At 39.9% G+C, this 144,179-nt stretch overlaps 2 protein-coding genes across 2 annotated transcripts; both read left to right on the top strand.

The window, feature by feature from the left end:
• The first annotated feature begins 68,560 nt into the window (after nucleotides 1–68,560).
• On the top strand, nucleotides 68,561–93,135 carry LOC136288658 (desmoglein-4-like). Its single transcript, XM_066182098.1, has 16 exons — nucleotides 68,561–68,665; nucleotides 75,326–75,361; nucleotides 75,743–75,871; nucleotides 76,548–76,703; nucleotides 76,833–76,980; nucleotides 77,879–78,042; nucleotides 78,290–78,424; nucleotides 79,036–79,221; nucleotides 79,392–79,651; nucleotides 80,630–80,772; nucleotides 80,889–81,107; nucleotides 82,268–82,783; nucleotides 84,849–84,997; nucleotides 85,494–85,554; nucleotides 87,028–87,236; nucleotides 88,717–93,135. The coding sequence occupies exons 1-16, from the start codon at nucleotides 68,618–68,620 to the stop codon at nucleotides 89,686–89,688; spliced, it is 3,531 nt and encodes a 1,176-aa protein (XP_066038195.1). The 5' UTR covers nucleotides 68,561–68,617; the 3' UTR covers nucleotides 89,689–93,135.
• Nucleotides 93,136–102,614: 9,479 nt separating this feature from the next.
• LOC136288651 (desmoglein-2-like) lies at nucleotides 102,615–125,734 on the top strand. The gene is made up of 15 exons (XM_066182085.1): nucleotides 102,615–102,719; nucleotides 108,021–108,056; nucleotides 108,922–109,056; nucleotides 110,025–110,183; nucleotides 110,442–110,586; nucleotides 111,804–111,964; nucleotides 112,800–112,934; nucleotides 113,078–113,263; nucleotides 114,213–114,472; nucleotides 115,302–115,444; nucleotides 116,066–116,293; nucleotides 117,748–117,978; nucleotides 118,991–119,133; nucleotides 120,283–120,627; nucleotides 122,642–125,734. The coding sequence occupies exons 1-15, from the start codon at nucleotides 102,675–102,677 to the stop codon at nucleotides 123,653–123,655; spliced, it is 3,366 nt and encodes a 1,121-aa protein (XP_066038182.1). The 5' UTR covers nucleotides 102,615–102,674; the 3' UTR covers nucleotides 123,656–125,734.
• Nucleotides 125,735–144,179: the final 18,445 nt, after the last annotated feature.

The following is a 144,179-nucleotide window of genomic DNA, read 5'->3' as shown; positions in this document are numbered from 1 at the left end:
TTGACTCCCTTATGTAATAAACACAAAAATGTTTGGATAATCAGAGAACAGAGCTTGATTATTTCAAACAATGGCAACATTTACATTTGGTCAGTACTAATATTTTGAATTAGTCTGAATAATAATGAAGAAAATTTTATTCCTCTATCACTGTCAAGATCAAATAGCAATACTAGTTCTCCAAGTGGCACTCATGCAGATATCACTCGTCAACACCTCCTACTCTTTGCAATTGCTTGAAGGGCCTTATCTTCTGTACAAGATGGAACTTGATTCATTTACGTTTTCCGTTTTCAAAGCAACAAGTAGTAAAAGCCAGAAACTCCCTGAGACCTACATTTTTCACATGTTTCTCACTTAAGTTAGACATAATAAGCATATTTTTCAGAGAAAATAACACTTTGAAGAAACTCTGCATGTTTGTCTCTGACCATCTCACTACTTTAGCTTTGTTTAGCAACATGGTCCAGAGCTCTTCAGTAGAGTTATTTTCCTTTTTATGGTGTTATAACATTTTTTGTTTTATTAGTGTTTCTATAATACAAAAAAACCACCAATAAAATTAACCAGAATTAAAGCGCATAAGATATTCTTGCAGCTATGCCAAGCAGTAATTTTATTACTCTCAAAGGCTTATCTATTATTCTCCAAAGATTATATGTTGATATTCTTAACCAAATGGTGGAAAAGGTCTGTACCATCGAGGCTTAAATTACTTCTCTGGTTCCTGGGGGAAATGTTTTATCTTCTGCTTAAATAGGATTTTCATATTGTATATCCTGCCTTTTTTAAGATTTTAAAATAATGTAGATAATCCATAGGTACAGAGAGCTCATAATAACAAATAATATTCCATACCAATGCATACAGATTAATACAGAAACATTAAAAAAAAAAAAAAAAAAAAAGTAAGCCTGCCATGGTGAGGCTTTCTGCATACCAGACTGCTCTGAAGTTCATACAAGGTGCTATAGCTTTTTTTCTTTGTTGACAGTAAAATTTGGAAGCTGATTTCTGTCTAGTTATTCCATTGATTCTCTACACCAGTAAGCTACAAAAGGCAAACACACCCCATCAAATGTCAGCTCTTAATCTGGCATCTATTTTCTGCACATCTCTGAAGTTAGTGGCGCAGTGCCTCAGGTATCACTCAATAGAAATGCTCCATCTGCCTCTGTCATCACAGGAGGATTTTTAAATTAATCATAGAAGGCTGCATTAACCACCTCTTCATGCAGTATCTTCTTCCTTCCATCACTGATACTATCTTTTTTTCAATCAGTCTCAGTCCATGAAGTACATTGACTGACCAATGTCAATCACATATGTTTGATTTGTGTATCCAGGGATGTACCCAGCTTTGCTGGATTGAATATTTAGTTGGTTTGCAACACCACATAATATTATCTCAGAGACTCATCATTAATAGGAAGGATTTTTAAATTACCTGATACTTCCATTTTTTTTCATTTTAAAACACTTAACATAGAAACTTTAATCTTGTAAATTATCCTACACTACTTACCAACGCTTTGCTCATCACATGTGCAGCTCAGCAGCTTTACTCCTTCCATGTGTAATATATGTGGATTTAAGACCATGCAAACTTAACTACTAACTTTCATTTTGAAAATGTATTAATAGGCCTGGGAATTATGCTTAATGGGGTCAATGGCTAGATGTGGAGACCAGTGATGAGTTGCATTCCTCAGGGGCTGATATTGAGACCAGTGTTGTTTAACATCTTTGTCAGTGTCACAGACAGTGGGATCAAGTGCACGGTCAGCAAGGTTGATGGCATGAAGTTGTGTCGTGCAGTCGACATGCTGAATGGAAGGTTTGCCATTCAGAAGGCCTGAAGAGTCACCTCATGTGAAACTCATGAAGTTCAAAGCCAATTGTAAGGTCTTGCACCTGGGTTGGGGAAATCCCAAGTAAAAATACACGCAGAACAGAGAATGGGTTAAGAACACCCCTGAAGAGAGGGATTTGGACTGTGTTGGTGATGGGAAACTCAACATTGGCCCAGGGAAGTTGTGGGTGCCCCATCCCTGAAAGTGTTCATGGCCAGGTTGGATAGTCTTTGAGCAATCTGATCTAGTGAAAAATGTCTCTGGCCACGGCCATGAGGGTTGGAACTAGATAATCTATAAGATCCGTAACCAGCCAAACCATTCTATGATGAAAAGATTTCAATGAATTTAAGGTAATACAATAACAGTGACATATTTTCAGTGATTAAATAACCCAGTAAAACCATTTCATTCCATTCATAAGAGCCAAAGAGTGACAGGATTTTAATAAGCCATCAGAATCTGCTTGATATTTAAAAGGCTGACACATTTAAGCAAATCATTGTCCTTGTTGTCTCCAGTCTGACTAAATGGCGATAAGCTCGGAGTTGACATTCATAATATAAGGCTATAAAGTACATTTACAGGTTCACTGAGTCCAACTTGTTGTTGTAAGCAAAACATCAGAGAGTCTCTTTCCCCAAAGTTATCAAGTTCCCATCTCCTATTAATTAGATGTGTTGTTCACTGTCCTTTAATTATAACCTCTGTGACACTTCAGAAAACTGGTCCCTTCTTTGTTTACATGGCTTTAATTCATGAAAAAATAATACACCTTTGGGTGGAATATGAACAGGTCTCTCTTCCTCAGTTACTGTAACAAACCTCTTCTAATACTGCAACAAGATGTAGTTAAAGTGTGCATTACAATACCATAGGATTTCTGCTATAATTTGTGGTAATGGTGTATGCCCAGCAATTAGTACATTTTTGTAATACAGCTTCGTAAAGAAATACAAACAAGAAGACAAAATAATGACTATTTTACTCTTAATAGGAACTAAATTCTTCACAAGTCACTGAAGCTTTTTCCAAGACAAAGCCAGAAACATGTCCTTGACCCCTGATATAAAAATAGCTATCTTTCCAGGTGAGAGGAAGGTGATACTCAGAGGATTTCTGTCACACAGAGAGGCAAAATAGTCCTTGTAGAGCTTCATTCCTCCTAGGCTAACAGTGGGGAAAAGCAAGATTTAGGGTATATATACAATTTTTGTTTGTCTATTTGATTTTCCTCTATAAGTGTGGTTTCTGTCTGGGATGGTGAATAGAAGGTAGAATTGAGGAAGTCATAAACTCGTAAGTAAATAAATGTTTTTGATTTCAGTGGGGCTGACTTGTGTGTTTATATCCTGAGAGCTTGATTTGCCTGGAGTAGCAGGCCTACAGAATTCACCTATGCTGGAAATGACATAATGTCTAACAACTCTGAGGTGCATCCAAGTGGCCAGAGGAAGGAAGGGGGCAGAGGAAAAGATTTTTCTCATCTGGCTTCCATGATAAAGAGTTATTTCAGGTGCCCTTCTAAAACAGGAATTCAGTGATATGCCTTAGTTACTACCACTCTGTTTTGAACTTTTTTCTTTCTTTACTCTTTACTCAATGTTACCTGAACCTGAGAAGTAGAGGAAAATGTCATTCTAGTTTAGCTTCTTATACAATGAACCACATTTTTTTCCTTATTTCAAACTTTCAGAAAGTTTGGTCACCTATTTCCCTGCACTACAAACACTTTCCTGAATAATTTTTGCTGATTTTCTTTCTCTCAACATTTTTTCTAGAATTCCCATTTCCATAACATGTTAAATTCAGGCTTCTTCAGTGTTAACATGACTTACCCACCCATTTGCAATTCTGGTTCCCTAGAATCCCCTTCCTCCACACACTTCAAAGAATCACAGAATATTCTGACTTGGAAGGGATACACAAGGATCAAGTCCAAATCCTGGCTCTGCACACCCCAAGACTGATACCATGTACCTGAGAGTCTTGTCCAAACCCTTCTTTAACTCTGGCAGGCTTGATGCAGTGACCACTTCTCTGGGCAGCCTATTCCAGTGCCCAACCACCCTCTGCATGAAGAATCTTTTTCTGATATCTAATCTAAAACTTCCGTGACAGAATTTCAGACCGTTCCCTCTGTTCCCGTCACTGGTCACCACAGGGAAGAGATCAGGGCTTGCCTTTCATCTTCCTCTCATGAGGATGTTGTAGGCTGCAATGAGGTCTCCCCTCAGCCTCCTCTTCCCCAGGGGGAAATGCCAAAGTGACCTCAGCTGCTCCTCATATGCCTTCCCCTCAAGGCCCTTCACCATCTTTGTTGCCCTCCTGTGGACACTCTCTAATAGCTTAATGTCTTTTTTATATTGTGTCACCCAAAACTGCCCCCCAGCACTCGAGGTGAGGCTGCCCCAGAGCAGAGCAGGACAATCCCCTCCATTGCCCAGCTGGTGATGCTGTTCCTGATGCCCCCAGGACAGGGTTGGCCCTCCTGGCAGCCAGGGGGCAGCCTGCACTGCTGACTCACATTCAACTTGCCATGGACCAGGACCCCCAAGTCCCTTTCCACCATACTTCTTTCCAGTATCTCATTCCCCAGTCTGTCTGTACATCCCCGATGCAGAATCTGGTCCTTTCTTTCCCTTTGTGATCTTCATTCATTTGGTGATTGCCCAACCCTCTGATTTATCAGTCTCTCTTCAATGCCCCTCTGCCTTCAACTTGCTCTGTTTTACTTAATCACCTATCTTCTAAATTGTTACTTCACCCCTTCATGCCACCTTTTACTGAAACAGCCCCTTAATCTTTTCCACCAAACTTCCCCTGCAGAGAGAAAAGCCCAACTCTACCTTCAGATGATTCTTTTACCTACACTTCTCCCACTCTCCCAAAAGTCACTAATTTCTCATAAACCAGTGCTTTCACAGATCACTGCTTTGTGACTTTTTTGAGAATAACGAAACACTTCTCTTGATTGACAAAGTCTTTGTCTTATAACTTTTGATAGTAGACTCTTTTTTGGCAATGATCACAAAATGCAAAATAAGAGACCACTGTTGCTGGGTTTTATTTTGAAAACAGCAGTTTTTCCTGCTTGACAGTTTGAGGCAGTGTGCTGTGTTATAGCTGGTCTATTGTTTTATGCACTTCAATGTTGATATGATGAAGGAACACAAAAAATGAGTTAATATAGAAGAAAAAATTTTATTAGAATATGTTGTCAATAAAGAGGTTTATGTTTACAATTTTTTCTGTGCAGAGTGGAATATTCCCATTGAGTAGAACTGTGCTTTAATCTGTCACTCAGCATCAGTTATAAAATATTATTGGTGAGGCTAAAACAAATGCCATGCTCTGAGGTGCAAAGGATAGTCAGTTTAAGGTTAAATTCAGAAACTGAAACTCTTATTGAAAACAAACATTAATAGCAAAGCAAACCATCTGTATCTCAAAAAATTTTGATATATTTTTATATTTTATGTAGTAATGAGACTTGTTGGTGTGCAAGTCTGCATGCAAGTTGAGCTATGTTAAAACCTTAAAAAAAAAGCTACTGAGACATTTACTATTATTTTTTGATTTTGTTACTTTTCAAATCTGCTTCTTGTTAATTTATGCCATTCTATTGTAAACAGCCTGGGTCTTAACTTATGATTTCTTAGTAGTTGGATAATATGAGCAAAATATGAGAAAAGGGACATTAGAGGCATGACTGTTCAAAGTGTTGTTTCTTTGGGGAGTGAACAGTCCTTCCCCTCCAGCATCTCCCCAAGAGGTTAATACTCCATCTTGTCCCATGTAATGCCCTCTGGAACAGTCAGAAGTCTTTGATTAGCCTAGTCAGATTTCTTTCACACTTCCTACTGGGCCATTTGGGGACACATGCTACGGGGCCCAATGGCAGGAGAAATCACTAGGGGAGAAACTGCTTTTGATTGACTAACAGTGCTAGAAATACCAGATGACATCTCATTTCATATAATCTATTACTATTGTACAGATGAACTTATCTGTTTGCTACTGTTGATTTTTAGTCCCTTTTACCAAGGCAAATACTTCCCTCTATCTCAAAGAAAGTAAGAAGCAAAGGAGGTATAAGTCCTTTGCTTTCACTTCTGCAAAAGTGTCAACTTTCCCAATGACATTCATGTGTTTTGCTGGTTGGATTCACATTTTCTTTGCAAACATACCACTGACCCACTTGAATCATCATCCAATCATAGAATAGTTGGGGCTGGAAAATGCCTTAAAGATCATCTCGTTCCAGTTCCCCTGCCACTGGCAGAGACACTATCCACCATACCAGTGGCAGGGGGGCTGGAACGAGATGATCTTTAAGGTATTAGATGAGCTCTAAACCCCATCCAACCTGGCCAGCCACTTCCAGGGATAAGGCATCCACAACTTCTCTGGGCACTGTTCCAGTGTCTCCTCACATCAAAGAATTACTTCCTTATATCTAAACCTACCCTTTTTCAATTTAAAGACATTACTTCTTGTCCTATGCGCTATTAAAAAATCCCTCTCCAGTTCTTTTGTAGGCCCCCTTTAGTAACTGGAAGGCTGTTATAAGGTCTCCCTGGAGTATTCTTTTTTCAAGGCTGAACAACCCAAATTCTCTCCACTCTCTTAATAGGAGAGGTATTCCAGCCCTCTGATCATCTTTGTGGCCTTTCTCTGTACTTACTACATCATGTCCCCATCCTTCCTGTGCTGCGGGCCCCATAGTTGCATGCAATATGCCAAGTGGGGTCTCACAAGAACAGAATAGAAGGGGATATTCACCTCCCTTGACCTGATGGCCTCAGCAATTTTAATGCAGCCCACAATATGGTGATTTTCCGGGCTGCAAGTGTGCATTGCTGAGATATGCTGAACTTCTTATCACCCAACATCCTCAAAACTTTCTCCTTCGGACTTGTCCTAATCCATTCTCTGTCCAACCTCTGCTTGGGATTGACTCAACCCTGGTGTAGGACCTTGCACTTGGCCCTGTTTAACTTCATGAGGTCTGCATGGGCCCACCTCTCAAACCTGCCCATGTCCCTCTGGAAGGCATTCCTTCCCTGCAGCATGCTGACCACACCACACAGCTTGGTGTCAGCAGCTAACTTGCTCAGGGTACCCCCAATCCCACTGTCCATGACACTGACAAAGATGATGGTCAAGTAATGGCCCTTGAGGAATGCCATTCATCAGTGGGCTCCCCTTGGCCATAGAGATGTTCACCACAGCTCTCTCAGTGCCATTATTCAGCCAATTCCACTGAGTGGTCCATCCATCAAATACATGTCTTTCCAACTTAGAGACAGGACATCCTGTGCGGCAGGGTTAAATGTCCATGTAGTCTGTCCCCTTTTCCATCCCAAATCTCCCAAAAGAACATGAAATTGTCAGACCAGAGAGATGTGCTTAACGATGAGTTTAAAACCAGTATCAATTTTGCACTCCAGTTTCCTGGTTTCAACTGCAGTGATTTCACCTGCCAGATAAATAAAGGAGATCCACCAGAAACAAATAAATACCTTCCCATACAATGTCTCACTGAGGTCTCTCAATGGCATACCCAAACACTGAATTTTCTACCATGAAGTTGTTAAGTAAAACAAATACTTAATTGTCATATTTCATGATTAAGACCCTGATCAAAATTAGAGTATGTTTCACTAGATTTTCAAGCAAGCTTGAAATGTAAGAAGTTCAAATAATACTCAGCAATACTACCTGTATTACAGGTCAGATTCTTCAACCTGTAATTGTCTGCTTTCCCAGTCCTCATTACATACTATTTCCATTTCCAATATAATGACTTCTAAAAATATATTTTGGTACTTAATTTCGTTGATGGTGAAAGATAATGCATTTTCATAGCAATGTTAAAATCTCTTAAATGTTCTATACTGTAATGGAAGACTAAATAAAACTATAGGTGTATATTAAAGCTACAAACTTTTGACTAGTGTTTTATGTTTTATTTTGTTTTGAAATGCAGATCACACTGTATTCAATCATATTTTATTTCTATTCTGACAGGTTTTCTGCAATGCTTTTCAGGAAGTTACCTTGAGACACAAACTCATAATTATTGGGTAGGTATCCAAAAAAGTATATATGTGCTGTATAAATATTCAGGTTATAAATTATTAAACAAAGAACGTAACAATAACTGTGCTGGACCAGATTAAGATGAGGGATAGAACAGGATACCAAGTGAAAAATTATGGAAACAGGGCAAGTGAGTAGTCATGCTTCTCCCAGGCATTGCAGCAGATTGATTACTTGCAATGCGGGCGGTTCATGGGCACTGTGTACTCTGTGACCCTATAGATATCTATTTCATGAACCTTTCTACTTTGGCCTTCCACCTGTGCAAGCTTTAACTTTCAAAAAACCCTTTCACAAATAGCGCATAATTTTAACACACGCTACATGAACACCTAATGTCATTACTTTTGAAGTAACCATTTATGGATTAATTTGATGTCTCTACTTCTGCCATGAAGAGACAAAATAAGCAAGTGATCCCTATTCACCCTTACCATGCCACTCCCAATTTTTTATGAATTTATCATATATGCCCTCAACGGTCTGTTTTCCAGGCTAAAGTTTCCTAGCCTGTATAATTGCTTCTCCCCTAGAAGTCATTCATACCTTTGATCATCTTTACTGGTCTTCTCTCTATCTACTACAGCTCTTCCATACCCTTTTTTTAAGATGGGAGAATCAGGGCTGCCTGGAACATTCATGATGCAAGAATAAAGCAACACCTTGATTATCACAAGCATTATTTCTCTAACAATTTTTGTGTTTACTTTCATTAAAACATTTTTTTCTCTCAATTCCTTATTACAAGCCAGGATTTAAAATTCAAGATTGACTAATGAATACTGATTTTGGCATAGCAAATTCAAGTTTGTTTTTAAGTGATAGAGCTCCAGGCTAGAATATCTTTGCAAGCTAGGTTTGGCTATGCTAGAACCAGACAACATAGATCCAGTTCTACCTTTGAATGTTTTGATAATAATGATTCACGCTAATAGGGATTGTCTAGAGCAGTTCAACTTCAGCTCACTAAAGAATTTATTATAAAATATGTTAAACATGGTCATAGACACAAGTGAGTCATAGATGTTAATAGACTAGGGCAGTCCAATGTACTAAGGAGCAATGTGGATGAAACATGTCCTCTTAAAGGGGTCCAAGCTCTGTTGACAGCCCAGCTGGGACCGCTTGTCTTGTGTTATAAAGCAGCAAGGAAAAACAGCACACCCTGAAAAAAAATTACCAGACCCATCCCTTTCCCATATTTTGGTGCAATTACTCAAAAAAAAATATTGAGTGTAATTTCATCCCAGACGTCTGACAGAACATTCATGAATGTAGACAGAATCAGCTCTTTCTGTAAGCCATGGAAGAATTTGACTCCATTTTTTATTGAACTGCTATAGTTCTATTAGGATTATAACTTAATGGCTTATTTTGCTATTTTCTGTGTTAGAAGTATAGCTATCTTCCACAGGTTTTTGAATATATTTAAGAAAGAGATGTTAATCCTATCAGTTATAATATTCTTTTAAAATTAAATATTTTATCAGATGATTCTCAACATGGCACATATATCAATTTAGTCAATTCATTTCTGATCATAATATTTCATGACTTCTCAACACAGGGAAGTTTCAACATATAGGCCTGATTTTCTTGAATAAAATCAATTGCTACTTCTATTTTACAAGGGTTTGTGTTTTTTTTTTCCTTTAGGTATTCTTGTGTTTCTTGGCTTTCTTACTGGATCATTTTGCAAATGTAAAGCTCTGGCAAGGTTTCATTTTTTTTTACTATCTTCTCTTAATTATGCTTAATTTTCTTTCCATAGCAAGCTTAAAAAATTATGCAGAGAGTCCAAAGTGGATATGTATTTTAATGAACATTCATTTATTTTTATGCATAACTTGAAAAATGAAATCAGTGAGAAAAAATGTCAGCTCAACATTATGACTGAAAATTTGAATTAAAAAATGCAAAGGTGCTTGAGGGTGACATTTCCCAATGTGTGAGCAATTTGGAATATTTGGTGCTTATCACATTGCTTTTGCAACAAAAATATTTCTCCTAACCTTTGAATTCAACAAGAAATAAATCAATCAAACAATAGAACAAGAGCTTGATTTTTTTTAGTTTGGAATGGTGAACTAACCAGACACAATAATCTCACTATAAAAGACCATATCCTATGCCTAATAAAATGTTACTAAATTAGCACATTTCTTTAAAAAAAAGTAACATTACATAACAATTTTTTTTCTAAATAAAAGTTTGATAAGATGCTATTGAAAAACTCTTGGAATCACTCTGAAACTCTAGAATACATTGTCAGTTACAATTTTAAATGCGTAATGGAGATTGACACATCTTCCATGCAGTGACTTCTTTCTTGCTGGACAGGTTTGAGTTACCATGAGTACTCCACCCATGCATATATGAAAGATTAGCAAGGAAAAGAACTGCTGAAAAATATAAGCTAGGACTGCATTAGTAAGTGAATGACATGCACTGAGAATGACATTGCTTTGAGAGGAAACAATCAAAAATGCTCTATGCTGAATCAGCAAAAAAGTACCAAATTTTTCCCATTAATTTTTCCCATTTGAGAATGGGGATAAACATTGTACTAAGTTCAGTACACACACTGACTAACATTCCACTCATCTCAGGCTTGTCTGTCTTTTCCATTCAAAGGTAGACAGAAATCAGTGTAAATGGGGCCAGGACTATGTTCACTTCCCAACTGACATACAAGTTGCATCTGTTTAGAGGAACACCAATAACACTGCAGTAAGAGAAGCTGTTGAACATGTTGCAATTAGATTTTGCAAGACACAGGATTCATGCTGGAAAAGGTGTGATAACACAGGACCTATGCAAAGCGTTGTTCCTAGGACAGAGCTGATAACAGTGGCCAGCTGCGTGTGATGCAGGGGGTCAACAAAGGGAGAAGCCGCCTCTACGTGCTACAAAAGCTGAGATGTCACTGGGAGGGGACAGGCAAAGGGGGCCAGAAGCGTGAGCAAGCCTTTACTCAGCACGTGTGACTTGACAGGCCTGGACAAGCTGTAGATGAATCCTTCAAAACTATAACTTCCTTGTCAAGGATTGAACAAGTGACAATGAATGTATGGGAGGTGCGGCGTTGGAATCGTGCATCTTTTCCTTGCAATCAATTAGCTGCAATTTGCCCCAGGAAAGAGCTAACCACAGTCCAGTTTTATCTAGTGAATAACACCACCTCTTGATAGACACCACCAGTAGACACCACCTCTTGAAGTCAGCTGGCTGTGTATAGGGTGAGGGCCAGGTGGATATTTAATTAAACCTGTAGTATGGTAGGACAGCAACAGTAACATTATATGTCACACAGGACACAATGCCAGAGTTATGTTTCAAGCAGCCCAGCTATCATCCAATAGCAGGAATATGAGTGGTGCCAGCACCACGAGAGAAAAATCTTAAAGATGAGCTGAAATGAGGCAATAAGAAAGCTTTAAAGGTCTGTAGCCTACAGGGTAGCCCCCACAATTACAAATCCCTGTTCTGCATCATGACTGAGGTGAATACACTCTGATGTCTCGTGAAAGAAAGACAGAGCTGATCAGGCCTTTGAACTGTTCTACCCCATGAATCTGATGTGTGAGAAACTGACTATTTTTTATCAAGAGTTAATGATGTTATTTAATTATATTGTATTTAATTAAAATTATGTAGTATTATATTTTAAATTAAAATGCTGTTTCATAAAATATTTACCTTTATTGTTTTCCTCTTATTATTACACTGTAGTGATGGATGAGCACCTGTCTTACTTATTACTTCCTCAAGAAAGGATCATTTTAGGTAACAGCAAAGATTTCTGCAGTCACAGCAATTTATATGACTGAGTTGTGGCTGATATGTGCACAATCTGTAATAAAGTTTTTAGTCAAATGAGGCTCAACTAGCACTCTCATTAGAAAGGAGCTCTTGATTAGCGAAATTCATTTGTTCTTTCTTTACTTTGTGATGTGTCTCAAGACTCCATGGTCCCTGAGCATTTTGTTTCACTTTTCCATTAATAATATCCATTAAATACCTCACATCTCAGGACATGCTCCATCAGTAGAGATCTCTGGCCAGCACGATGTTGAGACTGACTCTGCAGCACTGCCATTAGTGTGGGTTCAGCTGCAAACTTCATCAGAGTTAGGGATGGTTCCTAACCATCATAAGTATGTTCATGTAGCACAAGTCATATAAAAGTCTTTAATACTCATTTCATGCCATTTCACCAGCAATATTACACACAGTCCTTGAATTCAATCCTGAGTCTTCCTATAGCATGTAGAGGCAAAGCTTAAGATCATGTGTGAGGATCCTAAAGGAACAAGGAGCAGCCTGAACTGACAATTTAGAAATATTCAGGAAGAAAACTTAGCATTTAATCCATGGCTGTAAAGAGGATTAAGAAGCCATCTATTTGCTGTTTAAATTTCCTCTTCAGGTTGAGTGATTCAACCAATTCTTTCTCAAAAAATGTGGGAAGGCAGGGTATAATCAGCCATCTGTACTACTCAGGCTATAGTACTTTATGAGGCTATAGCATTACTCTAGTATTTAAATTCATTTTCTGCCTCTTTTCTGCATTACTCCTGGGAGTGCCCAAGGTTATTAGGTATAAACTGTCTGCAGTGAGAAGGTTTCAGGTGCCTGATGGTTTTTCCATCAGGAAAAAATTGGGAGGCTCAGCTTTGAATCCTATTCCAAAGAACACAATGTAACATATTTAATGTTTACTTGTAAATGGAGACTACGCACTTCAAATCTCTTGTTTTGTGTACCAAAAAGTCTCTTATAAGAGACTTCAAATAGGTACTCACAGAACTGACTCAGGGTTTCTTTTTCAGACACCTTGGGCTACTAAATTGCCTTTCCATATCCAGCCTAACTTTCCTCAAACCTCAGTGACAATGGTGCATTTGCAAACAACTTTTCATCGCATATATCGTTCAGATTTGAAATACAGTAGACTGGATGGTTTAAAAATATTTGTCTATACACAATCATTTATTTTTACAAGGAGATTTCCAGCACCCTGAGGCTATCAAGGCTCTTGTGCTGTTGCTGCTGCTTTACAAACTGATGGCTAAACACAGACCTCAGCTGGAATACTTACAGTGTAATCTAAACCCTGATGGAGCTAAACAGTTTGGGGAAAAGAAAGTAATAACACAGCTACGCTCCTTCTGCTGTTCAAATTAGTGTGTTGGGCCTCATGGAAGATGGTGAACAGGAAAAGAGAAAGGGAAGGACAATGACAACAGTAAAAGTGTTCTCCTACTGTTGTTTTGCAAGATATTGCCCAGCTCAACATGACCCAGTACTTTTAGTAGGTTTGAAATCTCTGAACCTTCCTTTGTTTTGTGTTCCATCATGTCTTTATGGGCATGTAGACCTGTCCCTAGAGGACAGATAATCAGAGTCTGCTCTGATTACAGCCCATGTGTCAAGTGAGACACTGTACAAGACTTTTGAAATTACTATCTAAACCCTAGGGTGCTTCCCTTAGAGAGAAGATTCTTCCAGTGTCTCTCCCCATATCTTTAGGAGAACTCATGCCTAACCTTAACAATTCACATAAACAGGATATGGAAATACATGCCTCTTTAACCTTTTTGTCCTCCAGTGTGCAACATAATGAATGCTGTGAGAGGGATTGATTTGTCTACTTTGAAACTTGGAACTGGTCCTGAAGGGCAGGTTTCACTCAGGTCAAGAGACATGAGCTGGCTTTCCCTGTGTCTATCTTATGTAGAAAACAGTCTCATCTCCTCTCCTCAATTTTGCTCCTCAGAGAAAACAGAAGTGGGTGTGGAAGGCAAATTAGTGAAGATGTCTGGGAAAGAAAACAATGGATTGCTAAGGGTAAATTTCCTATGGTTTAGGCGTGTTCTTGCAATAATTGCTATGAGCCCTACAGAATGCAACAGAGCACTGAAATTCATTGATGTTTCTAAGATCAGACTGGATGGTTACTGGAGTGAGAGGGAGGAGCCAAAGTGTTTATTAATAGATAGATATCTAGAACAAGTCTATGCTTTAGAATTGATGAGAAACAGCAAATTTTTTTCTGATCATATGAAATACTTGATTCCTTAGAAAGAACCTATTTTCTGTCCTCCACTCTATCTGTTTCTTGATCAATTATTTGTTGATAAATTCCAGGCATCTACAGACATTTAGTACTATTTAATATACTTTTATGGTCAACTTTCAGCCAGGTGAATCTGAAATCAGTATGCTTGGCATCAATGCTTTCAGATAAATAAAGCTGCATCCTTAATACACTGGCAAGTTACTTGAAGCTACAGAAAAGGGTTTAGGAAATACTTGACACTGTAGGCATATAAGTAGCATCTCCAAAGCCTGTCACTTGCTGTCTCCACTGGCAGTAGCTGCATTCCTGCATCATTACATTACCACCAGCAAGGACCCATTGGCACCTGCCAGTCTGATGTGAGGACTGCCTGTAATGCCACCGGGCTTTTGTCATACCTGTGCCTCCCATGCTGGTTTGCCAAACTGGGAATGTAGATGGCTGTAGGCTTAGGCAAAACAGGAAACTGTCTAGGTCAGTAGGATGCCAATTAATCACTGCACTGTGTGGGTGCCAGGGAAAGGGCATCAGATTTTCCAGCAGTTGGTATGGTTCAAGTGACCAATCCTTGCTTTTGTTTGGAGCATTTCATATTGTTGTTTTGCCTGACCTGATGGTAGATCAAAAAGAGAGCAATTGCCTGTCTCTTTTTCCTATTCCCTTTTTCCCAGGAGCCATTAAGCTTTAACTCTTGAACTCCAGGATCCTTTTCTAGCTTTCCTGTGGACAAGAAAGAGACATAAAGACTCCATAAAAATGTATTTGTCATGGGTATATCAGAAACTTTAAAGAATTCAGTCTCTATAGGGAAATATTAGAGAGCAATTCAGAACCAGTTAGAAGGTCAGGTGATGTTTATGGCAGGTATCAGCAATGAGCAAAAGGCTTGTAAAGGAATAGTTAGGAAAACTGCAGAAGAAACTCTAAATCATTATTATAGGAAAGTGTTTTCACGGTGTGGTAGGATGTTTTTCTTTGACTGTTCCTTTAGCAGTGTTAGATGTGAAGCCGAGAGTCTGGTAATGTTGACCATGACTTGGTAGAGAAGATGGAGCAGATATATTCATTGATATATGAGACAAGAAACATTACCTTGAGCATACAGCTGAGATGACAAAAGACAGAGCAGCTGAATGATTTTGGTGGTTTTTCAAGCTCATTGCCAGACAGAGAGAAGACTGAGCACGATATTGAGATCAAAGGGCTTTTGAATATTACCAGTCTAGCATAGAATAAAATTGTCTTTCATAGAAAGAGGTCTAGAGAGAGGTAAATTGGAAAGCATCCAAAGTCTCAAGTTTGTAAAGCAAAGAGCACACTGCCAGAAATAATCTTTGTTTTTAATTTCTCACATAACTCAAGAGTACAAAATTGAGATAATGTACTTACTGCCAAATGTTTACATTTTATCATATATAATATATTGTACATTTTTTATTTCAAATATTCTGTATATAATTCAAGGGAAATAAGCATTTATGTGTTTTAAATATCTGGTGTAAGAAATATATGTTCTTTACAATCGTCTCTTTTTTGTGCCTAAAGTAAATGTAACTCTTAAGAAATAACATATGTTCTGGTTTCCAGAATACTCTTGATTTTTTTCAAAGTTTGGAAAACAGGAATATGCCCTTGAAAAGACTCACACAGCAATCAAAAAAAAAAAAAAAAAAAAAAAAGTGGAAAAGGCAAACAGGGCCTTCATCATAATGTAAATACATAAGCATAATAAAAATTCTTTTAATTGAAAATTAGTTTATTTTTTTCTTACATAGAAAGAGGATAATTTCTTCTACAGTATTATAGTATAAAACAACACTTTTTAAAAAAAATCTGAAGAGAAAACTCACTAAATTTATTAACATAAAATAAAATATTACAATGCATTAAATTAAAATGAATAGTTGAGGTCAATATGTTAAAGACACTATATCACTGACTCACAGATAATAGTCCAATTTGCAACTAGTTCCCCTTGGGCCAATCTACTTGATAGTCAAAACCACATACAACTGTGAATGTATTTATGAGATAACAATATGCCTCCTAATATTATCTTAAAATGGATCAATACAAATTAATGTCATTCCTTTACCATGAGTTGGACCATGAAAATCTTTATTACCCATAACTGATTTTTACCCTTTTTCTCTGCCATTCATCCTTACTGCTTTCAATGTGATATCATCTTGGAAAACTGGTGTATGTTCATTGGTGCAATATTTACTTCTTTTGTGTCTTCAGAGAGAGGATACTTTTTTATTATTTTGATGGTGTCTATATGGCTGATAACTGCTGATAAGGCATCAGCACATTCTCCACAATTGTCTCTTCCCATTTAATGTTTTGCAGTCTCTCCACAGTTGTGTAGCACAGCAAGTTTGCCAGCTTTTGCCAGCCACTCTACCTCTTACAAAGTTTTGAAGCATGTTCTAGCTCCTGTTAAGAGTGCACATAAACACTCCAAAGACTCAATGCTTTTTCACGGTCAACATCATAAACCCTTATGGGATGACTTCATTATTCCCAGTTTTTTCATGGCTTATTTGAGTCTCCTCATGTTTTTTATTGGGATATCGAAACACCAGTGCCACATCCCTTGCTCTGAACCCTCTCTGTTCAACTTAGGTGATCACAGGGTCATGCTTGCATCACCACTGCCATTGAAGTATGTGCAGGGCCATGGGGACACACAGGGTTATCCACCACATCAAGGTCAAGCATTTGCTGTATGTTTGTGTTTCTTGTTTGGGGAGAGTTTTATCATTGTGTCCAATATCAGTGCTTTACTCTTGAACTTGAGAAGCTTACTGTTAAATCTCATGGGTAGATCACAGAAAAGTCACTAACTCATAGTTATTTATATAATAAGTGTATACACAGGGGGGCAGACAGGCATAGAACAGTACAAACAAATGAAGCCATGTGAGTGCATGGTGGAATCCATGCATAACACAGCAGGCTTTGTTGGAAAAGAGGCAGAGGCCCTGGTACTAATGAACAGGAAGAAATACTGGATGTTTTCTCACTTGTATGGTTCTGGACCTCAAATGAATCATCCTTAGATCACGTTGGTTTTTTTATTTCATTTTTATGCCCAACCAAACAAAATCCAGAGGTCAATTGTTTTGAAGAAAGAATGGTTGAAAATGCCCTGTTAATGCATTGCTCATGAAAGGAGAGTAAAAGCAGTCCTAAGGACAGACATTACTGGATCTTCCCACTCAGTCACACTGATAATTGTGATACTGATTGATGGGCAGCTATTAAATTCAATATGAGGTTTCTGCTTTGTGGGTGTTTGTTCATAAATAGCATCCTTCTCCTGAAACTTCCTTGAAGCACTTCACAGGGCAGGAATATCTATAGTCCGTTCTACAGGGAGGAAAATGAAGGTATGGACCCATGAAGTGACTAGTCCAAGGATGTGGTCTGTGCTGAAAAGGCCCAGGAAAAAACTAGGATCAGGTGAGACTCGATACAGCCTTTGACCCTTGGCTGATTTTACTTCTTTAAAATATTGGATCAAGATTAGGTCAAGCCAAATTATTTGCATGTGCTTTATATTGAAAGTAATAATTATGTCTTATTTCTTATTTACATGGACAAGCCCACTGCAGACTTTGTCAGAGAGCTGGCACATGAACTGGGTTACTGAGAAAAGCCTTTTTAAAAAACAGCACTGTGGATATAGTGCTATGATTTTATAGTCAGCATCCCTTTTGCAGCTTACTTCTCTATCCCTTATGTGCAGTGATGCTTCTTCAGGAAGCATCCCTACCCCTCTTCTTGGATTTGCTGCCTCGGGATGTCCCTTCTCTGGTTTTATTGTAGTTTCATTGCTAAGGTTGCTCCACCAAAAGCCTTAGAGCAAAGTGGTGATGCTTGTGGCAGCTGCTCTGTGCCCAAACGTCCTGCTTAAGGAAAAAGAAAGGAGTAATTTCTTCTGGGACAGCTTCCCGCTTGGGCCCAGTTACACACTGGGTCTTGCTTTGTCTGATTATGGGGTAAGACAGTTCATAGGAAGCCACCGCAGCCTGTCAGCAGCAAGCCAGAGCACCCTGATCTCTTCTCTCATGTGTGGTCAAACAAGCGTGGGTTTGCCACAGTCTGCAAGACTGGGAAAACAGTCTACCAGAGCTTGAGTCCTTGATGAGCCTTGGAGCCACCTCTAGCTGGGGAGTCAATCAGGAAAGAAAAGTTTGACATCCAGAGTCCCACCTGAAGTCATGAGATAGCAGGCTGAGCCTACCCACACTCGAGCCATGAACAATGACAGGGAATTTTTTTTCTTTTATTCATTTCACCTACTAGCCCATACTTCAAAGAAAGAAGAAGGAAGTGGTACAAAATATTAACTGTCTGGCTCTATGATCCCAGTGCTAAATCATGATTAAGGACACCTAGATTAAGAACATCTAGAATTAACCAATGTAATTTGCACATATTCCAGGTGCTTTATTCAGTATGCATGCTTTACAATTATTCAGTTTGAATCTGCAGATAAACAAAATTTTATGTACAACCAGGAAACATGTAAAAGCACCTAAAAATGTAAGATGCATGATATTATAGGGGAGTCTGTACTGTGTAACAGAGCAGAAATCCCTGGTGTATTACTGAGCTAGTACTGTTAACTGCATTGGTGACAAGTTGCATTCAGACTAATTAGCTGGAAAGCAGTTATGCTGTTTCAAAACCTTACCTTAATGGTGCTATTATGTGCCTTTGAAGACGTTAGCTCAAATATCAACCACTGCATAGCATCATATAGATTTTCTCCTAAGTATGTTTGGTTTTATAATTTTTGAAAATACAATTTCTTTGTGCTGAACTCTTTGTGGAACATTCCAATACAAAGCTGTATCGAATTCTATCAGGAATGATTCATTATCTCATAATCTAGGTACAGAATACTGTGAACAAATAGCATCAGTAATTATTTCTGGTGACAGATTAGGGGCTTATCACCATGTAATAATGAGAATACTAAGAAGCAAGATTTTAACTGTTTGGAAAAAAAAGTTCTGTTTTTTGTTAGAGAGCTGGGGCAAGAAGGAAGGAGGGCATGTTCAGACACTGAAATGCACTAGATCAGCTTTATTTCTTATTTTATTGCTCTTTAGCTATTATTTGGCAGGCTCCTGTGCTTGCCATGGGCCTTGCTTGCCCAGCTGTGCATTAGAATCCAATGCTCCTTAGTGACCAGTTTTGCTTTCACTCCTTGCTGTAATGCTGTGCCTGGCAACATTTTGATAACAGCAGTGGTGATGGGCCTGGGCTGGCAGGTGGCCAGGGTGTCACTGCTTGTTCTGTGCTGCACTCCTGGACAGGCTCCAGTGTGAACTTGAATTGAAGGGACCATCCCTGTGGATGAGAGACTCTGCATCCATGGTTATGTCTGCATCACAGCAGGTGTACCTCTGAAGGGGTTGTGGCCCAAGGATAAGGCCATGCAGGCAGGAGAAGCTACACTTGGAAATTTTTGTTGTTGTGGATGATCCATGCTGCAGCAGGTGCACCTAGTAGCACCAGTGGCTGTGCATGAGGTTGTGCTGGACCACCTCAAAATGTGGCTATGGATAAGCCCAAGACAGAGCAGAAACACCCCAGAAGGGCCTGCAGCCAAGGGTGAGGCCATGTTGGAACAGGTCTATTTCTGAAAGAACTGTGGCTGTGGGTAAGGCCATGCTGGAGCAGGTCTATCTCTGAAGGCATTGGTCCCTGGAGAAGGCTCTGCAGAAACAGGCATCTTCAAGGAATGGTGGCTGTGGATAAGTCTATGCGACTAGCAGTGTGGCATAAAAGACACAGTGAAGGGACAGTGTCTCACAGAGAGGGCATGGTGCAGGTCCCCCCTGAGAAACTGCAAACTTTGAATAAGTCCACATCCAACTCAGACTATCCAGCTGAGATCTCTCCAACTCAGAGAGCTTTTGTTTCAAGGTGATATAGGACTGAAATTTTTCTTTGTTTCTACACAAAATATCTGGATCTTTTAAACAACAAATTCTCCCTGCCCTTCCTGTTCATTGCAGCCTTTCCTGAGTTTTTCTTCAACACCAAATACATATTTGACTCACTGCAATTCTTTAATGGCTTCCATTGACTTTTGGCCCCAAGGTGAAAGACAAAGGAATGGACTTATATCCTCACAATGATTTGGTTGGAAGCAAGTAAGCAGGCACTTCTTGGTCACCTTTCAGGTCAGCTGCACATCCACATCAGCAGTACCCCAAATGAGGGCACCTGGGAGGTACAATCACATCTTGACTTCTGCCCATCAGCTACAAAGACTTTATTTTATTGTGCATGTCCTGTGATCTTCAGCCCAATGTCTGTTTTATGAACCAGCAGTAGAATCTGTGTTAAACTGCCTAATGGGCAAATCTGGATCACCTTTGTAACAGTACTTTCATGTTAAAACTTTTATCTAGAAAGAATGACAGATACTATTTGCTGTGAACTTGGAGAGAATGGATGATGCTTCCTTCATAACATCCACCTGTAATGTCCAATCTTACAGGAAGTTAGATAGAATTATAGACACAATAGTAAGGGATGCTTTTTTTAATAAATTAAAGTAATTCACATAAAATTAGGTTGTGAGCAATGTGCTGTAGGTGACTCTCTTTGAGTGTTGTGTGACTAGGTAATCTAAAAAATAATTATTAATGAAATTCAAACAATTATTTCACATCTTCCCGATAAACTATCTGTCTTCTAGAAAAGCCAATCTGAAATATGTATAGTCATACATGCTGGTTATATGGTATGATTATATGGTCATTCCATGGGTATTCCATTACAGGAGTATTACTGGTTAAATTACTGACTCAATTTTATTTTGATACCCTTATAGTATTACGTCAGTAATAGTAGGAATACCAAGGAGTCACCTTCTTCTCATCGTGCAGGTCTTATTGTCCTCGTGGGATATTAAATTTAAGGTGCAGCCAGTCTGTAATGTAATATCTGTGGCATTTCATTGTGTGACCTACAAATAGAAAAACAGAATCCATAAAATGTATAAATGACAGTTATGTTTATCTTCTAGCTAATTTGGAATAATTATGTGAATTAGTGTAATAGCATTAATCTTTTCCTCTGTTGAAATGTGACCTTTGATCTTTGGTAACCACTCCCACGTGAACAGCACAGGGCAAACATCACAGAGGATAGTGTAAAGTTTTTCCCTCCTACTGCCCTGATGCTTGCAAAGCCCTGTATTTGCCTGCACAAACACTTTTTGAATGTTTCATATATTTGCTCTGGCATGAATTTTGCATTTTTTTGCTAGCAATTTGGGTCCTTGTCTGCATGCTTTAGCAAACATATTCAGAGCTTATTTAGGGTGGGTAAACAGGTGGAAAACCACTAATCTTAAACCACTCTACACCTAGGGGGTATGCTTGGCTCTTCAGCCTCAGCTCATCTGAGCAGACCTCAGGGCTTTACTGTGGCCACCTGCTTAACACAGACACATTAGCCTGCTGCAGATGTATGGATGTGGAACTGCCCAAGCCCACCAGATTAGGCTTGACCCATTTCCCAAATTCTTGCTCTTTCTCACAGCCTCAATCTCAATGGCTTTCAAGCTGTATAGATCATCTTTTCAAAGACAAGCTTGATTTGAATCACACTGACATATTTTTGGCAAGGGTTCAGAGTCTCATCAATCTTTATCAAGCATGAGAAAGAGCCACTTATCCAGACAAAATGACAGCCAGCCACATGTGCTTTGCTGCCTTACCTGATTGCTGGGCGGTCACTTAGGTCCAAGGGACACAAAAGCACTTCCCTCTCTCTCAGTTAAAAACTTTCTCAAAAATACAGAGCACGCTCTCATTCCAGCAGCAGACATTAGGATCTCTCTCATTCTCAGTTACCAGTGAGACTTCATCAATATGATCAGCCTTTTTTCCCTTTACAGTGATGCTCCAGCATCAGTCTTAGAAATCCCCTCCAGGTAAATGCCTTTAGTTTTCTCCCTCTCGTAGACTTTAAAATAGAGAAATGTGTGGGTCCAATGCAAAAGCCACAACAGTATAAGCAGTCTTTGGCTTCTTATAAATAACAACATTAGTAGAAGAAAAAACACCGACATTTCCCCCGGGGGGGAGATCCAGACGAAGGAGCCACACGTGAGTCTGGTACTCTATTACCTAATGTAACTTTGGAAAATAATTCGTCAGACACAACACTCAATGTGGGAAGAATGGCATTTTTTTTAATTGTCAAATATATGAAATGTAAAATACGCTTTAAATTTAATCTAATTAATTTTTTCTGGAGGTGCTGTATTGGAAGCACAGATTTATCTTAGTTCCAGTGGAAGAAAAGCATTATGTCAGTTTTACTTAGAAAGACACTCCCTAATTTATCATACCATAACCAAATTAAGCTTGAGAACTACTAATCAGTAGGTGTCTATTACACAGCAAAGCATTAGCCTTAGCATGTACAATGCCTTCGGCATTCAACAGGGTATATACTGGAAATAAGAATTCCTTTGTCATTTGGCCAGGGAAGCAATTATCTTTGTAGATCATGATTCGTATAATAATCAGTTAAAATAAGGTTTGTCATAGGCAGAAGATCATGAAAAAAATAAAGTTCTGGTTCTAATTTAGCACCTTTAACTTCTTAAATACTTGCAAATTCCTGATAACACTGACTGCCTATTCATATAACACAGTTTCTCTTTCTGCAGTGCTTCTGCTCCCTCCTTTCCCCTCCAAAATACACAGCTTCAAAAAAAACCTAGAAATCTCCAGTCACAGTTTACAAAATTCCTCACATTCCAGTTTTCTTTTTCCAATCCCACATATGAACATATGAACATGTTCACAGATTTATGCACAACATCAACTCATTGCTCTTATTTCCATACTAGCATGAAAAGCATTTCAGGTCAGATCTGTGAGCCAGACAGGTCCCGTGAGCTCTAGTTCACCTTTGGATACCCTCAGGAGGCATGGTCCCTGAGAGACCTCTCTGCTCCCTCTTCCTCTCCCTCCTTTCCCTTTTTTTTTTTTTTTTTTCCAGAGGAAGAAGTGTTACATGTGCCGTGGACAACACTATTAGCAAATTGTGCCATCTTGTTATGCTGTTTTATATGCTGCTTATTTAGAGCTATTTACACTAAATAAAGTATAAACTATCATAAACACTACTTACTTAGTGCTTACTTAATCTCCACCCATCTGAGTGGAGTTACTGGGCACACAGGCTATGATAGTCCACATGCATTTCAGTCCAAGGTCAGATAACTTATACTTTATTTCCTTACATAGTATTTGCTACAAACGACAACAGCATTTTGTTGTTAGTAGCAAAAAAGGCTTCACTGATGGTATGACACCAAGTGATAGAAACTACTCCGATACACTAATTTTCCATGGCATAATTTAATGAACAGAAAAGTACTAATAACTGATATAGAATACCTAATAGATCAAATTTCAGCCCACGATCTATATGCTTTCTTCACACACTATTGTCTTTAACCATTGGGGATTAATCTATATTAACAGCCTCCATAAAAGCTAGGAGGTCTCACAATTGCTCTGACTGAAACTGTCTTGAGCATTTGCAAGTCTCATATAACACACAAAACCCAAAATAGAAATGATCTCACAACTGAGAGTTTAAAGTATTTGAAGTTTTTATTCATTTAAAATAACATTATTTCTCCATCCAAGCCAAGGCCATATTTGTTAGGATGAACCCCTGGTGTAACGGATCAAGACAGTCTCATGCACCCCTTTGTGAAATCCCAGGTAACTTTTACTTTCTCTTCCAAGCTGATCTCACTGACAGAAGATGTTCTGATGACATAATGAAGAATCGTTTTGAATGCGCTGTTGTTTTCTGGAGGACTTCAAGAAAACTGTACCCTTGCCAAAAGCCCAGATGTAACACAGTGAGGACAACATGCACATAAACACATATGCAAAATGGCAGGAAGAGCTATTATCATTTGAATTCTTCTACATAATACTGTTAAACTGAAAAAAAAAATTAAAGACACATCCTTCTGCTAAGAAAGTGCCATCCAAAATATAGTAATACAATATTTTTCCAATTATCTAGTTCATACATTGGAACTGAGGAAGAAATTAATTCATTGATTTAGAGAAAAGGGGGTATATTTGTGGTTTTCTAATCTGATACAAATAGGCCAAATCACGCTTAAACTGAACGAAGGGGAGAACCACACCTAGAATCAGAATTATCTGAAAATACTGTATTTGAGTTATTACAACTTTATTTTCACTCTGCTAATAAGTCATACAAATCTTTCTCCTTGGTATCACAAGTATTCAATGCATTTACACTTCAGCACATACTCCATCTTCCTGAAAGGCTGAATCCCATGAAGCCACAAAACACAGAAACAGTTTCTGTTTGCCTATTTGTGGGAGTTATAACCACCCAATAAAGCTAATTGACTAAAATATTGTTTCTATGGAGAGAAATAGGATACCTGCCTACCGACCTAGGAGTCCGGTCTTTGGTGGCCTGTGGTTATGCCAGAGCATCGCGCCCAGTGACCCAGTGCCTCTCTCCATGCAGCAATAGCTCTTAATAAGTGGATGCAATATTTTATGACAGGTTAATACATTGAACTAGACACAACATTATTAGCACAATCTTTCTGATCCCAGTGAGCGCTCACATAATCACTTGTACATATTTACAATTCCTCTGCTAAAGTATCTGCAGTATCTCAGCTCATGCATAAAGACACCTTCCTTACAAACGTATTTCATTGACTTGTTGATGTTTACAATATTCAGAGAAGATGACATATTCTTCAGATATCCTCTTGTGTGAAATTGTTACTCATTCCCGAGTCAGTTCCTGGAAATAGTATTGTCTTCCAGGAGAATTTTTACTGAGTTTTAATCTCAGCTTTTATTGTCAAATTCAAATACTTACACAAATTGACTGCTTAGCTTACCTACCTCTTGAAAACCCTAGATGTGATAGATGCTGATACCTTTCAGTACTATCAAGACATTTCCAAAAGGCAGATATAGAAATATCAGAAATAGCAGAGAAGAGAAAGAAATCTTTTTTCAAATGAAAGCAAAAGTAGGCAGGATCAGGGTCCCCACAATCTCAACTGGTAAAAGAAAAAGCTAAATTTGTTTAAATAAAACATTGGTAACCATTTTAAGAAATGGGCTGCTAATGTTGAGAAATAAATTTTGTGTTCTTTATGGAGTTCTTGCTCAAATAATTGCGTAAGTCTCCAGCTGAGTGTTCCAGCTGTACCATTAAAAGCAAATCCAAGAGGAAAGATTGAACAGAGCACTGCAACAAGAAACAGGATTGTCTCTGCTTGTTTAGCTTCAATTGGTGCCCAGGACAGACCCATTGTCTCTGCAAAAATTTCACTGTTTTTCTTTGCTAATCCTCTGTGTAGCTATGACAAGGACAGATGATTGCAATAAATCCTTTGTCTTCTCTTGATTCAGACTAGGGCAGCCTTGATCACAGTTAATGACTCATAAGTAAATAGAGACCATCCTTTAAAAAAAATCTCTAATAATGATTTTTTTAAAAAATAAGATATTTGATGCACTATTAAATGAGTTTTGTTATTGTGTGTAGCATAATGTTTCATACATTTTGGTCATGATCAAAATATTTTTAGTAGGTTTGTTCAAAATTAAGTGAAAACATTGAGCCATCCCTACAGTATTGTGTTTTTGGCTATTCACTGAAATTGGTTTTAATTAGGGCTCAGCAAGAGCTCAAGGTCTTGGAAACTCCTCTCTGCTTCTGGGTGACAAAATTACATTCACGTGTAATCTGCACTTCGTCAAATATCTCATAAAATTTGTGAAATTGTTTTAGATGGTGTAATGTATCATATAAAATACCTGAGCTTAGGTAGTGTCTTCTCTAAAATGTCTACCAACCAAAAGGTAAACCGGCCTGACAGGTCTCTAGGGTGGGGACTTTTTGTGAATAATTAGCCTTGAGCAATGAAACTCTAGAGCCACACCTGGGCTGAATCTTTGATCTCTCTTCATACAGCTAGAACCAAGTTAGAGAGTTTATGCACTATCTTGATGTTGCAGGTGATAAAATCTTTATTCTTGCATACATACTGCAACAAATATACTTGTGTGTATATATATACATGTACATCTATATGTGTGTATAATATATGTATATATTTATATAGTAAAAATGGATATTAAGGATCACTATTCAATTGTGTTTCTTCATTGTTCATTCTGGTGTACCTTAATCACTTAAAGATTTGTTATTTCTTCATTTTTTCATGTAAAAGATGAGACTCAGTGACACATTCTGTCTTGATAGCATCAGAAGAATATGTACAACAATCAGGGTGCTGACAGAGCAGAATCTTTACCTGACCTATTTAGTAGGCACAATTGTCAAAGGCTGAAAAATAAAATAATTATTTGCAACACGTATAGTTGGGGGGTTTTACACAATATACCCTTTTTAAAATAAAATTTTTATTAAATAACAGAGTCAAATTGTCTCATGTATCTGATCTAGCTGCATGTGGTCTTTATTGGACAGTATACAAAAAGTGTGAACACAATGGTAACCATTTTGTCCTCCATTTTAATCCTTGATGCATTTCCAGCTCTGCCTGCAGCATTGGGCAAATCCCTGAATTTTTCTGTCTCTCTTACATGTGAAATAATAATAATAATAATAATAATAATAATAATAATAATAATAATAATAATAATAATAATGAATTGGTTATTTGTTTTCCATTTTCAAGCTTGTTAGCTGCAGTCTTCTCTGGTTTATATTAATGTATATCCCAAGTGAATGAACTTGTGACTGTGTAATTTAGAAAAAATCAAACACAGATTGTACACTCATGCTTAATGTTGTACATCTTTTATATCATTAGGTTCTGCAAACACACATGGGAACTGCACAATATGTTTTGAAAACTATCAAGAACAAAAGACTTTACTTCTTCTACCCTGTGTAATTATAATTGCTTCTGATTAAAAAAAAAATTGTGCATTCATCTAATAAACTAAACACATTGTTGTGAGTGTGAAATCTTTGCTATCAATAGTCCTAAAATAAAATCAACATATATCTGCACAGCTGAGCTGTTGAACTTGCTTTAGTCACTTTAGTCACACTCCTCACATAAATATTTAGATTTACTGAACTGATGTGGTTGATACCATTAGAGAAGTAACCATCTGAGTAGTGGACAAATCATCAGGAAAATACCTGTGCTTTGTAGTTCTTTCATATGCTGTAGAACGTTGAAAAAGTCAGGCTAACTTGCACACTCAGAGAGAAATTCAAGTTGAGGGCACTGTATTTTTCATCTTGCTTTGAATATTGACACACTAAGAGTAACATTTGTTACATACTCCAACTTTTTATTGAAATTAATCTATTTTAAATGAAAGCATTTATGAGCTAGTTTAATTCAAACTAATAAATAACCCCTCCTTTCTATATTTTGCAGGAGTTTTAATAAAGTAAGTGCTTTACAGGTAGGAAGAAACAGACCTTCAGCAACACTCTCTGAGCATTTTGTACTGACCATATTATAATGCCTCTGATGAAAATAGACTAATATCTTTCCTTATAGACAAAAACAGAGTGGCATTCCTATTTTCAGGTAAAAAACATGTACATGCGTGTTTCTCTTCATTTCTCTGCAACGAAGCTTTTATGTGCCTGTAGCAGAAACACAGCATGGTTTAATCTCTGATGTCACCTACAGACAGTTTCATACTAGGCTTAGACTAAATATCTGAAAAAGGATTAAAAGCATAATGCTGCTTTAACACATTACACTTTCACCTTTGTTTAGTAGATGATTTCTAAATGAATTTAATTGTTCTGTCCATTTGTATCTCAAAAAATAAAATAAAATAAAATAAAAATATAAAAAAAGCCCACCACAATTCGGATGACAAAAAAAAAGTCCTGATTTTCTGATCCTATTGACTCCTGGACACTCTGAATTTAAGACTTTCCCTATTTTTAAACTCCAAAGAGGCTGTGAATCCCTCTTCTTGCACTCTTTCCTTAGCAATGATGGCTCCACCACATGGATGCTCAGGTTTGGGGCTTGCCAAGGAAAAGTTGAGCCAGGAGGACACCCTGGGTGGGACCCTGGACTTACATTCTATCATCACTTGGGCTTGTTTTTGTACTCAGACTCGTGGCTGATTCCCTGAGAAAGTCCAACAAATCTCACATCTAAGTGAGGTTTTAGTCAAAACCTCAAATAGCATTGGTTAGCAATGTTTACAGTGCTGTGGTTTCAACTACAGGCTGAGTAAACAAATATTTAATGGGCAATAAAATTTTTAAGATACTTGAAAAGTAGGGGAATGTGGTTTTGCTTGGCTGCATGCTGTGTCTCATGCTGAGATACCAAGCAAAATGTTCACTATGTGGTTTCTTTTTAAGACCCATTCAAGATGGTTTTGGTAAGATGTTATAGGGTTAAAGGTCACTTAATTTGGCATTTTACTTTGGGACTCGATTTCAAGGACTTTAAAAGTTTTGCTAACAGTGTTGACAGCAAAAGAACTGGAGGCCCAGATGATTTTTCCAGTCTTCTCATCAGCCTTATTTTCAGTCACACTGCACAGCTCTTCTTACAGCCCTCCATCCTGCTGTGGGTGTGATGTGCTTCCCTATATCTCAAGTATGGTTTTAAAAGCTGTGACTGCAGCATGAATTTTTCACTTGCATACCTAAAGAATCGCTTTTTCTTTCTGTTGTTCTTTCCCCCTCATCTGCCCTGTTCTGCCTAACCCCAGCCCACAAAAATGTGTGTTAGTATGACAGATGCTACAGTGAGAATCCTGAACAAAACACAATTCCTGCTTTGTTATGGGTTTGAGAATGATGGTGCCTGTCAGCAAAAAATCCTAGTGGGAAAAGATGAGAAACCGCCATAATCTATAAAGGACAAGATAACAGGTGTAAGAATTTCTTCTTCCCTCAGATTTTTCATAGTCAGCAAGACTGGGCCCATGTTTGGCTGCTGTAATTCACGGTCATGTGCATTAGCCAACATCCACTTTGGTTGACATTACCATGCTGGGCTGTGCACTGCCATGCCTGAGGAACTGGTTCACATCCACTTCTGTGACCCAAACACAAGCAGAAAGGTGGGGCAGGAATTCCCAGTGCTATCCTTCTAAAATATCTCAGTACCTTTTTTTTTTTTTTTTTTTTTTTTTTTTTTTTTTTTTTTTTAACACATAAGTTCTTGTAATTCTAGAAATGGCGAAAAATAGACACCACAATAGAACTGAGAAAATACAGGAAAAGAGATTAAGGTTTCAAGCTTCGAGGTAAACTTTGCCTTTTACTCTAAATAAAACAGAACTAGTTAAACAAGTTAAGCTGTTACTTTGTCCCAGCTGGCTTTTCTGTAAGAGTGTGAAATAGGATTCGCTTTAGAAAGGGCAGATTGTGCCTACCCCACTGTGGTTAGCTGGGCCACACTCCATGGCTCCTCTTTACATATTCCCTTTGGTGTAATGATCACCTCTACAAAGAAGCAGGCAGAGCTGATTGCCAGGTTATGATGATGTCTGCAGATGAAGGCTTCTGAACATTCACAGGAGGCTCAGGTTTCACCTCTGTGGTGGTAAAAGCAATTCAAGCTTGCCAGCTGACATATTTGCAATGTTTTATTCCTTAGGTGGTTATCACCTTCAGACAGCAAATACAGCATGTTGGTCACCCAAGTTAGTTAAAATTAGAAATATTTTTATATTTGTTTGAAAATGTGTCTTTTACATACGTATTTTGTATACTTATGTAGAACATACAAAGGATTTATGTGAAATGTATGGGAATAAAAGTCACAAATAATGATATAAGTAAAAGATTTCCTGCATTGTTAAATACATGCCCATCTGAAAAAAAAGAATCTGCTTCGACTGGTGAGCAAGAATGATTTGTCCCAGAAGTATCTCAGGCAGTTTCTTCACGAACAGGAAAAATTTCTTCTGGAAATATTTCTATGCAGTCAGGTGAACAAGAGGTCTTTGTTGTTAATACCATTTTATTGGGCTGTTTAAGACTGATAAGTAGATTGTATACTAATACTCCTCCCACTCTATTCCTCAGGGTAAACTCAACCTCCAAGTTTTTACTAGCACACAGATCCACGACCAGGTTTTTCCTAGCCCACCTGAGTTGCCAGAGCAGGACTCGAGGTGTATTAACTGCTCTGTCACCTAATTGCTTAGTGTTGCTTAGTCCTAGGAGGAAGAAAGCTCTACACTGCATGTGCAGAGTGCTAGAAACTCTGGAGAGAGGGCTAGGAAACATTAGAGAACACCCAGCAAAACACAGGGCTGCTTCTCTCATCAGTATGATACCAGCTTCTGTAAAAGTTAAAGTTCACAGAAATAATAAACAATTTAGTTATTTTTGAAATAATGAATAACATAAATAGCAGAATGATTGTATCCCTTCAGCCAGCAAATAAAAATTCAATGTTTCTACATTTGCATAAATTATGATACTGTGATTTTTAAATTGTATTCTGGATTGTGCATGTAGTTCAAAAGGGTGGATTTTTTTCTCAATATCATTTGTGTGGAACTGCATCAAATACTCCGTGCTTTTCTTCAAAGCAATTGGAATATGTCTCATACCGGCAATAAAAACATAAGAAGAAATGCTTTATTCACTTTCTGCTGCTAAATAGAAAATGGCTGTAAAAATAAGCTCACAGTTGCAACCCTTTGTGCAGCATTCTCCCTACTTCATACACTTTTTTATGATACAGTCAATACTAATATTAATAATTGAGTGTATATGTTTGTTCTTTAGTACATAGCATAATTTCAATACAGTTTTCATTGTATTAGATATTAGTGGTCAAAGTTTTTTACATAAACTTGAAAGTAATCAAGTAAGCTTGCATTTACTGCAGGAAATCTGACAGTTTCTTTTATGTTTAGTAATTGCTTCCTTCCAGGTATTCCAAAGATAAACATGCCTGTCAAAATTTGATTTCAGTGTTTGTCTAGTTACAGTCCAGTGGTATTGCAGTCCTTATCTGTTGTTTGATTACTCTTTATTAGTCTTTAAGAACAATTGTTTCTCAGCTGAGTGTCCTGGGACAGTTCTGATGTTCCAGGACATTCAGCAGTTCTCGAGATGTTGTCAGTTAGTTCCAGTCATGTTGCTAAATAAAAAATGTATTTCTCCAAGTGTGACAGCACATTTACTACAAACTGAAGCCAAAAAAGGTAATGGTTGGTGGCACAAACATGATCAAATAAGAAGCCTCTCAAGGGGTGACAGAATAGAATAGAATAGAATAGAATAGAATAGAATAGAATAGAATAGAATAGAATAGAATAGAATAGAATAGAATAGAATAGAATAGAATAGAATAGAATAGAATAGAACAGAACAGAACAGAATAGTTCGGTTGGAAGGGACTGAAAACTATCATCAGGCCCAGCTGCCTGACCACTTCAAGGCTGACCAAAAGATAAAGTGTGTTGTTAGGGTCATTGCCCAAATGTCTCTAAAACACTGTCGGGTTTGGGACATCAACCACCTCCCCAGAAAGCCTATTCCAGTGTTTGATTACCCTCTTAGTAAAAAATGCTTCCTGACAGCCAGTCTGAACCTTTCCTGGTGCAGCTTTGAACATTATCTTACAAGATCATAAACTCTTAAAGTGTTGTATTATATGTTTAATAATTCATTTAATTATGGTCAACAAAGATATTTTATTCCCATCCAAGAAATTACTCTTAGGAAATAGTTAATTACATGTAAGATTTCAGTAACACATTTTATATGAATAATACTGGCTATTTTTGACCTTATTTTTAGTATAATTACTCAGGATCATGCATAATGAACAATTTTGAGCCAACCAGGGGCACTGTTCTGCACACTTGCTTTATAATCATGATCATGTTGTATGTCATTGGTCACAGTAGTCTTTCAGGCAAGAAATGCTTTAAAGAATAAAAAGAAAGTTGTCTCCAGAAAAATTTAACTCTGTTTGCAGCATCCAAAATATTTTGATTGAGACAAAAAGACCTCTAGCACAAAGAACTGTAGATTAGGTAGTCATTTTTTTTTCCTGTGGAAAGTGTGCAGAAAATAATTACAGGCATAGACACTTGTAATATGAAATATATAATTGCTACTTTTCACTTTATAAATGACTCTACAAGGAAAGACAAAGAGAGTAATGGAGTAGAGAGTAACTACTTAATGGCACATTCAATAGTGAACTGTAAGCACAGTGGGTCGTGTTTCCTAATTGTTTGTTCCTTTTTTCATCTGCATAATACTGTTGATCTTTTTGAAAGAGGTCTTGGTAACACTGATAGTAATGGTGTCAACTGAGAAACAAGCCTGTGCAGTATCCTTTAAAAAAATTAATATGCATGATGCAACACACTGGATTGCATGCCAGTTAAGTAAAAAGTAACCTGTCAAGACTATTTTTTGTGTGTTTTCTTGGACTGTGTTATTTGGCCAAACCTAAGCAACAGGCAGTATCTTGTTCTATATTTAAAGTCTGCATGCCATAAGCTTCTGCAAAATCTCTGGAGTTCTCCAAGGCTTGCTGATACATTACTTTGCTATTTACCATATTTACACCTTACCAAATCACATGAAATTTGGAGTAGACAACTTGTCCTTTTCACTGTTTATATTTTCCTTGTGTGTGTAACACTTTCATATAACCATTCCCCCAAAGTCCATATAAAATCCAACTTTGATCTGAAACACTTGGTTGTCCTTTGTGCAGTTAAATGAAATCCAGGAGGAATGATTTAGTGATCCAAATCTACCTCCAGGCAGTTTGCTGATCCTTATTTTTCTTTTTCCTTCAAAAATCCAGATGAAAACAATATTATGTTTAAACAGTAAATGTCTTTCACCTTCAGAAATCTATAAAGACTGAAAACATTTTTTTCTGCTTTCTTTTCCTTTTTTTTTCTTTTAAGAGATGTTCAGATGCAATGCACTTCTAAACAAGGCTCGTAGGTACTGAAAAGACCAAGGAATGCTCAGATCCTTGTGTAGTGGAATGCTATGAAACCCAAGCTGTAACATGCATGCTGTTGTACAAAAATGCTAGCAGCAATCTATTAACATGATTTCCACATACTCAGGTACTCCCACATTCAACTCACATCAACAGACACAAACAAAAAATACACACTGATGTTTACTACTAGAAAACTTCTATCTATGGAAACAAATTCTTTTTTGTGTCACAACAGTAAGTTTGGCTTCAATATTATTCAGCAATACATGTAGTTTTAAAATTCTGACAAAGGTAATAATTTGATCCAAGCTATGTAAAAATATTCTGCTTTTGCATAAAAAATATTTAGTTTGACAAATAAGAGATGGACAATGACTGTCTAAGCAACAAATACACAGAATAGGTTCTAATTTTTTGAAGATCACAAGCTGAATTGGATCCAAGGCTTTGAATTACTGAAGAAGAAAAAAAGCCTGTAGGAACAACAAAATCATCATTATCCTGGTAACTCTGATATATAAACAGAAGCACTCTTTGTAAGACATAGAACCCAACTTTCTGACTTCCTAATCTCTAAGACTGTGGGATGTTTGTAAAATGCCTACACGAGAGATACAAGATTGATCAAAGGCCTGGGAAACTTGGCCTGTGATAACAGCCTGACTGAACTTGTGTTGCTTAGTCCAAAGAAGAGGAGACCTGGAGGAGGAATCATGACTTGTTCAAAACTTCTGCAGGAAGAGGAGAGTAGAAGAGGAGGACAATTTCAGGACAAGTAAGACTGTGAGAGGATCCATGGGGAAGTTGCTATACAAAGGCAAAGTGGTCTGAGACAAAAGAGAGAATTATCTTTTTTCATATTTGTAAGTATCTCCCAGCCCTTCAACATGGGCAATGCGTCTGCCGAGCTTTCTTTCCCTACTTTCCCCTTGCTGGACCATCCCTCCCATCCCTCCCTAACTGGTGGAGAGGTGGAGCTCTCCAAGGGCAACACTGGCCCACTTTAAATGGGAACAGCTTCCTACTTCTGGTCCTGTTGCCCCGTGCTTTGCTCAGCCAGGCAACAAAGTTATCTCTTGGTTTTGGAGAAGAAAACATTTTCACAAAATGTTTCCTCCTATTAGAAGATAGCAGAAAGAACGCAATTATTATTCCACAGGTTTTACAGCTGGTTGGATTAGTTTCCCATTTCCATCTTCACTCACACTGTTTTTCTTAAATTCAATCATTAAAAAGAGTAAAAACAATGCTGTTACACCTGAGGTACAGTACTGTCATATCAGAAGTTGCAGTCAAATAATAAAGGAAAAGGCAAAATTTGAAAACTTACACTGTAAGACATTTGTTTCAGATTCAGTAGAGGAAATATTTGAAGTGAGGCTGCATTCATGTATTTACACCATTAAGGGTCTTTCCTTTCTGTTGAAAGTAACTGTCCCATATCTGTCTCCGATTTCTCTCAAGACGAAGCGCTTGATGCCCAATAGCATCCTCCCTCTCTTTTCTGGATCCAGGAAAATTCCTCCTGAAGTCACAAGAAAAATTCCTCTGACTTGAGCAAAAAGTTAAATTGGACTTTCTTGGGTTTGTGGTGTAGTCTTGGACAAGATCTAGTAATGTGTATTTAGATTTAGATTTAGATTTACCCTCTGTCCCACAATTAATTTAACTGCATGCTGCCTTTCAATACCCTAACAAGCCAAGTAATTAGTGCATTTGGAGTGTGCAGTTCTTTTATGTTGCATTTCAAGCAATTCAAAGCCAAGTCTTACTTTAGGTAACTATATATAATTTATAAAGCTGTGATCATCAGATGTTAGAAGCAGATAAGATCTGCAGGGTACACAAGGATATTTCAGAGTTGTTGGGGTTTTTTACTATATTATCTGGAAAATAGAGAATATATGATAGGGACTGGCTAAAAAACAACGATAATAATTTTCATTATATTTGCTTTTTTTTTTCCTTTATAATAACTTTAAACTTTATCATACATGGATGCCATAATACTGCTTTACATTAAATTTTTTAAAACTGAAAGTAAGGAAGGATTAACTCTACTTTTGATAAAAGAAAAAATACCTTTCATAAGTGTCCTGGGTTGAAGTATATTCTATCACCATCTTCAAGAACTGTTGAAACCAGGTGAGGCAGTGTTCCCTGCCTCCTCCACTCTGGCTTATCTTCTGTTAATGGGCCATCAGCACCTTTGCTACACAGCTCACAGATAACCCCCTCCTGGACTACCTCCTGTTAATGGGCCCATCAGGCCTTATCACATGACTCACCATCCCATTGTGGGATGCTCCGCCCAGAGGGAGAAACCAAGCATTCCAGCCTGGATATAAGCTGAGACTCTGAACACCAGAGGGGCGCTTACCCACTGGATTCCCAGAGGACCCGAGCTACCAGACTTTTCTACAGGATCACTGCTTCAGGAAGACCACCTCATCTGGACTGCTTCCATCACTACGCTCAGGTTGTATTCTGACTCTGTCAGTGGTCTTTTGTATTATTGCATTGATTTTATTTTACTTTCTTTCCTTTTTTTTTTTTTTCCTATTAAATTGTATCTCTGACTTGGAGCCTCTCATTTGTTTTGCCTTGAAACTACTACATTTTTGGCGCCCAACGTGGGGCACAAGGCACTGAGAAAAGTCAGAATTACAATTTTGTATTGAAGAAGACACCTGTTCGCTATGATGCTCAACATGCTTACATGTGTCTTATATCTATCTCTCTATATTTTTCCACAACTGGGGTACTATCTGCCAGTCTTAATGCTCCTGCGTAGACCAGGGTATGGTACTAAAATTGCTTTAGTATTCTATTATGTCCATTGCTTGATAAACTCTGAGGCAATGAACATTATTCAGAATATACACCCAGTTTTGTTTTCTTGTTCTGGTCTAGGATGCTACATCTGGGGCCTCAACAATCTCACCCAGCCCCTGTGGGGAGGGGTGAAGAATGATTTTTTCCAGCTTTTCAGGCATGACACAGCAGTTTTTGAAAATATGGAATACCCTCTGGATGCCAAGGACAGCATGATGTTGTTGTTAGTCCTGCTTTGTCTTCTCTGCACGGCCCGCACCATGCTTAGAATCAAAACACTACATGGTGTGATACAGCGTGTTCTGAAGGAAGAGGAAGAGGGAAAAAGAAGCAGAGCAACGATATCAGTGTCTACACAGAGTGTCACAGAGGTGAAAGGAACCAAAGGCAAGGCAACAGTGTCCTCATCTACACAGACCGTCACAGAGGAGAAAGAAGCCAAAAGTGAGGCAACAGTGTCCACATCTACGCAGACTGTCACAGAGGAGAAAGGGACTAAGGGTGCCATCAGCATCTCCACACAAACCATCACCGAACCGGAACAGCCTAAACCAGTAGCAGTTGCCCCCGTTCAGAAGAAGAAATCAAGGACCAAATCAGTCCGCATAGTGACTGATGAGGGTGCGGCAGGACCTTCACAATCAGCAGAAGAGACAGAGCCAGAAATCATCACTCGCTCTCTATCTCTGGGTGAGCTGCGTGACCTGCGAAGGGAATTCACCCGCCAGACCAACGAGTCCATCCTGACCTGGCTGCTCCGCATCTGGGACGCTGCAGCCAATGACACCGTTCTGGATGGAAGTGAGGCCAGGCAACTGGGATCGTTGTCCCGGGATGTGGTCATTGACCAGGGGATTGGGAAAAGCCAAGAACCTCTCAGCCTCTGGCAGCGACTGCTAACAAGTGTGAAGGATAGATACCTTTGTAAAGAAGACCTCCAAGTGCACCAAGGAAAATGGAACACAATAGAACAAGGTATCCGATGCCTGAGGGAATTGGCTGTGTTGGAAATCATTTTTTCAGAAGATGAGAGATTTCCTAAAAACCCAGATGGTGTCCAGTGCACATCACGGATGTGGTTGAGATTTGCACGGCTTGGACCCGAGATGTACTCACGTTACCTGGCAACACTGCAATGGAGGGAAGGTGAGGACAGGGTAGGTGTCTTGGCTAATAAACTAAGAATTTACGAGGACACTGTCACTGCCCCAGTTCGTACCCATGTCTCATCTGTGGAAACAAGACTGGCTGAGCAAGTCCGGAACTTGATTGAAGAAGGCCATCAGAAACTGAAAAAAGAACTTAAGGAAGAAATTTACCATATCCAGCCAGAGCCAATGAGAGTCTCTGCCATTAGGAGCAGGCGCTCCCCAGCCAGGGAGAGAGGATACACACCCCGAGGTAACCTCTGGTCTTTTCTTCGGGAGCATGGAGAAGACATGAGGAAGTGGGATGGAAAACCCACCTCCTCCTTAGCAGCCCGGGTACGTGAACTGAAAAGAGAAACACCTACCACAAAGAGCCCATCTAGAATCAATGTTGCTCCGGTCTCTCGTGCACAGAACTCCAGACGGTACAGGAATGACGATATGACTGATCCTCTTGAAGGAACCTCAGAAACATATTTACAAGAAGAGAGCAATGTATGCCATGACCAGGAATAGGGGGGCCCTGCCTCTAGCCAGGTAGAGGAAAGGGACAATCGGATCTACTGGACTGTGTGGATCCGATGGCCTGGAACATCTGACCCACAAAGATATACGGCTCTGGTTGATACCGGTGCTCAGTGTACTCTGATGCCATCAAGGTACGTGGGAGCAGAACCCATTTCCATTTCTGGGGTGACAGGAGGATCCCAGGAGCTGACTGTACTGGAAGCTGAAGTAAGTCTAACTGGGAAAGAATGGCAGAAACACCCCATTGTGACTGGTCCAGAGGCCCCGTGCATTTTGGGCATAGACTATCTCAGAAATGGGTATTTCAAAGACCCAAGAGGATACCGCTGGGTTTTTGGCATAGCTGCTCTAGAGACAGAAGGCATCAGACAACTGAGTACCTTGCCTGGACTCTCAGACGACCCCTCTGCTGTGGGACTACTGAAAGTTGAAGAACAACAGGTGCCGATCGCCCGAGCAACAGTGCACCGTCGGCAATATCGCACCGACAGAGACTCTGTGGTCCCCATCCATAAGATGATTCGTGAGCTGGAGAGCCAAGGGGTGGTAAGCAAGGCTCGTTCACCCTTTAATAGCCCTATATGGCCCGTGCGTAAGTCCAGTGGAGAATGGAGACTGACAGTGGATTACCGTGGCCTGAATGAAGTCACACCACCACTGAGCGCTGCCGTACCAGACATGTTGGAGCTTCAGTATGAGCTGGAATCCAAGGCAGCAAAATGGTATGCGACCATTGATATTGCAAATGCCTTTTTCTCCATTCCTCTGGCAGCAGAATGCAGGCCTCAGTTTGCCTTCACCTGGAGGGGCGTGCAGTACACCTGGAACCGCCTGCCCCAGGGGTGGAAGCACAGTCCCACCATTTGCCATGGACTGATCCAGGCTGCACTGGAAAAGGGTGAGGCTCCAGAACACCTGCAATACATTGACGACATTATCGTGTGGGGAAACACCGCAACAGAAGTCTTTGAGAAGGGAGAGAAGATCATTCAGATTCTCCTGAAGGCCGGCTTCGCCATCAAGAGGAGCAAAGTCAAGGGACCTGCTCGAGAGATCCAGTTCCTGGGAGTGAAGTGGCAAGATGGACGGCGTCAGATTCCCACTGAAGTCATCAATAAGATCACTGCAATGTCTCCACCGACCAACAAGAAGGAAACACAAGCTTTCCTAGGTGCCATAGGTTTCTGGAGGATGCACATTCCCGAGTATAGCCAAATTGTGAGCCCTCTCTACCTGGTCACCCGCAAGAAGAACGATTTCCACTGGGGCCCAGAACAGCAGCAAGCTTTCGCCCAGATCAAGCAGGAAATCGCTCATGCGGTAGCCCTTGGCCCAGTCAGGACGGGATCAGAGGTGAAGAATGTGCTTTACTCTGCAGCCGGGAGCCATGGTCTGTCATGGAGCCTTTGGCAGAAGGTGCCGGGTGAGACTCGGGGACGACCACTGGGATTCTGGAGCCGAAGCTACAGAGGATCCGAAGCCAACTACACTCCCACAGAGAAGGAAATCTTAGCCGCCTATGAAGGAGTCCAAGCTGCCTCAGAGGTGATTGGTACTGAAGCACAGCTGCTTCTGGCACCTCGACTACCGGTGCTGGGGTGGATGTTCAAGGGAAAGGTTCCTACCACACATCACGCCACCGACACCACGTGGAGCAAATGGATCGCCCTGATCACGCAGCGCGCCCGTATTGGAAACCTGAATCGCCCTGGGATTCTGGAAATTATAACTAACTGGCCTGAAGGTGAGACCTTTGGATTATCCTCTGAAGAAGAGGAGGAGCAAGTGACACGGGCCGAGGAAGCCCCACCATATAACGAGCTACCAGAGAGTGAGAGACGATATGCCCTTTTCACCGACGGTTCCTGCCGAATTGTAGGTGCTAACCGGAAATGGAAAGCTGCTGTATGGAGCCCCACACGACGAGTTGCACAGGCTACCGAGGGAGAAGGTGGATCGAGTCAGGTTGCAGAGCTTAAAGCTGTCCAGCTGGCTTTGGATATTGCTGAACGAGAGAAGTGGCCAAGGCTCTATCTCTACACTGACTCATGGATGGTAGCTAATGCTCTGTGGGGATGGCTGGACCGCTGGAGAAAGGCCAACTGGCAGCGCAGAGGGAAACCCATCTGGGCTGCTGAGATTTGGCAGGACATCGCCACCCGAGTAGAAAGGCTGACCGTGAAGGTTCGACACGTGGATGCGCATGTACCCAAGAGTCGGGCTAATGAAGAACATCATAACAACGAGCAGGTGGATCGAGCTGCCAAGGTGAAAGTATCTCAGGTTGATCTAGACTGGCAGCACAAAGGAGAATTGTTCCTAGCTCGTTGGGCTCATGATGCCTCTGGTCATCAAGGGAGAGATGCAACATATCGATGGGCTCGTGACCGAGGGGTGGACATTACTATGGACAGCATCTCCCAGGCTATCCATGACTGCGAGACCTGTGCTGCGATCAAACAGGCCAAGCGAGTGAAGCCTCTGTGGTATGGCGGACGATGGTCAAAGTATAGGTATGGGGAAGCCTGGCAAATTGACTACATCACCCTTCCCCAAACCCGCCAAGGCAAGCGCTACGTGCTCACCATGGTGGAAGCAACCACTGGATGGCTGGAGACCTACCCTGTGCCTCATGCTACTGCCCGGAACACCATCTTGGGCCTGGAAAAGCAGGTCCTGTGGAGACATGGCACCCCTGAGAGAATTGAGTCAGACAACGGGACTCATTTCAAGAATGGCCTCATAGGCACTTGGGCCAGAGAACACGGAATCGAATGGATATACCATATCCCATACCATGCACCAGCTGCCGGGAAGGTGGAACGCTGCAATGGACTGCTTAAAACTACCCTTAAGGCACTTGGTGGAGGGACCTTCAAAAATTGGGAACAGAACTTAGCGAAGGCCACCTGGATGGTCAATACCCGAGGGTCCATCAATCGAGCTGGTCCTGCCCAGTCTGAATCCTTGCATACAGTGGATGGAGATAGGGTCCCTGTGGTACACATGAGAGGTATGTTAGGAAAGACTGTTTGGATTAATCCCACCTCGGGCAAGGGCAAACCCATCCGTGGGGTTGTCTTTGCACAAGGACCTGGTTACACTTGGTGGGTGATGCAAAAGGATGGGGACACCCACTGTGTACCACAAGGAGACCTTATTTTAAGTGAGAACTGTGTGTAGGATTTCATTATATATATATATGTGTGTGTGTGTAGTTTAAGGAAGGTATTGATTTGGGATGATGTAGATGGTAATAGAATAAGGGGTGGATAATGTCCTGGGTTGAAGTATATTCTATCACCATCTTCAAGAACTGTTGAAACCAGGTGAGGCAGTGTTCCCTGCCTCCTCCACTCTGGCTTATCTTCTGTTAATGGGCCATCAGCACCTTTGCTACACAGCTCACAGATAACCCCCTCCTGGACTACCTCCTGTTAATGGGCCCATCAGGCCTTATCACATGACTCACCATCCCATTGTGGGATGCTCCGCCCAGAGGGAGAAACCAAGCATTCCAGCCTGGATATAAGCTGAGACTCTGAACACCAGAGGGGCGCTTACCCACTGGATTCCCAGAGGACCCGAGCTACCAGACTTTTCTACAGGATCACTGCTTCAGGAAGACCACCTCATCTGGACTGCTTCCATCACTACGCTCAGGTTGTATTCTGACTCTGTCAGTGGTCTTTTGTATTATTGCATTGATTTTATTTTACTTTCTTTCCTTTTTTTTTTTTTTCCTATTAAATTGTATCTCTGACTTGGAGCCTCTCATTTGTTTTGCCTTGAAACTACTACAATAAGCTAGAAGCCTTTTCTTCTGACATTCACTAAGTGTTAGACAGGAAAGTTCTAATTTCTAAGAAGGTTTATAGGAAAAATAAGTAATTATGTATTTTTATATATATATATACATATGCACAATTTTTATTTCAGCTGAAAGACAGTTTAAGGTACAGGGAAAGAACTGGGGCAATACTTGCTTACAAACCCAAGTTGAAGCTATATCCTGTAACAATCGTATTACACAGATCAAATAAAATCAGACTTGATGACCAAAAAGAATTCAATTGTTTTTACAGTGTGGGCCAGGTCTATTTGGTTAGGAGGATGGGAGAAAATTGGTTAAGGAAATATTTAATCCTTGTTCCCAGGCACCTAAGGTAAGTATCATAACCAATCCCTGAAATTCAGGTAATGTGGGGAATTGTCTGAGACTCGTCTGACTAAATTAATGTTTACTACAGCAACACAAACATATGAACCTGGGCTCTTTTATAATCAGCAGAGGTCTGGCCAATAGTTGATGGATATGTCTCATCCTAAAGTCATTCCCTACATTTGGTCAGATTAATATTTCACTACGTGGCATTGATTGTATTTATTCTATTTTGACCGACTACAGATGGTGTTTAGGTGACCCTGGGTTACCAGTGAGACTAGCTCAGATGTAAACATCTACACCTCAGACATCAAAAGCTGTACAAATGAATATTGGTCTTTTGATACTGTGAGCAGTGTTTTTGTAAGTTAACTCTTACATGAAATGGAACTAATACCAGAGCAAGAGCAAGGCACAGTTTAAAATAGCCAACTGATTAAGTTATTTCTTGAAATAGAAAAGACTTTTGGACAAATCTTTGTTCTTAATAATTCAAAACAAGGAATGAAATCAGCATACTTTACATTCTATAAAAGTCTACTAAGTATGGGGCTACCATAGTTACCATTCTGATGTGAATCACTTTTGAAAAATTTTTGAAGGATCTCCTTTTCATTCCAGTGTGGTACAGGACTCATTTGAAAAGCCTTAATAGTACAAAAGGATGGAAAAAATGTATTTTGTGCATTTCAGTTCCACACCATTTTTTCGCTCCAATGTGGGCCTCTGAGGCATAATTGAACATCTAACCCTTTTGATCCATCTGTATAATATATACACAGAGTGGGACTAATTTATAAGAGGTTTTGATTGACTGCAATTTACACATTCATATAGCTTTTTGCTGTCTGCTTAACATGGCACACCCTTACTCAGTCCCATGGCACACTAATTAAACCAGCCTTAGATTGCCTTAGAATTTCTTACCCTTTGACGACAAGGATAAATTCAGAGACGGACTATCAGATGAACAGGGAATTCAGTGGGGATATAAGGTGGTTTACATGCCTGGAAAATTTGCTAAACTGAGCTTACCACCAGAATTATTTCATTTTACACCTGCAGTTACCTTAAATTTACACAGAACTTAATTCCTGAAGGTGGCAGCATCCTGGCCAAACCTCTATACAGTCTCCAATGCATGCAAAACCCTAGAAACCACCGTGAAATTATAAGTGTTACTTTAGCAGCAGTGTCACATATGACCTTTTAACACATATAACTGGGAGTATGCTCCGTGCTAGAAATTGGTTCATGTATTTCCTATGTTTTTCTCTTGATCGGTAAAACTTAAAAAAGAACATTCTTTTTCCCTTAGATGTCTTTCAGCATTTCATGCTACTGTACTTCATTAACTACTGTAAGCATTGCATACAAGAAATTATGGATGTGGAATACTTTTGCCTGATTCTTTGTTTTGCAAATGTTATTTTACATAACACAGGCACTGTAAAAGCAGTCACAACACAGAAATTTTGTCTTCTCTGCACACTTTAAAACTCTCTGCAAAATGTGAAATGAACACTGTAGGGAATCTCTATTTGTCTGCAAGGCTCTTTGTTTATTTTTGTTGGGTTTTTTCCTTCCACTTTATTCCTTGTACTTACTACCTATGCCTGTGTAGACTGGCTGGTTAGAGAAAAACTTCCACCTATACACACAGAGGCATCAATCAACTTTTTTTACATAAGCCATTTTTTGAAACTGCCTTTAGTAACAAACACTTGAGATCATACTGAAATTAGGGGGAAAATGTTCCATTAAGCTTAAAAATCACGGGATAAACCTTTTCTTTGGCTAGACTCATATCAGAAAAAGCAGAGTTACAGGTTGCTGCTGCAATGTCCCTGGGACAGCCAGAGGGAATTTCACTTTGTCCCCAGAGGAAGACAAGCTCTACTTCATCCCCATCTACTCAAAAAAAAAAAAAAAAAAAAAAAAAAAAAAAAAAAAAAACCAAAAAAACCCAGGCTTTTCAGATGGGGTGAGTCCAGTCTTTCACACTTGGGTAAGCAGTGCAAATCACCCCATGCAGGACGGCATTGCTATGGCAAGGTAAAGCAATATGTGGGCATATTCCCTTGTGCTTCCTCCTGGAAGGATTTACATTATTCCTTAGTAACAGCTACACCTAAATGTTGCAAACTGCTCCCTAGCCCTTCTTGGCCATTTTCTGGTATGCAAAGCATATTTTCCAGTCTGACAGGACCTTCTCCCTGCTGTCGCACAGACAGGCTTTTGGTTGCCAGGTCCCTGGAGCAGAAACCTTCAGACCAAGGTTCTGTATTTGGGTTTTTGCTCCAGGAACCTGACAGCTGAAGAGAATAGCCTGGATTCCCTGTACCTCTCCCAGTGTGCTGCTCTCTCAGAGGCATCCAGCAGCCATCCAGCTCCATAAAGCATATACCACTTAACTAGAAAAAAAAAAAGCACTTAGGAGAAAACATCTTCAAAAATGTTGAAATAGTATGAATAATACTTAGCTTACCTGCTCGTCACGGTTTTTTCCACATCAAAATCCTTTTGAGGGTTTGTCTCTGTCTTGCTCAGTCTTACATCTCTCAGTGATGAGATGGGTAAAATGCTTTTTCTGTCATGTCAGAATGGAGATTCCCCACATTTTCAACTTCTCCATCTTCTTACACTTCCCAAACCTGACCAAACTAGTCTAAGCTAGTCCTACAGGGCAATACTTCAAAAGGGTTTTTTCAGCTTAATTTTAGTATTGCAATTTACCCTCATTATTTTTAGTTCCTACCACAAACATTCCTTGTGTTAACAGGGAAGTCAGGAAGGCTTTAACCATCAGCTCTGTAAAAATGTGTATACAACCTCAGTAAAGTCAGGACAGTTGCGACTGAATGTGCTCTGCTTCTATAACATCTGCAATATTAGCACAGATGAAATGACACTGGTGCCGGCGGCCTGCTGTTTGTGCTGGGAAGTTTCTGATGCAGGATTTCATTCCAAAAATTTTTTTATCACTTCTCTCTGGCAAAAATGCAGCTGTCAGAGATCCACTGCATTACTCCTGGCCCCAGACAAGGTAGAATTCTGCCAAGGCAGAATTAGCTCATCTCTCGTGTGGTTGCACGACTGTCAGTGTTATACCTGTGGTTTTGTTTTCACCTTGGCCACTTTGCCCTCCAGACATGTTTGGAGACTGAGATATGAAGACAACATGTCAGAATGTGCAGCAAAGAAAACTGGAGTAACTGAGAGGCATTACCTCAGCTGATGGCAAGTGTTACTGACCTGCCATTCTTAGTAATCATACGGACAAAAATAATTATTTCAAGGAGAAAACATTATATATAACAAAGAGCAAAATAAAACGGAGTGGAAATTAGGCTTATGACTTCCTTCTGTTTCTGAAATAAGCTTAGACTTGTAGAAGAGCCCTGAGTGTAGCAGGGAGTATGAAGGGGGTTGTGCACAGATACAGCAGGGTCAATCACTAGAACAAAACCTTCCTCTGCACCCTTCTGCAGGAGCAGCTTGTTTGTGTCCTGCCTCTGTGTCCACTCATGCCTGGTGACTGCCACACAAAGAAGGGGGGAAGCCCACCAGTGCTTTACTTCTCCCTCCACTCCTTTCTCACTAAAGAGCAATACTTTCAGAAATCTGTTTTCCCTCTACCTTGAGCGTTCACCAAGACTATGAGTAGATAAGCCATAAATACTTTACAGACCATTCAGATTTAGCTGAGTGATATGAAAGTTCAAAGTTTGTCTAGTTAGTTGCCTAAAGCCTTTCCAACAATTGATTTAAATCCTTGTATTTTTAAATTAATTTAAAGTTTTTTCTATTTCATATGCCAGGTGAAACTCTGCCACTGTACATGATTTGGCTGCCGTGGAATTAGTTTTCTTCATGGTGGCTGGTATGGAGCTATGTTTTGGATTTGAGCTCATCATATTTTGATGAGTGGAAGTTAATCTGATTTACTGGGAAAAAAGTCAACACAGTTGCACAGTGAAGCTTTTCTAGCATTCACAGGTTAAAAGATGTCCAAGGCTGTTTTACAAAATGGTAAACAGAAATGTACATGATCTCTTAGTCAGAAATAGAAAGCTTTACGTTTACACCTGGCTGCTGCCTTTACAAAAAATATTCACAATATTTTTCTGACAATGTAAAAGCAGCTAGAATTCATCACACGGATTTTTTCCTGTTAAAATTATAAATGACACCTTAAGAGAAAAGATACTACAAGTACGATGTAACCTTCACATAAAAAATCTTTTAAATGCAGGTGCTTGTCCTTGGTGTTCTAATACACATAAACAGATATTGTAAATTTGTAAATATTTCCTTTTATTAATCTAGAAGTATCAAGGTGTACTGCATATTTATTTCTGTGGTCAAAAGTATGCCAGTTCTTCTACCCTTGCGGACTTAGAGAAAACCTCTATAGGAAGTGCTTCAGTTGTATCTGAATCTCCAGTATTAAATAGATACTAGGTTTTCATGGGAACTGAGAGCTTCAGAAAATGGCTTTTGAACCAGGATGACTTGGCTTGGGAGTTTACACTGGCTACCATCCAAGCAGAAATATCTAAAAGAGCAAATTACACCTCCACACCCAGTTAGAAAGTCTTCAGGTATTAAGTTGTTTGTTAAGTAGAGTCATTGCGTTAGTAATTTTAGCTGTGTTTGTTCTTTGTGGAAGGCAACAGGCTCTTCCAGATAGTTTCAAAACACGGCAGGGCAAAACTTGATCTTATTAAAACTAAGTTTCTACATGAACTGTTGTTTCTCGCTTCACAGGCTTCCTCTGCTCTTCTCAGCCAAAGTTATTGCCAGTGTATCTTTCTCTGTAAAATATTTTTTTCACAAACATTTGTTTCAGAAACTACCTTAAAAGCCTTTGCTTTAGGGAAAACAAGCAAAATCACACTTTTCACAGCAGACTCATTTTTTCATCTTTTTAGCATTGTTATTTTATATTTCCCACAAATGGACGAAAATCTGTACCTCTCTCTGCAGAAAAGTCCTGTTACGTGTTTTTTTTTAAATTTAAAATTACAAGGTCAATAAACCTGATAAGTGCTTTTTAAGCTTCCTTAGACTTCTAAATATAATGTATTACTTACAGCTGTAGCTCAGTTTTATCAATGAATACCTTATTATATAATTATATACCTTATTATTTAAGTATGTTAAGAATTTATTTTCTGAATATGTTTGTCTTCAGAAAGCAAGGGTGACTCAATGGTTACACTAATAAAAATTTGTTTCACTTGGCCTTTTGCTGTTGTACTAGGAAATTTTTCTTAGAACTGTCATCCTTCCTCTGCATCAACAATGAAACTTCCTTGCTAGTTTCAGTGAAGGGCAAGACTTATTCTAACTCACAGAGGAGTAACTGGAGGTAGAGTTCAGTTCAAAGGCTGATATATATGCAACCTACAAGCCCAACTTGTTCCTCTGGCTGCATGGGACTCCTTGCAGAAGGAGGAAAGGCAGGATTGTGTTTTGCAGAGGGAAAAAGTGCATTAACTTACTGTATGAAACCACAATGCAACCCAAAGGAAGTCTGCCTAGCAGTGCCTGGTGGAGATAACCTTCCCAACAGAGGACTCCAGTGCAATGTCATGCCCTCAGTCACCCCTGTATCTTCAGGGTGTCTGCAGACTACTGACATAACCTTGTGAGAGACTGAGCTGTGGCAACCAGACATGCAGGAATTGCACGCACAACTCTTTCAAACTTCCTCTGCCTTGCATAGCACTGCAGAATTGCCGTGCAGGCTCCTTTCTCCTCACCAAGGAGCTCAGCTGTCCCTCAGGCTCAGTGACTACTGCTGACACCGGCCAGGGCGGTTTGAATTATGCCATCTCTCAGGGGTGATTCATCCTTCTCTTGTCCATGTCTCAAAGCATTCTCAAAGTCAGCATATTTCAACTCACACATGGTTTCTAAGCCAGAAAACTTTCAGCTGCCATTGCTGTGGCTCGTATGGTTACTTTCCAAGTTTAAGAGGCATGAATGTCTCCTTGTTGGCCGAATTTGTAATCTGCAAATTACAGGATTGGTTTTATTTTGCCTTCTCAGACCTCTGTGGAATTTCTTGTAAATTCAGCTGCAGCATAGACACCAGAGCTTGTTTTGCAAGATATGCAGAAGAGGGCTGGTAGCATAACTAAACACAGCATAAGCCTTGAGGCTTGTTTCCAGCCAGCTGTCAAAGCTTTGAAACTATTGTGTATTTAAGGTACTGAAAGGACTGTGGAGCATGAGCCTGATGGAATGTGTGGTATTCATTTATCTCAGGAAGTTTACATGTCCTGCTTGATGAATTAGAGCTATAAAGTGATGAAATGAAAGATGAAAGAAGCTGAAAAGGAGTAAGAGCTTCTGTAGTTATAAAAACTGCTTGAAAACTTGTGTTCACCAAGCAAAACTTTTGATTGAAAACATCTTAAGGGATGAACAATTGATCTAGTACCTAACCAAATTGCACCCTGATGGTGCTTGACTCCAGTATGATTTCTAACAACTGCTCTAGAAAAAGACAATCTTTTCCATTTTGTGGATAGTGTGAGTTCTGAAGGTGAATCATGAGTACGTGCCTGACCCTCTGTCACAGGGGAAGGGTAACAGGAGAGGGAATGAGCCACAAGTACCCTAACCACAGAACCTCCTGCCTTTTTAGGCATCAGCTGTAACTCTGTGCTGTGTCCACAAAGTTTTTGCAGATGACTAGGCAACCAATTTGCAGCTAATACTGTATGTAAACAGCCTGTGCTGCAAATTTCTTAAGAGTTAAGAGTGGTTTATTCATTTGTGTATTTGCTTTGACTTTAGCCAAAATGGCAATTTGATGCTGCAAGGTGACTGCAAAAGCTGCTGAAGAATTTGTTTAAGCAGCCAGAAAACCAGGTTTAGAAGTAGATCTGCCATGCAGCTCACCTAAGTCATACAACATTGTTTCTGTAGCCACACCATGTGGAATAACTTCTATGAAAGGAGAAATACATGTATGGTGTATTCCTACAGAGGGATGGAAAGCCAGCTCACTGTAGGTCTTCAGCTGATGCTCTGTCTTGCTGAATGTCATCATCCTGTGCTCCCTCCGTAGTCACTGGCAGGAGGAACGTATCTCTAGCAAGTAATTGAGAATTTGGACACTGATTCATCATCCACAAGAGACTTCCTGTCCAGTGGCTGCCCAGGGAGGCAGTGCTCCTATTTGCTTTACCCAAGATAAGTGTTTAAAGTTAAATATGCTGAAGAGTTCTCCAGAGTAGCCAGGGAAGTCCCAACATTTTCCTCCATCTTCATTTTCTTTTCTGACCTGGAAAGTAAATTACATGGAATTTGTATTTAAAATATGCATAATCCCTTCTGCAAATGAGAAAGGCATATCTAGATTGCCATAATATCTTTTTCTTGCAGAAATAATCAGGTTTATTTTACTTATTGTTATCTCCAATGGCACTAATACTTTATCCTAATGATTTTGGGAATGTTTTGGGCCTACTCATCTCCTTTCCTCTTTAGACATAAATTTTATGCTCCTGCAGCTGGAGTTTCCAGTCTTACTGATGGATTCAGTTTAGGAGTTAGAAGGAGACAAAAAAACTACTCTTCCTACTCCTGATCAGATATGCATATTGCCTTTCTGGTTACCTCCTTCTGGGAGAAGTAGCTTCTCTGAGGGGTCACCTTTCCAGTGAAGGGTTGATTGCATGAGGAAAGGAGAAGAGTGAGAAAAGCACACTGTAGCCTGGTGTTCAAGGGATTTATGGTGGGTAGAAAGGGAATAGCATAGGAGTGTTTGGATACCAAGTGTAACATCCCCTCATCAATCACTTTTTGTCACTTACACCAATAACCATTTACAAAGAGTTTTTGAATGACTGTTGACCACCTCCTTTGCTTCTCTCCTCTCAAAGTCTGTTGTTGGTAGCATAGCATGCAATCAGACATCTATGCATTTACATCTAATTGCATATTTTAGATGCAAAGACAAGGAAAACTGGGAGCTCTTGATTAAAAGATGGAGATGGCTTTTGCAAACAGAGACTGAGGAAAATGTCTTGCAGCTCATGACTTCCAGGAGGAACAGCAAGTTGTGCCTGTTGCTGGTGTCATAACTTGTGACTGGGGGCAGAACAGTCCATAGATATTTTCATAGGCCACAATTACATACATGAGTAGAAAATTTGGTCATTAGAGGACTAACTTCAGTAAACTAAGCAAGATTCCAAAGCTGAAATCAGTATACTAGAAAAACACAAGTTGTAAATGCACTACCAATATTTCAGATGGAAGTAAAAAGAAACAATAAACAAATAACCATGGGGAGCAATGGAATCTCCACCATGCAAAAAGCCTTGCATCAGGAACATATATATTCTGAGTTATGTACTTTGTTTCTAATGCATGACAAGTAAAATTATTGTAATGGTCCCCTCTAGCCTTAAAACTATGAACTGCTTTCTCTGGTGCAGCAACTTAACTCTGCAGGCCAACAGGAGAAGGCGTTTATTGCACCAGCCCCTGCTCTTAAAACCACACCCAAAAGGAAAGGTGCTTGCAAGGAAATTGGTGTGGTAGGGTAATGAAAGGCAACAGTGACCAGCACAGAGAGAGGATTCATTCATCCTGCTCTCTGAACAACCACAGTTTGCACCAGCTGGGGCAGGATGACCAGGAGAAGCATCTGGAAAATCACAAATGAGAGTGGAAACTAGGATACAAGAATGTTCTTCCTTTGGTGCTGGCGGTCCAGCTCTCTAGTTTTTGCATTCTATGTCTGTGCAGAGACACTATTAAAGTACCACCCTTCATGAAGGTGGTGCCTTTCTTCCCCAGGAAAAATTTCAAGTGCAAACTCAGCTCAGAGCACCCACCACAAATTACTTATTTGCAGATTCCTCAAACTTTTCCAGATAGCTTCCTCCTCCTCAAAAGCTGGTTGAACATGAACTGTATATTTTCCTGAAGTAAAGAATAAAATCAGATGTGATTTAGAAAAATTTGAAGGTTTTGATTACCTTTCGTAATATCATTTAAATTTTACAGTAAAATGTTAATTTTTTCCATAAAATGAGAAACTCCAAGATTATTCCAAGAGTTATAAATGCAACAGATAAGATTTTTCCAGGCATCTCTGGTGATCAACAGCAAAGAATAGCCAATGTAGTGTCCATAGTGGGAGGTGGTGATTTGGTAGAGTTTCTTTTTGAAGTGTTGGCTTTTTATTCATGATAAATCATTACTGAATTTTAACAGAATTCTAAGAAACATTGTTCCTCCCTCTAATCTGTGGATTTGGTATAGGTGGAAAGAGCTGTGTTTATTAAAGAGAATGACAGACTGTTTTTTTGCTTACTTAGCAATTTCCATACCAAACTCTCAACTGCGTCACTGTCTTTCTCAGCTGTTTCCTAAAACCAGTTGTACCAGTAGGGTGAGGTTGACTTATTACCCTTTTTTGAGCTTTTTTTGACAGCTGTTAAGAAAAAGACTATTAGCTTATTTTAGACAATGGTGTGTTTCACACAGAGGGAATCAATAGCATTCATAATATGCAAAGTTCTCCTATAATCTCATTATAGGCACCTAGACCCATTATCCAACATATTCAGCATTCCTTTATTCTGACTGGTTTTTTATAGATTCTTTACATTTCTGGTTTTGTTCGCTGTTCCTTTCAAGTCTCAGCAATTTCAAATCCTTTAAAATATCTGAGAAATTGCTTGGAGGGAAAAGAAATCCCAAATATTGCTTTTAAAGAAATATGCTATTTTACACCAAAAAAAAAGTTTTCATGTTTCCAGGGCCAGAAGTTAGATTCACTAATCTTTGTGGAACCCTTTCAACTCAGGTTGCTGTGATTCTATGATTTTCCACTGTTATTACCATTATTAATAATACTGCTACTATTATAAAACAATTATACAATACTGTGATTTTTATGAACATAAAAACCAAATTTTATTCCACAGAGAATTAAAAAAGGAGTTAGAGATGTGCACATGCCTTCAGGCTATGATGTTATTGGCATCATGGAGACCAGAGGTGTGGTGGGATGGCTCCTATGACTGAAGTATGGGAAGAGAAGGGAAGGGAAGGGAAGGGAAGGGAAGGGAAGGGAAGGGAAGGGAAGGGAAGGGAAGGGAAGGGAAGGGAAGGGAAGGGAAGGGAAGGGAAGGGAAGGGAAGGGAAGGGAAGGGAAGGGAAGGGAAGGGAAGGGAAGGGAAGGGAAGGGAAGGGAAGGGAAGGGAAGGGAAGGGAAGGGAAGGGAAGGGAAGGGAAGGGAAGGGAAGGGAAGGGAAGGGAAGGGAAGGGAAGGGAAGGGAAGGGAAGGGAAGGGAAGGGAAGGGAAGGGAAGGGAAGGGAAGGGAAGGGAAGGGAAGGGAAGGGAAGGGAAGGGAAGGGAAGGGAAGGGAAGGGAAGGGAAGGATGCAGGTTCTTTAGGAAGGACAGGTAGGGAAGAGAAGGAGGTGGTGTTGCACTCTAAGTCGGTAACCAGTTGGAGTGCATGGAGCTCGGCTTGGGGATGGATGAAGAGCCAACCAAAAGCTTAATGGACAGGAATAAAAGGAGGGCAGGGACAGGTGGTTTTGTAGTGGGAGTTTGCTACAGACCATGGACCAGGAAGACTGGAAGATGAAACCCTCTATGGACAGATAGGAGCAGCCTTACATTCACAAGCCCTGGGGGGACTTAAGCTGCCAGGATATCTGTTGGAGGGACAACACAGCAATTCAGGAGGTTTCTAGAATGGTGTCAATAGTGAATTTCTTCTCCAAGTAACAGAGGAGTCAACAAAAAGAGAGGCTGTGCTGGACTTTGTTCTACAAACAGGGAGGGGTGTAGTAGTTTGAAGACAAAACAAATGAGAGGCTCCAAGTCAGAGATACAATTTAATAGGAAAAAAAAAAGGAAAGAAAGTAAAATAAAATAGATGCAATAATACAAAAGACCACTGACAGAGTCAGAATACAACCTGAGCGTAGTGATGGAAGCAGTCCAGATGAGGTGGTCTTCCTGAAGCGGTGATCCTGTAGAAAGGTCTGGTAGCTCGGGTCCTCTGGGAATCCAGTGGGTAAGCCCCCCTCTGGTGTTCAGAGTCTCAGCTTATATCCAGGCTGGAATGCTGGGTTTCTCCCTCTGGGCGGAGCATCTCACAATGGGATGGTGAGTCATGTGATAAGGCCTGATGGGCCCATTAACAGGAGATAGTCCAGGAGGGGGTCATCTGTGAGCTGTGTAGCAAAGGTGCTGATGGCCCATTAACAGAAGATAAGCCAGAGTGGAGGAGGCAGGGAGCACTGCCTCACCTGGTTTCAACAGTTCTTGAAGATGGTGATAGAATATACTTCAACCCAGGACAAGGGGCTTGCAGAGAATGTGAAGCTCTGGGGCAGCCATAAATTGGTGGCATTTGAGATCCTCATAGTGATGCCTTAAACTTTGGCTTTAGCTTTCGTATTTGCAGATTTTATGTTACCTAGGGATGTAGCTTTGAGCCTCATATTAAGTGTCAGTAAGCTTTCTTCACAGGGTAGGTAGACAAAACAAATTCCTTTTTGCTGAACACCAAGGACAACTCTCAGGCCTGAAAAACATAAACAATGGTGGACTGAAGGGAGAAACAAGAAGGATGGGACCTCACAACCTGAAGCTGTAATTGGACAATTAAACCCCAATATGCAAATGGACAAAAACTGATAAAAATGTAAGACCCCGTGACCGGGCGTGTTTTTTTGGTGTAGTGTTTTTGTAGTGGACTCGGGGTGCAGCCTTGGTCAGGCTTCAGTCCTGTTCAAGGTGGATCCTGGAAGCCTTTCAATAAATACCTATTTTATTCTCTAGCTCTGTCCAGTCTCTGTTTCAGGTCAGCCTTCTAGGCAACAATAGCAGTGAGGAGAGTGTGCAGCAAATTCCCTAACATGGCCTTCAGGCAGATTTTGGCCTCTTCAGTCATCTGCTTCATAGAACGCCAGAGAATAAAGTGCTGGAGGGAAGAGAGGCTCAGAACCACGGTTAATATTAAAGGATAACCTCCTCTAAGCTTTAGAATGATGCATCCCAATGAAATGGAAGTCAGGCAAGAACAGCAGAAGGCCTGTGTGGATGAACAAGGAGCTTCTGGACCAACACACACACAAAAAGGAAGTCTACAGTGGATGGAAACATGGAGAGGTAGTCTAGAAGGAATACAGAGAAATTGTTCCAGCAACCAGAGATCAGGTTAGGAAAGCTAAATCCCTGAGAGAACTAAATCTGGATAGGGACATAAAGAGAAACAAGAAAACCTTCTATAGGTAAGTCGGTGATAAAAGAAAGACAAGGAAAAATGTGTGTCCTCTCAAAAAGGAAACGAGAGATCTGGTTACCTGAGATATGAGGAAGACAAGTGTACTCAAGCACTTTTGGTTTCAATCTTCATCAGAAAGTATCCATCCACACCACTCAAGTCAATGAAAGGCAGGAACTGAGAAAATTAAGAACTGCCAGGAGAAGATCAGGCTGAAGAACAACTAAGGAAGAAATCGATAGGACTTCATGAGATACATCCCCAAGTCCTGAGGGAACTGGACAAGGAAGTGGCTAAGTCACTATCCATCATATTTGAGAGCTTCTGGCAGTCCAGTGAAGTTATCACATATGGGAAAAGGGGAAACATAACCCAAAATTTTTAAAAGGTAAACAAGAAAGACCTAAGGAACTACAGGTCAGTCAGTCTTAACTCAGTGCCCAGCAAGACCATGGATCAGATGCTCCTGGAAACTGTGATGAGAGAAATGAAAAATAAGATGATTGATGACAGTCAGTGTGGTTTCACTTATCATGCCTGACAAATCTAGTGGCCTTCTACATAAGGTTTACAAAGTCTGTGGTAAGGGAAGAGCAACTGATGTAATCCACCTGGACCTGTGCAAAGCATTTTACACTGTCTGGCACCACATCCTTGTCTCAAAAGTGCACAGACATGAATTTGACGGATGATCAGTTGGTCAATAATGAATTGACTGAATGGACACAAATGAAAAAATTGTGGTCAACTGTGTCTTGATGCCTGCATGGAGACCACTGATGAGTGGCATTACTCAGAGTTGATACTGGGAATGGCACTGTTTAACATCTTTGTCAGTGTCATATCAAGTGCACCCTCAGCAAGTTTGCTGCTGACACCAATCTGGGTGGTGCAGTCAACACAGGGAAGGGATGACATCCACAGGGGCATGGACAGGCTTGAGAGGTGGGCCCATGTGCAGCAATGCAAAGTGCAAGATACTGCAAAGTGCAACAACCTGGATCAGGGCAATTCCAAGCACAAATACAGGCTTGGCAGAGAATGGATTAAGAGCAGTGCTGAGGAGAAGGACCTGGGGCTGTAAGTTCAACATGAACCAGCAACATGTGCTTGCAGCCCAGAAACCCAGCCACAACCTGAACTGGTCAAAAGCAGCATGGCCAGCAGGTCAAAGGAGATGATTCTGCCCCTCTGCCTGCTCTTGTGAGACACCACCTGGAGTATTGCATCCAGCTCTGGGGTCCTTAGCATAAAAAGGGTGTGGACCCATTGGAGAAAGTCCAGAAGAGGGCCATGAATATGATCAGAAGGCTGGAAGACCTCTCCCATGAAGACAGGTTGAGAGAGTGGGAGTTGTTCAGGTTGGAGAGGAGAAGGCTCCAAGAGATGACTTACAGTAGCCTTTCAGTGCCTGAAGGAGGCCTGCTAGAGAGTTGGAGAGGGACTTTTTGCCAGGGCATATAGTTATAGGACTAAAGGGAATAGCTTTAAACTGAAAGAGAGTAAGTTTAGATTGGATATACAAGAAATTCTTTACTGTGCGGGTGGTGGGGCACTGGAAAAGGTTGGCCAGAGAAGTTGTGGATGCCCCATTCCTGGAAGTGCTCAGGGCCAGGTTGGACAGGGTTCTGAGAAACCTGGTTTCATGTAAGGTTTCCTATCCATAGCAGAGAGGGTAGAACTAGATAATCTTTAAGGTCTCTTTCAAGTCAAACCACACTGTGATAAGATGCTTGCCATTAATCAACAAAAAAAAAAAGATAGACACAGTTACGATCAGGTCATGGTCCAAAGGTGGGAGGGCAAAAAGAGTATAAATGGTTAGCAGAGTTTCCTATCCTTGCAGAACACACAGTACCCTCTGTGTTGCTTCCTGGAGTTGAACTCTCCCAGTCAACTTGAAGTCAATGCTTGGTTGAAGTAGGCTTAGGTTTCACACACCTTTCTAAAGCTGGTTTGGCAGACCTACGCTTCTCAGGTACACAGTTGAATCAGTGGATGAAGCATTCTGCCTTGCTGGAGTTCAGCTTATCCCCTTGGATGTGGGGTGCAGAAACTGTTTATCACTCAGTTTCCTGAGTGACTGGTTGTTTTCTTAGGTGTGTGTCAGTACTCAGTGCACTATAAAGCCACACCTCTCCATTTTCACCACTCTCGTTCCTTTGTCTAATTATGTGTGCGGTGTCATAGCTTGTGAAACCAACTAGATAACTTGCTAATATCATGACAATGCTTCCTTCTTCTACTTTTTGTTGTTGTTTTTGAGGCATCAGTTTTATATTTAACAGTGATTGAGACATTTTTAGTATTTAATCTTTGCTTCTTCTGACAAGATCATTTATGCATCAGAGCCATAAAGGTATAAACTGCTGGTAATGATTTACTTTTTACAGAACTAAACACCAGTGTGAAATCCAATATTTGAATACTTACTCTTGATACCTGCTTTTCTTTCGATGGCTTCACCTTCCCATCCTTTGTCTTTGTGTAAAAGAAACCCAAATGGTTTCTAAGTGCCTGGAAGCTCAAAGATAGCATGTGGGAGGGTTGTGCATTTTTTCTAAGTTTGCTACAAGAGGCAGCTTTCTCTTAAAGTTCAGAACATCCCTTGCTGAGAAACTGATGCAGAAGAAAGGCGAGGAGGAGATGACTGTGAATTCAGTGAGATGGCAGACAATTTTGTCTGAAGTTGCATAGGTATCCCAACATCTTTTGGCAGATGCAAGGTGTTTATACATTCTCACCATATTGACTAATTTCTGAATGTGTGTTGAAGTACACTGCCATGTTTCATGCATGGATTAGATATACCAATCTAATAGATCCAATAGATTAGAGACAGCACCTGTGTATCTTCCATGGCAGCAAAGGAGCTCTCCTCAGCAATAACACCAGAAGAGGAAGCTGAGAGCTGGGAAGGGTGAAGGGCATGGTAAAGGTCTGGAGAATGAAAATCCCCACTGCAGGTACCAGGGGAGAATCTACCACAGTGACAAGGTCTGCCCTGAGGGACACCTCTGAGACACCCCCTAAGATGCCACAGGGCTCAGTACCAGTCCCTGCAAGCACTGAAAATCAGTACTGCCACTGGGGGTGTGTATCAGGCACTAGAGGAAAAATAGACACTTTTAGATTTGTATGGCTCAGGTCTGAAACATTTTAGCCAAAATGCCATGCAAACGAAATTAGAAAAATCTATTTCTGCTAGTTCTAAAGGGTTTTCTAGAGGCAATTCGCCCACATAAACAACCAGAAAGGGGAAAATAGCAAAAAAACCCCAAACAAACAAACAAACAAACAAACAAAAACTAGATTAGTCAACATGGCGAATACTGATTTCCCTAGATTTTCTCATATACTGAGAATGCTTGTTCAAATTATTTAAACTAAGCATGACTTAAAATTTTTCATATGTCCTTTAGATATCATACACAGGGTGAGTGAGCACTTGGCATCATCTGCTCCCCCATGCTCAAAGGCAGCATTATCATCATCATGGGCATTGCAAGCTGTGGTGTCTGTGAAAACTGTGAGTAGACAACAGAAAGCAGGGAGTGTTCACTGGTGTAGTAAAAGATATGTTAATTAAATTGGAGAGCAGCAGGATCTGAAACTTTTCAGAGGGGCCATGTCCATGTGATGGTGACCAAACCAGAAAATTGGAAAAACCAGTCTCTTAAGCTTCAAAACAAAGCAGATATGGATAAAATGCAGAACTTTATAAGAAATCTAAATCTCTGCATTGTATACACAATTAAGGTAAATTAATAGACAAATATTTTTGTAAGAAGTATTTTTAAAATGAAACTTCAATAAATACCAAAGTGGATATTTGCTTGCACAGAATCTTAGCCGTATATGTAATCCCAGTAATAGCTTCCTTTTAATTAGGCATGTAATAGGTACCCAACCCAGTCTAGATGTTCTTCAGCAACTTGTCTGAGATGTCCATGGGACAGATTGCAACAGAAGCTGACAGAGGAACAATGGAATAACACACCGTGAGCCTGTCCATCATCAAGTGACCAGCACAAGGGTTGGTCATATCTTCAGCTCACGCAGAGTTTGAACTCAGGCACTGATAAAATCCCACCTGGCTAAGTGCCTGCCCAATAAAGGCACCACAGAGTGTGATGCTAGAAGCACAGTCATTTCAACTTTCTCAAGAGTCAGAAAGAGCCATCTCTGGAGGCTCATCTTTGAGCTGTCTGGAGAAGGTGACACTCTACTGACAACAGAAGTATTTGTGATGCCTAACTTAGGCAGGTTACATGAACCTAGGCCTTGGAGGGAGGTAAGGGAAAGCTGGTCCACAAAGCAGGTATGATAGGCATGGGAAATAGTAGAGAGACAGCTTATTAAATGCTTCTCCAGCCTCAGGTGATCCCCTTTAGGCTCTGGGGGGATTTATTTATTGGACTTAGAGATGTGAGAAATCTCCACCACCTGCTCCTCAGCAGAGAGTTTGCAAGGCCTAACAGACTAAACAGGTGTTCAAAAGTACCTGTGTCAAGAGAATAAATTAAAAGCCTGATTCACATAATTTAGGACTACAGCTTCATGGATCTGGATTCAAACCTCCTCTAGAGATGCTTCTTCCTATACTATATATGGGGAAACCCATTTCACCTACAGAAACAGATTTCCCCTCATGGGACCTATTCCAAAGTTCAGGAAACTCAAGGACATCCATTCCCATTAATTCAATAATCTTTGGGTCAGTCACTTCCCAGAGATGAAAGAGAGAATCCAGAACAACTGGAGAGATAAAACAACCTTTATTATCTTTATTTCCAGCAATGTACCATATTAATTCTTAATGGTACATAATGATGGTTATTTACAGGGAAGGCTTACTCTTGATTAAAAGAGAAGTTTAGTTGTCATTCTTAGAAGGTATGCTCTTTATTCTGTTGTGTAAGGCACCACCGTCCAGTAAGATGCCAGTAAATGATCTGGAGAAGGTGACTAATGAACAGCTACTTATTGCTCTCATAACAGAGTGCATTCAATGAAATAATTAGTCCTCATGTTTAAAACAACTGAAGGAAGAACTTTTTCACATTGTATCTAACAAAATCTGAGGAACTCACTGCTGCAGGGTGTTTTGGTGGTATAAAAGTGTTCAATTAATGAAGAAAGGTGCATCAAGTACTATTAGGTATAGCCATACGGATGCAATTTCCAGCCCATGAAGTTCCTAACCGCCAATGACCCTTTTCCATGAGTTCCTTTCTGAACTTGACTATTACAGCAATAACAATTGCTGTTGGCCACTCTCAGACTCAAGGTGTTAAGTTAGAGGGGACTATGGTCTGATATCTAAGGCTAGTGATGTATTTTTATGTCCTTAAATTACACAATATTTTTATTAAGACATCTTCTCACAAATTCAGTATGCAAGCATAGAATATACAAGGATCCTCAGCCAGAAATAATACTTTATAGGCTTTGTCTGAAACATAAAAAGAGTTCAGATGCCAACATTACTAGTCCTCATATAAAACCAGAAAATAACAATGCCACTGTGCTAAAGAAGTTGATGTGTAATATGTTATGTAAATAAAATGTAAAACAGAGGTATTACATTATGGAAAATAATAAAATACATATTCCAAGGCTTAAGCCTAGCCATTGGCTTTTTCACCCAGAAAATTAATAAAAAATCTGATGTTTTAAAACATTTTATTTAGCAATTTTCATGTTTAATTACTAATTTTTAATAAAGCACTGTGTTGGAGAGGTGATTTTAACCTTACTGCTTAGTGTTGCCGAGGGCAATACTGTAATGATGATTGCTAAACCCTATAGCTTCCACTTTCTCATTGATCCCTAACACCCAGATACAAGCTACACCACAAAAATATGCCTTGAAAAAAAAGACATGGGTGTCCATGTACCAAAATAATTTGGAGGGGCAGGGCAGCACCTGAAGTCATTATCAACGTCATGACTAAGATGATAAAAAAACATCCAAGCAAATGGCTACCTCTTCAGGGACCCAGTTCATACTTGAATAAGGCTGGATTCAGAATATCTTTGTGCCATTAGTCACGCAATTCACACAGCAATCACTGCCTGAGCAGTCAGATTAGACAAGAAACTGCATGCTTTGCTTGTAGCTCACATACCTGGACTGTATAGTCAGTTGAAAAGAAGCGATCACACTCCCAGTAGTGTCCTGAGAGCTGGTTTGTTAGTGCTGTGGAAGCTCAAATGCTCCCTGCTCCCAAAAGACTCAGCAAAGGCAGCAGATGAAGACTGCTGACCATGCCCTGCCGCAGCATCTACAAATACCTGGTCATTGCTATAGAAAGACTGCACTGGGATTTCTCTCATGACCATCAGACATACCCCCTTAATTAGAGTCAAGCTCTAAGGGCTAGAAGGAAAGGCACTGCTTTCCTTTCTCTCATCTCTCCTTCCTCTCTTGCCAGGAAGAAGAGGAGGTTGAGAGATGAACTCCCTTACACCACATTTGAAGGCATTGCAAAGAGCATTCAGCCAGCAATACTGCTACCCCTCCTCTAGTTCTACTGCAGTGAGAGCTGGACTGAGCAGGCCTGTCTGTCTGTCTCTCATCTGCCCATCCTGCTTAGTAGTTTTCAGGGGGAAGGAAACGCATTAGGGTGTCATAGATAAAACAGTGGTCCTGCAAAATGGACTTTGAACCAAATTAGGAATGTGACGTCTCTGGGCAAGAATGGAAAAAAGTTGAAAATAAAAGCAGGATGAGAGCACTATGCTGCAGGAGTTTACTTGCTTTTTGGTACTGAAAGCAGTAAGACAAAGTAAAAATGTTCAGGGTTTAAAATCCATGAATGTTTTAATATAATATACTTAGAGATGATGAGGGTTTTTGTGTTAGACATACACTCCCAGCTTATTTGGGGCCTGAATATGAATTTGGAATTTTATATAAAATATATATATGTGAACATTTATCTAAAAAATCTTAATTATCCTGTCACAAATGTTGATCTTCTCAAGCTTATACCCAGACTTTATCCTTGCTGTTATCTTCTTACCATGTACAAAGACCTAGCAAGAAACCCAGAAGAGTGAAGCAGGGCTCCAGACACAATTTTATAGCTTTGCCCTTTTCACCCAGGCATGCTTCTGCTGTTCCACTTGTTTATCTGAAGCCAAATCTGTTGAAAACGATACCTAACTTTTCACCATCTAAATAAAATTCACCTTTAACTACCCTAAGTATAAGGGTTCATGCTTCAGTTTTACAAGCCAAGGTTTTCTAGTTGTTGGTTCGTTGTGCTTGTTTGGAGTTTTTTACTGACTGCTGAAATTAGATTGCTTAAATCATCTTCTTTAGAAGTGATGTTGTCATGCTGTTTCCCTACATGGGTTTCTAATTAGCAGGCCTGATTATAGCAGCACTGATCTGGTGGTGCTTGACAGGTTTCAATGTCATGCCACTTAAATGCTTGGATGTGACTTCACAAGTCTGTTAGTTGTTAAGAGTTTTTAGAGATGTTGCTTAAAGTTTAGCCTCTGTTTGTCATAAAATTAGTCTCAAGTAGCTCCATATTGCTCCTATGCTCCTAGATCTTAATTTTCTTGGCACTTTCTCCTTTAAATCTTTGTCCAAACAGTGAGGTTCTTTTCTTTATCTGTAAGCAGGACAGTTCATGAGATTTCTAATTTGTTTTTAGGAAAATAAGTTATACTGTAAAAGCAAAATTTCCAAATTAATATTAGAGTTTTACTCACTAGGCACTAAAAAACTTGCTCTAGACAGTAAAATATAGAACATATTTCAAACACTATTCCAGAGTTTTATTTATCCACATTGCTTCAGCCATCTTATTCTTCCCCAAACTAACCTTAACTTCCCTTGCAGGTACTTTACTGTTTTTTTCTGGTTGCCTGGAATTTTTTTCAACTTCTGTGGAAAAACTGTAATTTTTTGGCATTATTTAAATGCCAGAAATGTAATCAGACACTGCTAATTATCTTTCATATAACATCAATGATTCAAAAAACTGAAATAAACAATTAAAGATATAATAATATCAAAATATTTTCAATATAAATAGTAGATTGTTTCTAGTTTCAGACGGATGTTTCACTAACATTACAGTATCTTTAGTTTTGACAGTCTTTCATTATTTATCTAGCTGCCAATATGCCACAGGTACTAGAAAGAACAACTTTTCAATAGCTCTAATGAAGTAAGGTGTTTTATGAAATAATTCTAGAAGCATATGGGTTTTGGTTTTTTTACAAAACTGTCTTTTTTTTTTCATGTGTTTCAAGAGCAGAGACTGATTGTCCTCCAGTGCTTCTGAAGTCAAACAAATAGCAATGTTCCCTTTGCTCCTCAATTGTGAGTGTGGTTCTCTGTCTCCAACTCCACATCCAAATAGAAATTTGCATTGGACTATATTCAGATCTTCAAAATGCTGTCAAAACGTTGTCACAGCACAGGGAAATACACCAATTTCACCCCTACCCAAAGCAAGTCAGGCAAATTTTCAGCTGAGATACATTTATAAATTGGCTGCTCTTCATATAAAATTGCTAGATCAATGTCTTTGATTAACAAAAAGGAAGTTAAATATATGTTGTAAGTGATGTTTTAAACATTATGTTTATTGAGCAGTAATATAAACCATTTATTTTGCACTCACGTGACCTTTGTTTACTCTCTGAATTAAATAGGTTTCCTCTCTCCTATTGCATCAGAGGTATTTAGTTTTATTTCTTTATTTAGCAAACTAGGAGAAAGCAGATCAACATACAGGCAGCTTTATTCTTACATGCAGCATCACAGATCTGAGCAACTTGCAACAAAGAAGCACACAGGTCCTGTCACTGACCAGTCTAACTTTCTTTTCCTAAGACCACTTTCTCCCCCGAGTAAGCAATGTGTACACTTCTCATTTTGTTTCAGTTCCTGGCTCCAAGGATGCTTCCCTTCATACCCAAACATTTTCAAAAAAAGCAGCACTAAAGTCACCATCACAGGCCAAAGCCAGTGAAGGTATGGATTCATGATGACTTTGTTAATCCTACCAGGAACACAAGATGTTCACCTCCCTTTACATGAACCATAAGTTTCTAGGATTATTATTTTCTGTGATAACTGAGTAAAAATTGCAAAAGTTTCTGAACACCTCTTTTGTTTTGTTTAACTTTGAAGTAAGAGTTAGGTCAATGCTCGTGTTGAATGCGTTCAGAAATTCTCTCTCTCAGGAGGCCATTGCCTTCACCTGTCTCCAGCACTTCTGCATCCTGCTCAGAGCAATTCTCCTGGAATTCTCTGTTGCTCTCTGGTGAGAGTGAGAGAAGATCAAGGCACAGTCCACTCCCCACAAACCGATACTCTTCCACCAGAAACAAAAGCAAAATCTAGTCTGGACAAATGCCAGAAATCTTTTATACACAACTGCGTCTACTGTTCTGGAGACCCAGGTTTCTACAAAGCCAAGGTCAAGCATCCTTAGATCTTGCTGAAGGGAGTGGGAGCAGCTGCACCTGGTTTCTGAAAACCAAATAGAGAAGTAATCAATCAGCAGTAAAATCTTGAAAAGGAAATTGAGGTGATCATCATCTCCATCTTTAAAGGAATAATTTGTGAGATAGGCCACTACATATTAAATTCACTACCTGAGCAAAGATCACTTTGATCTCTACTGCTCCTGGATTGCTGCCGCTTTCTAGAGCCTATCTGATGTCTATTGCCCTGCCTTTAGGTCTTCCTTTCTAGGCACTGAAGATAGGCTATGTAAACTCAATGACAGAAAAGAATCTGCTTAGTCTCTCTTCCTCTAAGACGTAAAGTGAATACGCTTGGGATGATTTCAGTAGTAAGTGAATTCTACCTTCTTAATTAAGTCTTCCTTTTCAGGAGATAATAATGAAGGATGGAGGGTAGCTTTGGGGTTGGAGAGAGATGGGGAGGGCTGTATTGTCCAAAGAATTTCTTGAGTTTCCAAGACGATATTGAAGACTTCCGAAGAACTTCTCTGGTCAGCACGTTGTGTATTCTCTGATATCACCTCCCAGACACTGCCATGCCAGTGAATGTTCGATTTTACACCAGAAGTCTGTGCTCTGTCAATGCAGACCTACCTTACACAGAAAAACGTGTAATGGAGTAGCATAGTTTGGACATGGGTCTTGGAGAGTTCCTGGGAAGTGCAGTCAGGCCCAGGAGCTGGGAAGTACTCCCGTGATTTTAACAGTAGAGAGATGGCAAGAATGTCTTTCAGTGGTGGGACTTATCATTTAGAGGGAGCTGTGGCAGTAACTCATTCAGGCATCTGCATCCTGCATGCAAGCCTAGACCCTACTGCAAACCCCTGTACCACTGAACTTGCTTTTAGCAGAAGATGAAACTCACTAGCTGTTCATTAAAAAGAAAAGGAAAATTGTATCCCAGAATGGGGGAATAAGAAGGCAGCCAGGAAATGCTAACTGCTTGAAAAAAAAGCAGGTGACTGACTGCCACTGAGAGCTCTTATGAATCCAAATATTTTTCTGTTGCTGTTGAATCCAAAGGTTTGACAGAGGTGACAGGCATAATCTCAGAGTGAGCAATTTTGTGATTGTATTACTCTAGTCATTCTTATTTCTGCACACTTTTTCTTATGTACATTTTCTAGTTTAGTTGCAAGCTGTCTTTCTGATTATATTCCTACGTTTGCCCCACATTTTCAGCAACTCAGAAAAAACATTTTTATAATTGTGATTATTATTATCAACACTCACTAGCAGCAGTAATCTGAATGTATGGGCTGCAAATCATCTATTCTGAGGAAACTGAAAATTGCCTTTGCATGATCCTGCCAAAATCAAATTTTAACATTCAATTTTATTCCCAGACAGATGGGCTGATAATATAATGAGAGAAATTCTTTTGGACTGATATGTATGCTCAGCAATCTAAAATATTACTGGCAGGAGAAGCCCACACTGCATAAAAGTTTTCCCAGCAAAAAATGTGGTCCTGCTGATATTTAAGTAAGATTCCAAAAATGTATCAAAACATATGATGAAACAAAACCCCATGTATCATAAGCATTGCAAAGTGTGTCTGTGTGCCTTACCTGTCAAACAAGTCCCAGGAACCTCAGCTCCATAAATGTAAAATAAGGTATATCAGAGGTGAGTGCATTGCCATTTGCCACTCATAAGTTATCTTCAAGTGCACCAGGTGAGACAGAGTCCTGCCCCTACTTTGCTGAGATACTTCAGACAAGTCACTGCATCTTGCTGTGCCTTGGGTTCCTCATATTAAAACAAGGCAAATCTTGCCAACATCTTCACACACTGCTTTGATAGAGCACATGGCATTTCCCATTTGCCTTTTCCTGTTACAGAAACTCTCTTTTGTAGCCTTCCACATAGGTCTGAAAATAACACAAATAAAACAATTCAAATCCACATTCCTGGGTGTTTGCCAGAAAACAGATAGTTCAGGACTTAGGCTAGATTTCTCTTTCAGAATGGAGGTCTTTGTTAACTTAAGTATGACAGATTCTACAGGTAATTGCTGAGTAAACATGCTTCCTTTAATCAAGGGGGTAAAGCTAGAGCAGAAAAGATTAATTGTTTTTGTTGTTGGGGTTTTTCACTTCCCACACAGGAAGGTTAATTTGAGAGTGCAGTATTAGGGTGTGTGTTCATTATTATCTCATGTAGATACCAGACCCTCGAGGGGAAAATTGCTCATTGCTGACCTGGATCAAAACCTCCTCTCTGAACCCCACAACAGGGCATGAGTCACATCGGGGACTTTGTGCCAGGAGGGGTACAGGACCAAATATTGTCCTGTGAAATGTTCAGAAAGCTGACTGAAATGTGTGTATATGTATTTGTCTGAAAGCAGAGTGCATCAAATATGGATGAAGCAGATTTGAAATCAGCTGCAGACTTGGGCTTTTGCAATCTTGGAGACCCATTTTTAAAAACTGACTCAAGAACTGTGTTTTAAAAGTAACAAGACCACTGCCATAGAAAAAGGGTACTTTCAGAAGCACTCAAATATGTCAGCTAATTCCTGAAAATGGGAGTTACTAGGATGTGGACTCTTAGCTGGCTCTGTAATATCAGTAGGTGACTGGTCGAATTTTCAGATACCAAAAAGAAAAAAAATTGAAAAATCTTTCCATGAAAATAAAACTTTTAATTAACTGTATTATACACCAATTATATTTTTAATTATGTATCTCTGTTTCCAAAATGATCCATGGCCCTTTCCTCTACTGTTTTGTAAGGTGCTAACACGGGTAACAGAAAAAACATAAAAACCTTCATCCAGAATATAAAGGAGAGAAAAGCACCAAGAGTACAAAATGACTGTTAGGTAGATGCCACTAGTTTTATTAGCTGCCAAATTCCAAAACAGTAATGATCAGCAGATTAGGATTTCTTCTTCAAGCTGCATCAAACTACTGTACATTTTTCAGTCATTTCCATTTAGACTAAACTATTTTTAAAACATTATAAGTGTGCAAATTATATTTTTGAGCATTTATTTGGAAATCCTATTTGAAATTTCATGACAAGTTTTCCCACTGCAGAATTGTTCCTATTTATCTTTTCTCATAAGTCCATGTGCACTCTTCATAATGAGGCATGGCAAAGAAAGATACAGTGTAAGAGCTGGTATTTTTGTTTTCACTTCTGCTGGGGCTATTGTTGTTTGAGGCATTTTTTCCTCTTTTGTAGATCAAATTACCTTCTGTTATAAAAAAAAAAAAATTGACCCAGCAAGGGATATTTTGGTCTGTAATAGAACATGCCTATTTTGCAGTTGCAAGAAATAACTTCTTTTATCCAGTGGTCAAAATAGAATTTCAGCATTGCCAGGAACAGTTTTGAGTTATATGTACTGTCAGCTTTTCTTGGCTATTAGTCTGGTATGAAAGAATAAAAATACAAAAATGGTGTTTCAAATTCTGCAAACAAAACAAAACAAAACAAAAAACCCCAACCAAACAGAGTAACAAAACAATCTAAAAGTAAAAACGTTTTTTAAATTGACTTTTTTTAAAATATATTATTAAGTTCTGAAATAAGATATTTGGGTTAATAAAAGAATATGCATATTTTATATGTACAGCAATTAACTTTTTACTTAAGCCAAAAGCAAATTTCAGATTGTTGAGAATATCCCAGAAAAGGGGGAAAAATGCAGGTACAATCCATTTAGCATTGCCTGTTCCAGTCCACCTCACTGACTCACTGATGGGCTTGTTGAGCTTGGTACTAAGAGCTGAGTGACACAAAGGGACATGCACGACTGGCTTTGGCAGCCCCAGCCAGCCGCACGACAGCCAAGTGCCCATGCTAAGTGGCATGGAGACGCGGCATGCTACAAAGCTGCTTACCCAGCAGGAGCATGGGACCTCACCCTGGCAGGCGCAGAGCAGCCCCAGAGGTGCTGAGCACTCTTTTCCCAGCTCAAGTCCAGCCCTGGGAGATGCCAAGCACCATGGAGGGCTCAGCAGGCTCAGGAGCACACCGCTGGTATTGCACTTTCAGGGACGAAGTGTGCAGCCCCCTCCCAGCTTCAGTTACAGAGCACAAGGCCACTCCTAACTTTTCCTTTCCATTAGGGGGTTGTTCAGGTGTCCCAAAGACACACGGAGGCACTTATCAACACCTGTGCTGCTGAACAGACAGGAAGGTGGGGAATCCTCTTTGATTTCTTTGTCCCCCACACAGCTGTGCCCTTGCCATCAAACACGAGGTCAGAAGAGAGCTGTGCAGAACATCCTCTCTCTCCTCCACTAGCTGTTGTTTTGAGCAGCTCTCCAGTTTCTCTAACACTCTCCACTGTGCCAGCGAGAGCACAGCCCATTGGAAGGGAAAGGTATGGCATGAGGAGGCTTTGCAGTTGGTAAAGGCAGAAAGTCTTCTTCCTTATGCTTCAGATATTCTTGCAGCCTCATGAATAAAGCACTATTTTTTCCCCAAAGTTAGTATGATACCTCTTTAATGACAACCCCATTCTGCTCTGAGTGCTTCACTTCGGTGAACAATGTGCACGGAACTCACTCCTTTGCACCTGGAAGTAAACAAATGGACTTCTAATTTAAATTAATAACTTCTTAAAGTCCGTATTCTTTATGGTAATATTCATTAAGTTCTTCTACTACACATGGTGCAAAGAGAAAACTGGAAGGTGCATTCAAAGAAATGATAAGTTACCATTTTAATGATTCCTTATGTTGTGAGTAATTTATAAATCACTCGGTATCTTCTCGGCAAAGCTTGCCTTCTGTTTTTAAAACGTACCTTTTAGTATGCAACAAAGGGTTTCAGTGCAATAAGAATTAAGGTGTGTCTCTTTGCTTTTACCTGCAAGCAATAATGATGTTGTCAAGCATTTCAGGTGAGACCAGCCCAGGATTTTGGGGTGGGGAAAGACACTCTGTTATACAGCATCTTCAGTTCTTCCCTCAGAGGGAGGCAGAGACATCTTGAAGGGCTGAGTATAAGGACAGATACGGAGTGTCTTTTTTAAATAGTCACCAGAGCTGGGGGGGGGAGGGGAACAGGAACAGGCTTGTAACCATAACTCAGTTGGACTTGTTTCTGAGAAGTCAGATGCCATGGATTGGCTCCCTCACCGAACGGCTGCTTTTCTGTTCCTTTTGTTGGTAAGTCGGATTTTAAAACAATATTTGTAAACTCTGTGACTGCGCCATTTTCATCTCCCTCGGCAGACCATTATATTTTACAATGTAAACTATTCCCCAGAAATATCTTGTGAAATTTACCATAAAAACCAAAGCTCTGCTCATTTTAAACAGCACTTCTGCACATCCTATAGTATTAAATTAGCTTTTCATTAAATACTGACAAATGCTTCTTTTTAGACTTTTGGTGATCTGTTGATGTTCAAGATGTGACTTTCTATGTTTACTGCATGATTTTTCAGGCAAATGTTTTCTGTGGCTGCTATTTAAAGGTCACATTTATTAATAAAATGCTTAAAATTATAAACATTTTAATGGTTGGATATAATTTGGTTTTATGTCTTCACTTTTTTATCAGTTGAGGAAATACCTTTTTCTAGAAAATTCAAGTCTCTTTTTTCTAAAATGATTAACAAGATCACTTCAGACCTGACCAAATCCTGCAACTATATTCAAGAGAGGAAAACATGACAAAATTTAGTGATCTCAGTTAACTAAAAATCAAGACTTGGCCCATTATTTCACACTGCAAAGGATTCCCGTGTTGTGCAATAGTGTCTGAGCTGCCATGTGCTGAGCAAGTGAATGCATGATGAAAGTGTTGCTCTTTGGGTTTGTTTTTCTCACTGTAAAAGGGAAGTTGTGGCTATGGTCAAGTGGCATAGTTGTTCAATCTGTTCATCAAGGCATGGAAATTACCCAGAAGGGACGTAAAAGGGCTATGGGTGCCCTACTGCTCCTGAAATCTGATTTTTGTGTGGATTAATTTTACTCACTTGTGCTGACCTCTTGAAATTCGGTAGAGGTTTAAGGGCCTGAAGATTGAGAAGAGCAGGATTTCTATTATAGTTATGTCCTGTGGTTTTCATGCAATTTTACATTTTACACACTGTATTAGTATGCATAAATGTTTGTTAATTTCTCATTACTGACTTCTATAGAAACGCTATAGTCTGAGAAAAAGTTTGTGCTATAGATTAAGAAATCCCAAAACCATTATGAAAATACCATCCATCAATTTTAGGTGACAGCTCTGCAATCAGTAAAGTAGAACTAATTAATACAGAGCAGCTGCCAAGCAAACAAGGGCAAAACTTGGCAAAAGCAAATTACAGTTCGGATAAGTTTCTGCTTGTTCAAGGCAGCAAAGAGGTATCTGAGACTGGCCTGTTGCACATCACACTAACACTTCTGAATTTTCATGAAGCACTAGTGATTATTCATTTTACTGAGTTACCTGGTGATGCACACTTCCAGTGAGTCGAAGTTCAAAAAGCTTGACTTCTTTATGTCTAAGATATGTCCATTCAAAAGACATACTGCTGCTTTACTTCTCACAGCAACTCTGGAGCCATTTTCATTCTTGCAGTATATTGTTTTTTACAATTGTGAATGATGAAGGGTAGGTGTCGGGTCAGAAAAAAAGAGCGATTCTGAAAATTGCCATTGTGTTTTGATGACTATCAAATATTTCAACTTTTACTACCCAGAGGAAACCCTTGGTCTTGTTACGCATTCTTCTGCCCAGCAATGTTCATGATAGCCTGCATGGCTTAACAGCATCATTCAACACTTTTGAGAAAGGTGGCAGACAAACTGTCAAGATCAAATAAATTATAAATTTATGTATTCAGTTTTAGTGTATTCTGAGAAAGAATTTTGGCTTTCAGCTTAACTAATCTTTCATGAAAATCATCTGTCTGAATGGTGTGTCTGGTTAGTATATTGTTAATAAGTTGCATCAAATAAAATTATCATGAAGTTATACATATTTTAGTACACTACTGTATTTTCAAAAAAAAAAAAAAAAAAAAAAAAGGAATCTTACCAGCCCTGAAACAAATAATTTTCTCTATGGATTTCACCATTGGTGAGACTGATTCTGCAACCCTTGCTCATGTGACTTCAAAGACATTATTCTCATGAGTAAGGGAGTTCTCTTTGTGATACTAGCACAGACACGTTTTATGGAAATAACCTGTTTGATCAGGTATGATTCTTCTCCTGCCAGCTATCATGTGACAGGTAATAATTTTAAATTCACCACATCTCTTATGCACTTTTGTCTGGATACATTTTCCCATGTGTTATCTAGGTTTATTTTTCCCCCCAGTTGTAAGGCTGTGGTTACACATCCTACTCAAAACTTGATTGCACATAAAAATAGTCAGGAGCCAAATCCTCTCCTTGTATATTCATATGAAACTTCTGCCAGGATTGAATCAGGAACCTGCAGGTTCTTCTGCCAAATAATTTTGTTGTAGAAATAGAAACTAAAGCAATTCCACATCCAGGAATTATCACCTAAGATTAGGTACTTAAGCCTGCAGTTTTACATTCTTAAGTAAAATGGCCGTTAAGCAAAACGTGCATTTGCAGCCAGAACATTCTGTCATATCAGAATCCAGGTTTTATTGAGGAGATTTATTGAGGGCACTTAGCATAACTAATTTGAAAAACTCAAATTTTAATGATAATGCCATACACCCTATATTGAAATTACTTTTGTGTTCATTTTTCTAACGGTTAAGCTCAGTTACTCTATGGAAATGTATTGTATCTGCATACAATAGAAGATACAATAGCAGAACAGAAACAATCTCAGTGGAAATTTCCCCAAAGTGGTCAGTTCTTTGAGTAAACGTATTTTAAAATAAATAAAACTTCAAAGAATATTCTTCAGCCTGACATGAGCATTTTCATAATTCCTGGATTATTCCAGGAATAGTTTAAATAGTACTGTTTAAATAGTAATCGATTCACCATCCTGGGTGCAATTCAAAGTATTGCTAACACAGGAAACACCTGACCCCTTCTGAATTAGAAAACAAAATGCCAGAAAAACTATCCAGAAAATCTTTCCCTTTAAATTGGATTAAGTATATTCATAAGTGATATATGAAAAGGTGAAGGATAGAAAATGAATATGTTTCAATTAAAAATTATCAAATGGCATATTTTTAAAATATGAAGGTTTGTCTTATATTTGAACTCTGCTTCTCATTATTTCATATGCACTGATGTATCATTTTTTAAAGAGATGCAGAATGAATAAAGGGGAAGGGTTCATTATTGCAACCCTTTCCTAGTCAGGGCTTAGGATGAGTAAGAAAGACGTAAAAGTCCCAAAACGCTGACGGTACGAGAGCTACCACAGCAGCCTGATGACTAACACAATACGTGTGAGTTCTCAGCACTCCTCCCATCCAGGCCAGCAACAATGCCACTGTTGACTTCAAAGAGAGAGAAGCAGATCCCATATGAATAATGCTGGGAAGATGTTAAAGGTGTGTTCAGTCATTTAGATTTGAGTAGGTGGAGGAGGGAGGATTCTGTAATTACATGTGATATTGCTTGGTACTCAATTAAAGATTAGTTAATTCTTGTTTGTAAATTGCTTTGAGGGTGCAAAGAACAATACACATCCTATGGGCCTAATTCTGTCCCCAGTTACATCAGAATAAATCCAGAACACCTCCAGTGTGACTCTAAGGTGTCATTTTGGACACAGGGTCCAGGTATCATTACGATAAAAGACAATAAAAGCTTTCAGATAAAACACTGTGCAGATGACAGAAACCATAAACTTGTTACCTACCAGCACATCTCCCAACCAAAAACAGAAACAGATTGTGCAACCAGCCTCTAGATTCTCTGCAGCTTCCTTTTTTTCACAGTCTCTCAGAGACTAACAGGACAGCAAATCTTGGCATCATTCTGACTAGCTTGCCTACCCCAAGGTCCTCAGGATGCATCCCACACATTCCAGTGGCTCCTGTTGCTTTAATTATTGTTTATCCCTGTGTCTACAGAAAGTACTATACTTGGATAGGGGTTTAGGAGGGAACTTTTTAAACTACCTAGAAATTTGCTGGGGTTAGCTGCTAGGAGACAGAACTTATCTGCTGGAAACAGCCCTAGAAAACAAAGGTTTCCATCCCTGAAAAATATTAGAAATAGACAACTGGGTTAGGGGATGACCTCTAGCTGCTGGTGACGGTTGAGAACCAGAAGGCATTAGTTGGGGAGGTGGAGGAGCCTCTATCCCTGAATCAAGTAGGATAAATGTAATTTCAAAATTGTTCTGATTTACCTGGTGAACTGGACATGTTCTGATGTCTGCCTGCCCCCCTTCCTATACCACAACCATAACTGAGAGACATACCAAACACAGCCTCCAAGTTCATTGAATCAGGCTTTTCAAATAACATGAACTATACTAAGGACTCTAAATTCAAGATCTTCCAGTACCAACAAGTAGCAAAATGCGGTTTTCCTTACTATCACAGGACAAGTGTGAAAATGCAGGGCCTAAATTTACAACCCCCAGCATTACCAATGGACAAATTCCTAATGTTTCCATTACTGGTGCTCAAGAACAAAGAATGAGACTCCAGTGTAAAATATGCATTTTTCATTGCTTAAAAGCAGAACTCCCTGTAGGCTGGAATCAAGAGGTTTATGAATATTCATGTCCTTAAGTAATAGAATTCTTTACAGGTATAATTCTTATTTCAGAAAAACTCAGAATAGTTTTTCAGAGTATGAGAGTGATGAGGCTGGCTGGGTGGGAAGTATTAGCCTCACTGTTAAGTAACAGGACAGGCCACAGGATGCAGACAGCAGACAAGATTCACTAACATTGCACTGGGAGGTGCATACCCATACTTTGCCAGGTCAAGACAATTGTTTGCATGCCAGAAGGGATTTCAGCGTAAGGGTGGAGAGGATTTCGTTGTGCTCACCAAAGGAGGTGGGATAGACAGATAAGAGATATTCAATTAATGTTATTTCTGGTGGACCTCATCACTTAGGTTCTCTCGTGAGGGTGTAGTCTGTCCTCCCTTTGACTCTTCCATGTTCCCCCGGGCTCCCAGGGGGATTACGAAAGAACAGGACTGAGCTCCTACTGGGGCAAACAAACTCTGCCATGTACATGGAGTCTGATATTGTCCCTTCTCTGAGATGAAGAAGGTCTGCACATGAATTTGAACCCTATTCTGAAGCCGAAGACTTATACAGTCATAAACTCAACATAAGTTAAAAGACATATTGATGCTTTTAGCAGAACATGAACATATTGTAGTAATTTTCCTGCAGAGTACTTTTCTTAACCATTTATGTCAATAGCTTGCTCAAACAAACAAGGAAAAAATCCTCCCTCTGTGAAACAGTCAAAAAATTTCAAACTATATACACATCAAATGGGCAGATTCACAGACCAAACTCCTTCATTCAGAAGCAGATTAAGGCCAAGGTCTCAGGCAATGTTTTGGACAAAACCAGATCATTGGAAACATTGTTTTGTAAACGACAGATGGTGAACTCCTGCAGCATAAAGGTAAATGGGAAAAGGAGAGAGAGAGGAAGGAGGGTGAAGACACTGTTCATTAATCTGTTGCATGTAAGAAATTGTCCTAACATGAAGTAAGTGGAAAAAATTCTGTGTCCATGTTCCAGTCTTGCCAATACAATACAATAAATTTGAAGTGAGGAAAGTCCCATGATGTAATGTAGGATAAAAGATTGTCACAGATTTTATCCAAGCATAACTGACATAAAACTCCACAGACATATCAGACAAAAAACAAACAAAGCAAAAAAAAAAAAAAATCTATGGGAAATTATAAGGAAGTGAAATATCCATAACTGCAGCTGTTAACATTTGTTGAGAAAAGAGGAACACTGTGATAATTTTTGAGTCACCTGGATATTTTGTTTCACACAATGATGAATGAAACAAGAATCCAGTCCTGAAAATCCCACATTTTTCACTCTTTGTTGTCTGAAGAGAGCAGAAGGAGATCCTAAACCTGAAAGAGATTCTCTGAAGAAGGTACATTCAGCAAGTGCACTTCAGTTTCACACCTTATTTAGGAATAAAGTTAATTTAATTTTTCCTTCTTTCAAATTGTACTAATCACGAAATTGAGGCTCTTCTCATAATAATTTTAAAGTAATTACATACTGCAGCTGATCCTGCTACCTTTATTTACTCAAGATTGATTTCATAGTTGAGTCTCAAATCAAAATCTACTGCACTCCATTGAAATTTGCCTGAAAACTGGAAGTGGGTTTCCATCTTACATTGAAACTCTTCAGTCTCACTTGGAAGTTCCTAAAAACCATTTTCATTCTTTTTTGTTAAATTACATAATAAAGTACTCCAGGTTTATTGTTGACTTTGTAAATAGGAAAAAAAATCATGAAAAAAACCAATTTAGGATAAATACTTCTTTAGTTTCTTAGACAGTTTGATAACAACTCTTGCAACCACTTCTCTCTTCAGCTGAGGTGTTAAAAATCTGTGTGAAAGCTTTATTTTGATGAAAGTATAGCTTGAAAATTGCTCTGACATATCCATTCAAACTCAAAGCTCTGTCCTGGAAAGCAGAATGAATTTTGAAGGTTTTAACTGTCAAGAAATTCAGGTGCTGGATATAGAAAAAATTTAATTTCACAAACTCTTTTGTGGAAATCTTGCAGCTAGATAAACTATTGCAATAGGCTTGAAAAAAGTCCTGGTTCACGCCTGCAGTATAGTAATGTTTTGCAGCTGGGTTTTGCTTGCTGCATTTTGCCTTGCATTTTTACATGCCTTTTTTTTTATTGTGTTTGCAGGTATTCTTGGATTACAGCACAGGATTTCATGTAGAGGTAAAATATATTTCTTTAGAAACTCTTTTTCTGATTAAACAAAATGTAACAAATGAAAAAAACACATGGAAAATACTCAGACACATCTGAACCTGAAGACTGAAAATATATGTAAATATTAATCAGCTGCAGGTAATAACCTGCTCACCCTCTCAAGAGAAATTCACCTAAATCTAAATGAATATCTCATACAAATGAGTAATTAAAAAAAAAAAAAAAAAAAAAAAACAACAAACTTGTACAGCCATAGAGTTTGGGACTCACAGATGTAAAAAAGCACATGGTCTACAAAAATCTCTTTTCTCCTTGTTGGAAATTATAATTGTCTGTATTTATTTAAAATGGGTTGAGGTCATATGATACTGGAACTCTCTTTCAAAGGTAAAAGAATGGGATGAAAATGGAATGGCAAGATGGAAAACCTTTAGAAGACAAAAACGTGAATGGATCAAATTTGCAGCAGCTTGTAGAGAAGGAGAAGATAATTCCAAGAGGAATCCAATTGCCAGAGTAAGTATAAAGAAAAACACAGGTATTCACTGACAAGGAAGTTTTGCCAAAGACAGGCTGATAAAAGCAGAGAGATTTAAAAATACGTATGCATAGAGTAGTCAAAGCAAGGAGTGTAGAATAAAAGAAAGTTGATGCAATATTCCCAGCTCTGCTGAGACAGCCTCATAAGGTGAACCCATGCGGCTGCTGAGGAGTGACCAGAGGCTTCCTAGAATATTGCCATGAGTCTGCTTCCCAAGCAGCTTCAAACAGTGTTTTTGCTCTAGATCATGGCATTTTTCTTCTCTCCCTCTCATCCCGAGAAACCCCTGAGCAGAAGTTCAAGTTGACCTCCAGGAAAGAGAGAAAAAAATACCTTCCTGTTCTCTCACTTATGACCATGCCCTTACTGAGGTCCAGCCACAGTGTGCTACTTTCAGAGGTTTTCCTCTCCACTTCCTTGACAGATTTAAGAGAAATAGAAAGCCTATCCAGCCCTACAGGGGAGATAGATGTCTAGGCTGATGTTTGTAGAAGTCTTCTACAGATTCTGTCAACTGAACCTTGTAATTAGTGGCTGAGTAACTGAAGTTATACAGAATTTTTTACAGGAACTAAGAATAGGGGAAAAAAACCCTGCAGGTGTCCTCGGTAAACTGGCATAAATTATTATTATCATCATCTCTTACTGTAGATCCGATCTGATTGTGAAGAAGACAACCCAATCACATACAGCATCTCTGGAGTTGGAATTGATCGTGCGCCCTATGGAATATTTATTGTTAACCCAAGAACAGGAGAAATTAATATAACATCAATAGTGGATAGGGAAGTAACACCTGTATTTGTTGTAAGTATTCCCCTTTTTCTTTACCTTTATAATGATGGATCCAGGGCGAGGCAGACAACAAATTTGTTCCAAAATGTTACTTTGCTTACTAAACTTTTGGTTTTAAAACAAGTAAATCTTTTTATTTAGATACGTTGCTTTGCTAAACACTCAGTGACGGGTGTAGATTTGGAACCACCTCTTGAACTTCGAGTCAGAGTCCTGGATATAAATGATAACCCTCCTGTATTTGCACAAACCGTATTTACAGGATCTGTCGAAGAGAGCAGCATGGACAGTAAGTAACTGCGCTATGCCTTTTACCGTACTGCTAGCGAAACTCACAGAATACAGTTAATATAAACCTGGGGTGCTCCTTCTGCTTTTCTTAGGCAATGACATACATCGGTCAGGGCCACCGCAGAGGGGGGGGCAGCAGATGCTTCTCCAAGTGCTATTTGTACCAGGGCCTGGGTTAATTGCTATAAATTAAACAGCAATGCTTCCTTCTCCCTTGCCTCCCACACATGAGTGCTGCATGTTCCAGTTTCTAACCATACCATCATGCAAATTCTTTCAGATGTGAAAATGTAAAATAAATAATTTCATTCCTCCTCATTAGAATAAAAATATCATTACGCTTATTTCCTTTGAGGGTATGTAAAACACATTTTCCCCCATTTTTCTCTTTCAAATATTTGTATTTGTAGCCAGTGTATTTGCAACTGCGGCAGAATAAGTGGTTCTTTTTACCAAAAGTGCAGCAAACATTAGACATGCAAATAGCACTGAGGCAATGGTGCCTAACACTCATTTTCTTCTTTCCAGAAATTCTCATTTAAAGCTGTGATTCTTATAGTAATCTCTACAAGATCAGTACTCACTGTATTTGCATATTCCCTATGGTGATTTAAAGACATTCAGTGAAAGTATATATTATTCCTTCTGACTTTGATTTTTAATTTGTTTAAAGTCACTAACATTGTCAGAATCAGTACCACAAAACTAAAGTTTTGGTTTTCTTTGTAAATGTCACAGAACACACAGCCTTCTATCATTTTCATAGATCATTTTAGCATTTTCTTGATGAGTGGTTTGCAGGAATTCAAGAGATTTTCTGGGGGTTCCTTTGGGTTTTTTTCTTTATTTGTCTGTTGGCTCTTTAATTATTTTTTTATTTTTATTTTTATTTTTAGACACACTGGTGATGAAAATCATTGCAACAGATGCAGATGAACCTAACCATTTGAATTCTAAAATTGCCTTCAAAATAGAAAGTCAGGAACCTTCTGGTCCCCCCATGTTCATTATGAATAAATACACAGGAGAACTCCATCTTGCAAATTATCTTGACAGAGAGGTAACATTTCCCCTTCCAAAGAAATGACACGATATTGTAGTGTGTATGTGCTATGAGAGTGAGAAAAATGTAGAAGACAGTGAAAGGTTGTGGTTTTTAGAAATATTAATGGAGGAATGCATGTTTTTGATGTGTCACAATAAAATGTCTAAGTCAAATTCTTGCACTAGGAAATAGTCGTAACCGTGAGATAATATTAAGATGCACAGATGATCTTCTAACATACTCATTTCTCTTTTTGTGACAGCAACATAGTAGCTACACTCTGGTTGTGAAGGCATCAGACCGGGATGGGGCTGCAGATGGAATATCATCCCTTTGTAGCTGTAACGTGAAAGTTATTGATGTTAATGACAACTTTCCAACTCTTGCTCAAAGCTCTGTAAGTTTCCAAAAACAAAAGCAGCAGCACTGATTTAAAACCTGATTTTAAACTGTTTAAAAGCCCTTTTGAAAACAGAGCCCTTACTAACCTGTAGAGAACTTTCACATTTCCATGCTCCACGGGATTTACAGGCTTGTTCCTCTGAAGCATGCTCAAAATACAAACCATGGCTTGTGCAACTGTTCTGGTAACATACACATAGATTATTTTTGTATTCAGAGATGTCAATCCTGACACTGTCAGGACTGACTTCTTTGTATTCAGAGAAATCCTGTAATTCAGGTACCCAGATCCCTGCAATATGGCCAGATTCTGTAGAATAACCCAACCCTTGAAAGATAATTTCTTATAGAAGTCACAAATCCTTTTCCTCTAAGATGCCTCTGCAAACCTTGGAGGTGATACAGGTTTTCAAATCTGTAACCATAATCACAATTTGCCCAGAACACATGTTTTTTAATTAATTGGCATGGACTCAGCTCAGAACATCCTCCAAAAAAATCTTTGAAGAAAGCTGTGTTTTCCTCACATATATATATATATATATATATATATATATATATATATATATACATAATTTGCTAATAGGTGTTTATCTGTCATTTCAGTTTTCAGCAAGTATTTCAGAAAATTCACTCAGTTCAGAACTGCTACGAATACAAGCTCTGGATGCTGATGAGGAGTTTACAGACAATTGGTTAGCAGAGTTTTTCTTTATATCCGGCAATGAAGATAACTGTTTTGAAATTGTTACAGATCGAGCTACAAATCAAGGAATCCTTAGAGTAATTAAGGTATGGATAAATATTGTGATTCTGCTCTTAACTTATAATTTTAATTAATTGGTAACAGAATTAAATAAGCAGTAAAAACACTGTCAGTCAACCATTTAAAATCAAAAATATTTTTAAAATATTAAAGGAGCTTTGACGTATTATCTAGTTCTCTGTGGTTTACTTTTTAGGAACTGGATTTTGAACATATGAGATCTCACTCACTGATGATTGGTGTCAGAAATGTAGCTGCCTTCCACCACTCTGTTGCACATGAGTACCAAATATTTGGAACACCTCTCACAGTAGAAGTAAAAAATTTGATTGAACCACCAAGATTTCATCCATCTTCAGTTGTGTTTTCCCTGGCAGAAGGCGCAAGAGTGAATTATGTTGTAGGAACATACACAGCCATGGATGAAGACACTAGAACTATTGCATCAAATGTTGTGTAAGCTTTGCTTTGCTTAATTCCCTGGATAGAATAATTCTTTTAAGATTTCAATGGGATGAGGAATAGGTATTTTAAGGGACGCTTTAAAAAACAATGTTTATTGATAAGCAATAGAAAAATGGAAATAGAATAATACTATATGGTATCATATAATATTATATATTATATAGTATTATATTCTATATTATTATAGAATAGTATATAGCCCATTTTTTTGCTATAATTGCTCTGCATTTCTGACTACTTTCCTTAGCCTTATGCACAAGACAAAGAGAATATCGTTTTTCTAACAGACTGTAATTTAAATAGATTAGAATAAGGTTTGAGGTTTTTTTACTTAGCCTAAGAATGTTTTTTCTTGAAACATTTGCTACATTTGTTAGCAGCTCGAGAAAAGCAGGCGGAAAATCCCAATAATCATCAATATTATCCAGTCAGAATAGAAGAGGTCCCTACTAGCTCATTCTCTAGTAAAAAAAAAAAAATATACTTGTTTCTCCTGAAATTAACAATAATAACTGAGACCATAATTTGTTTTTCAGTGGATGTAGAAATAAATACAGCCTATTTACAAATATTTGAAAAATATCCTGAAACACAGAAATGTGTCAATGAATACAACTGTAGAATGTTATAGGAAGAGCTGTGGATTTAACCATTGATATCAGCAAGGGTAAAGGTTTACAGGATCCAGAAAAACCTTCTAGTAAAGGTTTACAGGATCCAGAAAAAAATTACTTTTAGACTATGATGCCACTTTCAAAATAAAATGGGCTTCTACACATTTGCTTTATTCCAAATTAATTTCCTGGTCTACATCTCTTGGGGTCTACATGGATTTTGCTCGACCTGGTGAAATGCAATAGGATCTCGTATAAAGAAAAATGCTTCAAAGTACCAAATTTTATCTGCAAAATAAATTTGTAGTACATACTCATAACATAACACTGAGTATTTTTACTTCACTAAACACAGATATAGTATAGGACGTGATCCAGCTGCCTGGTTCAGAATCAATCAAAACACTGGTGAAATCACACTGAACAAAGTCATTAACCGGGATTCAGTCTATGTAGTCAATGGGCAGTACCAAGCAGAGGTTCTGGCTATCACCAGAGGTAAGAAAAGAGATTAAGTTTTCCAAAATAAACTCTTTCTGTTCCAGACTTCTCTCAATGTTTTCTCCTGTTTCTAGTTTTCCAACCCTCTGACCACAAATATCTTCTTTTTACAGGGGTTCCTCGGTATACTGCTACTGGCACCGTTGTGCTTTCAATCGATGGCGTCAAAGCCAATTGCCCAACTATTAATACTGAAATGAGGAAAGTATGTATGCATTCTCCATCAGTGATTATCTCAGCAAAGCATAGGGATGGTGATCTCTATGCTACCCCCTTTACATTCAGCATACATGGTGAACCTCAGACTACGTGGATTATCAGACGAATAAATGGTAAATTAACCACCATTTTATAACTAAATAAATCATAGTCAGAAGCTCTTATCTAAGATAACGATTAGGATGTTACTGTATTAACAAACAAAACACTTAAAAGAATCCATTCAAATCTCAGTTAAATATGAACCTAAGTTACTCCAAATTTGAATATATGCATGCATACATACATATATATTAAAATATTTAAATCAGATTTATTACATGTTTTATATTTTAAAGGAAACTGAAAATTTACTGATAAAAATAGAGCAGCAAAACTGTACTTCGAGTATAACTATGACAAGAGCTTTTACTGGTCTAAATGTAATTAAGCAACTCAAAAGGAGTAATTTAATGCTTTTTTATTTATGTGTTATCTCAAAAATCCTAATATAAAAAATCTCAAATTCGTTTATTAGAGTATAAAGTTTATAGTTAGCAGAGCTTTACTTTTATGAGAGGCATATGAAAAAGGCAAATTAAGATTACAACTTTTTAAATTTATTGTATCAGTCATCCCTTTTTGTACTTTAAAGAAAAATGTTTTAGTCATTGCCCAGTGAAGCTTTGCCAGTTTCCTTCAATATGACATGGCAAAATAATGAATTAATCAAATCCCATGCATTACTAAATGACAGAATTTGCATAACTTACTGTATACATGGACGACTACATTAAATGGCAAGTATCACAATTGCAAGTATTCTTGAGTCTCCAACCTCTCCTAAATAGTTGCAAATATGTAATTTTAAATATTTTAAACCTACTGAAAAACTTTTTGAAAAACATATATGAGTTCCTTGAGAGAACTTTCATAAAACTTTCAACATTTATCTTTACCAGCGTGTGAATTAAAATTCAGAAAAAGCAGCAGTGAAAATAAAAGATTTCATTTTCCCCTTTTCTATTTATCAAATTTAGAAGTGATAACTAGACTGATTTGGCTCAGGTTTTGCAAGAAAAAAAAAAAAAAAAAACAAGCATAGATGAGTATTATATGTTTCAGCTTTGAATAAGTATTGTAGATGCATAAGTAAATTAGGAGCTTAAAAAGGGAACATTTTGTTTCATTCTGTTCTATTAATGTAATACGCAAGTAGTATAGATTTGTAGAACATTTATAATCAATATCTTCATACAAATATTTTTCTCTTTTTTTTTTTCTTCCCTCCAAGATTCCTCTGCAGAACTAGTGGGCCAGAACATAGATTTTTACCTCTATAGGATATTTGTCGTTGTAAGGGATAGCCAAGGCCGGCGCTGCGCTAGGCCACACGTAATTCCTGTGCAAGCTTGCCAGTGTGACAGTCGGAATTACTGCACCAGTGGGGCCACAAGAATAATCATCATCGGTGGTGGTGGTGGTGGTGGTGGCACTGGTGGTGGCACTGGTGGTGGCGGTGGTGGTGGCACTACTGGTGGTGGTGGTGGTGGTACTGGTGGAGGAGGCTGGGAAGATGGAGGACAAGGTGGTGGTGATTATGACCAGACTAGACCTGGTGGAGATTATGAGGACCACACGGAGTGGCAGGGTTATACTGATGGCTATGACGGAGGCGAGGAAGGATATACTGCCTCCACTGATGACGGTTACGCTGGAAATGAAAATTACGGCAGACAATACGAATCAAACACCACACTTAGTGGTGCTGCCATTGGCCTGATGTTTCTTGGTGGATTAATATTTGTTTGTAAGTATAAAATTAAGAAAACAATTTTTTTTTTCTAAACAATGTAGTCTTTTAATTCTTCTAAAGAAAGGTTATTTTTTCAGTTGGTTGTTAATCCATTGGCTTCTATTGGCCATTTGACGGAGAAAAAAGTTGTCTTTTGAACACAATGAATTTCCATAAATTTTATTTATACATACATACATTTTTCATTCAAAATTAAGCATTTCCTTTCTAAGACTTGTAATCCAATTCTTAGACATAGCTGTCCTGTCACATTTTGCAATTTGTACTTCCATTACATTTCTAGAAGAAATGGGCAAATATCAGCTCCAAGTTGGATATGAAAGGATCTAAAGAACAAGATTCCTTTGAATCCAAAGCCAGATTTCAGTATTAGAGCAATACATCATACAAAAGTTTTGAAACTTTTGGCTACTCCATCCAAACATTACAACTAATAAAAAAAAAAGCAGAATTTATGATAACAAGATCAAAACAGGACATTAATTAATTTGTCCTAGCATTCATGAAGAATTATGAGTTTCATGGATTCAAGTTAGAATTTATACAAGCAATTAATTATTTCTCAGACTACCACAAGTAATCAACATCTAAAATTTCCCATTGCAGAAATATTGACTACAAAACCTGAGGAAATTGATTTTTTTTCCCATGATTTTTTGAGGAAGGGGGTTTGGTTCAGGTTTTGATCTTTGTGTAGTAGGAATCAACAAACACAAAATTTTGAAGCTTCAAAATGCTGTTCAATTTGTAGTCCCCAGATGGTTTATCTTACAAGACATACTGTCTTTTTGCCTTTGGAATACTCCCCTCATAGTCTGGAGTAAATACGTCCTTAGTCATGCTATATGAGACAGCACTTTATACACAGTATAGTCCTTTCCCCTTTTCATTTCACTTCAAGTTCAAGTAATCAGAGAGCTGTAGCAACTCTGCTATGAAGACAGGCTGAGAGAGTTGGGACTGTTCAGCCTGGAGAAGAGCAGGCTCCAAAGGAAACCTTAGAGCAGCCTTCCAGTGCCTAAAGCGCGGGTGCAAAAGAGCTGGAGAGGGACTTTTTACAAGGGCATGTAGTGACAGGACAAGGAGCAATGGATTTAAACTGAAAGACAGTAGGTTTAGGAAGAAAATCTTTACTGTGAGGGTGATGAGACAGAGGCACATGTTGCCCAGAGAAGTTGTGGATGCCCCATCCCTGGAAGTGTTCAAGGCTGGGCTGGATGGGTCTGTGAGCAACCTGGTAAGTAGGAAGAGTCCCTGCCCATGGCAGAGGGCTTGGAGCCAAATGGTATTTAAGATTTCTTCCAACCCAAGCCATTCTATGATTCTATGAATTAATACTGCATTGCCTTTCTAAAATAAGCACTGTTTTTGATGCTGGTCTTTACAAGCATTCTGCAATTTCCAGCACTGGGTTCTTTACACAACCAAGCATAATACAGTACTCTGGGAAAGCTGACTCACCCTAGGTAAACATTTGGTAAAACTAGGGCTTGGGATTTGGCCCTACTGCTTTTTCAAATCAAGCCTTATGTATATGTAATGTGAAAACTGCAACTGGAGCCTTAGCCAAAGATCACTGCAATCAGGTGGATTCTCCACTGATTCTCATATGTCTATTATTACTAATGTGTATTTCTTTTCAATTACAGTACTTGAAGAGAAAAATGTATGCTTATATATCAGGAAAGAATAGCACTGAATGCTATACAAAGCAGCACTGGTTCTGTTTGTTTAATTTTCATATGTATGCAACTTATATTGGTTCAGCTGAGATAGATCAAAGTCTCTTCCCAGGTGTATAAGCATAAATTTGGAGTAACAGCCCCACCCCTGTGTTGCTCTGCAATAACTGAAGGTACAAATTATTCTGAATCTCCAAATACAAACACCTCCATAGGCAGCTAATGATTCTGAAAGCCAGACTTACAGGCTGCTTGGTTAGAAACATTTTAACGGCATATTTTCAAAAGTTCATGAGCACCTGCCCTCTGGGGAGAGCAGCTATTCCTGTGAGGAAGAGATGTCCTAAATCCTTCTTTCTTGTTCCCTTCCTGTTAAGTGATTCCAATTTTGATGTCAATGAGCGACTGTTGTGGCTGTGGACCTGGTGCTGCAGGTGGAGTTGGAACTGGATTCGAACCTGTACCTGAATGCACAGAAGGGGCAATTCATCCATGGGGAATAGAAGGTGCACAGCCTGAAGACAGGGTCAGTACATCCCATGTTTCTAAAACCAGAATTAACTCATATTTAGAGTAAAGGCTGCATTTGACTACAGAAAGTGATAGTAACAATGTGTCATCTAAAGCCAGTCTGGCATTGTTAACAATTGCCAGGCAGATATGAAAGGTGATTCTTAACATTCTCTGATGGGGTTTATGTGTTGTAAGCAGTGGTCAGTTAGTTTGGCACAACAGTCTGGTGCCCCTGTTCCTTCAGATGAAGCATAATAACTAGCAAGCTTCTTCAGTGCAAGTTTAGGAGAAGGGAAGACAAGCCATCTTCACTGATTATTGTTTGAGTTGACAAGAAAAAAAAGCTTGTAGTTTCTTTTTTTGTTTTGTTTTGTTTCTTAAGGGAGATGGTGATAATGATTATCATTAACAGTTTGGACTGCTAATTCCTTAACATAATGCACAAAGTCTTTGCCTTGACATGGGAATTTCAAGGTAATCATTCAAAGAGTCAAAATGTTGTTTTCCAGGATGTCTCACACATTCTTGCCCCAACAACTGCTGCAGGAGGTGATTTTGGTGAACCTTCTGGTAAGCAGATCCTTAAATCTTTTACGTTATGCTGTCATAAAGCTGTCTTGCAGAACTTCATGCCCTCAGATTCATGGAGTCCTTTGGTTTCCCAGTTATAACCCAACCCTTCCAATTTCACATCTGCAGATAGTCAAACTCTGGGTGGTAGGACCTCCAGTATGAATAAAAAGTCTGGGGTTTGAGCTTTTGAGCAGATTAATTTCTGCAAACTACACTTTCTTGAAATACCTGCCAAGGCTTTCAAATTCCAGGCAATTTATCAGCAGAGCTACTGAATGGAGGGCCTTATCAAGACACCAGTTTTAGCAGAAATCAATCTTTAGCCAGAAGAACGATATTTGCTTTCATACCTCGAGTAAAATCTTCAGTTCTTCCCAGTTTCCTGCTTCTCACAAGGGAGTATGTCAAGTATCTAGTTAATTACTGACAATTTGTGTGTTAACCTAGACAAGCTGATACATAACACAATTAATGTATGCTTCTGAGATAACATTCCTCCAGGAATTCAATGATCAGAGAGAATAGGCCCAGCTGTGCAGCGCCACTTTCTCCTTCTCCCCCATTCCTTACTTCAGAAGAGGAAGAAAGGATGCTGGCACAGATGCATTTTCACCAGCTTCTGACAGGAAGAAATGTGACTGCAAGACAACTCCTCTGCTATCTATTTATTATACAAGAATGATCTCAGATTTCTCATTTCGTAAAAATGAAAAAAATACACAATTTAGCCTATGTTTCCCAGTGTAACCATATTCAAGACTACTGTATGCAATTTTTTTATTATAATATGAGCTGATCATTAACAAAACTCCTCCCTTGTTATCATGTATTAAAAAAATAGGAAGAAGATAAAATCCTGTAGGTACTACTTTATAACCTATTTTAAAGACCATTTCCATTCTGGATTATAAGATGTTGGGTATTATGATCCATTGTTGCTCTCCCCTAAAAAATCTCAGTACTAGAAAATGCAAAAGTAGTTACAAAATTCTTTATTCTCTAGGATTTACAAAACTCTTAATTTTCTAAGTGTGTAAGGAAAAGCCTTTTAACACCAATGTGATCATTCACATGCATTTATGTATTTGCATAGATCAATGTTATCTGACTTTCTAACACAGACCCCATGATAGCATACATGGGGTATGCTACAGAATAGCCCATGTATTCTGTACACTAGACAGAATAATCTCACCAGCCAATAACAGAATACATCACTGATTTTCTAAAACACATATGCACATGCTGCCTAGCCTCAGGAATAAAATCAAGTGCTTAGGTGTCTGTTAATATGTATTTAATTATTACTGTAGTTTCAATGTTTGGTACCTGTGCATGTACCTGTGACTGAAATTGGTCTAAAATACCTTTAGAAACTCAGAAGCGTCATTATAGTATTTGTAAAAACAACTGACAAATTGTGTAAAAAGTTTCACAGAGCACAGGAAGGATAACTTTTTCTGTTTTCAGACATATATAATAACACATATGGAGGAGGAGGAGTAGTAGCTTCTGGTGTTGAAGAAACTACAGGTGTTGGCTATGGCACTGGTACTGGCTACGGAACAGCTGGAGGAATTTCTGGAACAGGGGAAGTAAAAGGGTCAATTGGAGGAACAATAAAAGAGTATCGAGAAGGAGGAGTGAACATGGCCTTCCTAGACAACTATTTCTCTGAGGTAATTAGTTGCTATTCTTCGAGTTACATTTGTGAACATGCTTTCTGGTAGATTCTCCTTCCCGGGTTACATGGTGGAAATCCAAATTAAATCTACTCAAATTGAAACTTCCATGATATAAGACTTCTGTAAGAGTAAAGCTGACCACATTGGTAGGAAAAGCTACAACAGTAGTAGTAGTAATGTCTTTGAGGCGCTGCCATAGTAGATGGATTGTTCAACAGCCTTTTTGTAAAATTGATGGACACACTGCAGGTAGGGGTGGGAAGCAATTAAATGATTTCAACTTCATAAGTACCAAATTAATGTATTTTCCACCTTTCTCGGTCTATAAATATATAATAGCTTTTTGGAATTGTTTACTCCTACTTCCTGTACCGCTTGTTTGATGAAGTAATTTTAATCCTTAAAGAACTTTAAACATCAGTTTTTCTTTATTTTTATTGCCATTTCTGCTCCATAAAAGACTTGTGAATTACCAGTGACACCTATATGCAGTCTTTCAACTGGCAATGCCCTGATTAGCCTTTACATATGGGATTTAAAAAATGGTACAGAATTTACATGATTAATGTTTTCATGGGCTATATTTTTATTCATATGCATGAACTCTGAGGCATAAACGTTATAATTGCATGTCACCAAAATATCAATTAAGATATAAGGATTGCTATATTTCAAAATCTAAACAAGGTTTAGCGGAGGAGAGAACAGGGCAGTCCTGACACCCTGAGCATGGATTTCTCCCAGACTGCAATCTTCCTGCCTTGGCCTGGAGCACTCTGTATTGTCTGCCAGCCATAGGCCTCCACATACTATTCCTGCTATTTTCCTGGTCCATCTCAGTCCCCAAACTCTCTGACTCTCCCTCCCAGACCTCCCCTTCCACCCTTTTCTGCTTCCTCCAACCCCACTCTGCACTCACTTTAAATTCTCCTCTTTCCTGCCTGATCTCTCTGCAATGACCACGTCAGGATCCCCAACATTATCCCCAGTTGGCGATTTCGTTCGTCTTTAAAATGGACTCCCCTCTGGACTCACTAAGTCTCCCCCACTGTGGACAATCCTCCATCCCGTCTCCTCTTTCCCAGCCTTCATTGCTCCCCTTACAACCCTGTTTCACTCCTCTTCCTACCACTTTATTCAGATACTGCTGCCCAAAGAAGACATGTTTGCCTGTCCCTTTTGCCCCATAGGCAGAGCCACTGATGATAGACCAAATTCGAGATGCTATGTGTTGGCAGAAACAAGAATAAAATACAGTAATATTTAAATAAACTCATTTCAGGGTTAAAAACTGTCGACAGTATAGTCTGTCCTGTTGATGTCCTGTTTTTCAAGTCAGCTGGGCCTTACTGTGGTTAGGGAAACTTTACTGTGGTTTGAGTATTTGCAGTTAAAAACCTGACAAAAATCACTCTGTTCTTCTGTTCTTTTTTTTTCCTTTTTTTTTTTTTTTTTTTTTTTTTGCAAACTACAGAAAGCATTTGTGTATGCAGATGAAGATGAAGGTCGGCCGGCAAATGACTGCCTATTAATTTATGATCATGAAGGAGTCGGTACTCCTGTTGGCTCCGTGGGTTGCTGCAGCTTTATTGGAGAAGATACAGATGAAACATATTTGGATACATTAGGACCAAAATTTAAGACCCTAGCAGAGATCTGTCTGGGCAAAGAGATTGAACATTTCCCTGATGTCAACCCACCCTGGCCAGGCGTCAACATGTCCTTTCCCAGCCCTGAAAGTGATCTAAACCTCCCACCACCTGGCACCACCATCGTTGTCAATGGAAGCGCACCTATGCCTCCCTCAGCTGGCATGACAACGGTTGTTACTGAGAGCACCTACACATCTGGGACAACCGTTCAGCCCCCGAGGCCTATGCCAGATCCCTTGCTCCACGGCAACATGACAGTGACCGAGACCTACACCTCTGGCCCACCCTCTCTTAGCATTGACCCTCTGCGTGCATCCAACGTGGTCGTGACAGAGAGGGTTGTTGGGCCTACGTCTGCCTCTGATCTGCGTGGCATGCTAGATATCCCCGATCTCACAGAGGGCTCCAACGTTATCGTCACGGAAAGAGTAATCGCGCCTAACTCCCGACTCCCGGCATCTCTGAGCATTCCTGATTTGGTAGATGGGTCAAATGTGGTAGTGACAGAAAGGGTGTTCAGGCCTGCCTCCGGCATGCCGGGCAGCCTAATAAATATTCCCTCAGAGTTATCAAACGCCCACAACATGGTAGTCACAGAGAGAGTAGTGTCAGGGTCTGGGATGAGCAGCCTGGGAGGAACAAGCATGGGAGGAGCAAATCTGGGGGGCTTGAGCAGCACGGGTCAGATGCTCAGTGCCGACTGTCATCTTGGCCAGGGAATGGGCACGGCATCTCCAGGCACCTCCCGGAGACGAGTGACAAAGTACAGTACCATGCAGTACTCCAGTCAGTAAGGCCTCTGCTGGCACCCCTTTCTGCTGAAATCGCCATTTGCACCGACACTCATTAGCTGCCACCCATCAAGAATATTGTTATTATTTATAACTAAGAAATAGTCCTAAAATTTCAGGGATACCTGCTTGTGCGAGGATCTCTGACAGCTGCCCCATTTTGAGGTCAAATGCAGGACTTTGTCAGTGAAGGGAAAATAGAAGGTAGCTTTAAATTTCTTTCTTTCTCTCCACCTAGCACTGCAAGTGTATAAAGAGACTATCATTTTTTGAGAGATATCTGATGACCAAGGAGAGCAGTGAGAGGGAATCCTTGTGTGCACACAGTATCAGCATGAATTTATGTCGTACAAAAACATGTTAAAATATTGTGCAGCTGAGTGATCTCTCACAATAAGCAGATTTGGTTTAATAGCCCTCACTGACAAGAGAGGAAAAGAATGTAGTTAATAATTAGTCAACTCAAGACTAAATCAGCACTTTCAAATGCATCATTTTACATTGCATGTAATTCAAGAAGCGCTACAAAATGGCACTTTCAACCATTTCTCCCATCACCATCAATAGTTATAAATAATAATTATATAAAAATAATACTCTTCCATTGCTTTCTGAAGTTCTCAGTAAACAAACACCCTGACACAGACTGCCATGCTGTTCCTGTCCTGGTGAGGAGCAATTTGTCACAGCTGGTGCTGCCACGCTGACACTGTCACCCAGGAAGATGTTGGCTTCATCCTTTCTCCATTGCCATTACAGCTTTGCTTAAATCTAAAAGGACTCCAGTGACAACCAGGAACTCTTAGTCAGATTTTTGTGCCAAACTATGACTACCATTTAAATTGCCAGCGTCAGGTTATATTAAGGGGGCTATAATATACTGTGCCAATTCTCATCTCAAATACTGATACGAAAAGAAAATATTGGAAGCTTTGCGATGTGAGGAGGCAATAGCAAGCATTGTATTACTGACACTGGTAGCGGAAGTCTTCCTGCAAAGAAAAAAACACTTGGAAGCAATACAAATTCGCTAATAAGCAATGTGGAGAATAATTTCATATGTCAATGTATTTTGCATTGATAGTTTGAAAGTTTATTTGAATGTATTAATTGAAAAAGTCTTTATGAGTCTATAAACTTAATTAAATCTGGCTTTTATTTTCCCACAAAAACAGCTCTACTGGACTCTGTCATTCTAATAATACCTTAACATGTCTTAGAATGTGATCTGAAGGAACAAAACACTGAAATATATCTTCTATCTCATTTTACTTCTGTATCATATGTACAGTAACCATAGCATACCCAACATTGCTTCAGTGTAAATAAAATAGAGTTATAGGGAGGGACTAGCTTTTTTTGCTAGACCACCAAATCAGTAGTTTCCCCGCAAATTTTGCTTCTTTGGCTTTGACAGATGGGTTAGTGAAAAGTTTTAGAGTTGTCTGTGAACCTCCCAGTCTAGAAAATGGAAAAGAAATTCAATTGTGTATCCAGACTAACTTACCTCAGAAAGAATGGATGACCGGTTTCTGAGTCTCATACCAAGAAAAGGTTTTTTAAAAGATGTTTTTGGAAATGCAACTAGGTCTGCTGTCAACATCAGCTTGCAGTGCCCTCTGAGTCAATGCCACTGTCAACATCAGTAATCCCCAGGAGTTATGACCAAAACCAAGGCTACCTCCAAGAAAGTTCCCTTCCAGAGCTTCAGGTCCTTTTCTACAGCAACTGAGCATGCTAGATGCTCTCCCCATAAAATCTGACATATTGCTGGTTTTGCTTCTTTCTGTAGCCTTGATTATCTTAAGTATCACTAAAATTGCATTGACTTCAAAGGGCTTAGTCTTTCCTATAATTGTGTACTAACTGTAATTATGACTCCTGGAACCACTCTTTAAAGAAGGAAAATAGGTAGTAATATATAAAGCTATATCCTTTTACATCTGGAGGGTTTATGCAGAAATTCACTAAAATGCTGACAAAGTCCCTTTCATTTTGCTAACCACCTGTTTATATTAAAAACGAAATATTTAAAATATATATGACTATCTGATATATAAAAAGCCTACATAATACAGCCAAACCCCATTAGAAAATATTTTAATGTAAAAAGAAAATTGAGTGTAAATATTTCCATAATCATCTTAAGCAAATCAAAAATATTTTTCTGAATTGTGTTCAAAGTACTGAAACTAGTCTTCAGGAGCACATGCAGAATTCCTTGAACAGGAATTCTGTGTGAAGTATGAGTGTCTGAACTATGGCCTCTGGCATGTCTAGAAATAGGGGAAGAATTAATAGAAAAAAATAGAGAAATAGAAAACTAATAGAATAATTGAGGAAAAATGTTGTTTCAAAGGACAGATTTTGGTTATGTGGTGGTTGTCTACTTCTAGTACTATCTTTTACCAACTTTTTAATTATTCATTATTATGTAATACAATTTCTTGAAATATTTCTAGCATCTTTTAATATTGGTTTCTCACAACAGCAATTGCATTATCCAGTGCACTTCTGAATATTAACTCCTACTGCTGTGTAATTTTTACAAACTTCCTAAAAACTGTTTTCTTAGTGAATTTTGGATTCCTTTAGGTTACTACAAATTGTGGAAGAAAAAATGCATGTGAAGATGTGAACAAATATTTGGTTCATTAAAAATTCTGTTCAAATTCTTTTTCTAGGTTCATTGTTGAAAAGAATGCATATAGTTTAACTCCGGACAGCAGACATTAGTTTTGTTTCTTTTCTTCCAGTTTTAATTTCAAAGCCTGTTTGCTGTCTTACCTTTAATCATATTGTTTAATAATGAAGAAGGAATGGTTTTTAGGGAAGAAAGACAGTAGTGATATCAGCTCTGCCCTAAACCACTCAAGAAAAACTCTCTTACTTAGAGGCAGCAGCAAAGCAAGTGTATGGTTTGCTTTTTTTTTTTTTTTTTTTTTTTTAACTGGGGTTTATTTGGGAGTAGGATCCTCCAGTTTTAAATAGGCTCTTTGAATCTTGGCATGATGAGAAGTACACTGACATGGAAGAAAACAGAGCCACAAGCTGAGGGTCTTGTTAGATTTCTATCCTAGGAACACTGTCTCAATTTGAACTGCAAGTTTCAATACTTTTTTCTCTGCCCTAATTCTGTGGTAATAAATAACCCTTTCAAACTCTTATGAGCAGCACTTACTATGCACAATATGAAAAGGTCACACAATCTAAGCAACAATTTTAAAAAATTCTGCTGTTTTGTTTGAATTAACATCACTGCATAATTCAAATGCTCCTCACTACTGAGTCACCAAATGCATCATTTGAATTTTATTTAAAATATAAGTAGTATTACTGTGGGCTTGTGTTTTTATAAATAAAAATATTAGAGATTTGTTTGTAATAATTTCTGAATGGCACTGAAAAAATACAATAAATGATCATTTGGAACATCATGTTTAACATAGAATGGCTCAGGATATTTTTTTCCATTTATCAGTGGGAAATACAGTTTCCTTAAAACTGATGGGGTTTTTTCAGAAAAAAAAAATCTCATTCCTTCACCAAAAAAAAATTAAAAAAAAAAAGAAAAAAAAAGAAAAGAAAAAAGAAAAAAGAAACAGAACACATTGATTTAGAAAGTTAGATCATTGCAAAACAAAATTATTTCATATGTCAAATTGACTACAACATTTTATTTCAGGTTGTCAAGCAGAACTGTGTGTCAGGTCTCACAAGAACTGCAGTACAATCTCTTCAACCTGCATTGTTCTCTCTCTTTAGACAGCCTTTTCTGTGATACCATTCTGTCCTGCAACTCTGAAACAGTGCTTCAGAGGAGCTATAAATTAATGCTGGACTACAAGCTACAGACAGAAGGAGAGCAGAAGTCTCTTGAAACACAGTATTTGGACAGCACAGGCATCACAGGTACACTCACTGCATACTGGTCAAAACGAGTTGAACCAAGGAAAAGCACTTCGGTTCTAAAATCAAATTTCTTTCTAATGTTCCAGACCAGTGTTCATGATAATTAATTTTTGTACAGAGATTTTTCTAAACTCAGTAAATTATTGCTTTTAAAAAAAGTGTCATGTAGTAAGCAAATGTCATCTAATCTATCATTTTATTTTGCCTTAACACTTTCAAATCTTTTTTCTGCAGTTTCGTAGACAATGATTATTAGCACTCACACATATTTCAGATAGTGATTTAAATGTCTTTTCAGGAAGTTAAGTTAGAAGAAAAAATAGTCCATTCTCAAATTTATAGCAACTTTGCTCTCAGTCTGATGATGCTGCCAATTCCAGTGCAACACAGATAATTTATCATTTATCTTCTGTGTATTTAGAACCAGCCTAAACAGAAATGAACCAAAACTATGTTACACAACACCAGTTTTTATGCTCAAGCAACTTTAGTTGAAATATATGGGAGCACAGATACAACTCAAAAATGGGTCAATACACAATGTTATTTCATATTCCATGTGTACTTAAATTTTATAAAAAGAAGAATAATGACAAAATTACAACTGGTGACAGTTTTGGATGCACATTTATATAATGATGAATCTATCATGTTTTCTTATTGTGACCAGTTGTAAAACAGCATCTTGTAATTCAGGATACAGTGCAATAAGTTATGAAATAGAACAGTCACAAAATGACAACTTGGGAAACAAAAGCTGCTTAGTTGACATCCATCGTGCACCCAGTTTCTGATGTTCATCATGTGCTGTTGGGCCTACCTGCAAATTTAGATAGTTACCTGTTAAATCTTTTTATTTTTTCTACTTTTTGGGAAAGCTCTAAAAATAACAAAAATATATATTATTACAGCCTTCCTTCCAGTTCCTTCATTAAAGGTTTGTTTCAAGCCAGTCAAAATCTAGGTAAAACAAATGGTAATTTTATACCTCCAGGTTTTGATTTTACAGTGATCCAGTACCAAAGATCTAGGTGAAGGTCTGTTCCTCTGCCAGTCACTGCAGGCTCAGGTTGTCAGGGAGGTGAATTGTGACACCAGAACAGGACTCAAGAGACAAAGGCTCCCCAGGATTCCCTACAGGATCTCGGTAAGTTGTTTCATTTTTCTGAATTTTCTATAAATTGTCTTTGAAAAGGGGACTTGCAACTTAATCTCTTCCCCTTAGGAATATGATTACAAATTCATCAATTATTGCAAGATGCTCAGGTGTTAAGGTGTTTTGGTAACCCCCATAAATACACTGCCAGCAATGTGCCTGAAGCACACAGGCAGAGGGACATCTCAAGTCTTTGATGCTAAATGTCTATTATGATGAATGCTATTTGACTGTAAAATCCACTTTAGATCAAATGTTTGAATATAAACAGCAAAACAGCAGCTATTGGACATGCAAAATTTATAAATACTAGTAGGAAAGCAATGTTTTTCTTGTGCTGTTTCTGGGTATGTACATCTGAGTTCTAACTTTGTGACCTTCTTAGTTAATATATTACTGAATAAAAGTGACCCATGGTAAGCTGTAGGTGCACCAAGAGCCTTAGTAAGGGACTGTAGAAATCCATGTGTAGCAGGTCAACAAATACAAACTAAATAGCTCCATCTGGGTGAGTACTAGGGGATGGACTGCAAGCAGTGTCCAGGCTTGTACACACTTCCTAAATGGCATCACCCATTGCCATTCTCGGAGACAGAATTAAAAGAAATACACCCATTTTTATTCTGAGTCCTATCAGTTCTGCTCCACTGGCATGTGCAGGTTGCTTTAAATTTTATTACTCCTAAGTTCAGAGTTTAAACTAAAAATTCAGCAGGATTGCTAGTGATTGCAAATAGCTTTCTTCATCACCTTTAAAAAGCTGTCTAGTCTCAGTTCTAGGAGATTGTCTGGGATTGGCACTTCTTATGGAGGAATCATCTGAAAGCATGTGAAACTGGCAAGTCTTAATGGAAAATTGTCAGTCAACACTGATGTTAACCAACATGGTTTGCACACTCATGGAAGTGTAACCATTGGGGAAAAATAAAAGAGAATGCAGCTCTTGGGTTATTTGGGATTTTTCTTTTTTTCCATTTAAATCAGTACATATTTTGATTCAACAGAATATGAGTGGTCTTGAAGTGGTGGGATACATATCCTGTAACCATCCCACACAGAAATGTACATGTCCACAGCCCTCTGACAGAAGTCTTACCAGAGCCAGCTCTTACTTTGTTCTATCACCATTTGTGATTCACAGAGTAACTCACTTGATATTTTAAGCTCCTGAAACTAGAGCTTATTATTTTGTCACTTATCCTGAAAATCCTTTGTTATTTAATTTAGCTAAGATAAAGTATGTTCAGATCTTTAACACTAATATTTGGTGACAGGAATGAGTCTTTTTCACAGCATTGCTTCTTTCCACTTTTGTCATCAGTGAGTACTTTTAAACATTTTTAAAGTTAGTCACAGGAAAATCCTATAGTATGAACATAAATAAGGGAAAAGTGAATCGAGGAGTCAAAGTAAAGCCCACAAGCAATATTCAAGAGAACAGGGGCTGAGGTGAAAAATCCATCTAAAACTAGGCAACATGGCAAATTCTTGGCAATATATATTCTTGCTTTGATTTGTAGGTTAAAAGTGAAAGAGAAGGTGAAACAACAACCAGTCTTTTCCCTGGGGAGTCAGGTGCAATGGGACAAAAGGGGAATAGAGAGCGGGGAAAAAAGTCCAATTCTGAGAAGTGCTTTAGACCACAGCACCATCCATTCAATTAATTACCAGAAAGATCAAGTGCACATAAAGTTATAAGGTCAGAGTTTACAGCAGCCTTCCAGTACCTGAAGGGGGCCTAGAAGGGAGCTGGAGAGGAACTTTTTATAAGGGCTTGTAGTGATAGACAATGGAGAACGGCTTCAAACTGAAAGAGGGTTTAGATTAGATATTAGGAAGAAAAATCTTTACTGTGAGAGTGCTATGCTTCATCCCTGGAAGTGTTCAAGGTCAGGCTGGATGGGGCTTTGAGTAACCTGATCTAGTGGAAGGTGTCCCTGCCTCTTTTTGCAGGGCTGCCCACCAGTCACTCCTCTCCCAGTTCATACTTGTGCCGTTTTACTCCATCCTAGTTGCAGAATCCAGAGTTTCAACTTGTTAAACTTCATTCCTTTAATTCACTGCCCAATGCTTCAATCTATCTAGATCTCTCTGCAAGTCATCCCATCCAGAGAGGTTGAAACAAGATGATCTTTAAGGTCTTAAGATTCTGTGATTCTAAGTCCCCAGTCGCTAATAAAGAGGACCTGACTACATCAGCAGCCCCTCTCATGTCACCAGGAGATGCTGAATAGGAAAGCCTGGTGCTTTAAAGGACTGGAGTTCACTGTCCCATCTAACTTGTTTATGTTTTATTCAGTCAAACTTGTCTAATGCAAATGGGCACAGAAGAGAGTCAACAGAAGATCAATTCTACTATCTTTCCTGACAAATGGCCATCCTAACCCTAAGAACTTCCAGTAAGGAGGATTCAACAGGCTCCCCACTGTCCTTTTATTCCTACTGGAAAGTTCAACTGGTAGCTTACATAAATCTTCCTTTTTTGCAATTTGTTATTCTTTGTAAATGCAGAGAGCACAGAAGTCCTTTCTAACATACATTTAAAAAAATCATGGAATCATAGAATGAATGGATTGGTTTGGAAGGCCTTTTAAAAGATTGTCTAATCCAGTCTCCTGGGCTTGTGATTACTGCGTTACTGAAATTTCTTGGAGCCTGTAAGGACATGGGAACCAAGATCCCTTTTTATCTTTAGACTGACCACTTTATCTTTATTAATGTGAGTCATGTGACTCCTCCTAAGTGCACTTCTCACTTAATCTATCAAAGACATGAGGGTCTTGAGGGTCTTTTTAGTTAATTTGGAATTATTATTATATTATAGCCCAACCTAGTTGAAGATGTTCCTGTTCATTGCATTGGGCTAAATGACCTTTAAACGTCCCTTTCAACCCAAACCATTCTATGGCTCTATAAAAAGGTGAAGTGACTTTCTGTTATCACCACCAGTCCATTGAAAACTGGCAAACATATTACAGAACCTCTCTTACGAGTTGACTGAAATCTGCCCCAAAAATCCATTGAGTTCTCATCCCTGAATTTCCAACCACGACACTCCAAACTCTACCAAACAGAGTTCAACATTCCTCCAATTTCCAGCCTAAACTTCAGGTCAGTTGATATCTGGTTTCCTGCCTGCACTGTTCTTCAGTTTTAAAATGGAGCCCTCTTTTTTTGCTAAACCAACCCCTTCTAAGGTTACCTACTGACACAGTGCAGAGGCACATGCAATAGTTTTATGTTTATTAGCTCATGTACCTCAGTTGTGACAGAAAAAAATAGTAGAATAATACTCTTCTGAGACTGGGAAAGCCACATTCCTGGATCTACAGTCCCTGAAAACTTACACTGTACCACTGCAGCTAATACTGGACTTGACAGAATAGAGTAAGATCAGCAGGGATTTCTTCCATCAAAGGTGCAACTGTCCAAAATTGTCCTTCTGTTGAATACAGTTTACTTGTTCAGCACTGATGAAAATTCACAGACTAAAAAGAGGGTAATACACAAGTATAACATGGTAAAGGAATGGTTGCAGAGCAGTCCTGCAGAGGGGGATCTGGGGATGTTGGCCAGCAGGAGGCTCACAGGGAGTCAGCATTGCCCCGGCAGCTCAGAGGGCAACCCACAACCTGGGGCACATTAAACATAGCACACCCAGTCTTTAGAGGAAATTATTCCATTGTGTTCAGTGTTGGTGTGGCCTCACTTGGAGCACTGTGTGCAATGGCACCACACAAGTCAAAAAGGATGTGAAGGTCCTTTAATGTGTCCAGAAGAAAGCAACAAAGGTGGTGAAAGGGCTGGAAGGAATGTTCTTTGAGAAGTGTCTGAGGACTTTGGGTTTGTCTACCTTGGAGAGAAGAAGGCTAAGGGGCGACCTCATTGCTTCCTACAGCCTCTCCAATAGAAGTGGAGAGGGAAATGTTGATCTATTCTCCCTGGTGTCCAGCGACAGAACATGTGGGAATAGCTCAAACCTCCACCTGGGGAGTGTCAAACTGGACACCAGGAAGCATTTCCTTAATGAGAGGCTGTTCAAACACTGGAAGAGGCTTCCCAGAGAGAGATGGTTGACGCCCCAAGCTATCAAGAGGCTTTTCAGCTGTGTCCTTAATGACATGCCGTAGCTTTTGGCCAGCCCTGAAGTGGTCAGACAGTTGGACTGATCGTTGTAGGTCTCTTCCAGCTGAACTATTCTATTCTATTTATTTTATTCTATTCTACTAGGTGCACAGCAGAGCAATCGTTTATTTATCTACCTAAATGATCTCTGTTGTGAGTCTTCCCAGAAAGTGAGCCACACCACCTTGAAAAGAGTCTACAGGCAGTTCCAGAGCACTGCCAGTTGCAATGCAGAGCGAAGCAACAAAAGGGTTACTCGGCCACGCCCTGTTTCACACACACATAAAAGGCAGTATTTCATGCTGTCAGTAACAAAACACCTGTGTTCAGGGCAAGGATCTGGCCTGGCTATTTTACAGCTCTGCCAATCCCATCGCTCGCAGCTCAGCAGGCTTACTCATTTCCACAGCTGCACCTGGCACCCGAAAAGTTAAACAACCTGGCCACACCAGAGAACAAAAAAAAAAAAAAAAAAATCACCAGGCAAGAAGCAAATAGAAAAATGCATATAAGGGATATAAGGGAAAGAGCTGAACAGAGAAAGACAAGAAGAAAGCAGTTAAGTGAGAGAGAGGAGGTAAAGCAAGAGAAACGGAGGGATTATTCCTGCTTGAATTTAAGGCGCATGACAGGAGACATGACATAGCACACACAGGAACAACAGTGACTCCATTTTTAGAATGCCAAGTGTTTGCTTAAAGTATCAAATCTTGGTGCTAATCTACTCTCCTCAGTTAGAGCAGTTTTGCCTGCAAAAAAAATGCATGTGCTTGGTCGTGCGAGCATTTTGAAGCTGGTGACTGTACCTATTGCAATTGCTCTGGTCTCAGGAGCTGTCTAGGGGTTAGAAATCCTCTCTGATGTGTATAATTTTTTACATGCATTATCCCATTACCTATTTTGAATAAATAAATGTTATTCTGATATTTCTGTGCAATGCCCTGATACACTGCTTTCTACTGGGATCTCTTCCCAAAAAAACGAGCGGCATCTGCGACCACAGTACAGTAAAGAATCTTTAAACAATGCAGAAAAGATTAATGACATAATCTCAAACAATGCAAAATATTTGTATAATAGCTTCATGTGACTATAAATGAATTTCAACATTTCATCACTAAGAATATACACTGAGCCTTCCACCTTAACACAATTTGTTAGGTACCCCACTTGTCTCATTTGGTTGAATCACTTGTCAAGAAGAAGAAGCAGTATTGTTCTAGAAAAAAACAAAGCAACCACAATTGTTGTAAAGTTAACCGTGCTTTTGCAAGAAGCAGAGATGGACTCCACTGGTCTGATCAAGCATGCCCTTGTCCTCCACCCCAGGGAAGCCAGAAGTTTCCTGGCACTGCTGTAAGGAAGATTAGCCAGCACGAACAGGGAGCGGCAGGCAGAGCTGGGGGCAAGGCAAGGTTTCAGGGAAGTCACCAAGATCCAGCCACTATGGCAAGGGTGTGATAGTAACTTGCTGGAACACCTGTGCTTACAACTATTATTCCTGAGAGCAAACACTCTCCCTCCTGACATAAGTTAGAATGTTTTAGATGGTAATAATTTGCTGTTAAAAGTTTATCAAGAGAATTTAGACAGACGATTGTACTTTGAGACAACAGCAACCTGGCACATGCCTCACACCTTGAAAGCCCTTCTCCTCACCAGGCACTAAGAAGGACTCAGCTGCTTTTATGGTTAGAAAAGCAAAGATTTACTTTCTCTTAGGTCTGCAGTGTCGGTGAACTCCGAATTGCTGCTGTCCCCAGTGGGAAAACAAAGATCCTCCCATGCTCAATGGATCCTTCTGTGCAAACTGATTATAGGGACAGAACTGTGGCCTGGATGTGTGAGGAGGAGTGTTTAGCTACTGCCAAGTTAAAGTGAGGGAAAGGCAGAAAGAAATTCAGCTTCAGTGGTTGCTGACACACTTACTAGCTGTTTTAAAACAAAATTGATACTGTTTGACTTTTTTTCCTAACAGCAGGCAAATTATGTTTGTAAAATAGGGATAACAGAAGTTTTTCATACAAAGCAGCCAAGTTAAAGTGAAAAAAAACAACAACTTTTCTATGATAGCTGAGGTTGTTGTAGGATGTCCAAGACATGCAGCTGGCCCACACTTAATGGCCCACCCATTGAGCTCTGGGGAAAAGACTATTCTATTCACTTCTCCTGTAAGCACATGAGACTTCAAAGGGAAATCAATCCCAAGGCTTTTTCAAAAGAAATTAATTTAGATTTTTAGTCCGCCATATCAGCATTTAAAGTTGGCAAATAGTTGTAAATATATATGTGTGCATATATATATATATATATATATATACACACACTATCATCTCATTAACAGTGTGCTGGATCAGCAACAAAAAAATGTTTCAGAATTCCACAAAGCAACCTACAGATTGAGAAGAAAGTTGCAAATCAAGATTCTTTTCTTACAGCCTTTTGATGTAAAATACTTAACCATCAATCTAGGAAACATAATATACATCTGAAAGCAGAACCTACTTCTAAATCACCAAATTAAATGGTTGCAATACGAATGCTCTCCAGAGACATGCTCAGCCTCATTTATCTCAAACAGGAATAGCTAAAAGAAAACTTCACAGTACTTCTATTACCATTAGTTGCCGTGGCTACAATGGCTGTTAAACCTGGGCTAAAACACAGCCCTGTTCTTGAGACCCTGAAGAAGATCTTCACAAGATCTCAGTGTGTACTGCTGTGCGAACGTGCATAGTTCTGTGTGGTTATAAAGTGCTCAGTCCAGCACAGTGACTCAGTGACAGAACAAAGAAGGCATACAAAAGCCCTTAATACTGTGCATTTCATTTATATTGGTTCATTTAGGCCTTTTGTTTTCTTTAAATTAAGAAAAGAATTTTTTGCAGGGCTATCAGCAAACTCTATAAATTGGGATATTCTAAGTAAATAACACAAGCAGATCTATGTCACTTCAGAAAAACTTTTGAGGTGAAGCTCTTGCCTTCATGATGGCCACAGAAATTATAATTGTTGAAACTGACATTGAATTATTTATTGTGCGTTGTTACAACATGCAATAAATGTACATAATGTGACTGGAAAGACTCCCAAAGGGCTGGTTCCCCTCTCCGACCCCAATAGTAAGTATCACAAATAGTATCACAAGCAGCAGTTCTGAAGTTACTTACCACAACTGCGTGTGATCCTGGAAAGATTAACTAGGTAGCTGCCTCAAAGAAGAGAGGATGTACAGAAAGCACGTTTAATTGTTTCGCCATCATGAAGAATCAGTTATGCCTTCGTAAGCATCAATTAATCAGGTGTACCCAGCAAAGATCTCTGCCAGATAAGAGCAGCAAAGATATGGCTCGGAGCGCATAAAAAATGAGGATTACAGGGAAGGTTGTCCTAAAAACGCCCACAATTTTATTTCCCCGTGAGACGGCGCTCCCCCCTACCAATTACTCGTTAATGTATCAGTTTGTTGTCGCAGCCGCTCTGCGCGGCTTCCGCACGCTCCAGCTCGCCTTCCTCGGCGGAAGCGGGACAAACAAACCGCAAACTTCGGGAGCCCCGGGGAACCTGGGACCGGGCGCTCCGAACGCTGCCCTCTGCACCCTCTGCGGGCGGAGCTCGGCGGGGCGCGGACGGCACTCACCGCCGCAGGCCGGGCGGGGCTCGGGGCCGGCTGCCTCTTGCCCCCTCCCGGCGCGGATCCCGCCCGGCACACTCCACCCACCCGCGGCTACTTGTGCCCCCCTCCACGGCCGCCGGCATTCCCGTGTTGAGCTGAGCCCGTCCCGGCACGGCGGTCATGTCGCGGGGCCCCGTGGCGGCGGTGCGGCTGCTGGCGCTGCTGGTGAGTGCGGGGTGCTGCTTTGCCGCGGGGATCCCTCGGTACCGGGGCGCTGCTTTGCCGGGGATGGAGCCGCGGGGGTGCCGAGTGCGGCCGCCGGAGAGAGGTGCTCCCATCGGGATTTGGCAGCCCTCCCAACGCCGGCTGCGTGTGGCTGCTGGGAACGGGTTTTCTCTCTTTCTTTGGGAATTAGATAAAAGCTATCGCCGTTTGCTGCTTGAAAGCAGGTGGAGGTAGGAAAGGAAATCCCAACAGGAACGGTATCTAGGATGGGTGGGGTTGGTGAGGCGCCGGGAGGAACAGGAACGCGCTGTGGAGTTCCCATTGTTCATGTTCAACATACTCTCTCTACTAAATTGTGTTTCCCTTCTGAGGGAACAGTGCTAGAAGATGAATTAAAAAGTTTGAAAGTCTTTATCGCCTTAGAAAAATTACACCAAATTCTTAACAATCCAGGACACTTCAGACTTTCTCCTGCCCTTCCCTCGCTATTTTTCAGCCATAGGCCTTTAGATCTTCCATTCTATGAAATACTTTCTCAGGCTAAAACAACGACTGTCTGTCTTATGACAAACTGAGAACTAAACACTTGGTTTGTTGGATTTGGATTAATGCTTTCTAGCCCTTTCTAGCCTGTTTGCAGAAAACTCTTCGTTGTATCTGCGGCATTTTCTTTTGCTTTTCACCTTTCCAGCCTGGCGGAATGCCTGCGGAAGTTGGGCTGTCGCCACTCAGACAAAGGTGAGGGTGGAGGCCATGCCTTGGGCTGTGCCAGGAGCTGCCGAGTAGCTGGGCAGGGATCCGTAATGGCTTCTTGCATGGAGATAATGGAAAGTGCTGGGGGTCGGGACCTTGTTCCCTGAGCTTGGGAACCTGCAAAATCAGATTTGTTATCTGGAGACCTGTTGACTGATAACTCTAATACAAACATATGGTTGTGCATAAGTTGGCCAGCAACAGTTAGACCTGTTTTTACAGCAAGCTGGTAGTTGGGGTTTGGTTGGAAAATGTTTTATCCTCATTTTGTCCAAATTAATGATGGAAAACGTGGAGTGCCACTTCAGCAAAAGATTTTACATATTCTCTCTGTAATACCTGAAGCCACACCATCGTCCAGTTTGGTGAGCTTGCACTGGCTCAGGATGCTGCTAGCTTTGCCTGAAGAACATTATTTTTCTCAATCCTCATCATCCTCAGTTTCAGCTAAGGCTGAGTCAGGATAACTCAGGTTGGCCTAAAAGACTCATTGTTGGATAGAGTATTAGAGTGAATAAAGTTGCCTTAGTTGGCTGATGTCAGAAGAGAAAGAGAGTCTCTGCTGGGTTTTGAAATTTTGGCATTCTTTCCTAATCTGGGCATTCATGTGGCAAAATGTCAAGTTTCTTATTTGAGAGTATTGGATTAGGGTCATTTATTTCTTATGAATCTTAAAAAACTACTGAAAAATAAAACTGGTCTAAAAGTGGTGTCTTCTCAAAGCATCTTCTGCCTTAGAGGCATCAGGAATAGTAGGTTCTTCCTCTCCCAGTTTTTCCTGGAAGTATCTCTCAGTGCTCCCTCCCTGCCTACAGGCTGCATCTCTGTATCATCATCCCTGGGTCCTCACAGAGGTCATGGCAGATTTCCCCAGGCCCCTGCCTGCGACCCTTTTCCAGGAATATTTGGCTGTGCTGAATGGTGGTGCACTCAAAGGGTTGGGCCTGACTTGGAGCATGTCCAGGGCACACACCCTGAGCTATGGGCCTGCCAGGCGGGCACAGCTGTCGAGGATTATTAGACTGGGAGGTTTCTCGGTCATTTCTAAAGGGGGTGGACATCATGTCTTCAAGAGAAGAAGTCTTGGAACACTTCCTGCATTTGAGTGAAAGAATAGTTGACAGAGATGAATGAATCTTACTATGGGAGTAGCAAAATTTACCTCTTCTCTGAACGTCTTCCTCAGATTGTACTTGAATGATGTTTGGGATGTTAAACTTAGGCTGGGTATGATGAAATTCAGGCCTGAATATCACCATTGTAATGTCAGAGTCAGTAGCAGTTAGTTTTCAGAAGTCATAGAAACAAGTTAAATAAAAACCATCACAAAGTGATCTTTGGTTTTATGAAGAGCAGAGGTGAGCTAATTCAAAGCAACCTAGCCTCTGTTGCCAATAACATGCTGAAACATGGTAAAAGTATTTACAAGCATCTGTGGATTGATTCAACATTTTAATATTGTTCCATAAATGGGGGAAAACCCAGCTGTGGTGAGGTCTGAAAGCAGCTGAGAAATAGATAAGGTCTGTTATTTTATCCATCCTATTGAACTGAAGTGGTATGTTACTTTTGATACTAGACTTCAGATGAAAGTGAATCTGTGTAGGAGAGACTACAGAACAAAAAATATGGTCAGCTTGCAAAGAGCTAAAAATTAGGATAATAAAATGAAGATGAAAATTAACAGACTTTTCATCTCTGGGACTATCTAGGCATCTCCTTAGGTTAGTGAGGCTGAGGGACCTCCATCCCTTATTTTTAAGAACAGGATAAACAGTTCTCAGGAAGCATTTGGGTGTAGTTTGTTTTCCCCAGGACCAGGAGATGCGCTAGTAGATGACCTTGGATGGTTCTTCCTGCTTTGCTTCTCTGAGGCCTTCACATGTTGTCTTCAACACCAAACTACTCAAAGGAGGTGCAAGCTCCAAATCTCCCAACACACAGAACATGGAAAAGACCACATTTCTAAGCATTGCTGTTTCATGGTGTAGTAAATACAGACACATACCTTCTTGGTTACTCAGTCTTTATAGCTTTACAGCTTAAATCTGAGCTTTGTATTGAAAATCTTTAGTCACTTTAGTCCTTTACTCACTTCCTGACTATAGATGAACAGGTATTTGGGCAAGAACAGCCTTGCAGTCACTATACATGGCAGTCACTCCCTTCTTTCCCATACCCTCTTGCCTATTCCTGCTGCTTTCCTGTAGTATTTCATTACTTCAGGCCTCAGACATTTTTTTCGTAACCATCTAGTTGTCTTCTGACAATGTGTTCTCAGCTCTGGTCAACAGGTGTCATCAGTAGATGTCTGGGTTTTGAGCCAAGGCTATGATCCACAGCAAATGACAGAGCTTTCCTACTCTAAGCCATTTAACAGAAGGCAGGTGAAAGATACTTTAAAAAAAAAAAAAAAGGGGGGGGGGGAAGGGGGAAAATTCACATGTTCAACAGGCAGTAAATTCTGACATTTCACTTGTCCTTGAAGAAAATGTCAATGAAAAGTGCTTTTCCCCCTATTTAAAAATTTTGTAACCTTTAAAAATTTTCAGTGAAAAGGCTGGTTCCCTTGATGTATTTTTTCCCCTTGTATTTGTGCTTTTTGTGAATAAAATTGTCATTCTTAAACATTTTTTGTAGATATGTTCTAAGTCACTTGTGAGGCTACCTGTGGACAGTAGGTTGAATAATACAAGAGCAAAAGTATTTTTACTATCTTAGCATTAACCTAGAATGTTTTGAAGGACATTTGCTCCTATGTAGACAAATTGATTTTTACTTTTACTTATCTTAATGAAAGATTTTCTTTTTATAATGACTAGTGGAATTTTTTACACATTTTTGACACTCATATCAGTGGAAGATCTGCTTACTCTTGGTCTTCAGACACTCTTGTTTATGCTGGGTTCTCAGGTTTCCAATACAAGGAAACTTCTCGCCAGGTGCCTCTTGTCTCCATTCGGTTTTGAGATAGGAACAGTTTTCCCTCCAGTTTACCAGTTAGAACAACCCAGGATGTTTCTGATGACATCTTGACAATTATTCACTTTCCAGAAGAGCTGCTGCTTCTGTGGTAAATCTTGACTATAAAGCACTATTGTTCTGTCACTCTTGCTGGTATAATCTCATTAGTCATGAAAATAAATTTTGTAAATTCATACAGTTAGTAAAATCAAATGAGACTAAGAACATCCATGAAAAGCTTGGTGTGAGATCCTGTACCCTTCATGATGCATATCCATTAGGAAACCTACTGCTTGAAAATTTTTTAATAAATAATTTGATAATTTGCTTCATAATATATACATTGGAAAAAATACCATTTGAAAAACAGTTTGGTTGAACAAGTTGAAACATAAATCTGTATTGCTCAACACAGTCTGCTGGATTCTGTGGGTACAAGATAACATCTTTTTTAAAAAAAGAAGCTGTCATCAATTCAGTAATCAAGGCTGAGTCAGAGAGAGGAATAGGGAGAGCCCAGTGAACAGACTAGAAACCAGTCAGGGACTGACTTATTTGAGTAGAAAACCATGTTTTCTGTGCCAGCTTTGCCTTAGGCAGTAGTATGCCTAAGGAAATAATCACCTAAGTTGCAAAATATAAGTAGTAATAGTTTTCAGAAAAATGACAGTATTTGCCACCGCTATAAAGTTCAAAAGCTTGATTTGTAGGTTTCCCATGTAGTAATAGCCTACTTTTTATTGTTGCTGCTTCCCAATACCTACATTTTTTGCAGTTTGAGGGGTGTTGTTACTTGCAGGTCTTTGGTGCCTGGAGAGTGGACATAAACATGGAGTCTCTGATAAGTTGGCTTCTTCCAGCCAGGATTTGTCACCTAACTGAGCCATTCAAGGCCATGCGCAGCTGTCCTGGCCTATCCTGGTGTGTGAAGAGATGGACAGTCCCAATACTGAATGTTAGCCTGCGAGGTTTTGTCAGAGCAAGCACCTCTGCCTTGTTTAAATAAGTGATGCCATTTATCCTCCCAGCAAGATTCTGAGTAAGAGAGCTGCTTCTGTCGTGTACACTTCAGCAGATGTTTGGGTTAGTCCTTACCTTTAAACACCATTTGTCCAATTTTCTTCTCTGATGTGATTGGTAACCCACCACAGACACAAATCCAAGGCTTGCCCAGAAGTGGGAGCTTTTCCAAAATGCTGCCAGCAACCAACACTTATCAATGTGCACATCCCCATCATTTTGGGATATTGAAGCATTATTCACCACTAAAAAAAATGGTTGTTTAAAAATTACTATAAAGTCTGAATTTATTAGCAAAAAAATATTAATTGCTTATAATCTGTTTCCTGCTAGGAAAAAAGTGTCAAATTTAATGATTATGTACTTAAGAGTGTATGTTTTTAATGTCAGTGGTTATTGGTTAATTTTTCAGAAGTTGTTACAGGTAAATAATAAATATTAATTTATGCAGGTCAGAAGCCATCTTCATTGTGCCTTTGCTGCTCTTACAAAGCCAGTCACAAAAGTTAAGTTTTAGTACTGCTGAAGTGACATAGAATTAATAATGACTCATTTCCATTGCAGATCTGTTTGAGTTATGGACATGGGCTCTACGTGAAGGTAGGATATAATGGAAAGCTTTTTCTTTATCAGTGCCTATAGAACGGTTCTGGCTCTGAGCAGCATGTCAAAGCCATGCCTTATTTCAGTTGATAAATGTCTTGAATTCTACCATTTTCTGAAATGTGAAAGCTGCATAATGAATAGAGAAATGAAAGCTGAAAAGTAAATTAATAGACTGCTGCATCCATTATGGCACTGAACTTCGAGAAACTTCTCCTAACACAGTAAAAATGTAGATTGCTTTTTTTGAACTCAGTAGATGAAAAACCACTGTTTTGTTGAATATGGTAATCTGGGAGCTAACAGAGACAGTAGAAACTGAAGTGGACAGAAGGATGAGGGGTGTCATGCAGAGTGAGAATGAGGTGTAGTTAAACAGGGATAGCAAAGGCATTGGGTGGATTGCATAGAGGCCTGCTTTTCCATGTATTCTCTTTCAGAGAGAAAGTTAAATATGCAAGACAGTATTGGTGGGAAGATAAACATGGAGTAATGCAGAAATGGTGGTTCAAAACAGCCTTGGTGCCAAACTTCTTCCCACATCTGTTGACAAGCATTTAAATCTTCCAGAGCAGTTGTATTTTCACCAACCACTGGTCACGGAAACTTGCTCATATTTTTAAAGCCTGTCTTGCCTAATTCTGTCTTGATGAAAAGACCAGTGCACTTTTCCTCTTCAACCAGCTTGAGGACTGTATAGCTGTTAGACTGCGACTCAGAAGGCTGATGCTGCACCATAATTTTGAAGTTACTAGCTATTGAAAGAGCAAAAGTTCCTCAGAAGTCTTGGCTACAGCGGCAATAAAGCATTTATCTGAAGTGACTGAATGAAATGCTGACATTCCATCTTGTCTTTTCACAGGTTTATAATCGAAATGACAGGAGTGGCGTGCTGTCTCATCCCAACAGCCTGGTCAGACAGAAGCGAGAATGGACAGTCCCTCCAGCTTTCATACGGGAGGAGGAGGACAATTCCTATAAGAATCCAATTGCTAGAGTAAGCCCAGAAAACAGTTAAATATGCAGTATGCATAAAAATAGAGATGAAAATATAAAATAAGAGTGTGGCTTCCCTGAACACATGCACAAATATTTCTTTATTTTTAAAGGACTATTTAATTTTAAAGGACTATTTTGAAGGCCAGTTGAAAATCAATGCATTTTATTCTGTTTCCTTTACTTTTAAAGCCTGGTTTGACTCAGTCACTCATCTTTTCATAGCCCCATTTTTCATTAAACTTTTGGGGAATGCAGTATCTTTGAGTTTTTTTTCACCCCACCACCCCTGCTCAGCCGGGGTTGAACTCAGCAAGTGGGTCCCAGATCTGCTGATGGTGATTGGACAGAAGGGTGTACATGGAGCATGATTATGTATACCTAGTCGTTTAGGAAACGGAGCTAAAAATAACCAAGGTGTTACCCTTTGTGAAAGAGTGATATGCACCTGGTTCAGCACCAGTGTTAAAATGTAAATTCACCACTCCTGCCACTTCAGCACATAAAATGACTGCAGGCGATGGCAAGCTGTTGGCCTCTGCTTGAGCTGCCCCTTGATGGTGATACTGGCACAATGCACATTTTTCCAGATGTTTTTAATATCTGCTGACAGCAGAGAAAAGGTGTAATCTCTAGTCTCTGCAGCCTCTTCTATGTGTTCACCTCCAGGTCTGACCTTCTTTCCTCTACCCTGTCCCTTCTCCAGTCTTGGTATATTTGCTAGCTTAGGTCTGACCTCCCAGATCAGCTTCCAGATCCAGACATTTCTCATCTCCCTGCACCAGATTATCAAACAGAACATGCAGCCCTTCTTGCATTCATCTCTACATCTCCATGGTCAAAGGAGTGCAGGGAAATGTGTTAAATGTTTATTTTTGTTTGTTCATTGCAAGATAGAAAAAATGTTTTGTTGCTTTTAAATGTGATTTTATTTACTGAGTGCTATTTAATTTGTAATATTCCTACTAGATACATTCAGACCTTGAAGATACAGGAATAGTAGTAACTTACACTATATCTGGTCAAGGAGTAACCGAACCCCCTTATGGATTATTTGTTATCAATGGAAAGACTGGTGACCTGAACATAACAGGAAGGGTGGACAGAGAAAAGACTCCAATTCTTCTTGTAAGTTGAAAATTGATTTTTTCTTTTTCCCCATGTCCATTTTTTATTTATTTTCTTTAAATGTGTCTGCTTGAAATAATACATCTATATAATGTATTTCTGGATATTTGTGTATACCTGCTTGTATTTATAAGCATATATAATAAGCTTTTATAATATTTAGACTTTGTTATATATAATGGGTGTATTTCTGTTTTGTGTTTGTGTATATGACAGTCACTCATTGAATTAGTTTATTGTTTCTGTCTGTATTACCAGGTCCGAGGCCACGCACTAGATAAGAACGGGGCAAAACTGGAAGAGCCAATAGACCTCCCAATTAAAGTTGTGGACATAAATGACAATTTTCCAGTGTTTTCACATGAAGTTTTTGTTGGTTCAATTGAAGAATTAAGCGAAACAGGTAATTTTATTTTAATTTTTTTTTTCGTTTTTCCCAAGATTTGCAAGGGGACGAGTGAATAGGCACTTTGAAGCAGTTTATCTGCAATAACAAAGGCACATTCTCTTGCTGACATAAGCCAGGTTATCCATGTGTGAATGAAGGTTTTTATTCAAGGCTAAGCTGTGTTGTGTGATTAAGGGAGAGCATCCACCTAGGGGCAAGAGAGAACAATACTTCCTCTTGTGGCACCTCTGGTTTGTTATCAGAGCTAGCACAAATCCAGGAAACCAGAGTTCTTCTGCAGGAATTGCACAGGAAATGAAATCTGCCTTCTGGCCTAGTAGTCAGAGCCTATTTGGAAGGGACTTCACCCTGCCATCCTCATCCAAAGCCCTGCTTTATCTGTGGGCTGGAGAGGTACTTTGCTGTTAACATATATGGGTGTCCCCATAACCACTGAAGAACAAGTTAGTGGCCATTTTCCTATTCACATCAGTAAACATAAGAGCAACAGATTATTTTCACGAAGATTAGGAAAGATGGAAACTACCTAATAAATACCTGGCAGTGTGTCCATTTCAATGTCACTATTATCTGAAGAAACAAATTCTTGCCCATTCAGTTGGGTGAGGCATTGAGTAACCTCAGCAATTTTTCAACTCAATAGCAGCCATTTGTAATGGCTCTTGGCATGACTTCCAGATGCTGAGTTGCACCCTCTCCCAAAGGATAAAACCCCGTGCCATAAGTTATAAGGGGATTGCACCATGGGTACCACCATGTATTTTGAGTGAAGCTGTTGGAGGGCATCAACCCAGATCAATGGTTTTAATAATGCTCAGGTAGAGGAATAGTTAGTGCTCTTTTTAGAATAATGTGTGAGGGAAATGTAGCTCATGGTTCAAAAGCTTGTAGTTTCTGCTCTGTGTGGTATCTACATTTTTTCTGTCAGAATTACTGAGAGAATTTGACCTGTTGTTTAATTTGTGCATTGAATTCTGTGAGTTACAGGTGTGTGAATACAATCTTTTTCATGGCTAGAAATATGCTATTAACATGTACCTTTAGGGTTTAAGAACACTTCTTCAACTTCATGCATTAAATAAATAAAGTCAAGAGCATCAGAAAATTGTGCAGTTCATTTAACCAAATAATCTTATCTTTGACATTACAGTAAAGATATTTACCAGTGCATGTGGTGTAAACAAGGGACACATTTTTTTTGTGTTTTCCAGGTACAATTGTAATGAGGATAAATGCAACAGATGCAGATGAACCAAATAATCTAAATTCCAAAATTGCTTTCAGGATTGTTTCCCAAAGCCCTAGCAATGCATTCAGCATGGATAAGAATACTGGCGAGGTTCGAGTAGCAAAAATAAACCTTGACAGAGAGGTAAAAAAACCCTCCTATTTTGATATTTGTTAGTATTGGGTTTCTGCTACCCATTGTGTCAACCTCAGCCGTGCCTGCACGGTGAAGAGCTGGCTCTCTTACCTTAACTTCCCTTTGGATTAAAGCCTTGTCTGGGTGATGCATGCTTTTCAGGGATTGAGGGGAGAGGTGATGGGATCAAGGCTTTATCCCTCCTGTCACCTCCCTTGCACAGCACCAGCCTGATGGTCGTTGCTTTCTGTCCCTCCTGTGCAGTCAGGGCAGCAGGTACCCAAAACAAGGCATCATTTCTTTCTGCTGGGGAGTGTATGGCAAAGATAACCTAGATCACCACCTGCAAAGCTACTGGTTGCCTCTGGACTTTTGTAGCCTGCCATGCAAATCACGACTCGAAGTGTTAGGACAGGTGCTACTGTGAAACTGCATTGAAAGACCTATTACCAGGGGCATGACCTGTGCTTGCAGAGTTTTCCCTGGCCAGCAGATGGTGACGGGAATGCTAGCTCTGTGGCTGAGGGATGTGGCTCTGCCTCTGGCCATGTCCTGGCATGCAGGTGTCACTGGTCCTGTCCCTGTTCATGGCCACTGGAATTTTTTACTTTGCCATGTAAGTGCAGTCTGACTCTTAGTGGGGAAGATGTGAAAATCCTGTATCCTTTTCGAAGCCTCAGTTCTACTCCAGCAGAATCTGCCAAGGTACTTGTGTGTGAGATTTATCATTAGCTAGAGAGGAGTTACAACTGACCGTAAGAGACATTACCAAAATGTAATAGAGATAATACAGCAAAGGAAGAATTTTTAGCCTGGATTAAACCCTTTTCTCTTACCATGACAGGCACAAAGTAGCTATTCTTTGGTGGTGGAAGCAAAGGACCGTGGTGGTGAAATAGGTGGGAATGCTGCAACGTGTTCTTTAGAAATCAAGATTCTGGATGTCAATGACAATATACCTGTTGTTGAAAGTCGCACAGTAAGTACAATTATCAGAATTTTTGGCGTGTTCCTCCACCTGCCAGTATCCCATAATAAGACACTGTGCAAAAATCCTTTGCGCTGATGAAATGAGGTAAACCATGACATCTTTTTGAAGAGTGGTTCTTTTTTTTATTGTAGTTTGAAGGAAGCATTGAAGAAAACAAAGCAAATGTGGAAATAATGCGAATAAAAGTATTTGACAAGGATGAAGAGTTTTCTGATAACTGGCTGGCAAACTTTAGCTTTGTTTCTGGTAATGAAGGTGGTTTTTTCCAAATTGTAACAGATACCCAAACAAATGAAGGAATTTTGACCATTGTGAAGGTAAGTATAGATTTTAGAGATTCTACTTTAAATATTAGAATAATATATCCATCTATGTTGACAAATTGTGTTTATTCAGTCAATATGTAAAATTCAGTCAATGTGTAAAATATGTGGATACTCCTCCTTTGCCATATTATTAATACATTCAGTAATTCCATGCAAAATAATATTTTTGTCAAGCTTTTCTGTTTGCATTCTGTGTGATCTCAAATATACCTAGTAGGGCAGAAGTCCCCAGACTTTCCTGGCCCTTTAGGCAACACTACTAACATGCTGTAAAGTTTCCTGTTTCTGCCATCCTTGATGATCTCAGTATAAATTTCTTTATTTCCCCTGGCCACTGATAATGTTGCAGGCAACACCTGTTCCATGAGCCATAGGCTGCAGACTATTTTATGAATTTTTGTAAGTTGGAATGATGATGAAATTATTTTCCATTAATGGAAATGTCTGTTTCAAAATTTTCACTTTTCTTTAGTCCACAAGTACTGAAGATGCATAGTGCCTTAAGCAGCTTTTTCTTTTTCCTGCTTGGGTTTGCTTTTCTGAAAACTTCTAATTATTAAAAAAAACAATAGCATTATTAAGTGAATGATTTGGTTAAAAAAAAAAAAAGGCGAACACATAAATTTGGAGGAGCCAGGTAATTGAGGACTGATTCACTGAAAGCACAGGCAAAATATAAGGGTAGGACTCCTTTCACATACCTTAAATTAGTTTAATTCAATAATATAAAGCCAGACCTATGATGTCATACGTGAAAAATTAGTGAGAGTAACAGGTTAAGAAACTTACTTGCACTGTAACATCCTTACTGCTTAAATATTACTTAACTCCTTATTACTTAAATAAGGATGCTATAGTATTATTTAATGTATGCATGTTTTCTAGATATTGGATTCTGACAAATTCTGATTTTTTAAAATTATTTTCTTTATTGCTGTAGGAGCTGGATTATGAAAAAATGCAAAGCCTAAACTTGGGTATTGTTGTTACAAACAAAGCAGAGTTCCACAAGTCAATTAAACACAATTTCAAAGCAGAAACAATTCCAATCAAAATTAAGGTGATCAATGTGCGGGAAGGCCCTGTGTTTCCTGGTGGCACAAAAATTATTGAAGCAAGTGAGAAACTGCAGATAAAACAGGTTATTGGACAGTATCAAGCCTATGATGAAGACACTGGAAAAATAGCAGAGCACATTACGTAAGTATTTTTTTATAACCATCATAACTGAGTATGTCAGAAGTCGTGTCTTACTGTCAAAATTTGCATGTTGAACTGAAATCATTTCAAATAATTTTCTGCTAAGGATAATTCACACCTAAAACACCTCATGATTGTCAATATTCTATTATGCAGAAAACAGGTGATATTGAAATCCTCCTTTTGCTGTATATGGCAAGACATGAGTGTTTGGGCTGAAGTTGTCTGTGTTAGCATGATGTGTTTGTTATACCTGTCTGCTTTTGAGATTAGATTTACCAGTCTGATTCCACTGTCTCCAGTAAAATTATATGCAGGAACTTTTATCAGTCAGACAGAAAGGGTGTAACACAGATATGTCTGCCTGTGTGTGCTTGGGTTTTGAATCATAGCTTTTCAGCTAGAATGTTTTTAACCACCACCATGGCCTTTACAAATGGTGCACACCTGGGGGTGGACCCCTTTCCCCATGTCTGTAATACAGTTTTTCATGAGTGTCTAATGCTCATCTTTTGCTGGGAGTAGAGATGGAGAGGAAGAGGACAGTGCCCAGCAGTGCAGCTCTGTCTCCTGTTCCAGTCTCGCTCCCTGATAGTACTTTCTGTAATGCACCCAAACCTAAATCTCTGATCTTGGGAGAAAAGCAGCTCTCAACATTCAGGGTAGGTTTACAGTTGTAACCAATTACAGTGGCAGGAGCATCAGGCCTCAGACTTAGGGATTTGATCTCTGTTTTAAATGACGAGTAAAGGTACTGTGAAGCTGCTTTTTCTACTGATGGTTGTTCTCCTCATTATAAATGTGTCCATCATTGTGTGATTTTCATCAGATACATGAAAGGAAAAGATGCAGCAAACTGGATCACTGTAGACTCAGTCACAGGTGAAATCCGACTTGCTAAAAATCTTGATTACGAATCACCTCATGTAGTAAATGGTACCTACACTATCACCATGTTGGGTGTAACTACTGGTAAGTCAAGAGGGTTTTGTTTTCACACTAATTGGTCTGTTTGCCTATTTACAAGGGTAGTTGGTTTAATCTACTTATCTCGAAAGTTAGGCACCAAGTGCAGTCTCGGTATTCAAAGGACAGATGCAGGCAGCTCATTTTTTGGAATGGGTTCCCAAGGTGTCTGTTTCTTCCCTTTGACTAGATGGATGTGATCTTTTAATAAAAGTTTTCAAAGATAGGTTTGATAGGAAACTCTTGTCAAGGTGGGAATTGCCAATATTTCAATATGCCTATCATCAGACTTCATAGTCCTAAGTTTTCTTGACTTCTAAGCAAGAAAGACTGTCTGAACTTCTTTTGTATCTAAGTAGAATTCTTCATTTATAATCTGCATATTACTGTGTAACTATACTTTTTTTTTTTCAAGTAAAGTAATAAAACAGCTTGTCTTCAGAAGAACTTTGTCAATATATTTATTAACACTGGGAGTGAGGTACTGCTCTCATAAGCACCAGGGAGATCTCTTTCAACTTACTTGAGCAATGTTGCTGTTTTGGAAAACATTAAGGTTTTTCTTATTATTTTAAGATAAGTTTTTGTGCACAAATCAATTTTATTTTTCATATTTTAAATTCTTAGATTCCCCAAGGAAAACAATCACTGGCACAGTCGTCATTCAAGTTAAAGATGAGAATGATAACTGCCCAGTGATTGTGAACCCTGTGCAGACTGTGTGTTCAGATGCAAAATTAGTTGATGTTACAGCTCATGATTTGGATGGTTACCCAAACAGTTATCCCTTCAGCTTTACTGTCATTGATGAACCAGAAGGGACAGCAGAAAAATGGATAATTGCATCTGGAAATGGTAAGAAAATGTATTTTTAATTACTTTTAGTTATTTGAAGTCCTAAGGTCGTAATTTATTAATTCCAATCAAACTGACAGTTTGGCTGACTGAGAGCAATAAAACAACCCTATTTATGGAGTCAGGCATTAAGACCATAATTTGCATTCTTCTCCCTTCTCTCTAAAGTTTATAAAAGTCCAGACATGTCCTCTGGGGTGTGTGGTCTTCCCTCAGTTGGACCATCTTTGCCTGGCTTGATACCTTATGTGTGGTAACCAGGATTTCATGAATAATGCTAGGATCAAGCTATCCCTATCTTCTCATGGAAAACATGCAGTGATGCATTATCTGGGTATAGATGACAAGCTGTCCACGAGCCAGCACTGTGTCCTTGTGGCCAAAAGGTCCATGGTGTCCTGGAGTGCATTGAGAAGAGCATTGCCACCAGGTCAAGGGAGGTGATACTGCCTCCCTCCTGTGCTCTGGTGAGATCACATCTGGAGTGTTGTGTTTAGTTCTGCCTCCTTGGAATAAGAAAGACGCAGAATTCCTGGAGCATCCTGCAAAGGGCAGCAAAGATAATTAAGGGAGTGGAGCATCTCTCTTACAAGGTCAGGCTGAGGGAGCTGGGCCTGTTCAGCCTTGAGAAGAGATGACTGAGAGGGGATCTCATCAATGTCAATAAATATCTAATGGAAGAGTGCCAAGAGGATGGAGCCAGGCTCTTCTTGGTGGTGCCAAGCAGTAGGACAAGAGGCAGTGGGCAGAAACTGGTGCACAGGAAATTTCCACCTGAAAACGAGGAGGACCTTCTTTACTGTGCAGTGACTGAGCACTAGAACAGATTACCCTGAGAGGTTATGGAGTCTCTCTCACTGGAGATACTTGAGAACTGTCTGGATGCGGTCCCATGCTGTGTGCTTTAGGATGACCCTGCTTGAGCATGGAGGTTGGGCCAGATGCCACACTGTGGTCCCTCCCTACCTTAATCATTCTGTGATCTTCTGCCTTGTTAGTCCTTGACATGACATAGCCACAGGAGCAGTTATTTTGTTGGCTCCTGATGTCTGTCTGCAGCCTACAACAGATTAATCTCCTCAAGACTGAAGCTGTTTCTTTGAGTTCAGCCTGTATCTATCCAGATGACATGGTTGATGCTATACAGGTGATTGGGCTGTCTTCCATGCTAAGTCTCTGGTCATGTGAAATTTCACAATCATCTGAGGCTGCAAGTGAGCATCACTTATGAGCATGAATTCCTTGATAAAAATAAAAGCACATATACTGTAGCAGCAGCTAATTAAACTTAATTCCATTGCATTGGCTGGGTTTAACTGGAGGGGATTTGTTGGAAGACTGTAACAGTTGTATTTTAGTTAGTTTACAGGAGTCAATTTTCTCTCTGGTCACTTCTTGTGGTTTTTTTTTTTTGTTTTTTTTTTTCATTTAACCTCCCTCCACTTCTGCCTCAGACACCAGCATACAGCTGATACCACAAAACCTGAAGCCAGGCAGAACTGAAGTTCCCATGCTAATAAAGGATTTCCAGGGGGTCAGCTGTGCTATGCCACAGTCTCTGCAGCTGACTGTTTGTGAGTGTGCAGATGATGGCGTGTGCCAGGAGAAGTTTGTTGGCGCAAAGTCGGTGGGTCTGGGACCAGCAGCAGTTGCACTGATCATCTTGGCATTTTTACTTCTGCTGCGTAAGTAATTGTTTCATGTTATCTCAGAAACACTGTAAATGTGGTCTGCAAAGCATCAGAAAAAAAACAGTCCAGCTCCCAGATTTTATCATCTTGATATGTTCTGTGTAAACTCCTAGTCTTGTGGGAAGTCATGGCAGATCCCCAGCTAATTTTGGTAATACCAGCATTTCACCCTCAAAGGATTTCAAGCTGTGCATTTTAAAATTAATATGAACAACTTTTAATATTTGTTGATGGTGCAGTAAATAACAAGTGGGGAAGCAGTGAGGAATGCTTTTGGTATTCTGAGCTGTCCTCAGCTGAACCCTAACTCTTCCTACTCAAACCACAGCACATTCTCCACTCTTCTCTGTCACTGCAGATTCACTGCCTTGCTCAGAGCAGCATGTGACATTGTTCTTTCGTGAGATAAAAGAAAAATAAGAATATTTATAATTATGGTATGGCCAGGTGTAGCAGTGCTGCATTTAAACTCCCAATAGTTTATTGCTTGTGCTGGCAGCAATCTAACTGTGATAAAACAAAGTCCATGCCACAGGAATAATATTCTCTGATTCTGAAACTGGATTGAGTCCCCCAGGCAACACTCTAGGCATGTCAAAGGAGTGGTGAGGTGGAATGTACATGATGCCGTGTTGTTATCTAGTAGTGAAAGAAGAGGAGGAGTTAGAAATGCTGAGGTTGTACAGTGATAGCCCAGGCTTGGAACTGGTATATGAGATCTTTGATAGAAATATGGCTACGTACACATGTAGCCATCTGCAGGATTCAGGCCCTGATGTGTTAGTTGTCAGTTAGTTGCTCCCTAGGAAACTGGCCTTGGCATATGCATCTAGGAAATGCCTTGAATATTTGGGAACCTGCCTTCAGTCCTTGCCAGCCCTCATACTGATCACTAGCTCATTGAAAATACATTTGGGTGTGGGAGCTGGCCAAACTTACAGTGGCTGTAAGTATGTTAAGGTCCTAATAACCACACAGTTAATGGCAACCTTCTGTTTCCCTACAGTTGTTCCACTGTTACTGCTGCTGTGTCCTGGTGGCTTGGGAGCAAAGGGATTTGGTGGAGGAAAGACTTTTGCTCAAATACCCGACCACAGTGAAGCGATGTTGCGTCAGTGGAACAGCGAAGGAGCAGCTCCTGAGGAGAAGGTATGTATCCCTAATAGCCATTCTCTTTAATGTCTATCCCAGTGTTCAGTTTGGCACCTGGGGCCTCTTCCCCACGCTACAGGTGGATATTTCAGAGCTCTGCAACAGATTTTAACAACACAGGAATATTAATTAAAATTAACCTTGTGAGGCTCAGCGAAGGATGTGTGGGAGATGACTTCTGCCAGCAGCTGTGGAAAAAGCAACCATAGCACTTAAATCCCAAAATATAGGGAAAGCAATCAAGCAAATGTTGATCATATCTGAGCAGAAGATAGGACTGTGGGAAAAGTGTTGAACCAATAGAGAGTGAAACTTTTGCATTTGCAAGCCTGGAATGCTCTGCACCCCTTTGGGAGCATGATAAGGCAGCAAAATAATGGATTATAATGCTGAGCTTCCCTTTGTTGGTTTAAAGTTTCAGGCTGTTTTAAATTACTTCCCTGTGTATTTTCTTTTTTAAACAGAGGAAATTCCCTAGTAAAAAAAAAATAAGGCAGAAAAAGGTTCAAATCTGCAGAGGTAACTGCAAATGCCAAGAGAAATTTTCTCTTTGTTGTTATGCTACAAAACAAGGTTTTCAAAAAGGGCATGACACTGACATGTTTTTGCACAATAACAGAAACTCAAGGTAAAAGACTTTGATTTAGGGCCAATGCTCACACCAGATTCTTGTTAAAAGATAATTAATAAGGAAGCTAAACTGCTAGGGAAAAAGAGAGGGCCAGGCTGCGCCACAGAGGAGGCAGGCAGTGCATACTTCCCCACTTTGTATCTGAGGAAAACTAGGCAGTTTTTCTTGGAACAGCTGGGCTCCCTATAGTTTTGCAAGCCTTTTTTTTTTTTTTTGTGGTTTATTTTTTTGTTGGTTTTTTTTTGAAATTTTTTATTTTAAATCCTCTGAGTTTCAAGAAAACAATGATCTATAGAAACATTTCCGTGAAGCTTCTTGGCAATACATTTGTGGAAGCTGCACCCTGTGTTAGGAAACCTTATACTCTTTGCAGCAACACGTACAAGTACAAATTCAAACAAGTTGTAAGACGGCACCCTCCCTGTTCCCACCCAGCCCCACTGCCGGTTTGGTGAGTTCCATGTGCTATCCAGCAAAGCTTTCATGTCACATCTTAATTTGTCTTATTTATGTAGCCAGTGCTGAGCTTCATTCCACCCACTGCACTTGGGAACTTGAAAGGAGGAACAACAGCAGCAGCAGCAGCGGCAGGAGCAGCAGCAGGAATGAGTGGAGAAGAAGCTCTAATAGGAGCAGGCAGCTCTGCCTCTCACGTAGGAGAGCATCACAACACTATTACCAGGGAAAGATGGGAAGAGCAAAGGCGTCTCCTTTCTGCTGCTGACTATGGAGCCATGGCAGCTGGAGCAGCTGGAGGCATGGCAGGTGTAGACGGCAAGACAGTCGTGTCTGGAGGAGGAGTTGCTGTGGGAGCGGCAGGAGCCATGAGTGAAGAATTCTTAAGAGACTACTTCAATGATGTAAGCATATGACCCAAAAAGAACAGTTTTTTGATGTTTACACTTAGCATTGTGAAATATCGTTCATGTTATGACAGACAGAGATGAGCAGATATGTTGATATAAACAGTCCTGATACTGTGCTTGTGGAGTTGGGGGCATTAAGGTTTTTTGGATTAGCCACACATGCAGGACTTGGAGTGTGACAATGCTCAGTCTTCTAGCACTGAATGCTTGCAAGATGACACACAAATAGGCCTTTCTCTCAAGGAAGATATTTGTGGATGGGATCCAGAATACTCAGCAATAGCAAAGGAGCGCCTTTCGGGGGAAAAGCCCTGAGAAAGACTGTGATCTGAATCTCAGGGACTTAAGAACATGAAACTGGTCTCTAGGGAGGCACCTGTGACTCGTCATGAGTCACAGCTCCAAACTTTACCACAGAGCAAGTTTTTGAAAGATAAGCTGAAGATGTCATACACCAGTGGGTGGGGCTGTATTTTCAAGGTAGCTGATGCAGTTAGTGGTGCTGACTTCTCTGTTTGCCCAGCAGCCTGGGTAAAGTGCCATTCATCAAAAGTGTATGAGGCTTATGTTGCAATCCCCTTTCTTTTTTTTAATGACATAACCATTAGCCAGTAGGTTGTTCCTACTTGTTGAAGCTATTTCTCTTCATGTTACACACACCATTAGTCCTTTGGCTGGTGACCTCCTTATAGTGAAGGTTTTATTTCCATGCACCATCACCTGTACAAGCAAAACGTCTTCACACCCTACAGCTGGCAGCTGATGTGGTTTTGCAGGGGAGTAGTTGTGCAGATTTGAATCACCACCTCAGGCCAGGGAAGGATTTGAGCTTTAGGTACTTGTATGTCTCAGAGCGCTCCAGCTACTGGTCTCCTGGGTGAACAGATGTGAGAGTAGCAATCTTCTTTTCTTCCATTCTTTGTGACATACTTCAAGCATAAGTGCCTGATGAAGTCTGCAGGAGGGAAGCCATACTCAGTATCCATACAACTTCTGGGAGGCTAAAATATCTCAGATTAGGGGTAAGGAAACAGACAAGTAACCAAACCAAATACTTTCAGCTGCTGATTTTTGTGGTGGAATCTTGGGTTGTGTGCCTGCTTCCAGGATCAAATGCAGATAAACATGCAGAGTCAAATTGGGTCTGGATATATAGTACATTACACAGATGCTTGAGCTAATTTGCAGTCCAGAACTTCAAATGTGGTGGAAAGTTGGTCTGAGCACAAGCCAAGGAGCCATATTAGGTAAAGCTGGTTCATCAGGCCCAGAGGATTTGTCTGTCTTCACTTTTGGAACTGGAGCTGATGCAAGAACATACACAGTTATTTGTGCCAGCACCACAGCAGCTCCATGGCAGACACTGCTTTCAGGTTGAGCTGACCCTGTAAGCACTGTAGCCAGAAGCACTGAGCTGTCCTTGCTGCCAGGTGGCCTGCATAGAACCTCAGAATTTGTATGATGGACTATGCATCCATGCTTTACCAATCCATTTAACTTTTTGATTTATTTCCTGTTGGGCATCTTGGTTGTGATCCTATAGTCTGCACTAGTGAAAAGGACCATGGTAGGTGATAACATGTCAGCATGTACTCCGTAAATGTTTGTTTAAATGTTAGGATACTCTCAGAAATGGTCTTGGTGTCCTCGCACAGAAACCTAATTAGAGGTGAAGTTCATTCCCTGAACTAAAACTAAGGCAATTTCTTCATTAATATGGAGCAGTATCACAAATGCCACATTTACTGGAAGGAACAGCAGCAGGTGGCGATGGTATCCAAGGTTTTAAATGTAATCTCAGATTTTTCTTCTCATCAAGTGCACTGTCAAGTTTAGACTAATTTCAAAAAAGCAAAAAAGCATGTTAGGTACAGCCCTCACTTGGTTGACAGTTTCTGTGGGATCAGTTAAATTTTTTATTTCAACCTTTTGTCCAAGCATTTCTGATTTTTCAGGATTACTAAGTCTAGAGCTGACATTAATGTTTTCTTTTGTTTTCTGTCTGCAGAAAGCTGTCTCTTTTGCGGATGAAGATGAAGAGCAAGCTGCGAAGGACTGTCTCCTGGTTTATTCCCAGGGAGAATCAGGCTCCCCTCATGGCTCTGTTGGTTGCTGCAGCTTCATTGAGGGGGATCTTGATGACCATTTTCTTGATGATTTAGGAGACAAATTTAAGACTCTAGCAGAAATATGTATAGGTAGACAGATCAACATGAAAGATGGTGGCTACAAGAATGAATCAGGTTTTGGTCTTAGTGAAGCAAAGTCACAGTTCTTAGATCAGCAAAATGCTTCCACCTCTGAACAAACCTTTGCCTCAGGCAGTGGTTTTCAGTCCATCCCACCCATGCACGCAGGCAGTGGCACCCTGTCCAAGGAGGAGGTCACAGAAACAACCTTTTCATCATCCCATTCTGGGCAGCATAATGCCCGGCACCTCCCCACTGGCCACGCGGAGGGCAATGTCACCGTGACAGAAACATCCTATTCTGTGGGGGCTCCTGCCCGCTCAGCCCCTGTCTTTTTAGACCCCCAGTTTAAGGAGAACATAGTGGTGACAGAGAGAGTGCTGGCACCTGCATCGAGCCTTCAGGGGATGGTGAAAATCCCTGATTTGCCACACGAAGGTAACATGGTGGTTACAGAAAGGATGGTGAAGTCAGCAGGTGCAGGGGCAGGAGCCCTGACAGCTCAGGATCTTCCTGACTCGCAGTACGTGGTGGTGAGGGAGCGAGAGAGGGTGCTTGTGCCTGCTGGAGAGCAGGGCTCGCTCAACTTCCCCGCTTCAACAGAAGAGCACAGCACAGTGCTGAATGAAAGGGTGCTGACAGCCTCGGGGCTGCAGAGCAGAGCTGAGAAGGCAACAGGTGCCAGCTCAGGAAGGCACGAGCATGCTCTGATCACAGACTCCCCACTTAACCTGATGGGCTCTGATTTGCAAGGGCCACCTCCTGCCAGTGCCACACTGAGCAAGTCTTCCCGGGTCACCAAATACAGCACAGTGCAGTACACTCGCTCATAGCCTGGCTCCTTGCAGGAGTGGCAGTGTCCAGCACCCTCCTGTCTGCATGCATCCTGCCTCAGGCTTTTCCCTGAGATCCAAATTTGCAGGAGCTTTCAGAATGACATGTACTCGTTTGCACTAGTTTGTATAAATATGGATTATATGACCAGGAAGCAAGTAAGGAAATCTGGTGTTACATTGGCAGGGATGCTTTTGAAGTGGAAAGATGTGGGAAATACCTTTTTTTTCCTGGTTTGCTATTTTTGTTATTGCTTTTTATTATACACATAGTGCAACAATACCACATAACCAGAGCTGCATAAGTATGGGAAAACAGGAAAAAAATTCTCCAATCTAGCGATGGATAGTAGCCTTCAAAGCACAAGTAAAGTTTTTGAACTGCCGTTGAGTGTATCTGAAGTGCTGTGAGGGGAGTCAGTTTCTCATTGTGTGTTTGCCATTGTGTTGTGGGCCATGGTAGTTCCCCCTGAGCCTTGCTAAGAAATCTTCCTGAGAAAGCCCAGGCCAGCAAAGCTAGTATGCCTTCAGGGCAGTGGTGTGTTGATCTCCTGAAGGGATGTCACAATTTCAGGTTATCAGAATTTGTAACTTAAGCAATCAATACTTGCATGTTACCACAGCACTTAAAGAGAGCAAGTAGCAAAAAAGCTGATAAGTGCAATTTTTCATTACCTCAGTCTAAAAGTTCCATTACTTCTGTGGGTCTACACTGACATGGACTAGTAAGCATTTGCATTGTGTACATTTTCCACTTTATTTAACTTACGAGAAACAGCCAAGGCTTACCTTAGCCCTAGAGCCAGAGATTCAGTCAGTGGCTTTGCCAGCGAAGTTTATGGCCCTTGGACACCTGTAGGATCTGATTTACAAGTGCAATTCAGTATTTGGAATTGTGTCTGTGAACTCACAGATACAAAAATCAGCCTTGTGTGTGTGAGGTTCCACTAGTTTAATCACCAGAGCTTGAGTGGCTGGTATAGTGCTGTGTAATGACAGCTTCCCTTTGCTGTGACAGGACAAGGGGAAGCTCCCTTTAGCTCTGCAACATTTGAGTTTGCTTTGCTTTCCTTGGAGTTTATGTGGTAAAAGCAGGAAGCAGTACTGCACTGTTAGGCAGTATGTATATATGCACATGTAAATATTTGTATGCCTTTTGGAACATTATGAAGTTAATTTTATACAGGAAAAAATGTCTTACACTCCTTGTGTTTTCTCAGAGTAGAAGTATTTTAGATGAGGCATAGGTAGCATGTTTTTCTCATACCTGTGAAATCTGCAAGTAATGAGGTACTACAAATCCCATGGATCTGCAGAACTTTCAGGTTGTCTCCATCTCCTGGAATTTTGCTGCAGCATTATGTTTTTCACTCATGTGTTCTGCCTTTGACTAGAAATGCTCTCTGTGTTTAGTTTTACTACTAATAAAAGTTGCTTCAAAAACATGAATACATTAACTAGGAACCATGGCTGTGCTCAACCATGACAGATGGGTCATTACATTAAGGGGAGTAATATTTCCAAACATATCAGACTCCCTGCTTGTTTGGACCTACTGGTTATTTATCTCTTACACTATATTTTTAAAATACATGTATTTATTTCTAAGCAAGCCTGCAGTTCCAAGTTGTCACCACTTTTCTGATTTTCTAATAGAGTATCTTTGTGGGTTTATGCAATCTTAAAATAAAGAACTCTACTGTATTTTTTAATTCTTCATTCAAACAACTACCCCAGTGAAAGCACTGGCTTTCCTACTGCAAATGAGGAGTTTAAAGATAGAGTGAGGACTGAGATTTTCTAAACAGCCTCAAGGAATATCTGAAAGATGCAGATGTAAAAAAAAGTTGGTGTCCTGCTATAACTTAAAGATTCTAACAAAAATTAATTCTGCCTCGTGTTTAAGTGCACTAAATTCTGTACTAATTTGATGCAAGAGAGCAGCATCCCATCCATTGATTTACTGGGCTTTGAGTCAAACCCTTCAAATCAGTTTATGCTTCCAGACAACATTGCATAAAACAGTCTCAGTTTTATAACATGTTAAAACATGCAGTTGTTAATATCCAGAAGAAGATGTAAGAGTATAATGTTTGTATATAAACTTTTTTCACAGATCTGCCTGTAAAGAGTCTGTTTGAATCGATTCGTTCAGAGCAAGTCTCCATTATTTGACTTAATCTTGTACCAAGGCTGCAGCTGCTGTCAGCATATCAGCATGTGTTAATGCTGGCAAAACATCCATCAGATTAAGTCACTCACTTCTTATGGAGCTGTGTTTTGTAAACGATAGTGACTGGTGCAAGGAATGTACAGACCCAAATTAATGGAAGTTCCTGGTTAGCATCTGACTACCAGATAACCCCGAGAGGGGGACTAGCCCCAGACACTTATCTTTGTGAGAGATGCCTTGTTGTGACTTCAAAAGGAAAAGCAAAGTCTGTAATTTTCTTATCTAAGAATAACAGAGCACAGTTATGCTGAAATGCCAGCATGACAGGGATTCTATCCATGCTGCTCTTCTGTGATTTATGTTACCTGTGAATCCTTGCTGAGCATGCTGGACTCCACAAGTATGAGCCAGCCTGGTACTACAAGGATGCAGCCTGTGTGCTGCATTTCCACAAGGAAATATTTCTGTGTTATCCTTCAGTGTCTTGTTGGAGCTAGGTTAGACTTTGCAAGACAGTACAATCTTTTCCAGGCTCCATTCTTTACTGGGAATTTCACCACAGTTCACCATCAAAGGTTTAATGCTTGTCAGGGTTATCAGCAGTAAATCAGTTTTTAAAAAGTTAAGTAAATCAGCTGCTCTCCCTAGGAGAGTGATTGTAAGTGTTTATAGTCCTGAGGCATCTCAAAAATGCATCACTCCTCCTGGGTACACTGCAGTAGTGGTGCTGGCTGTCTCCTCTCCTGGCCCCTTCTCCTTCCTGGTGACCTTTGAGCTTCCAGGGAGCTCAGAGTGCATTGACAGCTATCTGTCCTTCTTAGCTTATGTGCAGGAAAGCTGGCCTCTGCCTGCTGCTGTGCAGGCTTTCAAGCACACAGAGTTTGAATGGTTTCAGGGTAGCTTTTCAAGACCCAAGTGCATGGAGAAGCAAGGCACTGGGGGTTACTGAACACACAGTTATGAAGAATAGTTTCCAGACATGGGAGAAGCTGAGAGCCCTGTTAGGAAAACCTTCTTCCACAGGCATCTTTGGGTGGCTGCTGCTACGAAGATGGGATACTGGATGACAAGGACTTTCGGCATGATCCAGGAGAGGCTTGGCATCAAGTTGTAACAGGACAGCACTCACCTGAGGCAAAATGATGGATTAAGATGACTGGATGAGGAGAATTGGTGTTCCGCTTTCCCTGCATAGACAGCAATCACTAAATTTAAAAAATTATGTAGGGCTGGACCCTGATTGCCCAATAAGCCATGCCCAGTGCCCCAACCCTCTGGTGTGACTAGTGAGAGTCACTGCCAGGAAACCACTGCCCAAATGGAGCCCTTGTGATTCTTGAACCACACAGAGTGATTGCAAAGTGATCCCCAGCTCCCAGTTTCTCCTTCTCCCAGTTTCACCCCAGGAGCCTGCACTGCAGGTGAACAGGTCTGCCCAGCACATCATATAGCTCAGCACCCTGGCAGCCAAAAATCAAATGCAGAGCTGGATACCTGCTCCCTATTGCATGAGGCTGGTATGTGGGGAAATTATCCTCATTTTTACAGCTACCCATTTGTGGAGCTACAGAGGCTATAATAAAAGGGGGCATTAGACTGGGGCCCACATCTAAAAATTGTAATTTTATGAAATTCTTAGCAAAAATTTTTACATGCCAAATGATGAAACTTCCAACATTATCTTGTATTAGTTAGGGAAGCCTAGGGAGAGAGGGATTCACACTGTGCAGATGTTCGCTCTACTCAGTTCATTATTTTCTGTTAGATACTGATGTGTGCAGAGTGGTAGCACTGGTTTTAAAATTATCCTGAAACTCATTTTCTTGAAATATATACAGAAAGTGTCGTCAGCCATATGGTGGGAGTGCATCCAGAAGGTGCTGTGGACATGCTGGGGGAAAACCACATGGCAAAGTTCATTCTACTGTGTGCTGGGGAAGCAGGAGGGTTTATAGCCTTCCCACCTCAGCTCCAAGCTGGTTTCTGACCTACGTTTCAAATGTTTCATCAGACTATTTCTCTTAGATCTGTTATCTGTTATTTGCTAGAGCAAATAGAACTCAGAGATGATTACGCAATGATTACGCAAAAAACCTGGATTGATTCTCTGGCTAATGATTATCCAAGATCTTTGGAGCACGGCTAAAGTTTAAACCTTGGGGGAGAGTGCAGGAGTTTGAGCAGACAGTGCTGGTACCAGCTGTGGGTCTCCCTAAGGCCTTGAATCCAGCCTCCCAAACAGCTGTGGGACATGGGATGGTGGCAGACACTGAGCTGCTGGGAGTAGCTGAGTGGCAGTGACATGGCATGATGCAGCAGGAGGGCACAAACACTAGGCTGGGTACCAGGGGCGGAGCTGGGATAGTGCAGGACAACCTCTATCCCAGCTGAGTGTTTTTTGCCACCATCTCTTGCCACTCACTCTAGTCAAGCTGGTGCCTTCCTTGCTTCCCTAGATTTCTTTCCCTTATATAAAGCTCTCGGGTCCCTCTGTAAGGCAGATTTATTCCATTACTATTATTATAATAATTATTATTATTCCCTAAGTATTACCACTTAGTTCTTTCTTGAAAATAAGACTAAAAGCAGAGCTTCCAACTGGAAGGAATGATATACTTAGAGGATCAGCTTTAAAATGGAGCCAAATTGCATCTCCCAGGTGATGTGTCTCACCTGATCTATCACACACCTGTCAGCGGCACAGCTAGTACTGATGGGCAGATTTGCCCAGTGTGCCCTATTTTGTTATTTGGCATCCTGTGTTACACTCCTGTAACCAGCAAGCTTGATTTTTGCAATAGCAGAGAAGACAGGAAGCCTCTCAAACCCTTTTTGAATCAGAACTCCAGGAGAGGTACTGTCAAAATAATATATCTGTTAACAAAGAGTTTCCTTGTCATCCATCCTACCTTGGTTTTGTGGGAAAGAGGTGGGGGAGATGAAATACAGATCCATACAAATATTTGATTTTTCATAGTCCTGGTAACTTGGAACTCCCTATACTCTGCCTTACTGGAATAAAATATTTTTCCCTAACACCAACAAACCAAACCATATCAGTCAGGGTTCTGTGTGAGGTTTTCAGGTATCTCTTTAAGCAAGCAAGCAAATTATACTTAGTGTCAGATGGGTAAAGAAATGCTTCAAATACCCTTTGACAGGTGGTGCTAGTGGAATTGGTTAGTAGTTGAGCTTCTTGCATTTTGGATAAATGGCTGTCACCTGGGGCAGATGAAGTCCCTACTACAGCAGGTAAACAAGCTGGAACAGATTTCAAGGACGTGTCCTGAACAAGGAGCACAAGGGTCATTCTTGCACCCCTGTTCTTTGAATTAATGAGCATTTAAATATTTGATACCATGTGAAGCCAGTCCAAACAGAGTGACCTTACAGCGCTGGTGATGTTAGTTAGGATGCTCTTATCGAAGAAAGGGAAGATAGAATGGAACTGAACAAGGTCCTTCACATGAAAATTCCCCTTACAAGTTGAATGGAGTCAACTATTATTATAAACTCTGATAAATTACCTGGCTCACTCTGCTTGTATTACTTCAAAAATTAGTTCGAAATACTCATAAGACACTCAGGATAACCTTTTTTTCCTTTATTTTTGTTTTTGAAAGATAGGATTAAAATAAGAAAAAAAACCACACAAAAACAACAAAAACCCCCAACTTAGCTACCTTTAAATCCTCACCCTTTTCCATTGTGTTCTTCTCCTTTCAAATTCAAGAAAATTCCTGCAAACCAGTGTCAAATTAAAAGAAGATACAAGTACAATAACACAGTAACAGGAGCTGGGAAAGCAGCCACAGTAAAATTTGACTTGTAAATTAATCCAGGTCAGTATAGAAGTATAGCTGTCTGTTTAAGGATTAAGGAAGTCTTTTGAAGGAGATATTTAAATAAACATTCTGCTAGAAAATCATAGACTTTCAAGACACCCTCTAACACATTTACAAGAGGTATTTCAGTGTATCATTTACCAAAGATCTCATCCCTTTGTTGTGATCCCCTTTCTACAAATCACATTGATAACTTGTAGTGCAGTCCGGCATCCCACCATACTGGTTTTGGCTGGGATAGATTTAATGTTTTTTGCAGAGCTCCTGTGGTGCTGCTTTTCATTTACGCCCAGAACAGTGTTGCTAACACAGGGCTGTGTTAGTTATTGCTGAACAGCACTTGCAAAGTGTTGATGCCTTTATTGCTGCTCACATTGTCCTGTCAGCAAGGAGGATGGGGGTGGGCAAGGAAGGGACTGAGTCAGGACACTACATCCACAGTGCAAAATCCAAAGGGAAGGGCAGAACATGATGCTGTCCCAGGTGTCTTCACTTATTTCTCAGACATCTTATTCAGATTTTTCTCTGAGAAAGAGTATTCTGACCTATGACAAAAGAAGAAGAAGACTTATGGGATGGAGCACGAATGGAACAAAAACGTTCTTGATGTGATGTGGTCTGAAGAGCAATAAAATAATTTTAGGTAGAAAGCCTCCAAGCAAAGAAGTTCTGCTGTAAACACAAATTGAGGCTCTTTTACTGGATAGGCTGAAATTTGAGATTAGCAGAAAATGACAGTGTGACACAATATGCATCACAATATCGTGTGGAAGAAGAAGAGAAGCTGTTACTTTTTAAATTGTTCCTGGAAGAGAATGTGCTGAACATACTGCTCAGGCTGTTTACAAAATTATCTGCTATGTGTCAGGGAGAAATACTCTGTGAGGAATGTTTGCTGCACTGGAAGGAATTTGTACCACAAATAAATCAGCAGTTAGTACCACCAGGGTTCATTTCATAGCCTGCTTTGGAAGGCCCTGCCCCTCAGATAACCCCTCTTTGTTTCTTTCCCACGTCTACCTTTTCCTGCTGTGCTCTACAGCCAGATTAAAGGATCAACAGGAATTGAAATACTTCACAGTGCCACCCACTCATCCAGCAGACTGGGTGGTTTTTTGTTTAGAGGAGTTGGAGTTTGACAATATCTATCTAAGTGCATTAAGTTTGTCTGCAGAGCATTAGAAAAGAAATCCAGGCTTTCAAAGGGAAGGGAAAAGGAAATCTGCCTTCAGCATATATATATATATATTTGTTTGTTTGTTTGTTTACTTTGGTAACAGAATGATTTTTTGGGGTAATTTTTTTTTTTATTATGTCTGGCTCTGTCCACCACCACAGATAAGCTTCTGTATCTCAGCAGCAGAGGAATGGCTGACATTTGTCCTAGTGTCAGTGAAAAGAAAATAAAAGAATTGGTTTGCTATCTTTATTACCAACAGGCATAACACATTTCACGAAGCAGAACCATTAAATCTTTCCTTCATGGAACCACAGAATTGTTAGGGTTGTAAAGGATCTCTGGAGATCATCTACTCCAACCCCCCTGCCAAGGCAGAGTCACCTAGAGTAGGTTACACAAGAATGTGTCCAAGTGGGTTTTGAACACCTCCAGAGAGGACAGACTCCATGACTTCCCTGGGCACCTATTCCAGTGCTCTGCCACCCTAAACGGAATGAGGTTCCTCCTCATATTGAGGTGAAATGTCTTGAGTGTTAGTTTATGGTCATTACTCCTTGCCCTGTGTCTGGGTACTGAAAAGAGTCTGGCACCATCCTCTTGACATCTGTCTTTAAGATATTTATATGGATTAATGAGATTCCCTCTCAGTCTTCTCTAGACTAAACAGGCCCAGCTCTTGCAGTCTCTCCTCATAAGAGAGGTGCTCCAGACCCCACATCATCTTTGTGACCCTCACTTTCTGACCCTGTCCAGTAGCTCCTTGTCTCTCTTGTACTTGAGGAGCCCAGAACTGGACACAGCACTCCAGGTGTGGCCTCACTAGGGCCGACTAGAGGGGGAAGATCATCTCCCTCAACCTGCTGGCCACACTCTTCCCGGTGTGGATTCCATTGGCCTTCCTTCTGTGCAGGAAAGCTCCTGCCCTACTGCCTCGGAACCAAAACCAAACCAACAAAAACAACAAAAAGAAGTGTTTTTCCTAGAGCGGGAGGAAAAGCCCGCGGGGCGTGAGGCCAGCAGGTGGCAGCCCGTGACCGCTGTCCTCCGCCTGCCGGGGAGGCGCGGCCGGGCTGACGCGCCATTCCAGGCGTGGCCTCCTCCGGGCGGAGCGGGGCTTGCCCGGCGGAGCGGGCGGCGGTGGCGACCTCGCTGCCGGGGACGGGCGGCGGAGCGGCCGCAGAAATGCCCTCGCACCGCACGCCGATCTCGGTGAGACCGCTCCAGCCTCGTTGCAGCTGAAAGGTTTTTGGTTCGGCTACAAACACATCGTTAGTGGCATCGAAATGTAACCAGGTGGGCCCAGTAAAGCCCATGGGAACAAAGGACAAGGTCCTGGACTGCAATACAGCCTCTCTCTTTTAGTGCTTCCTTTCATGTAGGTAACAAATCCCCTCTAAATAATAATGGCTTTTCCCAGCTTTGTCATTGATCTCTTAAATGAGATGTTCTCTGGCAACATACCAACACATTCCTGTTCTCAAAAGATGAATCCCTTCGGACTCTTTACAGAATTTTTCTTTCAGAAAATGCTGTATTGAAAAGAGAAACAATACACAACCTGATTAATAAAACTACGGCTAACAAACAGTGCCCGAGGGATCAGCACTCTAATCATCAAGTAATGCCAGAGCAACGTCTCCATCCCCATTTCCATTACTCTTTTTCTTCTCAGCTTTGCATAGTTTTAACCTGAGATAGCTCTACCCATGTGCTGGGCTTATACAGGTGATGAGTCAAGCTACAGGAGGAGACAAAAAAGCATCCCAGCACCGCAGTTCAGTGTGTGGTTGTTTCTGTATGGCTGTCACTCTAAGTCAAAAGGAACATCCTATCAATGACATCTTTAGAAAGGGATTTATTATGGATGTTGGTTTGTTTTTTTTTTTATCAGCAAAAATTAGGAAGCGGTTGATAAAAAATATTGCACAACACAGCACAGGATATCTCCTAGGAAAAAGAAAAATCTCATGTGCTTTGCAATAGGGTGTGTTTTCCACCCCTTTTCTCTGTCCATGCTTTATAGTTTTTCCACAGAGAGCAGTTTTTCTTTTATCAGTGCTTCTTTCTTTTTCCACCTCACTATTCTGGAAGATTTGTAAGAGGCAACTAAACTTGACCTAGGATCAAGACTAGACCCTTTTTTCAGTGAAGGCACTGTTGTGTTTGCTTCATCAGGGTTCTCTTGGTAATTTCCTCGACATCTAGGCAGGGACACCATGAGAGGGTCCAGATTTTTCTTTTTCTTTTGAACAGAGCTCAGCCTGGCATTAGAGGCAAGTGTCATTCTAATGGGAGTTTCTGTAAATCACATCAGTCATATAGGGGAATATACGTAATTACAAGATGAGGTATAAATTAGTCATCCTGTCATAACTGAGTAGTCTGGCAAACAGCAAGGCTGACATAGTCCTAGTAATTTGCTTTTAATGGGTACAAGTACAAGCAATTTAGTTTTTGATAACTCTGGTTAAAGTTGGAGTTTAGACGGCAGATGACTAACCACAAAAGCAGCAGGATGTCTGTAGGAATGCAAAGAGAATGGTGTCTGTTTTTGAAGAGTATTTTTTTCCTTCCAGATTGACTCCAGAAGAAGGGGCCCTACCTGATACTAGACAAAACCTTTTTGGTTTTGTTTTTTTTTTTCCAAAAGCAGGCTACTTGTGGGGTCAGCAATCACAAGCTATATATCACTGCCCAGAAGTACAAGCTGGTTCATCTGCTTGCTCACTTCTCTGTTTTCCACCATCTCCACATGGGAAGCTCTTCCAGGCCCTTACTTCTGGAGTGGTCTATGGGCACTGCCATGATGAAGTCAATGTTACCTCTTCAGACTGAAATTCAAAAAAACTCTGTCTCAGATCCTAATTGATTCAGGTGAGAAAAGAAAGGAAGTAACATCCTGTCCTCATCCGGGATGCTGTGCCCAAACCTCAAGGGCAGCAAACACCCCCTGCAGTTTGCCAATTCTCTTCTTTGAGTCTGAAGGAGACCCATAATATACACGGGAAAAATCTGTTCTGGTGTAGAAGCCACAAAGTGAATGTTTACCCTGTGTTTGAACAGCTGATTCATCCCAGCAAGAGAAGTTCCATTTTTGGACCCACTACTCTTGGCAGTAGCTACCTTGCTCCAGCCACTGAGTTAAAACTGATCTTAGTGAGCACGGTGTCCTGTTTGGAAACAGCACAGTTACCTCCAAAGAGAAATTACATGCAAAGCTACAGCAGAGTGGGTTGACAGGAGAATTACACAAACTCTTCATAAGAAAAGGTCAGCATGTATTCATTCCTTTTAAAATTTGAGACCAAAAAAACCCAGTGTCTCCTTTGCAAAGAGCTGTAAAACAGGATGTCCAGCAAACACAGTCTTGAGTAGGCACAGGAGCAGCATATGTTTAATGTCAGCTACAGTCTAAAACACAGAGACTGACTCAGAAAATATTATTTCAGCCTTGTTTTTCTTGAGTTACTGCTTTCCTTGGAGACTTGATCGTAAGATACTGAAAATACCAGTCCCCTGTGAAGCAGGTATATTGAACTGCCAACAGATTTGCTTTTCTCTACATTGCTGCTTTCTGTTTCTGTGTTTTATTTGTATGACAGTCTGTGTCCATCACTGCCTGAAAGTGTATCCTCTCTCCCTGTACTCAGCCTTCCCTTCTGTTGTTTTTGCAGCTCTTGTTTCTCACCGTCCCTTCATGCCATTTCTTCCTTTTACTTGAATTTACACCAGGCGATTCCTCCAACAATCGCCCTTCCCTGCTCCTGTTAAATGCTTAGTTCATGTTCTTTCCTCCTGCTCAGTTACAGAGATGGGTCCCCAAATGGCTCTTCCTTTCTTCTGTCTCCTGTTCCTTGAATGGTTCTCCCTGGTGCAGCTTTTCTACTTAAAATAATCAAAAATTTTTCCTACATAAGGAAGCCTTTGTTCCTCACACTTGTATGAATGAACTTGCTGTGTACTAGCACCTTCTCCTCACAGCTGACAAACTACATCTCCTTTCCAGACTTCTCCTTCCCTTTCTGTCTGCATTCCCAACATTAGCCAGATAGGCTGTTTCCTGATTTTTCTGTGCCCTTTGCACTGTGTTCCCCTCAAAACCCACTCTAAAAAATTTCTGCCCAAGGTTCACCCTTAATATGTAATAATTATCTCCCCCACTCAGGCTTGTGTCTTCCTCCACTCTTTGATACTGCTTGGCCACTTTTTTCTGAGAGAGTGGAACATTTTAGCTTGGGGAAGAGAGAGAGAAAAATAGGGAATTTATCAGTGGAGGAAGCAAATGGGTAGCCTCTGAAGGGTCTGAATTCTTTAAACCATTTTATATAAGCTTCCTGCTTTCTCCCGAAATAAATTGTTCCAAAAGACTAAGGTAGGACTTTAGTTTCTGAGACCCCCCTGAGAGCGAGACCCTCAGGGTACTCTTGCAGGCAGAGCCACCCCAGGGTGCAGTGGCTTAGCAAAAGGAAAGGCCAATTTATCAGGATCCTGATCAGGCCCTGAGGATAAAAATCTCTGGAGGGGTGAGGCTAAAGTAGGAGCATAGAAGCTAAAGCTCAGTTCTCAAATAAGTAACTGAAATGTATAATTACACAAGAGCACTGAATAGAGGTTTCTGTTAATCTGTGATCCGATAATCTTCTTTCATTGCCACTTAGCAACAGAATTACAAACTGAGGATGGAAAGCCAGGTTGACTTAAAATTCCTCTCTTTGCTGGGCAGAGATGAAAAAAGGTCCCTCTTCGAGCAGGCACAACAGGTTTCCCAGCTACTGGGAGCTGTGCCTTTCAGCACAGTGTAAGTACAGACACCCGAATTTCAAGTTGCCTGAAGATCAGCTCAGCTGGGCAAATAACATTGTTTATAAGAATTAGTGAATTTTGCTCACAGAAACACAGGATTAATCCAGACACACATGTCCACAGACTCCATTAAAATCATACATCTTCAGAAGGGAAAATGTGGAAGAAGGGATTGTTGGGCCAAAAGCTGCTGCACTGGAAATTATTCTTAACTGGTGGGTCAAACAGCAATTGTCATATTTTTGGGAGATTCACAGTGTCACAGAGATGCTCAGGAGAGGTGCAGGAGGGTGGTATTCTTTAGCAAGGATCCCTACCTAGAGCCATTGGCTTTCATTGTCCTGTCTTTGAGAGACATTTTGCACCCAACAGAGTGCCAGAGTACCTGAGGCTGCTCTTAGGTTTGGCTATTATCATAAACATCAGAAAAGAGGAGTGCCTCTTTTTAGATTAATTTAGGTGCCTGCCACCATGCTCTTTATATCTCAGCCTCTTTTTTCCATCTCCTTCTTACCTTTTTTTCCCCCCCTTCTTTTTCTTACCTTTTTTTCTGTGCTTCTTGACCACAGAGTTGAGCAGTCAGCTAAGGCATCATCTTTCCCAGTGGTGCTGTGAGGCTGGGACAGAGAGACAGCTCAAAGACATGCTAAATGTTTCTTAACAACCAGGCTCAGCCACATCTTGGAGTGCCTGGTGAGACTGCATGGCCTGCTTGGCATTCAGTGGTTTCTTCCCACAGTCCAACTGGGATGCCTTTTCCTTTGCATGTGTGATGATCCCCAGAGACAAGACTCCGACGACGACAGCTTCCTCCCACCTTGAGTAATTTGTTCCCTGTACTGTGGAAAGGATGGGCTCCCATCCCAGTAGTGCTGCCCAGCAGCAGAGGAGAGAGGGGAGGCATTCCAGCCAAAGGGAAACAGACCCAAGGGTGCTTTTAAAATGAAAGTTTAAATTAATATTTACATTTTAAAAGGATTGAATTTGCTTTGCTGGGTTTATCTTCAGCCAAGGACATGGCTTTTTTTTTTCGTTTGTTTTCTTTTACAGTAATGTTTTGCTCTGAAACTGAGCAGCCAAGACCTGCCTATGCAGACCCATGCACCCTGTTTAAGAGAGACTCTTTGTACCACAGCATGGCTCTGCTCCAGATTGCTGGAGTTCTTCATTCCTGACCAAATAAAACAGTGGCAGGGGTCTGTCCAAGGGGCCTGCCATGGGACCATGTCCCTTCAGGAAGGAGTTGTTCAGCAAACAACGAGGAAGGGAAGAATAGGGCACTCTGTTACGTCGTCTCTATTGTTTTGAGTGCCTGTGTGCGAAGAATAGCCAGAAGTTCTGGCTTTTAAGAGAGCCCAGGAGGTGGTTTCTCAAGGCAATTACACCTGTGCTGGTAGAGGTTATGAGAGCACCTTTGCGGGAAATAAATCCACCATCCCCAAGCCAGCTGGATGTATGTAGCACATAGTTGTGCTTGCACTTCAGGCAGAGGAGGTAAAAAGTCTCATAAGCCATTTATAAGTGCTTTCCTGCACTGAGATTTCCCCAGCTTCTGCATGGCAACCCTGGGTGTAAAAAAAAAGACAAATTGCTCAACAGAGAGGAGTGTGACTAGCAATTACACACTTCTGCTATTTACAGCCTTCCTCACATAATGGCACAAAGAAAGAGCAAAATTAGTATGTGTTCCTCTTTTCATGCGTCTTTTTTTGTACTTTGTGGAGAAACTTCAGTACTCTCATCAAGCTGATACTAATAAAAGGTCTACAGTTCTGTCTATAGTCAAATATTCCCCAGATAATAGTCGTGGGCTGGAGTTATTTGCTGGTTTTTCTCACCTCAGGCTAAGCTGCTTTCATTATTTTTCAAAGACTAAGGCACCTACGTGCTGAGTATCATCTTTAAAGAAAAAGCTAAAATTTACTTTTTCCTTGCCACCAGGAGCCCAGTAGCTAATGATGTCAAGCTCATTGGAAATCATCGGTACAAAGCAGCAGCCAACAGTGTAGTGAAGTCCAATTCTAAAGACCAAGAGAATCTTTTAAATTGCAAGAAGGAGAGCAGAATAAAGAAAGGCATTCAGAGTGCATGAGTCTTTTGTCCTCTATTGAGGGAGAATGGTAGTTAGCAAGCGTGGATAAGGATTTTGATCTGATATTTCAAAGCCTTTTGAAGCATCCAAGCAATTCTTAGAACTTGTCTATTTGGCTATACTTGAGAGTTTTTTAAGGCAGAATGAGAACATAAAGTGTGGCAACTGTTCTGCTAGGTGTGGACTAGCTGCTGGCCTTGATGCCTTCTCTGGCCTACATGAGAGGGATTAAAATTCTTTTGAATCACGCTTAGAGGAGAAAATCAGAGAGATGAAGGGGATTAAACGAATTTAGTTTACCAGTACATATTTCCCTAATCTGGTGTCCAGTAGCTCCAACATTATGGCCTGTGATGCACTTTCAGGAAGATATGGGATGCTGTGCACTGCATTGTATAGAAGTGAAGGGACCATAATGCTGCCCTACAAACAGGGAGGGCACTACCAGGGATTAGATGTGGCTCCCAGGTCAGCTCTGCGTGAAGGCTGGGGTGACGAGGAGCAGGCATGGTCTGCTCTGGGAACTACTGTTAGAAGGGCAGTACAGCAGTCACAGTTCATACTTGACCTCCACGCCTCATGAGAGTGAAGAGTGGGAATTATTCCCCAATAGCTCCATACTCATCCAGTAATCCACTTGCAGAGTTTTTTTTTTATAAAATGCTTAAAATCACTATGTGGACTCCGGGTTTGTAAAGCAAACTCAAACTTCCTTCCTCTTGGACCTGAGTACAGGCAATAATCATTTTTCCTAACTCTAGCAGAGACCTATCTGGCTGCTGTAAGCCAGCTACTGTTTCACCCCCTGGACACTACAAACTGCATGACACATAGAGGTCTGTTGGATAAGATGGTGGTGGTTCTGCTTGAGTTTGTCTTTGCTACAATTGTTGACTGATGCAGAAAAAGTAGTGAACAGTCCAGAGACTGAACAGTTTCGCAGCAGTGGTATGTGGGGGCCTATATACTATGCAGGCCAAGAAGGAGAAGCTGAAGGCTCCCCCCGCCCCAGAACGAGTATACACAAACACAGGCCAGGGATAAAATGCACCTCAACTGCAAAAAGCAGATTCTATAACAGCTGTGACTGTAGATCTAGAACAGAGGCACAAGAGTCATAGATACAGCTAGGTTGTAGGCTCAGCTGATATTTATTTAATTTTTGTGGTACAGGAGGTGTTCTGAACCTAATTCAGAGATAGTGACAAAAGAAATTGCTATTTTTATCTGCAGCAAGCATGTTGCATTGACCTATTCACAAGCTTGCACTCTATAAACCTGAGCATGTATCTGTTATGTGATTGGAATTCAGTCTCCCGGCTTGGCTGGCTGTAGGTAAAGGAGGATATTACCACAGAGGCTTATTCATGGAAAAGTGTACACATGTTGCCTTTGTCCATCCATTTAAGCAGCAATCTGTGTTTGTTACTATGTAAGGCACACAGTAGTTCATGAAGAAAGCACACTGGAGAGTTTCTGAATTTGCATAAGCAAGCAAGATTTTCCTTTACCATATACCAAGGAATCTGATCAGTTGATCTGTTGACTCTCGTACCCCACTGCATTTCAAAGTGTGTGAGCCATTTTTGTCCATACAGTTCAGTGTATGGGTAACATGCTGAGAAGCACCACCTCAAAGCTACTCCTGTTTTGTTTAGTATGGCTTCACCAAATATTTCCTACCTAGATCACAGAGCTAGCTTTCACATCTGCTACAGGCAGAAGTAGCAAGTTGGCTCTGAAAACTGAAAAATCTAGTACCAGTGTCTTGTCTAAAATAGCTGTTAAAACTTTTCTTTTGCTGGTTCCACATCACAAAAGTGTCTAGCCTTTGGGTTTTTCTCTCTGAAATGCTGTACTGTACTCTATTCTTGTCTTTAAAATTTGAAGAAAAGAAAAAAAAAGAAAAAAAAAAGACATAAAAAATGAAAGACAGAAGTTATTAATGCATTATACATAGGGTCATGATCCGTTCAGTCCCTTCCCTTATGAAATACCTTTTTCTTTTTATCCCTTACAAGACACAAGGTTGTTTCCTCTCATCCATTTTCATGAGGCACTCATTCAGTTTTGTCAGACCAGTGACACTGGTAAATGTGCTTGGAAGCTGATGCCAAATTTCAGTGAAGCCCGTGGTGGATACAGGAACTCTGTTTATGAGATAAAATGATTAGTAGAGCATTTCCTCAGAGCTTTTGGCAGGAAGCAGGCACCAGTTCAATTAATAAAAAGAAAGGCATGAATGTGTCACAGTCTCTGTCACTTGGTAACTTCCCAATCAGCAACATGCCCAGGGTGAGACAGATGGACAGGAGGGAGATGTGGTCAAGGTGGCCCAGGACACTTGACAGAGTGCAAAGGCACTCAGAGGCACACCAGCCATAGTTCCTATGGATGCTGCATCCATATGAGTCTGGTGATCTACCTACAATGATCTCCACTAAACAGAGACTTGAGTAATTCAAAAGGCATTAACCAATGGCTAATTTGGCCCTGTGCAAATTTGCAGAAGCTTTTCAAGAGCCTATTCAGGTGGCCCTGTATGATGGAAAAACAGGCATTTCCTCACACCTATTTGTATTCAGGTACCAGAGTGAAGTGCCCTAGACTCAGCATTTTACAATCTTAAGCAGCAAGATGATGAACAAAGTGCATAGCTGCAATAGCTTAGCAAATATATATTACCTAAGAAAAGATTATAATTTAACCTTACAGAACCTCTTTGGGTCATTATTGCTAGAGGAAGATTTTTTTTAATTGTCATGTCTGCTCTAATTAATAATTTGATATCTGCAGTCCACTGAGAACAAATTGATAATTGATGGAAATTCGCTTATAATACACTCCCAAAAGAGCCTAGCCAAGACCCTAGGAAAATAGTGACCTCTGTTAAGGTTTCTTTTTGCTATTGAAAGATTTGCATCATGCTGTAGATTTCTTGTGTATATCTTCCTGTAAGAATGGCACAAAAGATAAATTTAAGATATAAAAAACCCAAACATTTTACTAATAAATAGATTGACCTTTAAAAACATTGATCTCATGGGACGTTCCAGCTTCTTTCAGACATAAGAAATATTGAGGCTGGCACAAGGATATTCAGTTAGCTTGGTGCATAAACTGAATTAGCGTTTCCTTCTAAAAGCACTTGTCTAGACTGATAGATTAATCTGTAGACATGAATACATATTAAAGTTGAATAACAGAGGTTTGTTTTTGAGAGATCACAAGACCTATAGAGGTAACTAATGAAGTAGTAATGATCAGTGCCCAGTGACCTTGGAGTTTAAACACTGCCTGCTGAGATGAGCAGGTGCCAGGTGAATTCATACATTACAAATGCCCCAAAACCAAGAATCATCTATTTAGATGTTTCTCTTTTTTTGGACTTTGAGCTATATGCCAGGATGCTCCTTGGATACAACCTTGGAAATTATAAAAAACGCTGTGATTTTATACCTCAAGACCAACCCAACCCATCTGTCTTCAAAATTGTTTGCTAACAGTATCCACTTCCTCACATTTGAAGTAACTGGATTTGATTTAAGATACAAAATCAGTAAGTTTTTATTATTTTTCTGCAAAAGGTCAGCAGTGTTTCCTTACTTCCAAATAAATAGGCAGTGCTGGTCCTGTGAAAATCTGAGAATGACCATTAAAACTCAAAATACAGATGTACTCCTCAGCGAAAATGGGAACTAAAAAGGTTGATAAATATGCAAACACCACACATACCTGAAATGCCACCATTTTTAATACCATTCTTTACAAATTGAAATTCAAGCTCAAACATGAACCTCCTTGAGCACATTTATTAATTAGAAAAGCATTATCCCTGGCTTTGCAGAGAGGGGAAATGCTATATAATTAGCAAATAGTGAAAGTAACAGTAAATTTCTCACTGACTTCAGGCAGTTGCTGCATTGAGCACTATCCCTACGTGCCTGAGCTCTGCCACAGCAACTCAGCTGGCAGACACCTGAAATAAAACTCATAGAGTTCTTAACTCTAGTTCAGAAAACTCATATGAATTCCTTGAAGAGGTAAATCTCAGGTCCTTTCCTGTAAGTCCCTATGGAATGTTACTCCAGAGAAGTGAAAAAAGGTGTCACATTCAGGTCTCTATATTAGAGAAAGGATTTTTTTTTCAGAGCACAGGAATTCATTAATTCTTTGAACAGTACTAGGGAATTCTATCCAGATTACTGAATGGCTTACCATCTATCAGGCCCTTTCATTCCAATGTCACAGGAGAAGCTTACAGGTTTTTATGGTCAAAGTCAGGTATTTCAGCCTGTCTGAGCATTTTGTTATGTAGAAGCAGTTGGCTTTCTACATAGAGTCAAATAAAAGGGAATGCAGCAGAGAATAAGGAGCTTATCTATGTAAAACAAGCCTAAGTGTGTGAGACTACATAGAATTGAGAGAAAAATGCTGTAGCATAGTGGGAAAAATCCTTGACATAAACAAGAGTATTAGCAAGACATGTTTGTTCTTGACCTGAACACAGTAATGCTTCCAAACAGGGAACACACTTTTATTAGAAATAGGCATTAATCCTAATTCTTCAGAGATGAACTTCAATTGATTTGGAATTCAGATAAGCCTCAAAGCGTTCACATATTTGAAGATTATCTACATTTTTCTTTAACTGAGGGTCTCACACTTGTTTGTTTCCATAAAGCTGAGGTTACTGGGCACACCAGGGCCATTCTCCTCTCCAGCACCCTAATAACCCTGTATTCTTGGTCAGCACCCCTTCTGAGTTTCATGAGTCCCCCAGATCCCAGATGCTTGTACTATATATCCTCATACTATCTGTTTTAGGTAGGTAACCCTACAGCTTCTTCCACAGCAGGATTCCTAAATATCTCTTTCTGTTGAGTTTTCAGTAACTCTATTTTCTCTTTTCTTACAAAAGGGCGTTTGTGCTACTGCTCTGTGCTAAGGCTCTGTGTTGCGCTATTTTCCTGTGGCATGTATTCTGCTAGCAGTCTCTGGGACGTGTCTTCTTTCCTGCTTTTCATGGTAGCTTCCCTCCTCCTTCAGAAGGCCTAGAGTTTCCCAGCCCCACTTACCTCTCAGAGCTCAGCCCCTTTTCATTTCACTTTCTCTTATTTTTGTATCTGGGATAAATTATTCAGTATACAAGTTTCAGGATCCCATTGCACAGAAAATGTTTAACAACAAACAGACAACAATCAATCAACACCTGTTGGATGCTCAGGAGTTACTCATCTTATTTCTCCTTTTGCCTCCCACAATCATGTTTTGATTCTCTTCCAAGGGAGAACCATCCTTCTCTGCCAGCTGTTCAAGTCCTTGAGCCTTCACATACATTTTACGGAAAATATTGTCACATTGTGGTACTGATTTGAGGCTGAAAATGGAAGGAGGAAGATCTACCTAGCATTGCCTTCACTAGGCCATTGTAGTTTTAAATTAGGTTCACATGGATTTTAGTAGAATTCTGTATAAATTCTAGATGCTTCATAATCAGAGATAGAGTAGATACTTATTTTTACCTTCTCACTGAGTCCACTTGTATCTTAGAACTTATAGAAATAATCTAGTTGTGTGCAAAATGTGTGGATGGTCATTCAGAAACACACAAAGTTTAATTTCCACTCAAACTGGTGTCCTTGCTAGTAGTCAAAGAATCCATGTCTCGGTTATGCATGGGATGTTGAGAGTTGAAAAAAAAACAAAAAATGAAGGAAATGGAAACAAAAGACTTGGGGTTAGAATTTTCATGCTCATTATTTACTCTAAGAAGCAGCTGCCAAAAGGTCAATGTTAAAAGAGAGGGAAACAAAATAATATGGACAGCTGAAATGTACTATCCTTGTAGACCTGATTTTTTTAGAAACTGCTGCTTAGCAGGAAAACCTAGAAGAAAATCATTATTTTTAAAGTAATTGTCCCACAGGAGAGCAATTTCTCATGCAGACAAGTGCCAATACAATTAACTCCTTGACATTATTTCCTTGCAGAACAGCTCACAGCAAAACACAGGACAGCCTACTTGCCCTGGAATACAGATAATTTCTCTTCCAGACATACAAAGCTTCATTGCTTCAGAGAAATATTCACAAATAATGAGAACAAAATAATGAAGTAATATCTTGTTGCACAGATCTAGGAGCAGCATTTAATTTTCCAAGATCTGAATACAACCCACAAGCATAGGATTGCAGCATGGTTTGCTACCACTGGGCACCTTGCACTGACTTTTACGTGCAGGCAAAGTGTGTGTAGAGTGTTACCTACGTATCAGCCTGCTTTGCTGTAAGGACAAAGAGCACTTTGATCCCAGTGCAGAAGATTACTGTATTATAGATTTTTTTGTCAAAAATCAACTTTGTCTAGAGAGAAAAACTGCATAAAGCAGTCTGAAGGCATGAAAGTCTCTGGAGAGCACCATCCGTCAT

This window comes from Chamaea fasciata, unplaced genomic scaffold (assembly GCF_029207755.1).
Source record: "Chamaea fasciata isolate MVZ Bird 193981 ecotype frontalis unplaced genomic scaffold, bChaFas1.0.hap1 SCAF_1, whole genome shotgun sequence".
Classification (NCBI taxonomy): Eukaryota; Metazoa; Chordata; class Aves; order Passeriformes; family Sylviidae; genus Chamaea; species Chamaea fasciata.
The sequence above is the reverse complement of the archived record's forward strand: the minus strand, read 5'-3'. Positions and strand labels throughout refer to the sequence as shown.

Bases quoted from the DNA above. Each gene is read 5' to 3' on its own strand.
- LOC136288658 (XM_066182098.1), top strand. From the start codon at position 68,618: ATGGATTGGCTCCCTCACCGAACGGCTGCTTTTCTGTTCCTTTTGTTG. The intron at 78,425-79,035 runs GTAAGTTTCCAA...CTGTCATTTCAG, and splicing joins CAACTCTTGCTCAAAGCTCT to TTTTCAGCAAGTATTTCAGA. The intron at 87,237-88,716 runs GTAATTAGTTGC...TGCAAACTACAG, and splicing joins TAGACAACTATTTCTCTGAG to AAAGCATTTGTGTATGCAGA.
- LOC136288651 (XM_066182085.1), top strand. From the start codon at position 102,675: ATGTCGCGGGGCCCCGTGGCGGCGGTGCGGCTGCTGGCGCTGCTG. The intron at 102,720-108,020 runs GTGAGTGCGGGG...TTTCCATTGCAG, and splicing joins TGCGGCTGCTGGCGCTGCTG to ATCTGTTTGAGTTATGGACA. The intron at 108,057-108,921 runs GTAGGATATAAT...GTCTTTTCACAG, and splicing joins GACATGGGCTCTACGTGAAG to GTTTATAATCGAAATGACAG.